Source organism: Neomonachus schauinslandi, chromosome 4 (genome assembly GCF_002201575.2).
Source record: "Neomonachus schauinslandi chromosome 4, ASM220157v2, whole genome shotgun sequence".
Taxonomy (NCBI): Eukaryota; Metazoa; Chordata; class Mammalia; order Carnivora; family Phocidae; genus Neomonachus; species Neomonachus schauinslandi.
In genome coordinates, this window is record NC_058406.1 from 32,390,305 (window position 1) to 32,512,660 (window position 122,356).

General features: G+C 41.5%; 3 protein-coding genes and 1 non-coding gene across 6 annotated transcripts; 3 read left to right on the forward strand and 1 right to left on the reverse strand.

Moving 5' to 3' along the window:
* Positions 1 to 5,855: 5,855 nt before the first annotated feature.
* Positions 5,856 to 64,817, forward strand: CCDC30 (coiled-coil domain containing 30). The gene is made up of 14 exons (XM_021684432.2): positions 5,856 to 5,975; positions 7,292 to 7,429; positions 9,385 to 9,563; positions 21,030 to 21,270; positions 26,090 to 26,269; positions 33,141 to 33,351; positions 36,731 to 36,884; positions 40,611 to 40,773; positions 41,294 to 41,406; positions 52,096 to 52,237; positions 55,600 to 55,736; positions 58,191 to 58,302; positions 64,202 to 64,266; positions 64,619 to 64,817. Exons 1-14 carry the CDS (start codon positions 5,865 to 5,867, stop codon positions 64,815 to 64,817), a joined length of 2,145 nt encoding a protein of 714 aa, XP_021540107.1. The 5' UTR covers positions 5,856 to 5,864.
* A 2,461-nt stretch (positions 64,818 to 67,278) lies between these two features.
* Positions 67,279 to 84,402, forward strand: PPIH (peptidylprolyl isomerase H). Of its 3 annotated transcripts, XM_021683778.1 has the most exons (10): positions 67,279 to 67,463; positions 67,784 to 67,848; positions 68,164 to 68,187; positions 68,410 to 68,454; positions 68,721 to 68,763; positions 72,505 to 72,597; positions 75,826 to 75,913; positions 76,391 to 76,431; positions 77,173 to 77,261; positions 84,216 to 84,402. In XM_021683778.1, the coding sequence occupies exons 1-9, from the start codon at positions 67,347 to 67,349 to the stop codon at positions 77,239 to 77,241; spliced, it is 585 nt and encodes a 194-aa protein (XP_021539453.1). In that variant the 5' UTR covers positions 67,279 to 67,346; the 3' UTR covers positions 77,242 to 77,261; positions 84,216 to 84,402. The 3 variants fall into 3 exon arrangements, with proteins under 3 accessions (XP_021539453.1, XP_021539454.1, XP_021539455.1); XM_021683780.2 differs by lacking the exon at positions 68,164 to 68,187 and having other exon boundaries at positions 67,391 to 67,463; positions 84,216 to 84,337; XM_021683779.1 differs by lacking the exons at positions 76,391 to 76,431; positions 77,173 to 77,261 and having other exon boundaries at positions 67,318 to 67,463; positions 75,826 to 75,888; positions 84,282 to 84,383.
* A 4,775-nt stretch (positions 84,403 to 89,177) lies between these two features.
* Positions 89,178 to 109,716, forward strand: YBX1 (Y-box binding protein 1). The gene is given in 9 exon segments (XM_021684243.2): positions 89,178 to 89,372; positions 89,374 to 89,500; positions 90,176 to 90,239; positions 100,657 to 100,690; positions 103,490 to 103,579; positions 103,879 to 104,181; positions 104,441 to 104,523; positions 108,187 to 108,452; positions 109,329 to 109,716. Coding segments are annotated over 8 exon segments (975 nt in total). The 5' UTR covers positions 89,178 to 89,333; the 3' UTR covers positions 108,422 to 108,452; positions 109,329 to 109,716.
* A 1,711-nt stretch (positions 109,717 to 111,427) lies between these two features.
* Positions 111,428 to 111,529, reverse strand: LOC123324709. The gene has a single exon (XR_006539980.1). It is a non-coding gene; the product is annotated as a U6 spliceosomal RNA (small nuclear RNA).
* Positions 111,530 to 122,356: the final 10,827 nt, after the last annotated feature.

A 122,356-nucleotide genomic window follows, 5' to 3' on the forward strand; every position in this document is an offset into this window, starting at 1 on the left:
CAAGCTTATCTCTTTATCTTTGGCTTTCAGTGGCCAGATTATAATGTGTCTCAGTGTGGGTCTCTTTGATTTCATTCTTCTTGCAGTTCAGTGAGCTTCTTGGATGTTTATATTCATGTCTTTAAACAAATGATCATTTTCTTTTGTCTTTGTTGGTGACCATGACTGTGGCCCATTCCTTGTTCTGTCACCTATATATCCACTGGGAGGAGGCTGATCTGGGATGCAGGCACCAAGACAAACCTAGAATTGCAGGAGAGTTATTGGGGGTGGTACCTGAGAAGGATCAAGGGAAGGACAGCCATGGGCTAGCAAAGCCTTTAGATCATGATGCAGGTCTGATATCTGTTAAAGAGGGAGAAGGAAGGAAGATTGGATAGGAAGAGCCTCAGACTGTGGTGTAGTTCTGAGGAGTCTCATTCAGACCAGCAGGGCTTTGGCACAGTGATAACCTGTGAAGGAATCCCACATTAACCAGAAATGGCCATGACTTAATATCCCCACCATGCTCAGTGGTTCATTGGAGGCTGCCTGGGAAGAGTGTGCCAAGTTCTTTCCTGAAGGGAGAGATACGTACCAGTGGTGCACTGCCATGTGGCCCTCTGTATCACAGAATTCTTAACAGTAGAAAAGATCCTTGTAGGGCGCCTGGGTGGCTCAGTTGGTTAAGTGACTGCCTTCGGCTCAGGTCATGATCCTGGAGTCCCGGGATCGAGTCCCGCATCAGACTCCCTGCTCTGCAGGGAGCCTGCTTCTGCCTCTGACCCTCCCCCCTCTCATGTGCTCTCTCTCTCTCATTCTCTCTGTCTCAAATAAATAAATAAAATCTTTAAAAAAAAAAGAAAAGAAAAGATCCTTGTAGAGTAACTGGCTAATCCACCTCCCTCTATGATAGATGTCATCCATGACATTCTGAATGAGTATATGTCATATTTTAAAACATGTTCAGAAAAGATCATACATATCCCTCTTGTGTTTAATTTTAAATACCAGAAGATTTTTCTTTGTCTAATCTCAAACCTCTAGGCTGTGGTATAAACCAGTTTTCTTGATCTTGTCATCAAGACTTGCAATATGTGTGGACTTCTAAAATAATACTAAATAAATTTTTGCCTTCAAAGTTCTCTCTTGATCTTCTGTGAAGAAAAAGATTCAAGCTTTCTTGATCGAGTTTAGCAGCCAGGCAATGGTGATATCGCTAAGTATTTTTTTTTAAAGGTTTTTTTATTTATTCATTCGAGACACAGAGATACAGAGAGAGGGAGACAATATGAGTAGGGGGAGAAGCAGAGGGAAGGGGAGAAGCAGGCCCCCCGCTGAGCAGGGAGCCTGGTGCGGTGCTCAATCCCAGGACCCCAGGATCATGACCTGAGCCGAAGGCAGACGCTTAACCATCTGAGCCACCCAGGCGCCCCATTATCGCTAAGTATTAACTAAAGAATCATTCTCAGCTGTGGAATTGAGTGAACTGAGTGCTGTAATCAGTAGGTTAGGAGTTTCAGATCTTGATGCAGGGCCATGCTCCCCTTGGCATGGATCTTCAGCTTTTATATGAGTGTGTGGGTGCCTCATGCCATCATTCCTGGTCTCTTACTACTTTACTTTCTGTTCTCTACAAAAAGGAAGTAAGGCAATGGAAACTAAGATTTCAGTGCCTACACAATGTTGTAATGACTCTGCTGTGGGTTTGATATAACTCATTTAATGTTAACATAAAATTGTGGGAGATAGGTGTCATTCACCCTGCTGCATAGGCGAGGAAACCAAGATCACAAATTCATAAATGTAAAGATTTCAAATTTCAACTGACTGCAACACCCATGTTTTTGCCACTATGATTTTCAAACTGTGTTTCAAGGATCCTTGATGTTCCACAGATGCAGAGTTCTAGGTCTTCTGCCTCCACATCAACCAGAGAAGCCTCTATTTCTGGGCACCCTGTAGACAGTTTCCCCGTAAGAATGTGTTTGAAAATAAATGGGAGGGGATGACCTTAAAAGGACAAATAATTTAGAAAACCAATCCCTTAAATTGTGCAGCCTCCTCAAGATAATGACCTGTATTTGTTACCCATTTCTATATGCAGACAGATTTACCATTAATTAGACCATCTTAATGCATGTTAGCAAACATGCATATTCTCAGAGAAAATGCTTAAAAAGAAGAAATGCTAGGTGTCTGATAGGAATGATAATAGCCGGGGTGCCTGGGTGGCACAGTCGGTTCAGCATCTGCCTTCGGCTCAGGTCATGATCCCAGAGTCCTGGGATGGAGTCCCACATAGGGCACCCTGCTCAGCTCCCTCTGCCTGCCACTCCCCCTGCTTGTGCTCTCTCTCTTTGTCAAATAGATAAGTTAAATTAAATTAAAAAAGGAATGATTATAGCCACAATATATTGAGCATCTCTCATATGCCATGATCTGTTTACATAAATCTCAAGTAATCCCTGTAACAGCCCTCCCCAAGGTAAGTAAGGATATTCCCAATTCATAGTTGAGAGAACTTAAAGGGACTGGAACAAAGTGAGAGGCAGAGCTAGGAGTTGTTCCAGGTTTGTCTGGACTTAGAGCTGATTATGTACATCATATCAACTCTTTTTTTATGTTCAATTAGGCGACGTGTAGTACATCAGTTTTTGATGTAGTGTTCAACAGTTCATTAGTTGCATATAACGCCCAGTGCTCATCACCACACGTCATGTCAGCTCTTACGAGGATTTATGGGGGGGGGTTATATAGGGGATTAATTATACCTCATGGGGGTTACCACATGCTCCACACTGAGCACATAAATCGTGTCCACCTGGAGGTGATGACTGGGCATATTGCATCCATCCTCCCCAGTGCCCGCACCTGCCGTCCCCTGGCCTGTGTCTGTGAGAGGGCCCAGCATCGTGCAGGCATGTAGTGGGGGTGGCAGTGACACTTGTCATCCTGTGCCCAGGAGGCAGTTTGCTTCATAGCATGAGACGATCCCCACCTTTGGGGTAGTAGAACACTGAAAGTGGAAAATTCTGAGCTGTTACACCTTTCTCCAGAGTCGTTGGTGGTTAGCCCATGCCAATGAGGCAGTTCCCTAGCGAGTCTGGTAGTGCTTGCCTTTGCTTACTGCCGCCTGACAGGTGAGGTTGGCTCCCATAAGCTACCCAGAGCTCTCTCTATCCCACTGCTCATTCCTTACAGTATCCGCTGCCCCTCTGGCCCCTCTGCTCTGTTTTTCTGTGTTAAACTTTGGTCGCCATGAAGTACATGAAGGACATACATTGCGTAAATACATCACCATTTTTAGTATGCCGCAAATTATGTTAAATTTCATATATATATATATTCTTTTGAAAAGCTATCTTTTAAAAGTCATAGCATTAAAATACATGACATTCTTATACGAAGAAACACAAAGGAAAACACAAAATGAGGGGAGTTTTCATGTTTAAGAGTTGAAATGTTTCTCGCACTTTGCACTGAGGCATCTCAGGTGGTATAAGGGTGGAGCCAAGGAGATTCTTGCCTTGGGTGCTGAATGCATCAGCATGTCATGTGTGGACATGCAGAAACATTCATCAGGGCAAAGTGGGGGCTGGTGAAGGGGAGAAGCTGCTCTGAGGAAAAAATATACCCTTTCCTATATCCTTGTCCAGTGCTGCTAGGAAGTCGACCTGAGTCTTAACCAGGTCTTTTTTCTATACCCCAGACAGGAGGATTTGTAAAAGTTACACTGGGCGGGGTGGTTTCAGCATCCATTTTGCCAGTTGCCTGTCCCATTCTTTCCAATCCATCTCTTCCTATTTTATGAATATTAAACACAAGAAGGGTAAATTATTGATAATCGACTTTACTAAACTAATAAATTAATTTTTGAAAAACCTGTTGGTTAATTTAGTACATATCTGGCAGTAAATTATGAATCCAGAAGGACAAGCAAAGCCCCAGAATACTTTTCTCCAAAATGTAATTAGGTAAAACTCTTTGGTGGATCAACCCTTTCCTCTTCAGCTTAAGTAAATGAATGTTTTTGTCTCTGAACTAAACTAAAAACTTAATTGAAGTTTCTGTTGAAACCTAATTCTAAATAAAAGTAATATCAGTGTTGGTGTCTTCTATTTCTAAATTACAACTAAATACTCAGAAGCTTCTTTTGCATATAGTTTTGTTACTGGGCCAATCTGTAATAAAGTGTTACTTTTCAAAAGTGAAAAAAAAAAAGGTACATTAGCAGCTTAAATCAGGACAATGAGGATCCTGTAGTGTATTTTTCTAATACTTGGTTCCTTTGGTTCAGCTGCCAAACAGCAGTGAGGGCTCAAACACTTAATAAAGCAACTCTCCAAAGGATCCAAGACCAGACAAGAGGTGAAACTGGTTGGTACGGAAAGTTTTCAAGGTGTAGCTTCAGGGAAGGACGCTTAAGAACTATAGCTTATTTTTTCAGTATTTTTTAGAATAACACATGTATGTATGTATTTTAACTGATGATTTATTTGGGTTAAGATTTCCCTCTTAGAGCCCGAGTTATCAGTAATATAGGAAAACACCAGAGAAACCTGTATGAAAAGTCAAGAGACAGTGCAAGTACAAGATTTGAATGAGGTAAGAAATAAAAAGGTAATTTTCAGTGAAAGCTGCTAATACAGGTGAGGCAGACTCCATAAGGATGCTTAAGAATAGCTGAATATAGGCAAAGGGAGAAAATACACCCCCAGGAGTGGTAAATCTATATCCTGTGATTGTGATCAGTGGTTACAGAAAGCCTTCCCAGGAGTAGTCAGTTAGGAAGGAGCCCACTGAAAATGTATTTTGGATAAACTAGTGTGTTGAAATTGTAAGGATGGTTTAAAGGTGTTGCCTCACAACTGAGTAAATGTGAAAATTCAGAACCCAATAACATAAACTGCCATTTACAGAGCATTTGCCTACATGTGCATAGGCATCATTATCCCTATTTTTCTGATGACAAAACTGAGCCTAAGTTAAGTAATGGGCTCAGTTTTCCACTATTGGTAAATAGAACAAAACCGGTAAGACTTTTTTCCCATGAATCATTCTTGGTTTCCCAAGTTGGAGAATAGAGACCTATGAATTTCATGCTGCTCCCTGGCGGGCTGGTACAAACGAGCAGTTAGCTCACTGACTGTCAAGAAGGGTCTGCAGCTTGATGACAGTATTACGAGAATTGGCTCAGTTCTCAGTCTATAGCCACCAAATTGCATTTTGGCCTCAATTTAATTTCCTAGTAGGTTTTTGTAACAAGAGAAAATATACTTTGGCAAGTCTGAATAGAGTAGATATTAAAAGTAAGGACTTATTTTGAATCCCAGTGCTATGTGATCTTGGGAAAAATACCTAATATATCTGAGCCTCGCCTTCTCTGTAAAAAAAAAAAAAAATATATATATATATATATATATATAGTAGTTCCAATTTCGTAGAGGTCCTGGGAAAACAAAATGAGATAATGCAAGTAAAGCATGTATCATGATGTCTGACACATGGCAAGCACTAACTAGTAGCTGCTCTCATTATTATTGCAATTATTATTATCAATTAATCTGAGAAGATTTTAACAAGACTTTATATTTGGTAGGTGCTTAACAAAATACATTCAAAATCTCACTTCACTCCTACTCTGATGGTTATAATGTATCTAGAACAAGTGTCAGCTCCGTTTTACAGTTGAGAAACAGGCTCAGAGAGAAAAATGTCTCTTACGAGCTATGGTACCATGAATTACTTTTCCCAGCTTCATATCTCCCCTAGATGACTATATAATTGAGTTAGATGGGAAATTATTATTATCAGAATTTATAAGAAACATGATTAAAGTATATAGAATTAATTATGTAAAATGCTTTTTGCAGATTTTGAATATGAGCCAAGAAAAAATTGAAATATTTGAAAGTGAGTCATCAGAAGAAAGCAGAAGGCAATTGACATCTGATTTTAATATTATACAGAAGACTTTGAAAGTTGAAAGTGAGGTATTTTGCCACTTAGGATGTTATTTCCCTCTTTTTGCATTCCTACTTTAGGGATTTCATGTTACCATTTAGTTTTAAAATAAATCGTAGCTATAGAATGTGTGTTTCTGTTAGTAATAATGGGGTTAGTGTCCTTTCCACAAGCTGAGTTCCAGCACCAGGCAAAGAGGGGCCTTTAAGTAGCAGGTATTTGATTATTATGGTAGTCATAGAGTCATGGACTTGTCTCTCCTTTTAACTGCTTGTCCTACCATCTTGGAAAGATCTATCAGGAGACAACCAGCCTATATTTGGAAGAGAGACCTGGAAGTGAGTCCATGGAAGTCTAGATCACCAATTTAGAGGACGGTGACACTTATATCAGTTTGCAGGGTGGGTGACAGCCAGTGCATTGCCCCAAATCCCATCCTGATGACCTACAGAAATTTTCAATGCAATGAGGTAGGAAACTGATACCACTTGACCTCTTCCTGTGGTTTTGGGTGGCCACTCTCTATTTTCTCTCCTTTTTGCCCAACGCCTTCCTCATCAATACTCTCTTCCCCTTCTGATTTCAAGGTTTTGGGAAAATACCAAGTAACTCCTCTCCTAAAGTAAATTTCATATCACCTGTTCCCATCATAGGGCACCACAGATTCTCAGGTCCCAGTCGTCCACCAACCAAACTGTATATTCCATGTCATCAGTGTAGAAATTTGATAAGAATCTACATATAACTGAAGTGTTTGCTCTCACGGATATATAGCCTCTGAAAAATCAGAGGCTTAGAGGAAACCCTAGTTGATTAAGTCACTGAATATACATTATTAAGTAAGGCAGCATAATTTGTAGTTAAGAACACAGTTTGAAGTTGGTCAGACAGTTGAATCTTAGCTTTACCACTTCCTAGCTATGTGAATTTAGGCAGCCACTTACACTCTCTGAGCCTGTTTCAGTAGCCCAGCTGCATGGGGTTGTCACAAAATTAAAGGCATGGTTGTTCTGTAAAAGGTAACTTTAAAAAAGATACATGTTAAAACAGGTAATATAACTAATGCAGGAGTTGCTGAAGAATTTACCTCTCTAGAAGCCTTGCTGAAAGTAGGAATGACTCTAGAAGCCCAGTGAATGATAGAAACCAAGAATGCTCAGTTTAATTAATTGATTTAAGTAAACTTTAATTACTAAGAAAGTAGTTCTGCCAGAAGAATAAGTTGGAATATTTAAAACACAAAAAATATGTGAGAGTCATTTCAAAGATTCCTCTTTAGAAGTATTATACATTTTATGCAGAAAGTCTTATTTTATTTTACTAAATATCTCTATTTCTTAATCAGGGATTGCAAAAATCAAAGTCAGAACTTAGATGCCTTTATAACGAAATTCAAAGTCTTCCAGGGGCATCAAGAGACAGAAACTATTTTTTAATAGCATATAACCTGCTACAAAGAGAGAATTTTGAATTAGAAACAAAGGTGAGACTGAATTAATTATTTAAATGTTCAGTGTTTGACTTTATCTTTTATTAGGATAAGATAAAAGGAAATTAATTTTCAGGAAGAGATGACTTGGAAATTGGGGTTTCTTTTATTATTATAGAATAAATTGCCATTAGTGTAGGTTATAAGCCAAGCTGCATCTCAGAATAGACTTCAACCAGGACTTCACTCTTAGGATTACTCTGTGAATTTTTTACTTTAAATCAGTTTCCCAACAGCTTAATTTTTGGAGCACATATTATAATGTAAAAGGTTTACTTAAAAATAGAACTACCAAATGATCCAGCAATTCCACTCTCTGGGTATATGCCCAAAACAATTGAAAGCACAGTCTTGAAGAGATAATTTGCACACCCATTTTCATAGCAGCATTATTCGCAATAGCTAAAATGTGGAAGTAACCCAAGTGTTCATTGATGGATGAATAGATAAGCAAATTGTGGTATGTACACACAATGGAAAGTTATTCAGCCTTAAAAAAGGAGGGAAATCCTGCAATATGCTACAACATGGATGAATCTTGAGGACATTATACTAAATGAAATAAGCCAATCACAAAAACACAATACTATATGATTCCAATTATGTTAGGTACTTAGAGTAGTCAAAATCATAAAGACAAAAAGTGTAATGGTAGTTTCAGGGGCTGGGGGAGAGGTCGAGGGGGAGTTATTGTTTAATAGGTATAGTGTGTTTTATAAGATGAAAAGAGTTCTGGAGATAGATGATGGTAATGGTCACACAACCATGTGAATGTATTTAATACCACTGAACGGCACACTTAAGCGTGTAAGGCTAAGATGGTAAATTTTATGTTATGTGTATTTTACCACCACCCCCAAAATTCAAGACAAACAAAAGTTTACTTAAATGTCTTCATCCTTAAACCTTCGAATCAAAGCATTTTTTCTTCAGTTATACTGAAAATTATGTTCATACTTAGAATTAGGAAAATGTTTAAATGTCCTGACCCTAATGTGTTCCCCAAGTATAAAAATGGCTGCCAGACCAGGGTTAGATGGAGAGGTTGCCTGCAGGGTGATTCCTGGAGTCCCACTTATCATTAACTACTCCTGGCTGAAAATTCTCTTCCTCAGTTACTCTTGGTCTTGATTAAAATGGTAGGAAGGAGTGAAGGCTTGAACACACAATTAAAATATATTGGGTTGTATTTCCATACCACATGTGAAATGGAGGACTAAGTCCAGGCCTCATTTACCCTCTCTGAAGTTGTTATCCTGAAGGCACGGTACAAGTTGTTGAGGGATTGGGACATGGATCAAAATAGTATGTGACCTAGGGAGGGAAAGGTCCAGGACATGGGTTTGCTACCTAGAAAGGTGGATACATGGGGCACATCCTATAACTAAGCTTTATTTGTGGGACCTCGTCAGCAAAGTGAGTTATCATCACACTGTACAATTAAAGGATTTTGTGTTATGAAATATCACTGGACAGCACAACACAGAAGAGGAACTGAGGCAACAGGAATATAATGTAAAAATGAGAGGTCCAGATCACTATCCTGGTAATCTGGCTCTCCCTTGTTCTCTCTTTTAAAAAACATTTTATTTTGAAATAATTTCAGACTTACAGAAAAGTTGCAAAAATAGTACAAAGAATTTCCATGTACCTTCACCCCTTCAGTATTAGTATGGTACCACATTTGCTTTATCACTTTCCCCCTCTCTCCCTTTCTCCAAAAATACCCTTCTTTAAAATCACAGATTTATGCATTCTTATGCCTATGGTAAAAAAGGATTAGATTACATAACAACCCCAAAGTGTTAAGTTAAATTAGAAGAAGACTTCAAATAGGATGTCAATTTATATTATTTGTCAATAATTATTTAAGCATTTAATGGAATGTACTTTCTCATAATTATATATTAGAATATGCAAAATAGGATATTTGTCTTCTCACTTTACAGGTCTTGAAGCTTTCACAAGAATTTGAACAATTAAATCATTTTACTGTAGGGAGAAAAACTGCACCGACTAATTTAATTACAAGTGAAAATATCTGTAAAGATATATATAAAGATGTGTCTAAACTACCAATTTTGGAAGTAGAGATTCAAAGCCCAAAGGAAGAGAGAGAGGAACTCTGGTAAATTGAGAAAGTCCCGTATCACATTAATTATTTGGGGGGTACAATTACCCTATTTGGCTTGATCATTGTAAGAATTTGACATTAATTTCCAAATGATGTGAATAGAAAAATTAATTATAAGTAAGCATTCCCCCAAAGAGTTTGTCTTTTGATATATTATTACATTTTTAAACCTTTTCTTGCTTTTTAAAATAAATTTATGCTTTTTGTAGAAAATTTGGAAAGCATGGAAAAATAAAAGGAATGATAATAACCCATAGTTTCACCAGGGAAATTTGTTAATGTCCTAACTTAGACTATACTCTGCCAAGAGATTTTTTGCTGTTTTTATTTAACATTGTATCTGATGATCATTTTGATAACCTTTTCTTTCTTCCTTCCTTCCTTCCTTCCCTCCTTCCTTCCTTTCTTGTTAATCTTGCCCTCAAACTCTTGTATTTCTGCTTTTTCAACAGAAGTATCTTTCACAGAAACTTTTGAGACTTTTGGCTAATGCTTTTCTGCTTTGGCACAAAAACTAATAGATGCAATCAAATTTTGTCTGGGCAAAATCCTAGAACTAGATCATCAGAAGAAACAATAGATGGCAATTTTGACTTATATACTATATACTGAAGGATACATCATCAGTGAACTAGGAAAATATGGTCTAGGTGCAGCCAAAGTTCTATCTTTGTAAACATCTTAACGTAGAAGGAGGGTTTTTTGTTTTTCGGGGTTTTTTTGCTAGTTTTGGACTGCTGAATTTTATGCCTTCCTAAAAGTTGCTTTTAACTTTAGAGTGTGCTCTGAGTCCAAGATTCCCAATCATGAAACCAAGTTGCAGAAGTGGGAAAAGCATATTAGAGACGTGGTGGGGAACAGGCATGATAGTGGTCACAAGAGCAAAGAGCCGAGAAGGTCAGTCACAGCATATAGGTTTGCTATAGGGGAAAAAGGAAGTCTAGTTCTTGAGCATTAGAATGGTGTATTACCAGGTTTTTAAGGGAGATTGTTCTAGTATCTCTAGAAGAGATAAATTGAAGAAGAAAAACAGACCTATTAATCCAGATATGAGCCACAGATGAGAGATAGTGGCCTGATTGAGTAGGTGGCAATGGAGTTGAAGTGACCACTCTGAACATTCTTCAGAGAAGATGTTAACGTTAATTATCAAAGCTGACAAAAATCCACCCAGCTGACTTGGGATCATTGGTAGGGATACTTGCCACAGGGAGCAAGGCTGTGGCCTTAATTCCGTTAGAGGTGGGGAACGTTGCCATGATAAAGATACTGGACTTCTCTCTAAAGAGCTCCTTGCTGCCACCTGTTTCCATTACATGGTCCAAATTACTTCCCATCACTGGGACTGTGAGAAGTCTATGTATCTGCCCAATGCTTCCCTATCTCCTCTTTTTGGAATGTTTCCTCGCTTACTTATCTCCTGTGCCCCACTTCACAGCCTCCATTTATCTCAGATCTATTACACAATCACATTTGACAGTAAAATTGTGTATCTACCATGTGCCAGGTACTATAGGGAGATACTGAGGATACAAAATAAGACCTAGCTCCTACCTTCATGGTCCATATAGCCTGCGGGGGGAAGATAGACAATTAAACAAAGCAGTATTGGATACTATGGGAGCACAAAGGAGGTGCCCTGGTCCAGGCTAAGAAACCAGAAAATATTCTTAAAGGAAGTAACAGACTGAGTCCTGAAGTATAGATACCCAGGGTCAAGCAAAAAGGTGAGGGAGTAATTTTCAGGGGGAATATAACATGTGCAAGAGAAGGCATGATTTGTTTGAGGAACTCAGTGACCTCGGTGCTGCTACAGCACAGAGCATGAAGAGAAGAAATGGGGAGGAGATGATGAGAGTGAGGAAGTAGGCAGGGACCTGATCACGAGGGAACATGAGTACCCGCATGGGGAAGTTTGTACAATAGGAAACTACCGCAGGGTTTAGTAACATGGAAGAGACCAAAACAGATTTGGCCTGTTCACTTGGCCTGCTGTGTGGATAATAGATTGTTAGTAGAGGAATGAAGGTAATGAGACTAGTTCAGAGGCTGTTGCTACAATCTGGTGAGAGAGGATAGTGTTGGTGAGGATAGAGAAAAGTGGATGGAAATGGATCAACAGGACTTAGGGACTAATGAGTATAGGAAGTGAGGAAGACGGTATGGTAGGTGGGGACTTGGGTATTAGCAGAGGTTAAGGAAGACTTTCAAGTTTCTGGTTTGATGGTGTTATCCATTGAGTTAGGGAATGCAGTTTTGAGGGAAGTGGGAAAGGAGTGCAACTTTTGATACGTTGACTTTGAAGTGTCTTTAGAACAGCCATGCCAAGAGCGAAGCCTGGGCTGGAGGTAAATTTGAGAATCATCAATAAGTAGATGGTAGCAGAAGTCCTGTGATGGATGAGATGGTCCCATAAGTTGCTTGATGAAGGTACCCAAAGGCAGAAATGTAAGGGAAGCCTCTCTATAAGAGACAAAAGGAATTACCCCTAAGTTAATGTAGACAAAACAGCCGGAGAAGTAGAAGAAAAGTCAAGAGAGTATGTGTTACAGAAGCCAGATTAAAGAGTGTTTCAAGAAGAAAGAAATAGTAAATAGTGTCATGTGCTGCCAAGAAAATAAAGAACAAAAGGTGACTACTGAATTCAGGATTAAGAATGTGATTGAAGATTTTAGTAAGAGTTGTTCCAATGAAGGGCAAAAAACAAATGGCCTCCTAGATCGCATCTCATGGGATGGTAAATGGGAGTGAACTGAGGAGTGAGTGGAATTTGAGGAAGTAAAAATGGTGAGTGTGGATGCTTTCCAAAAAGTTTGGTTATAAAGGAAAGAAGGGAATATGGAGCTGAGGTAAGAGGAAATGTGTTGTGTTTAACGACTGAGCCACCCAGGCACCCCAAAATGTGTTGTGTTTAAATGCTGAGAAAGAGTCCCCAAATGGACAGGTTTAGTATTCCAAATACCAGAGGGGCACTAGCCTTAGGAGATGGGCCACCTGGTCCATTGTAACAGGAGGAAGAAAGGGAAGATGGACAGAGATCCAAGTGAGTTTTTAACTTGAGAGGAAATCAAAGTACTTGTTTGATAGTTTGTGTCCTCTGTGAAGTAGGCAAGAAAGTCATGTGCTGAAAGAGAGTAATAGAAATGTCAGAGTGAAAAAAGTTTGAAATAATAACTGTGGCAATTGGAAAGGAAAGCTTACTAGGGAGGCCAGGTAGTGTTGAGGGCCCAGTTAAGGCTAGAGACTGTGACTTTATATGGCATTTGTCTTTGAGAATATGTGATGTGGGGGGCAACATTTAGTATAGGCATGAGAAGACAGTTGGATTTGTCCAGGGCTAAGGTTTTGCCACGTGAATGCAGTGGAAGGACAATGGGGGGAAGAAAGCTGAACATTTTATTTAGACAGTGATTAAAATAATGAACACTAGGCTTGGGGTGTCTGGGTGGCTCAGCTCAGGTCTTGCTCTCAGGGTCATGAGTTTAAGCCCCTGCACTGGGCTCCATGCTGGGCATGGAGCCTACTTAAATAATAATAATAATAACAACAACAACAACAACAACAACAAACACTGGGCTCTACATTGGATAAAGAAGCAAGTAAAGGGAGCTGATAGAAAAAGAGACAAGGAATTGAAAGTATTTATGTAAAAATTATGTAAAAAGGAAAAAGCTGAAATCTGGATATCTAATTTTAGTTATTTCAGAATTGAAGTGTTTGCTGCTGATAATAACCCATGGTGTGGTTATTCAAATAGTTGGCAAAGAGGGAGACATGAGGAGATAACTGGAGATAAGGAGACTGACGTAGTGAGACGCCAAGGCATTGTGGGTGATCTGTATGGTCCTTGGAATCTTCCAGGATGATGGCAGGACTTGGGGTGAAGAAGATGCCAGAAAGCCATGAGCAAAAATCTTCCACTGAAAAGAAGTAGAAAGTGTTAGAGCACACCTAGCATGGTCCCGTGCACATAGAAGCTGCTCCATAAGCCAAATTGATTGATTCTTGTAGTACATCTCTTCCACTACATTTTAGCTCCTTTAAGGTAATGGACTATGTCTTGTTTTTCTGTTGTGTATGGTGCTTTTCTTACACAGTAATGAATCTTAGAACAGGAGGGACCTGCAAATCTTCTTCTAGTGGTTTTCACACTTCAGCCTTCCAAGACTCTAGGAGCTCTATGGGGGGGGGCGGGCCTCAGAAACTGCCTTTGGAGATGAGGAAAGATTGATGAGTGGGACTGGGAGCCCTCCACTCACATTTCAGCCAGAGAAGACCCACTTTATCGGTTTCATATGTGGAATTCTGTATAAGATTTTACTTCAAGAAAGGGGCCACAGCTAAAATGTTTGAAAACCACTGCTATTTAGCTAGTCTTCTTTCACAGAGGAGGTCTCTGAGACCTAGAGAACTGAAATGCTATTCCGGTTACAGTCACATACTTAGCAAGTTATCAGCGAGACTGCAGGAAGTCCCAAGTCTCCTAACTCTGAGTCAGAGGTTACTACTTTTTCTGCTTTGGAGAGGACATAGTCACAAATATCTCAAGGGCTAGAAGGTGCTGGGACACTTGGGTTCTAGGTAGTTGCTATGAAAGTGAGCTTTATGGTATTAAAAACTGCTCAGGACTCAGTCTTTGTATATGTATAACATGGGGTGGGATGGGAGAATGAAGTCCAATCTGTCTTGTTCTGGACTCTCTCCAGTGTCTAGAACAATGCCTTTAAAAATATTGAAATGAATGGAGATTTCCTCCTACCCCCACTGTGTACTTGCAGTCAAACCCAAAGTTGGACTTCCAATGGCAGCCCTAAGCTTACAGAGCCCAGCTGATCTCAGCGTGGGTTTGCTTTGTTAGGAAGCTTGGGCCCGAGAGCAGCTGGTAGCTTCCCTTGACCTTAATGCCTTAATGAGCTGTATTTTTTTCTAACACACTCTCATTCACCATCTCCTTGCATTCTTACTACCTTTATCAAGAAATATGTGGTAAGTGTTCAAGTTGACTTATGTTTCTAGTTCAACTTGACAGTGAATTTATATCCATTTCCCAGGCTACTGATAAATTTTTCCTCTTCCTCTAAACTATTTCTTTCCCAGTCCAATCCATTCAGTGAATAGCCCCTCCATTCACACAGTTGATCAAACCAAAACCTAAGGAGTCACTGTTGCTTCCTCCCCACATCTAAACCATCAACAAATCCTGTCAGTTCCACCATGAAAATATAGAATATTTAATCTGTTTATTTCTACTATATCTCCACTGCTACTACCCTACTCCATGACACTGGTATCACTCACTTAGACCATCACAATATCTTCTTAACTAACCTCCCTGCTTCCATACGTCTTTACCAATCCATTCTCCATAGAGCAGCCAAACTATTTTTTTTAAAAAAGATTTTATTTATTTATTTGAGAGAGAGAGAGAATGAGAGCACAAGAGGGGGTAGGGTCAGAGGGAGAAGCAGATTCCTCGCCAAGCAGGGAGCCTGATGCGGGACTTGATCCTGGGACTCAGGGATCATGACCTGAGCCGAGGCAGACACTTAACCACCTGAGCCACCCACGTGCCCCAAAGTTTGCCTTTTGTTTCTAAATTACACATTTTCTCTTATATCTTTTGAAAGGATAAAGCCTGTTCTTTTTGGAGGGCATTTATTTAATGGATAATTGTCCTCATGTATCAAGAGCACTTTAAATTCCCATATTCCAAGATATTGCTAATTCTCCTTAATCAACTAACAAAATCATGTGAGTGCTGTTAATTTATTCAGACCATTAATGAAGATGTAAAATGGCATCAGCCCCAGGATTGTGCCCTAGAGAGCGCTTGTTTATCATTCCCTCCAAGTCAGAGAAGACTTACCGACTGCCTTCCTCTAAATATGGCTTTATAGGCACATCTCGTAGGCCCACCTGAGAGGAAGACCATTTAAACTTTATCTTTAAACTATGGAAACATAATGAAGGCTCCTCCTCTTCTTCCGTGTCAGCATGGCCACTATGCAATTATAGAAGAAAATTACATTAGGTCTGGCTAATTTTACTCTTTATAAAGTCATTTATCCTTCTAAATGTAGGCACAAATCAAGTGCCTGCATAGATGTTAAGCCCAAATGACCAGTTCATATTTGCCATTTTTTTAAAGAAAGCTTTTTATTTTTAGGTACTTGTAGATTCACAATGCATACAGTTGTAAGAAATAATAGAGAGGTCCCATGAACCCTTTAATCAGTTTCTCCCATTGGTAACATCTTATAAAATTATAGTATAATATCATAACCTGGATATTGACATTGATACAGTCGAGGTACAGAACATTTCCTTCACCACAGAGATCCTTCATGTTGTTCTTTTGTAGACCCTCCCTCCTAACATTCCTGCCCCGTCACCCACTTCTTAACTCTAGGCCCTAGTCTAATTCAAATTAGTCTATTCTCCATTTCTGTAAGTTTTTCATTTCAAGAGTGTTATATAAATATAACATACAATATGTAGCCTTTTGGGGCTGGCCTTTTTTCACTCAACATAATTCCCTGGAGATTCTTCTAGATTTCTGTATCAACAATTGGATCCTTTTGACTGTTGTGTAGTATTCCATAGTATGGCTGTTCCACAGTTTAACTGTTCATCCATTGAAAGACATCCAGTTTATTTCTAGTTTCGGCTGCTTTAAATAAAGCTGCTATAAATATTCAAGTTTTCATATGAACGTAATTGTTCATTTCTCTGGGATAAATCCCCAGGAGTGCAATTTCTGGCTCACATGGTAACCATATGTTTAGGGGTTTTTTGTTGTTTTTTAAGACATTGCTGAACTGTTTTCCCCCAGTGGCTGGGATATCATTTTACATTCCCACTAGCAATATAGGAGTGATCCAGTTTCTCTGCATCTTCTCTAGCATTTGGTATTGTCACTTGTAAATTTTAGCCATTCTGATAGGTGTATAGTGGTATCTCATTATAGTTTTAATTTGCATTTTCCTGAAGGCTAATAATGTTGAGTATCTTTTCGTGTGCTTATTTGCATCTGTCTGTCCTCTTTAGTGAAATCTCCTTCTGTGTCTTTGCCTATTTTCTAATGGGTTTGTTTTCTCACTGTTAAGTTTTGAGAGTTCTTTATGAATTCTAATATTAGTCCTTTGTCAGATATGTGATTTGCAAATATTTTTTCCCAGTCCATTGCTTGTTGTTCACTCTTTTATGAGGATTATCTCAGCATGAAGTTTTTCATTTTTATGGTGTATCAGTCTTTCCTTTTATGGATCACACTTTCGGTGTTAAGTCTTAGAACTCTGCTGGTCTTGAAGACTCTCCTGTGTTTTATGTATATTTTTACAATTTAAGTCCATTTTGCATTTGAGTTTTTATTTTGATTATTGTACTTTTCAGTTCCAAAATTTCCATTTGGTTCTTCCTTATATTTTCTATTTCTGTGCCAAGATTTTCTAGTTCTTTTCTGAGACTTTGCATTTTTTCATGTATTTCAATTGTGTTCATAAGTGCTCATCAAAGCATTTTTATAATGGCTGATTAAAAATCTTTGTCAGATAATTCTGACATGTTGGTTTTATCATCTATTTTTACTTTTTTTCATTTTCCTGGGTTTTGGTATGAAGAGTAATTTTAGATTAAAATCTGAATATTTTGGGTATTATGAAACTCTAGATCTTATTTAAGCCTTCAGTTTAACTGGCTTCTTCCGATACCACTCTGGCAGGGGGAGTAGGAGGGTGCTATCTCATTACTACCCCAGGTGGGTGGTACAAGTCAAGCTTCCCCACTCAAACTCCATGGGACACCCAAGGAAAGGGGGACTCCTCATCACTGCTGGTGAAGGTGGGAGGCCTCTGCTTATACTGCTCTGGCTGTGAGAGGGAGGAGTGCCTTGTTACTGGTATCCACTGGGTCTCCGTGATACCACATGGAGGTGGGTAAGGGTGGTCTTGTTAGTGAAAGTCCTTACTCTCCACTAGGCCTCCTCTGACACTACCCCAGTGGAAAGGGAGAAAGGTATCTCCTCACTGCCAGGTGGGGGTGAAAGTCCAGACTCCCTGTGTCTATTACTGCCTGGCAGGGATAAAAGTCCCTGCTCCCTGTTGGCTTGTGACACCACCCCAGTGGGGGTGCTTCATTATAGCCTGGTGGAGGTGGGAGTATAGGCTCCCAACCTGACCTTGGCTGACATGGGTGAGGGTGGGGCCACAGTTTTTTTTCTGTGGTGTTTGGCTGCTGGAATAAAGCTGTTAAAACCCAGGAAGCTCACAGTCATGTCACTCCTCAGGTCCTGAGTACCCTAGTTGGTCTACCTTCTCTGTACCTTTCAGAGTCTTCTTCTTCTTTTTTTTTTCTTAAAGATTTTTTTATTATTATTATTTATTTGACAGAGAGAAAGACAGTGAGAGAGGGAACACAAGCAGGGGGAGTGGAAGAGGGAGAAGCAGACTCCCCGCTGAGCAGGGAGCCCGATTCAGGACTCAATCCCAGGACCCTGGGATCATGACCTGAGCCAAAAGCAGACGCTTAATGACTGAGCCACCCAGGCACCCCTCAATGTCTTCTTATGTTTGTTTTATATATAATGCCTGGGCTTTTAGTTGTACCTGTGGGAGAAACAGGGAAAAGTAGGTTGACTCCATTTTCCTGGAAGCAGAAGTCGGTTTTTCCATTTTAATAATTATGAGGTATATGTTTGCATTTTTTGCAGTCTTCAAGTGTATCTGGCTTCCACTGGGAGTAGGAAAAGGAAAAGAGTTTATGGAGGATGGAAAAAATGATTGTTATTTTATCAGAAATTTATTTTTAAAGCATTTTAGTCTTTCATATTGTTTTATATAGTTTGAGTATATTATCTTTTTTTATTTCTTTTTTTAAACTTTGAGAGAGAGAGAGAGAGCAGGTGAGAGAGCACAAGCAGGGGGAGCAGTGGAGGGAGAGGGAAAAGCAGGCTCCCCACTGAGCAGGGAGCCCAATGCAGGGCTCGATCCTAAGACCCTCGGATCCTGACCTGAGCTGAAGGCAGACACTTAAACCAACCAAGCTACACAGGTGCCCTGAGTATATTATCTTTAAAAACCTGCTGAGTTGGGGCACCTGGGTGGCTCAGCTGGTTAAGTATCCGACTCTTGATTTCAACTCAGGTCATGATCTCAGGGTCATTGCATCAAGCCCTGTGTTGGGCTCTGCACTGGGCGTGGAGCCTGCTTAAGATTCTCTCTCTCCCTCTCCCTCTGCCCCACCCCTCCCCTCCCTCTTGCACTCTCTCTCTCTCTCTCTCTCTCTCTCGCAAAAACAAAAACAAAAAAAGAACCTGCTGAGTTCAAAATAAAATAAAATATTTAATTCTTTTTTTTGTACAATGCTAAAGGAATTATAATTTTTCTCCTGTTCTTTTCCAGTTTTTTCTGTATATACATTTCCCATGGTATTATGTATGTTTATTCACATATACATACATATCTATAGCTTATTGTTGTGCCATTTTATTTTAATAAGTATTTTTCATGTTGGTGAATTGTCTTTATACCACTTTCAAGTTGATTTATCTTTAATTCTCTTAGCCATTTCTGTGTCTCCATTTATTTATTTATTTATTTATTTTTAAAGATTTTATTTATTTAGTAGAGAGCGAAAAAGAGAGAAACAGCATGAGAGGGGAGAGGGTCAGAAGGAGAAGCAGGTTCCCCGCCGAGCTGGGAGCCAGATGAGGGACTTGATCCCAGGACTCCAGGATCACAACCTGAGCCAAAGGCAGTCGCTTAACCAACTGAGCCACCCAGGTGCCCCTGTGTCTCCATTTAATCACTGTTTTAAATAGTATGCTTATGAGCATTATTATACATTCAGCTCTTTTCTTCTTATGAATTATTCTATTGCAGTAAATTCATTGGTATTCAATTATTCAGTTAAAGGGTCTGAACATTTTTATGGCTCTTGATCTGAATTGCCAAATTACGTTCTTGAAGAATTTGAGCACCAACTATAATTTGTGAAGCATGCTATCTAAGCTCTGAGGTAGCTGAAATAAATTTAAAATGAACGAATAAAAATAAACTCGGCATGTTTGTGTCATCCACACTGTCTGACCGTTGAAGGTACATTCCTTCCCCTTGGCTTCTGCGGCTCACAGTCTCTTGATTTTTCCTCCTCCCTCTCTAGCTTCTCAACCTCCCCTCCTGGCTCTCATTCCTCTTGCTTGTTCCTTACAGGTCTTCAGGCGTCTGTCTACAATGGTCCTCCTTCTCTCACTTTCTCCCTTCTCCTTGGCTCCTGTTACCCGATCCCAAGGCTGCTGCTCACATTCTTCTGTATCTGTATGTTCTCCAGAGGCATCTCTCCAATCTATATTCACATTCCCCCTTCTTGGTCGACCATCCACTTGCCTATTTGCCCCAGTCAGAAATCCAGGTGTCATCCATTTTTCCTTTTTTTCCCTCTCCTGTCACATCCAATTCAGGACAAATTTTATCAATACTGTCTTCTAAATATCTCTAGAATCCACTGCTTGTTTCCATCCCCACCATCCTTTCTAGTCATCATTGTTTATCACATGGACCACTAACAATCTCTGGTTTCCCACCACGTGGCATCCAAATGATCTTTCTAAAGGACATTCTTTTGCCTCTAGGCTTTTATCCATTTTATTTATTAAGTCATCCTGGAACACCTTTATTTTTTTCTGTTCCCATCTATACCAGCACCCAACATACACACACACATACCAGTATGCACACACCTGGGGGCGCCTGGGTGGCTCAGTCGTTAAGCGTTTGCCTTCAGCTCAGGTCATGATCCCAGGGTCCTGGGATCGAGCCCCACGTCGGGCTGGCTCCCTGCTCCTCTGAAAGCCTGCTTCTCCCTCTCCCACTCCCCCTGCATGTGTTCCCTCTCTGGCTGTGTCTCTCTGTCAAATAAATAAATAAATACAATCTTAAAAACAAAACAAACAAAAAAAACCAAGTATGCACACACCTGTACCTTTATGTTTGCTTGGTTTGTGCCTAGTCATCCATCAAGCCTCAGATTACTTACTACTAGTGTAATCTACTCAGTTATCGTCCTTATTTCTCACTGAATTGTACACCCTTTAGGGCAGGGATTATGTCCTGTTATAGCCCCAGTGCTTGCCAAAGTGCCTGGAGCTTATTGAGTAATTAAAAAAAAATTTTTACAAGCTGTGTCTGCCCAATGCCATACTTAATGTTGAAAAAGTGAAAAGCTCCCTTAAACTGGTTGATTTGGTATAAACAAAAATCTCTGATGGGTCATCTCCCTGAATGTGAGTAAAAAAAAATGACTCTTTTGTTTTTAAATTTTATTTATAAGAGTAAGATAACTGTTCTGCTACAGAATTCAAGTTGAAAAATTCGCTTTCAGTACTGGTTGATTTTTTTTTCCCATCCGTATTCTGCTACTATAATGAGCATTTTGACAGTTTTCTGTTGTTATATTTGTACCAAGTCCTGAACAAGGAGAAAGTAAGCAGAAAGAAATTGCAGAGGAGCCAGTAAAGGAGGGCACTTTGCCAAGAGAGAGGCAGAAGGAGGAGGACTCACAACAGAACCAGGATTTGAAGGGTGAAGGACAGCAGTTGACCTTGAAGCCTGAGGAAATCGTGAGGCTTAGAGAAGAGCTGAATCATATAAATCAGACCTCCCTGCAGTCTCAGAGCTCGGGGGAGAGTTCAGACAGTAGTGCCCAGGTAGGTGCTGTCAACACGCACTCTTTCTAGGTCCATTTCCTCTGGCCAGCTGTGGATGTAAGCACCATTTTTTTTTAAAGATTTTATTTATTTATTTGAGAGAGAGAGAGAGAGAGAGAGCATGAGAAGGGGGAGGGTCAGAGGGAGAAGCAGACTCCCTGCTGAGCAGGGAGCCCGATGCGGGACTCGATCCCGGGACTCCAGGATCATGACCTGAGCCGAAGGCAGTGGCTTAACCAACTGAGCCACCCAGGCGCCCGTAAGCACCATTTTTATATCAACATTAATGTATGTTGTTAAGCAAGATCGTCACCATGGCCTGAATGGTAATAAAATAGCAACCAGAATCGGAACTAAGCCCGTCAGCAGACGCATGTGTTCTAAAGGGTTCTTAGGCTCCATTTAGGCTCAGCAGGAAGAAATGCTGATTGGTCCTCAACATCTGCCCCGGGGAGGCAGCATAGGGAGGGGCAGGATCTGTGCCACATTTTCTATTCATCGTGCCTGACTTAGAATTACAAAATAGTTTGGGTGGGCAAAAGCCCACAAACTTGGAATTGTTTTAAGTATGGCTTTTTCTATTTACTCAAGATCCACCTGCTGAAGAAATCAGGGATTGACTGCCAACCACACCTCAGCTCTTACACCTCAATTTTGCAGGTTCCCTCTTGTACAAATTAAGATTTCCCTACACATACCTTTCTAGGAATTATCTTGAGATCCACAGAGGGAGGCCTTTGTACACATTCACAAACCAACTTTAAAAGACTGATAATACACATTTAAAAATGGCTTCAAGTATACATAGGAAAAAAAGGCAGAGTAATAGTAAAGGAAGTCAAAAGGATATTTGAAAAGAGATTCAAATATAGGGTCTGAAAATAAGGCAGGTCACAGTAAAGAAGGAAAATAGATCCCTGAAAGGAGATTCAGATACCTTTGAAAGAGAAGGGAGCTATTGCATTTATTCAGAAGACCAAAGGGGAGTATGACATCAAATGTTCAAAAAGAGGTTAATTTTAAATCCCCCAGACAGTCCCTTTATTGGGCAGTGAGCAGTGTGGGAGGCTTGGGCAGAGGCTGCACACTGTGGTCACAAAGATGATAAAATCTTGACTTATGAGCTTAAAATGATCAATGCACTTACAGAACAATGAGTTGGAGAGTATGACAAGTAACACCCTGGTTCATTTATTAATTTTATTTAATGTACCCTTTCTCATTACTTGAAGAATCATCTGTCAATACCCAGGAGGGAGGTGAAAAACGATTAAATATATAAAAATTATATGGGGGCATCTGGGAGAAGAGCCACTTTGTGAAAAGACAAATGGTCCTATATACCACATAGCCTCTAGGGTTTTACTGAATTCTTGCAGAGTTCAGTAATTTTGTTCCATAGTAATGACTTTGAATGATTGAAAGAAGGGTAAGTTTCTCTTACTTGCTTATCTAACCTTTATTAATGGAGTATTTATGACGTGCCAGGCCCTGTGTTAGGACACATACCGCAGGAAAAAAGATAGATGTGGGCCTCATGGGAAAAAATAACATATTTATATTTTGAACTTTACATGTCCCAAAGTGGTATCACACACACTATTTCATTTACTTCTTTAAGCAGGCAAGGAAGAAAAGACATTTTAGGCAGATGTTTGTTTTTTTTCTTCAGGGTTCTGTGCAATGATAATTTCAGAAACTTTTTCTGTGTAGAGGTTACTTTGACGTACTGGTGGCTATAAATTGTTCTGCCTTTTAGTTCTTGTGTATGTGAAGTTTTTGGTCTTCACCCCTGTTGTCGGATTATTGTCTAGTGCCTAGCTGCTTATTGCTGTATCTTCTTAATCTCATAACATACACATTTAAGCAACTATAGCTTGAGACCAGATATTAAACTTTAAAGAATGCATATAGATGGTAAATACATAGAAAAAGAACTGTGAGAGCCTCTTTTATGATTAAGTAGGTGAGCTCTATTGTTCATATGTATCTGTGACATCATTTGTGACTGCTGATTGCCTTTGGTGGCTTAATTTCTGTTGTTCAACAGCATTCCAGGTAAGGTTGAAATAGCTGAATTCAAGATTATTACTTCTCCAATGTTTATGAAACAAACTGGAATCACCAATAATTAGCTTAATTTTATAGGTTTAAAAATCTAGCTTCATGTTTGTCCATGACATTATCGAATATTTGCTCTGTTCCAGGCACTATACTAAATACCTTGTGTGTATTAAGCAACACAACAAGAAAGGATATTATTATTGCCACTTTACAGATGAGGAAACTGAGGCTTTAGAGAGGTTAAATAATTTTCCCAGAATGACACATTGTGGTGGAACCTGGGTCTGTCTACTCTAGAACTTGACCTCTTAACCCCTATGTCATTTGCTTCCCCTTGCTGAGAAATTCAAAGAAAGCATACAGTTCTCATGTAAAGCTAATTTCCTAAGGAAGGCTGGCAAGCTGTCTCCCAAAAGCCCTCCAGGGTGTCTGTTATCGATTACCTTGGTGAATTTATTCCGTGTTTGGCCCTTAGGCTTGCAGCTTCCAAAACTTGATGCATTAATCCCCCTAGAATAGATCTGTGTCTTGGGGATAAACTCACATTAAACCAAACTTTCAAGACTATAGGGTAAGACTGGAATGTCAGTTAATTATTATCTGTAATAATTATAAATAACACTTGAACATGTTTAAATGAACAACACATTCACCTGTAGAGAGCTGAGAAAGACAAATCCAAATCTGAAGGATGTTTGATGAGTAGGGAGTCTGAACAAGTGGACTTGGTTTGATGATTGACAGCTTCACAGGCTGAATAGCCTGTTCCATCCACATCCACTGGATGAGAGTATTTAAGGCTTGTAGGCTTTAATTGTTTCCACAAAAGGAATGATCTTGTCGTCGGGACCAGTATATGGATTTGGTTCATATTAAGTTTTTATTGTATGAAGATAATATTTAAAAATATTAAAAGCTAGATCTTAAGCCTATAAAATTAAGATAATTAATGGTTGTTTCAGTTGGTTTCATTTTAATTCTTAAGGAATTATGAATTGAAGAGACATTATGTATGGATCATCTGGTCTTATGCCTTTTATTTGCAGATGAGTCAGCTGAGACTCAGAGAGAATAACTAGCTTAATAAATCTGTTGATTGGTCAAGAAAGGACGCTTAAGTACTACTTTGCACTCCTACATGGTTCCCAGTAGCCTGAGTGAGTCTAAACTCCTCTGTAATAACTTTCTGCCAGGAAGCAATTTACGTGGTGGGGAAAAAAGAGAGACTCTTTATGTGGGCCACTTGATTGGCTAACTGGTAGCTTCTTTACTAGTTATTTGCCTTTCGTGAAAAATAATTTGCATTTCTACTCTGGTGACTTGACTAGAAAACGTGGGCAAGAACTATTGTTCTGGCTTTTCCCATCTTCAAAACAGGCTAAAAACTTCTGTACATTGGTATAAAGGGGGCGCTTCTCTTATATAACCCTGGGCGTGTTCAGTGGCCATCTGGGCTACTGGTTACTAATTGATTATTAAAAGCTGCCGTCTGATAGTTAAATAAGAAGCTAGACGGGTGATCAAGGGTTTCCAGGCTTCCGGAGAACTCTTGTTTTCAGATGGAAGCAGAGGCAGTTAAAATAAAGATGGGTAGCACCCACAGTACTTAGTAATGTTATTGAGTGCTTATTGTGTGCTAGGCATCGTGCTAAATGTTTGCATGCATTATCTTACTTCCCCTTTACTGCATCCAGCAGTTATCATTATTATCCCCATTTTCAGATGAAGGAAATGAAAAGCAGAGAAACTAATTAACTTCTTCAAGATAGATTCAGGACTGAAACTAATTCCAAAGCTAGGGTTCTTAATAATTACATTATAATTCCATTAAAGAATTTTTTCTAGGGATCTTAGACACTTGAAGCTCTAGGATAAGCAAATTGGATTTAGACTGCCTTTTTGACTAAACCAAGACAGGAATTAAAGGGCTTTACAGGACTTGGGGAATTCTGTGTTACAATTCTGTTGCAAGCAAGAGAGAACTAGACTAATGACATGGGATTTCCAGTAAGTCATGGGCGGGAAGTACACTGGACCAGGACTTACCAGCAGCAAGAGGATGTACAACAGCTTCGTCAGGAAACTCTAAATATATGTTATCTATTGCATTGGATAAGGTTGAATTCTTTATCTACATAGCACACCTATGTGAGCCTATCTTTTAGAAAACCCCACGATTCCTCCTTTGGTCAAGGTGGTTTTATTGCCCTGGAGACCTGCAGGAGGGTGTGTGGTTGTTGAATAGTAACTGAAGAAGAATCATGTGATAGTAACAGGAAAGCAATGAGGAAGACTGGGAATTTAAGATCTCCTTCTAAATGTTCTCTTTCTTTTTGCCAACAGATGCCACACACACACACACTCACACACACACTGTATACACATTCACGCTTTCCTTCTTCACATATTGGCTCTTTGAACTCCCCATTTAAAGCATGTCTTACCCTAAAATGGTTCATGCTTCTGTTTCCCTTCATTGTTATGAAAAATAAGAAAGTTAGTTGTCTATGCTTAACTGCTTTGCTCAAATAATTTCGTTGATATTTTCACTCTAAAATAACAGGAGTTAAATTATATGAACATGTACCAAATGGCCATAAGTATAAAAAAGAGTAATTTGCTGGAGGTAAGCCAACTCCAAGAATATTTACGTTTGAATAATCATGTTCTGACATTTCTGCTTCTGACAGCTGGAACACGTTTTAGCAATATTCTTTCAAACGGCCCATGTTTCTCTTTTAAAATGTTTGCTTAGTATCCATCATCTGGAGAAAAACTGAAATACCAGCAGCAAGAGGATGTACAACAGCTTCGTCAGAATTTTCACCGGCTCCAGATTCTGTGCAACTCAGCTGAAAAAGAGCTCCGGTATGATCGAGGAAAGAACTTGGACTTGAAACAGCATAATAGTTTACTTCAGGAAGAAAGCATTAAGGTAATTCTAGTGCGCATAGCCTGGATCAGAGGGTCCAGTTGCTAATTGGCCCTGGGGATAAACGAATTCGAATTCCCCAACTGCAATATTTGTGACAGGACCCCCAGATGTGTGGGCAGTGTGAGCACTCTGACTTTGCCCTACCAAGTAGGTACACAGTTCAGTTGTTTCTCTGCTGCTGAAGGCGTGTGTATATTGTCAACTTATAAATGTGACAAACTTTTTTAAGTTACATAATCTTTTGAAATCATTAGCTAAAACTTTTAACACTTACTAAATTTGAATGACCTGACCCCAAACGCTGGAGGTCCTGCCCTAGTTCTATCTATAGACTTATTTATCCCCAAGAGATTTATCTATTATTATTGGTTGAATCAAATATCAACTGCTCCGAGGTACAATTCATAGGAGGGCGACTTGTTCTATCAGAAAGTTAGGAGGACATCCCCCAAACATGCTTGTTTTAAAATAACCTATGTAGAACTGTCATCCACAGAGTTCATCTAAATTTTATGAACCACATAAATATTCAAACTGAACCATCAGGTAAAATAGTGCTTCCTTTTAATTGAAGTTCAATCCTGTAAACATATATTAAGGACCTAGTTTCTATAAGTCCCTATCTAAAGTTCTGGAACTCAACATTCAACAAATATGTACTGATCATCAGTCATAATCTAGGCAGGCAATCTTGTTGATACTGGTTTAACGGTAGATAGAACCGATAGAGTTCTTATCCCCTGGTCAGTAGGAGTCCATGGGTCAAATCCTGCCTGCCTCTTGTTTTTGTAAATAAAGCTTTATTGGCACACAGCCACACCTGTTTGTTTACATATTATGGATGGCTGCTTTTGCCTTGTAATAGCAGATTTGAGTAGTTCTGACAGAGACCACGTGGCCCACAAAGGCTAAAATATTTACTCTCTGGCCCTTTATAGGAAAATTCGTCATACCTAGTGTAGCGCGAACAAAGTACCTTCTTCAAAAAGTGACCTAAAAATGGATTAAGAAAGGTCCCTATTTTTTAGGAACTCAATCTAGTAGGGGAGATACAGAGGAAAACAAGTAGTCATTTATGTCAAACTTCAAGGGAGCCCCTTCTAGAAAGTCCTAGTATTCCAGGATTATTTGAAGAAACCTCTTCCTTATCCTCACCCTTCATGATTTTTTGAATATTGACCATATTCTCTCAAGCCTTTGTAGTTTTAAATTAAATTCCAAATCTTTATCATATTTCCTTGTAAGACAGCCTTTCACTTTTCCTTTCAAACACATTTCTGAGATCATTTTAACTGTCTAACTCTGAACACATTCAAGCAATACTACATCTTTCTCAAGGTGTAATGACCAGAGCAACACAGATTATGACACCTCATCTGTGGTTGGCACCCTGGAAACCCTAGAAATGTTTGTTGAATTAATGAGTGAGTCCTTCAGTGATGGGTAAATGATAGATTGGTAAAAGGAGAAGATATTTTTTGTTCTGTTTTAAATCCCCTTCTTGGTGAGGTAAAATACTGGACATTTCAATAGTGAGACATCAGTGTTTTGGCTGGTTCCTTAAGCCAGGCACCTAAATGGAGTCATATATAATAACCAACTACCTTTTATTGACAGTTTGTCCACTTTATCTCTTATAAACCTCCCTACAGCCCTGACCCCAGGGTCAGCATTTTATAGATGAGAAACTGTCCAAGGTTGCAAAGCTAACACATCGTGGAGTCAGAATTTAAGTCCAAGTCTGTTTCTCTCCTGTGATTCTCTTTCCATATTACACCTCTCCTCAGTTTGGGATCATCTAGGAACCTCAGCTTTGCAAACTTAGAGTTCACTTTTTAAAATCCAGTCAGAGATGATCAAACTCTGGGTTTCTGGCTAACATTAGACATACTTACTGATTAAGAAACTAGAGTATTAATGTATTGCCTTTAAACCATTTTATTATGACATAGGAAACTCAGAAAGTACATAAAACATGAATATATAGTTTAACAAATTGTTGTAAAGTGATCACCCATATAACCCCCACCCAGGATGAGAAACAGTACATTGCCCACATACTAACAGCCCCTGCCTGCCTCTTTCCCATTGTAATCCCATCACCTTCCCATTTTAGCAGTAACCACTAATTTTGATAATAACCCTCTTGCATTACTTTATAGTTGCACCACCCATGTATGAATCTCACACAATATAGCTCAGTTTTGCCTATTCTTGAGTATTTTACAAATATAATCAATCAGTATATGCACCTTGTGTCTCTCTTCTTATGACCTACTTTGTTGGGAAGGTTCACCCACATGGTGGCGTATAGCTATTGTTCATCCATTTTCTTTGCAGTATAGTATTCCACCACAAAAAATTGCCATTCTTTATTCTCTCCATGGTTTATGGACATCTTGTATGTTTCCAGCTTGGGGCTATTAAGAAGAATGCTAGAGGCTTGCAGAGCTTCAGGCAGAGAACTGTTCTGCCACCAACACTGAGACACCATACTGGATCCCCTTACTAGTGCTTGAGTACCCAAACCTAAAGCTAAAGAAGCCCACCTAGATGCACGTCATTGGCCATAATAGTGTTTGCTCCACTGTCATCTCATTCCATCATCACCAGCATGACCAAAATGCTGCATGTTAGCTCTATGACTATGATCACAGGTCCCAGAGGCCTTTAGCTTTCTTGGCCTATGGCGGAGGTGGACAATATATTATGAAAGGACTTGTACCTTTTCTATTTACAGTAAGAAGTTTAGGTCTCATAACCCTGAACTAATCAAATGCACCAAATATTCCAACACTTGATTTCTTCTTTTCCCTGATTTCTTTGTTTCTTTTCCTGTTCATTAGATCTGCCTGTGTCTTGCCGAGTTTTTCACGGCTACATTGTTCTTTTTTTTTTAACCTCCTAATCCCCTTCACCTTTGTGCCCATCCCCCCACCTCCCTCTGGTAATAACCAGTTTGTTCTTTGTATTTATGAATTCCTTTCTGTTTTGTTTTGTGTTGCACATTCCACATATAGGTGAAATCATGTATCTTTTTCTATATGTGGCTACATTGTTCTTGCAAAATGAAAGTTCCTATCTAATGGGTTAGAGTGCCTTTTGAGAGGACATCAAGATTTAATAGGGTTTAATTTCTTCATTTCTCTGCACATTCATTTCTACTATGTTTAATAAATTATTTTGGTCATTTTTACATGTCTGTTAATATTTTTAGAGATGGCATATCTGGTCTTCAGAAATTAATATAAAAGCAGGTATCATAAGCTTAGCACTCTGGATGCTTGAGCAGCTTTTATCCAAGGACCTTTGCTTTTAAACAGTATAAGAGTACATTATTTCAGATATGTTCATTTATTGAACATAAGACTCTTTCCTAAATAGTGAGACATACAAAAGGATCTGAGTAATGCCTCTACTTTTTAAAAACTGCTGCTGTGAACACCAATGTACATACATCCTGATGTCCATCCATAGTATGTATTTCTCTAGGAAGAGAGTGGGAGTGGAATTATTGCATCATAGTTTATATATTACTTCAATTCCTGCTAAAGGTATATATGCCCACCAGCAGGTATGAAGGTCCATATTGCTCTACATCCTCACCAACTCTTGACACTGTCAGACTTGACATTTTTGCTAATCTCATATACGTGTATCATGGTAGCTCCTAGCAGTTTTAATGTGCATTTCCCTGTTTACAAATGAAGCTGAGCAGCTTTCTATATATTTATTTGACATTTGAGTTCCTATTTTGTGAAGCACCTGTTCAAGATTTTGTTTACTTTTCTTTGGGGCTTCTGTCTTTTTCATTTTCCCATTAATTTATAGGAATTCTTTATATATGAAGCCTTCATCAGGTGTGTATTACAAGCATCTTCTACCCTATGGCTTATTTTTTCACTCTCTAAATATGTGTTTTGAGGGATGCTGGGTGACTCAGTCAGTTGGGTGTCTGCCTTCAGCTCAGATCATGATTCTAGTGAGATCAAGCCCTGCATCGGGCTCCCTGCTCAGTGGGGAGTCTGCTTCTCTCTCTCCCTCTGCTTCTCCTCTTTGCTCCTGCTCTCTCTCTCTCTCTCAAATAAATAAATAATCTTTAAAAAAAAAAAAAAAAGAAAGATCTTTGTCGACCTCAAAGACATAAAGATATTCTCCTACATGACTGTATTGTTACGTGGGTCATAAGAATATTGGTACATATGTGGTCTGTTTCCAAGCTCTCTATTCTGTTCCATTGTCCTATTTTGTCTATTCTTGTGCCATTAACATGCTACCTTAATTACTTTAGCTTTATGTAAATCTTAATATTTGATAGAGCACATCTTTTCATCTTGTGGTTCTTGTTCTAGGATGCCTTGGCTATTCTTGGCCACTTGAAATTCTATATAAATTTTGTCAACAGCTTTTCAAGTTACATGCATATACCCACACGTACTCACACACACATATATATACATACATAACCTTTTTGGATTTATACACTGAATTTATACACCAAATCTATGGATAAATTTGGGAAGAATTTAAATCTTTACAATATCGAATCCTCTATGAAATGTGTGTGTATTATATTTAGGTCTTCTTTAATTTCTCCCAATATCATAATTTTCTTTGTGGAGGTCTTATACATCTTTTGTTAGACATATTCCTAGGTGCTGATACTTTCCATACTATTGTAAATGGTAAATTTTTAAAAATCTCATTTTCTAACTATTGCTAATACATAAAAATGCAATAATTTTTTTCTAATAAAAGCCTTGGTATACTTTTAAATTACCTCTTATAATTTATGTTTATATCATTTTGTATTTTATGTGTAAGTAATCATATCATCTAAGAATAAATATAATTTTCTTTCTTCCCTTCCACATGTTACACCTTTCATTCTTTATTCTTGTTCTAAGCAGTAGCTAGTATAGTGCCAAATAGAGCTGGTGGTAATGGGTATATTTTCTCCTTCCCAGTCTCAAAGGAAAAGCTCTTAAATTTCATTTAATATGTTTTTATAGGGTTTTTAAAATATTTTTTTAAATCACATTAAGAAAATTCTTTTCTAGTGTTCATTCAATGTTTTATGATGAGCACATGTTGAATTTCATCAAATTCTTTTTCTGCATATTTTGATTTTTAAATCTGTTAATATGGTGAATTACATTGACTGATTTTCTAATGTTAACTCAATTTTGCATTCCTGGAATAAACCCAACCTCATCCTAAATTATTACCCTTTTTCTACATTGCTGACTTTAGCTTGCCAGTGTTTCTTTGGAATTTTTGCATCTTAGTTCACAAATGAGACTGGCCTGTCATTTTCCTTTCTTATAACAACCATGTCAGATTTTGGCATCAAGGTTACTCTAGCCCCTTAACATGAGATGGGTAACATACCCTCTTTTTCTGTTCTCTGGAAGAGTTTGTAAAAATAAATTACAATGATTTCTTCTTAAATAATTACAAGAACTCATTTCTGAATCCTTCTGATTCTAGAGTTTTCTTCTGGGAAAGATTTTCAGTGACTGATTCAGTTTCTTAATAGTTATAAGAAGTCACATTTTTAAATTTCTTCTTGTATCAACTTTGGTATATTTTATTTTTATAGACATTTTTCATTTAAATTTTCAAATTTTTAGTAAAAAGTTAGTCATCAGTTTTTAAATATAGAGATGGTCCTTTTTACTTTCATGGTACTAAATAACCTGTGTTTTAAAAGAGGTTGGCAAGAGGAAAAAAAGTGGGGGGCGCCCGGTTGGCTCAGTCATTTAAGCCTCCAACTCTTGATTTTGGCTCAGGACATGATCTCAGGGTTGTGAGATGGAGCCCTGTGTTGGGTTCCATACTGGGTGTAGAGGCTGCTTATGATTCTCTCTCTCCCTCCAACCCTCCCAACCTCCCGCCATGTACTCGCTCTCGAAAGAAAGAAAGAAAGAAAGAAAGAAAAAGAAGAAAAGAACACTTGGGCTGCAATGTAGAGAACAGATAAGAAGGGAGCTAAAATGGAAGTGGCAAGACCACGTTGTTATTACAATGACCCAGGCTAGAGACGATGATGTTGTAGACAAGGGTGGTGGACACGGATGGGTGGATGCGAGACATGTTGTGGAGGCAGCATCCCAGTGGGTGCCGAATGGGCTCCTGATGGGAAAGGAAGACTCAGGATGACTCTCAGACTACGGGCTTGAACAAAACCTTAGATGGTGGCATCCTTTACTGAAATTTGGAAGACTGAGAGAGAAAAATTATTTTTGATATGGAGAGACTCAAGGAGTTTTATTTTGACAGTTATTGGCATAAAGGTGGTATCTCAAATCATGACAGTGAACCTAGGGAGAGAATGATCCACTCTCAAGGCCTAGGGTAGTCCATTGATATTTAGAAGTTGGGTAGCATTAGAATAGTCTACACAGGAAGGAGCAGAAAGGAACAGCAAAGAGATAGAAGAACACCAGCAGAGTTCAGTATCATAGACTCCAAGACAACTTTCTGAGATGGAGGGAGTGAATGGTACCTAAGAGCTCAGTTGTCCTTTGATTCATTTTGGCAGTGGGGAGATCAGTAGTGCCTCTGGCATGAACAGTTTCATGGAGTACTGGGAATGAAAGCCAACTTGCAGTAGATTGAAAGAAAGGATGGAAAATGTTCAGACCATGTGTGCATAGAACCACTTAGGAAAATTCCTCTGTCCAGCTGCCATCTGGCTAGATAGACTTTGGCAAGCCTTACGAACACATGACAGCTCCAGTGTCCATGTGACACTGGTTATTTGTCAGCTCTTGGGGGACTGCACTGCTATGAAAAGTGCTTGTTCTGGCTCACATCCATCTTCTTTCCATGCTTATTTCTATCACTCTTGTTTATTCCCCACCTCTAGAACAAAACTGAACTAAAGCAGGCCCAGCAGAAGTTATTAGATAGCACAAAGATGTGCTCTTCACTCACAGCAGAATGGAAGCACTGTCAGCAGAAAATCAGGGAACTGGAGCTGGAGGGACTCAAACAGGCTCAGAGCATTAAATCACAGAACAACCTGCAGGAAAAGCTGGCTCAGGAGAAATCAAAAGTTGCTGATGCAGAGGCAAAGGTAATTATCCTCATGCTTAATAAATAGCATGCACTGGATACCACTTCTGAAATCCTGTTTCCCTAAGGATTTTAAGAAGTAGCTATGATGCAAACTTGATAGAATTCTAGGGTTTTTCTTTGCTCTTCCATGCTGTCCTCTCTTTTGACTTCACCTGCTCCTGCAGTTCCAGTAAATCTCTTGTTTCTTTAAACTGTGTGAACTTAAAAGGTAGGTTTCATTGAAGCTATAACATGAACTTAAAGAACTGATTGAAGCCATTTGACTTTGTTTTATACTTTCAACTTTTAAAAGATTGATTCTCCTCTCATTTATCTGTTTATATGATTTTTACTTTGTAATTTGGGGGGGGATTTGTGTTGTGAAATGGACGTTTTGGAATAATGCCCCTGCTTTTCAGACTGTCTAACACCAGGTGGCAGTAGTACGTAACAGTTGCACATTTTGATCTGTGGGTTTGAGTCCAATCTCACATACATAAAAAAAAAATCATAAAATAAGTAAATAAATCATTTCATCAGACCATATAAATATAAAACAAACATCAAAAAGTAGATGACAGCAATCTTAATTATGCTCAAAAGCCTAATTTTGAGCTAAAGAAACCAGAACAAGAGGGTTCATACTGTGTAATTTTATTTATATGAGGTTTAAGAATAGATAAAAACTCAGCTGTGATCAGAGGATGGTGGTTATCTTTATGAGGGTTACTAACTGGGAGAGGATGAGAGGGAATCTTCTGTGGTGCTGGGAGTATTCTATATCTTGATGTGAGAGGTGGTTGTTTAAGTAAAACTTTATTCAATATGCTTAAGATATGAGCACTTTCTGTATGTTATTACTCCATTAAAAAGTAGTTGGTAATTACATATTAGTAAGAAAATCTAATTTTAGTTAAAAAAAATCTGAATATAGATAGTACTAAATATTGGTGAGGATTTTGTGCAACAAGGACTCATATATTGACTGCAGTTGGAAGAATAAATTAGTATGTACACTTCGGGTTTTTTTTAAGATATATTTATTTATTTTAGAGAGAGAGCACACATGAGAGTGGGGGGGGGGCAGAGGGAGAGGAGAGAGAGAAAATCCTCAAGCAGACACCCTGCTGAGCGCAGAGCCCCATGTGGGCCTTGACCCCAGGACCCCAACATCATGACCTGAGCTGAAATCAAGAGCCAGACACTTAACCAACTGAGCCACCAAGGCACCCCAGTATAAACACTTTGGAAAGCAATTTGGCATTTGTATTTAGTCAAGTTAAAGACATATATATCATTCAACCCAACACTTCTACTAGTGGGCATAAAGACTAGAGAAAGTGTTATACTGCACATATGTGTCAGGAGATAGGAATAAAATCATTTATATAGAAACATTGTTCCAAATAGCAGAAAATTGGAAGCAACCCAAATGTCCACTGACATAAGGTAGAATAAATAAACTGTATACTTACACAATGGCATAAAACAGTGTAAATAGATGAATTATAGGTACATGCTGTAGTTTAACATATATTGAATAAAAACCAAATCACCAAAAACACAGTATGATTCCATTGATATAAAGGTCAAAATGGTGGACAATAAAACCCATGTTATATAGATTATATATTCAAGAAAAAGCAAGAAAATGATTAATACAAAATTCAAGATACTGGTTTTCTCAAGTGGAGAGGGAAGGGGGATAATCGACAAGGTCCCAGAGTGGACTTCAAAAGTATTGGAAATGTTCTTTTCTTAAATTGGGTGACGGGTTCAAACTTTTGCATATGTCCTTGGTAGAGAAGCCAACAGGGTCATATTGTCATTTGTGGAATTAAGAGTGAATATCTTTAAGGAAGCATTTTCCCTAAGTAGAACCAAGTGGAGGCAGCTCAAATGAACTTGAGTTGGCCTCAAGACGACTGGCTGTCCGCTGCCACTGACCTTGAATCAATCTGCATCTTCACCTCTCCTGTGGCTCCTGGGCTCTGCAAGGACCTAGGACTGATGTGTAAAGCCCTGCTCTTAAAAAACGACTGCCATCCACTGGCATTCAGTGAATGTTTGTGGGGAATGTGGTGCCAAACCGTTGTAAAGTATGCATTGTCACATCAAGAATATATTCGAGAGACAATAGCTATTCTGCTAAAAACTAGTCATTCAACAAATATTTATTGAGCATCTACTATGTACCAGTACATAGCATACAAAATTGTGTCACAATTTTGGGTGACACAAGGGTTTATAAAAAATAGGTAAACAAAAATAGACTTATCTAACAAAAAAATTTTTAATGATTCTTTTAATCTAACATGTAAATTCTAAAATAAAATTATACATCTCTCTTTCAAATTCATAAGTATTATTTTTAGTTCTACCAATGCATTGAAGAAGGTATTACTGGTGCTAGGTGATATGCTAATAGGTAATAATGGTTTGTAGGAGACTTCTGCTTTGTTTTAAAATCTTATCGTGAATCTAGCCACACTGTGAAGGAACTAGACATGCTCACACATTGCTGTTGGAAGTATAAGTTGGCCTAATACCTATGGAGCCAGTTTGGCATTATCTATTAAACAAGCAAATAATAACCTTTGTCCTAGCAAATTCATATCTCATAATTTATTCTAGAGCAATTGTTTGTATTAGCAAAAGATTGGAATCAATTTCAATATCCCATCAGTAGGAATCTACTTAAATAAATTATAGTATATCCTTATTGTAGAATGGTATGCGGCTATAAAAGAGAAGGCAATTCTACATAATCATATAATACAGAAAAATCACCAAATGTATTGTTATTTTTAAAAACCAAGGTGCAGGGGTGCCTGGGTGGCTCAGTCAGTTAAGCCTCCGACTCTTGATTTCAGCTCAGGTCATGGTTTCAGGGTCGTGAGATCGAGCCCCATATGGGGCTCTGCCCTGAGGTGGAGCCTGCTTAAGATTCTCCCTCTGCTCCTCCCCCCCAAAAAAAATTAAAAAAAAAAAGGTGCATAAGTATGTATGACATGCCATCATTTGTGTAAAACATATGTGTATGGGGGAGAACTGTATATAATTTTATTTATGTGGGCGTAAATAAATCTCTGGAAAGATACACAAGAAACTAACACCAGTGATTACCTATGTGGTGGAGGAAAACTGGCAGGAAGACAGGATAGAAATGGGAAGGAGTTTTCACTATATAACTTGGTTTACACAAGCATACACTAAACTATGTGAATGTATCACATATCCTAAAACTTAGGTAATTTATTTTAAAATTAAAATAAATCTGGCCATGCTCTTTACTTTAGACCAGATTTGTTTGTTAGCACGATGTTTGCTAGTTACTTATAGGGTATTTCCCTAACTGGAAAAAAGGTCAAACTCTTCTTAATGTTTTATTCATGAAATTTTTAGATCTGCAGCAGAAATTAGAACATGCTCAAAAAGTCTGTCTCTCTGACACTTGTATTTTGGGGAAGAAGCAACTAGAGGAAAAGATAAAAGAAGCACTGGAAAATGAAGCTAAAACAAAGCAAAAATATCAGGAAGAACAGCACAAGAGGTAAGAGGAACAAAGATGTCGGTTTCACCTGGGCTAACCACTGAGTTTACCAGCAACGTCAGTGTACCCATGCATTTCCTCAGTCTTCCCACTGAAGTGAACTCAGTTACACAGCTTCTTATCACACTGTATTCTACTTGTTTTTCTTGTTTGCCTTTCACACTAGAGTGTCAGATTCTCAAAGGCAGGGATTATTTCTGTTGCTCTGAGACACACTTTGTGCACCAGTCAATTTTCTTGAATGACTGGATGACCTATGAGATATGATACTCTGGGATTTGCTTTTCTAATTCTAACACGATTGGCATAATATGCAAACTAAATGAAATTGATTTTTGTATTTATCAGGTTTGAATCTTGAAGTGTTCCCCAGTAGGCAGCCTCCTGACTTCCCCAAATTATCTCTGGAGGAAAGCAACTCCAATTTAGATATTAAGGATTCCCATATATTAAGTTTGTTATTTTTATTTTTTTTTTAAGATTTTATTTATTTATTTGACAGAAGAGAGACAGGGAGAGAGGGAACACAAGCAGGGGGTAGTGTGAGAGGGAGAAGCAGGCTCCCTGCTGAGCAGGGAGCCCGATACGGGGCTAGATCCCAGAACCCTGGGATCATGACCTGAGCTGAAGGCAGACACTTAATGACTGAGTCACCCAGCCACCCTTGATTTTTAGTTCCATAATATTATTTTAAACAGTTGTATAGCATTCTGTTACACAGATGTATTATAATTTATGTAAAATGCTTTTTAGACATTTTTGCTGTTACAAATAATGCTGCAACGAATATCCTTGTACATGGACTTTATGATAAGTGTTATACTAAGGGAGGTTTAGGATGCTGTGATAGTGCATAGCAGAGACCCCTAATCTGGTCTAGGGAGCTCAAGAAAGCCTTGCTCAAAGAAAGCTATTTAAGCTGAGTGTGAGGTGTTTGGGATAGATGGCTCAATAGAGAATATTAGGGGAAGAAAGTCCTGGAAGAGGAAGATAAGGAAAAGGTTGGAGTTGCAGGGGAGAAATAAGGGTAGAGGATGAGTTATTTCAGGAAATGAAAAAAGTTCATTTTGCCTGGAACAAAATGTTGGGGGTAGAGCGAGTGGCAAGAAAATGAAGCTAGAAAGGTAAGCTAGTTGACAAGCTCTATTGAAGTGCTTGGACTTTATGATATGATGAGATTGTGATGTAGAAAGAGCACTCTGGTTGCTATGTAAGGAATGGATTGAGAGGTTGAGGCTGTTGGGGAGACAGGGAGTCATCAATCTACTGATTTCTTAATTTCCTTTTTTTTTTTTAGCTGGGTACAGTATACTTTATTGATGGTACAGGACAATGTAGGGCTCCCCAAGCCCCTCCCCTTCTTTAGAGGGTCTGGGATGAAAACTGTGGAAGTCAGGAGATTCTCAGGAGATGAGCTGGGGCAAGGACTCCCCAGCAGCTGAGGTCCTCTCTCTTCTTCTTGCTCTCTCTGAGGCTGGTGGTCCAGGGGGCTCTTACTCCTTAGAGGCCATGTGGACCATAAGGTCCACCACCCAGTTGCTGTAGCCAAATTCATTGTCATACCAGGAAATGAGCTTGACAAAGTGGTCACTGAGAGCAATGCCAGCCCCAGCCCCGAAGGTGGAAGAGTAGGTGTCACTGTGAAAGTCACAGGAGATAACCTGGTCTTCAGTGTAGCCCAGGATGCCCTGGAGGGAGCCCTGCGATGCCTGCTTCGCCACCTTCTTGATCTCGTTGTATTTGGCAGCTTTCTCCAGGCGGGAGGTCAGATCCGTGACTAACATGTTGGGGGTGGGGACACAGAAGGCCGTGCCAGTGAGCTTCCCATTCAGCTCAGGGATGACCTTGCCTACAGCCTTGATGGTGCCAGTAGAAGCAGATGATGTTCTGGGCAGCCCCTGGCCATCACACCACAGCTTCCCAGTGGGGCCGTCCAGTCTTCTGAATGACAGTGATGGCATGGACTGTGGTCATGAGTCCTTCTACAATACCAAAATTGTCACGGATGACCTTGGCCAGAGGGGCCAAAGCAGTTGGTGGTACAGGAGGCATTGCTGACAATCTTGAGGGAGTTTTACTTCTCAAGGTTCACGCCCATCACAAACATGGGGACAGCAGCAGAAGGGGCAGAGATGATGACCCTCTCAGCTCACCCTTCAAGTGAGCCCCAGCCTTCCATGGTGGTGAAGACTCCAGTGGACTCCACAACATACTCAGCACAGGCATCACCCCATTTGATGTTGACAAGATCTCACTCCTGGAAGATGGAGATGGGCTTTCCATTGATGAGAAGTTTCCTGTTCTCAGCCTTGACTGTGCCATGGAATTTGCCGTGGGTGGAATTATAGTGGAACATGTAGACCATGTAGTTGAGGTCAATGAAGGGGTCATTGATGGTGACAATATCCACTTTGCCAGAGTTAAAAGCAACCCTGGTGGCCAGGTGCCCAATATGGCCAAATTCATTTACTCCGACCTTGACCATTGTGTCGCAGGGACGTGGCTGGCACTGCACCAGAAGATGTGGCTATATGTCTAATGGAGAGGAGCGGAGAGCCTTCTTAATTTCATTCATTGGCATACCTGGTTTATCTGTTAGTCTTTGCTCAAACTATATGTAATATGGGAATTAATTTCTAACACATTCATGGATTGCTTTTTAAATTTTGACTTGCTATGTTTCAATGCCATTTTCCAACTCCTAAATTCCATTGCAGATAACTCAAGTTTCTATAGCTCTAGCAATTTAAGATTTCCCTTTCAGCTCCAAAGCTTATCTCTTAGTCTGGCCCCTTGATCAGAAATTCAGAATGGAACCAAAGAAGAAGTAGACAATAATAGGCAGGAATTGCTCAGGTCTATAATGAATGAAATGAAAACAGAGGTGAAGGGGGCGGTGCTGGTGCAGGGGCGGATGTCAATGGTAGGAGGTAAGCTTGTAGAGCCTTCACTTATATCAGGAACTGTGACAAGAATTGGAGGTGCTGGAGGCTGAGAGGTATGAGGCCCATGTCTCAAATATCAATCTTTCCCAGTAATCCATTGGTTTTTCAGAAAACTGAAGTTAGAGAAAGTGACCTCATTTGTCCAATATCAGTAGTGACCTAGCATGTAGGTGCTACTCCATCATACTCATCATATTCTTCTAGATAATCTCCTAAATCCAAAGAGCCTTGTTGGAAATCCTCAGAAGCTCTTCCACAAACTGTAGTCTGATGAGATTCCCTCTGAAGGAGTTAGGTGTATATGGCCCTTCTGAAAAAGGATGAGCTTCCTCATCAAACACAGGCTCATTTATGATTCAGCTCATGCAGCGTTAACATGTGTGCATTAGTATCAACAGTGTTTGTAACTGACAACCCTGTATTGAACCAAGAAGATCAAGGGACTCAACTTGGAAAGCAGTGAGGACGAGGAGAAAGAATAGAGGATTCGGGATTAGAGCCCTACGTTCATCTTGTCCTAGCAGGTTAATGCAACCTCTCTGTAGGCTTCCTTTGTGAAATAAGGGAAGTTATTTCCTCTTTGTAGGATTGTTTTGGTGAGTGAGAGAGAGAACTAAGCAAAACATCTGTCATAAAGGAGGTCCCCTGTGTTGGCCTCTTTATTTTATGGACACATACCCTACCTGATTGAACCAGTAAAATCCCTTGTGATGATATAACAATTTTAGGTCAAAGAATTTCATAAATCCAGTGTGACTTAATGTACATTAATTACCCTCAGGGAACTCCTGGATCAGAATGTAAAAGAGCTACAAAAGCAAGTGAGAATCTTACAAGATAAAGGGAATCAACTGGAAATAACCTGTTCTCAGCAACAATCCAGAATCCAGCAACAGGAGGCCCAACTTAAGCAACTGGAAGATGAAAAAAGAAAATCGGAAGAGGTGAGAAAGGAAATAGATGCACTTCTCAGTTTTGCTGTTCCCATAAACCCAAGTCATAGCTAATAGTTACTGAGTGCCTAGCATTTTACCCCTTAAGTCTATCGGGAAAGCAAAATCTACTCTAGGTATCTCAAGCAAGGAAGGATTTAACACAGGGAATAACATGCTTACAAACTGTTAGAAGGGAGATGCCAGGGTGAGGAGAACGTCAGAAAAAACTGTGGCCTGCTTTCAGTAACTCTAGAAGTTTAGAAATCCCAGGGAAACCCACCCAGAGTGGGAGATTTGCAGGAACACTCCCTGAAGCCCCTGCAAATGTCTCATCTGCTGTCTGCCTGGTCACCTCCCTGCTAGTGCTAGAGAAGGACAGCTCTCCCCGCCCTGCCCCAGTGCCTTCCAAACTGTGTGCAAGTGCCTCTCATTTACTAGAACTCTGCTGGCAAGAGTCTCGGAAATGTAGTTTTCAGACGTCTAACCTTGCAGCACAGAATAGTCTCATTTTAAAAAAAGTGTTTTTCAGCATCTCAAAAGCAACCAAGAATTATCAGAAAAGATATCTGCGTTGCAGCAAGAGAAGAAAGCGCTCTATGAAGAATATGGGCAATTTTTGAACCAGCTTGATGTCCATGTGAGGTAAACAAAAACAAGTTCCCTCTCGATAGGGATTTCGTGCTTTTCCCTAAATACACCCTTTTCATTTGCCTTCATGCTTTTCTCCCCTCACACACTTTGCTCAGTCTGGACCACCCTCTCCCTATTTCAACTCCTCATTTCAACTCGTAATTCTTAGACTTGGAGTCACCTTCTGCAAGAAGCCTGGGCTGGGCGAAGTGCTCATTCTTTTTTTTTTTTTTTTAAGTTTTTATTTATTTATTTGACAGAGAGAGACACAGCGCGAGAGAGAACACAAGCAGGGGGAGTGGGAGAGGGAGAAGCAGGCCTCCCGCGGAGCAGGGAGCCCGATGTGGGGCTCAATCCTAGGACCCTGGGATCATGACCTGAGCCGAAGGCAGACGCTTAATGACTGAGCCACCCAGGTGCCCCTGAAGTGCTCATTCTTTGTATCCTCATAGCCCTTGGTACATGCCTCTTTGTATTTATTTCAGAACTTGCCACATTATTTTGAAATAATATGATTTACTACCTGTCTTCTTCACCAGAGTGTAGGCTTTTCAAGGGCATGGGCTATGGTCTTATGCATCTTTTTATCCATAGTCTCCAGTATCTAGTAGGTGCTCAATAAAAAATGTGTTTCTGAACTTCCTGCTCTTTCTTCCATTCCCTGCTCATCATTCCACCAGATTCCTCCTGCTGTCCTCCTTTCTGGAATGCAGCATAGTAGTTCAGAGTATGGACTCTGGAGCCATATTGCGTAGGTACAAATCCTGGTTCTCCTAGAAACTAGCTGTGTGACCTTGGATAAGTTATGTAACCTCTCTGTGCCTGAGATCCCTCATCTTTGAAATGGACAAAATAACAGTACTTATCTCATAAAGTTGTTGTGAGATTTAAATGAATAAATAATACGTAAAGCACTTAGAACAATGTCTAGCACACAGCTATTATTATATCTATTTATTTTTAGTTCTTTTTCCATGATCCACCTCTCTGCTCCCAGCTCTGTAGTCTTCTGCTCTATTCCTTCTATTAGGCTGAAATTTCTTATTCTTTTGTATTCTTGCTTACCAACTATGTTGATGGTATTAATAATAATGATTTAAAAACCATTGTTTACTGCTGTATAGAGTATTTTTCAGAGTCATTGGTATTCCTTATCTTGCTTTGATCATCATATTACTGAGAAATGTAGAAACCATGCCAGGGGAGTATGTATGGTTCAATTCATGCTGCTTACAAATCTAAGGCTAGAACTCAATCCTCTAATAACCAATATAGTGCTCTTTCCACATCTTACCTTGGTATTAGAAGGGGTTGAAAGAATGAAGTGCTAGATCCAGAGCATATAAAATGCCACAATGCCTGCCAAGTGCATCGATACCGAATCTAATGTGTATACACATTGCTTACCCAGAATCCTTCCTGTGTTCACTCTTAGTCTCTCTGTCAATAAACACAGTTTTATGATTTTACTATCGTAGCTTGGATAACATTTTATATTCTCTTCCTCTTAATGTTGTCTTGTAAGCATTGTACTTTGTTGCTACAGTCTTTGAATTTGCTTACTTTTGTAGAACATAATATTTCATGAAGCTTATGTGCCCTTGCACTAATAGCGGCAGTTAAACAGGATCTGATTGCTAAAGATGACTAACAGAACCCAGTGACGGTGCTTCCAAAGGTACAGCGCATTGCAGGAGAAAGATACGGTAGCACAACAGAGTTAGAGTCAGGACATGCGTTGCCTTCCGCAGCAGCCTCACAGCAGACAGTCCCTGAGAGGTCCGGCAGGTGCCCCACGGTGCTCCCTATGTCAGGGCCATGCTGGGATGCACCTCCTCTCTCAGGTCAGGAACTACCAATGTGTGCACCAAACACCTCACCACCAGGGATCCCCACATGGAGTCTCAGCTGAGATTTTTTTTTTATATTCTGCTGGTCATGGGAGCATATTTCTGCTATGTAACCAGCCTCAACAGCAGAGCCTTCTTGAGGTCTCGCTGAGACCAAGTACAAATCATCAGCCTCACTGTTATCAGTAAACAGTGCTGACAAGCCTGGTGCCAACTGCCATCAGACTCCTCATCCCTGTGATTACAAAACAACGCAGCTCTAATCGGCATATTTCATTTCTTGACCAGTGGTCAGTGCCAAGCAAGAACTTTAGCAAAACAGCTCAGGTCAATTCTAGGCCTGCTGGAGTCAACCCTCACAGCACAGTCCTAATTGAGTTAAAAATTACTCACTGGTTCTATGAATGATATTTTTACTCAGAATAACACAGAAAAAAAGTATTTTGATTTGTGTGTGCATATATAAGTATATACATATATATACTTATTGTTTAAAACATTATTTTTATAGAATAAATTCCCAGGAGTGGAATTACTGGTCAAAAAGCTGGAACTCTGGATCTTAAAATGTATTGACAAACATTCAGAAGCATCCCACCCAAATTTTCTGCCATCATTATATAAGAGTAGCAATTACACCACATCCTCATTAGCATTGGGTGCTGCTTTTAGGGGGAGGGCTCTGATGAAATTTTCCCCAATATTCTTTGTTTTAATTGAGGTATAATTGGCATATAATAAATGCACAGATTTATATACGTACAGTCTTATGTTTGGCAACCGTATGCACCCACATAACCACTACCCCATTCAAGATCCAGAACATTTCCATTGTCCCTTAAGGTTCTATCTGGACTTTTTGCAGTTAATCTATATCTCCTGTGTCCCCCATCTCCTCCCAGACATCCACTCTTCTGATCTCTGTCTCTTCTAGAATTTCATTTAAATAGAATCTTACCTCATGTAATTTGTGTCTGACTTCTTTTGCTCAACATATTCTATTATTTTTAATGCTCACTTATAATCATAAGTATTTGTCATTTTATTTTAAATTTCTTTGATGGCTAGTGAGGCTGAATATTTTTCCACATTATTTGCCCATTGCCTTTAGGACAGTGGGTAGTAACCCTAGCTGCATGTGCCTGGGCCCCAACATAGGTTAGTTAGATCAGAATCTATGGGGATAGGACTTAGGGATCAATGTTTTTATAAAAGCTTCCCCATGTGATTTTGATGTGCCATCCAACGTTAAAAATACAGCTTTAGGAAAGAAAATGGAAGGAATTGTCAAAACTCTAGGTTCGTTTTTGTTTTCATTCCCCCAATCCCAGCTCTGACCTTTACAGACAATGCTTGTTTTTTCCACGTTTTCCCAACCACTCTTCCAGAGGAACAAACTCCTTCCTTTTTGAAAGAAAAGTAATAGAAAAGTCTATCTGGTTTTGCTTAAACATAAGCAAAAAAAAAGTCCCTAAATTTTGGAACATGAATATTGTGCTGCCTCATAGATCTAGTAGTTAATAAAGCCAAAAATAAACTTAGAAAATCCACATGTTCTTCAGGCAAGTTGGCCCACTGAGCTTCTGACCGAACCAGAGGTGTGCCAACTAGCCAGCCAGCAATGGTGAGAGAAGGCTCCAAGCCCTCACCAGCTGTACTGCATCAGCATACTCTTCCAACCGTGCGTACCACTACAGAGAAGTCTGAGTATCCAGCAACAGGAACTAGTTAGGTCAAGCATATTATACTCCCTTGATGGAAGCCCATGCAACTGTAAAAGACGGGGGCCCTGAAGACTAGACAGTGGCACAGGGAAATGCTTACAATATAATAAATGGAAAGAGCGTAAGACTGAAATTTTAATGTAGTCAGTGTCTAAACAAAAGGCGTTTATAAAAAGACTAAAAGAAAATACAACACCATTTTAATACTGATCATATTGGGAGTTGGGTTTTCTTCCCAAATTTTCTATAGCTTATCATCTCACTTTTAAAAATAAATTAATTTGGGCGCCCAGGTGGCTCAGATGGTTAAGCGTCTGCCTTTGGCTCAGGTCATGATCCCAGGGTACTGGGATCGAGTCCCGCATCGGGCTCCTTGCTCAGCAGGGAGTCTGCTTCTCCCTCTCCCTCTGCCTCTCCCCTTGCTTGTTCTCTCTCTGTCTCTCTCGCAAATGAATAAATAAAATCTTAAAAAAAATTAATTTTGGGGCGCCTGGGTGGCACAGTCAGTGAAGCATCTGACTCTCAGTTTCAGCTCAGGTCGTTATCTCAGGGTCGTGAGATCAAGCCCCACATGGGGCTCCATGCTCAGCAGGGTGTCTGCTTAAGACTCTCTCTCCCACTCTTTTTGCCTCTTCCGCCCTCAAATAAATAAATACACCTTTTAAAAAATTAATTTCTTGGGCGCCTGGGTGGCTCAGTTGGTTAAGCGACTGCCTTCGGCTCAGGTCATGATCCTGGAGTCCCGGGATCGAGTCCCGCGTCGGGCTCCCTGCTCGGCAGGGAGTCTGCTTCTCCCTCTCCCACTCCCCATTTGTGTTCCCTCTCTCGCTGTGTCTTCCTCTGTCAAATAAATAAATAAAATCTTTAAAAAAAAAAAAAAAAAAAATAAAAAATTAATTTCTTAATAGTCCAAATGGCAGAATAAGAGAGAAAGCAGCTAAGATTTGGGTTTTAATATCCTAGGGCAGAATGGGTAAAATAAATCCCAGAAATACATGTTGTGTTTCAAATGATGTCAAAACATCGGAGTAACTGTGAATAGCTGAGAAACCCAGAGGACGACAGGGAGGTCATTTGTACACTGCTAGGTGTTACACCTCTGAAGCTATGGACCAGAGGATGCTGAAACCCAGTGATATCTTCTGCCAAGCTACTTCTAATAAAAAGGGAAATAAGAACATTTATGAGATGTAAACATCTCCCTGTAAAGAATCTAAGTCACAGCAGTTGTAATTGTGAACACATTTCCCCAAAAATATGTACCTCCTATTATGTAGTGGGTACTGCAGGGTCACAGAACTGAACAGGCCTGAGGCAGTTTTATGAACCCAGGTATTTAGACCAACCCTCTTAATTAGGATGTCGGTTGAGTTGCTGGAGCAGAAACCCTGAATAACAATGTCTTTTGAAAGGAAAAGGTTTCTTTCCTACCTGACAGAGCAGACATAAGCAGTCCAGGATGGGTATGGTGGATCAGTGTAACAGGAGTCTAGATTCCTTTATCTCGTTGCTCCAGCATCTTTAACATGTTGCCCTTATCCACATTTAAGGCAACAAAAAGGAAGAGGGGAAAGCAAGGACGTTCCATTTGCCTTTAGGACGCACTACTTCCACTCATGTCCTATTGGCCAGAACTTACTCACATGGTCCATTCCATCTAGCTGGAAGGAAAGTCAGGAAGTGTAGTTCATTGTATGGGCAACCAAGTGCCCAGCTGAAAATCCGGGGGTGTCTAATGACAGAAGAAGGAGAAAATGGACTGGGGACAACCCCAGCAGTCAGTCAACTGCCAAATACACTGACAAGCTGCATCTAGCCTGCTATGCATGGCTCTGGCCTCCAGGAATCCAAACTTCTCAGCTGGGTATCTGGCTAACAGCTAAGTTAATCTTCTAAGGGAGAACATGCAAAATGATTCTTTTATGTACAATCAGCAAGTAGGAGAGAGAGGGGCACTATTTTGAAAAATGGAAGAGTCTTGCAAAAACACATTTAGGGGTAAGACATAATTTACAAGACCAGAAGACTCCCTTGGAGTAGCTCTTCCATCACAGTTTGACTAGAATTAGCATCTAGATAAGTCTGCTTTGCTCCTTCCCTCCCATCTGGTTCCTAGTCCTTGTATAAAACAAAATATCAAACCCATACATACATGGTCAATTACTTTATGACAAAGAAGTTAAGAACATACAGTGGGGAAGGGACAGTCTCTCCAATAAATAGCGTTGGGGGAAACTGGGTGGCTACATGCAAAGGAATGAAACTGGACCACTATCTTATACCATACACAAAAACTTACTCAAAATATAAGACCTGAAATGTAGGCTTACCTACAGCTATTATCATATTCTGTGCTGAAAAGCTGAAAGCTTTTCCTATAAGATCAGGAGGTATAAACTTTCAGTTATAAAATAAATAAATCATGCTGATGTAATGTATAGCATGGTGACTATAGTTAATAATATTGTATTGCATCTTTGAAAGTTGCTAAGAGAGTAAATCTTAAAAGTTCTCATCACAAGAAAAAAAATTCTATGTATGGTGACAGATGTTAGTTAGACTGTGGTGTGATCATTTTGCAATATATAAAAATATCAAATCATCATGCTATGTACCTAAAACTAATGTTTTATGTCAATTATATCTCAATTTATTCTTTTTAAAGATTTTATCTATTTATTTGTTCATTTATTTATGAGAGAGAAAGAGAGAGAGTGAGCCCGAGCAGGAGGGGCAGAGGGAGAGGGACAGAGAGAATCTCGAGCAGACTCTATACTGAGCAGAGCCCAACATGGGGCTTGATCTCATGACCCTGATATCATTGACCTGAGCTGAAACCAAGAGTCAGACACTCAACCAACTGAGCCACCCAGGCGCCCCAATTATTCCTCAATTTTAAAAATGATAAAATTTAATTTAATTTTTTTCAATTAAAAAGTCAATATCCTGGGGCACCTGGGTGGCTCAGTCGTTAAGCGTCTGCCTTCAGCTCAGGTCATGATCCCAGGATGCTGGGATCGAGCCCCGCATCGGGCTCCCTGCTCGGTGGGAAGCCTGCTTCTCCGTCTCCCACTCCCCCTGCTGTGTTCCCTCTCTCGCATTCTCTGTCTCTGTCAAATAAATAAAAATAAAATCTTTAAAAAAAAAAATCAAATGAGGTGTCTTGTGAAAAGCCTGGAGCACAGGTTTTTAGTTAGTTCCCTTCACTTAAGTTAGGGCTTCCCCCAGTTTAAGTGTCAGAGGTAGTAAGATCAGGTAAGATCAGATCGTCGACATGTGCAAACTGCCTGCCACCACAGGCCTGAATGACTGTGCCCTCAAGTGCCTGCAGTGACAAAGAGTAGCTTTCTCATCCTTAAACACTTTTTTTCTCATTTCTTAAACACTTTTTTTTTTTCCAGTTAAATTGGCTTTACCCAAGTATCTAGGCATTCAGGGGAGTCTGGAGCTATAGAGACCATTAGAATAATTTTTTAATATTTTATTTATTTGAGAGAGAGAAAGAGAGCATGAGTTGGGTGGGGGTGGGGAGCAGAAGGAGAGGCAGAAGCAGACTCCCCCTCTGAGCAGGGAGCCTAACACAGGGCTCGATCCCAGGACTCTGGGATCATGACCTGAGCCAAAGGCAGATGCTTAACAGACTGAGCCACCCAGGTGCCCCCCATTAGAATAGTTTTTGCTCTTCCTCAAAAAGTTGAAAATAGAGCTACCCTACGACCCAGCAATTAGACTACTAGGGATTTACCCCAAAGATACAAATGTAGTGATCCAAAGGGGCACCTGCACCCCAATATTTATAGCAGCAATGTCCACAATAGCCAAACTATGGAAAGAGCCCAGATGTCCATCAACAGATGAATCACTAAAGAAGACGTGGTATGTATATACAATGGAATATTACTCAGCCATCAAAAAACCCTGAAATCTTGCCATTTGCAACGACGTGGAACTAGAGGGTATTATGCTAAGTGAAATAAGTCAATCAGAGAAAGACAATTACCATATGATTTCACTCATATGTGGAATTTAAGAAACAAAACAGAGGATCATAGGAGAAGAGAGGGAAAAATAAAACAAAATGAAATGAGAGAGGGAGACAAGCCATAAGAGACCCTTAATCATAGGAAACAAACTGAGGGTTGCTGGAGGGAGGGGGGTGGCGGGATGGAGTAACTGAGTGATGGATATAAAGGAGGGCACGTGATGTAATGAGCACTGGGTGTTATATAAGACTGATGAGTCACTGAACTCTACCTGTGAAACTAATAATACACTGTATGTTAATTAATTGAATTTTAAAAAAGAAAGAAAAAAGAAAACTTAAAGGAAAAATCAGGTTTCTGTTTTCTTTTTGTATACAAATGTCTCTCAAGATGTTTTCCACATTAAGATATATACCAAAAAGAAAAAAAAAGAATGGTCTTTGTTTGGAGTAGTTTTTTTGTTTTTAAGATATCAGGATGTAATTAACCACAAAACAAAACAAACCAAAAAACCGACCAAAATTTTTTTCTCATGTAACAAGAAATCTGGAGGAAGATGATTGCTGAGGCAGATTCAGCTGCTCAGGGGTGTTGTTAAGAACCAGGCTCTTTCATTCATTCTGCTCTGCCATGCTTGGTGGGTTGACCCCTTCATCTTTTTTTTTTTTAAAGATTTTATTTATTTATTTGAGAGAGAATGAGAGAGAGCACATGAGAGGGGGGAGGGTCAGAGGGAGAAGCAGACTCCCTGCCGAGCAGGGAGCCCGATGCGGGACTCGATCCAGGGACTCCAGGACCATGACCTGAGCCGAAGGCAGTCGCTCAACCAACTGAGCCACCCAGGTGCCCGACCCCTTCATCTTTAGGCTTGTCACGTCATGGTTACAAGGCAGAGACTGCAGCTGCAGGTAGCGCAGCCTCAGCGGAGGGCAGCCAGGGCAGAGAGGGTTGGTTTCTCAAGTTCCTAGAAGTGCCCAGCAGGCATACCTGTCTCACAAGCTCACAAGGCCATCCCCTGGCTACACACACACACACACACACACACACACACACACACACACACACACACACACCTGGGGCCCACCTTTCTCAAGATCAAGGGCTCTCTGTGGACACCTAAATGAAATCTGGGTTTTGTTAGCAGGAAAGAAGAAAGACTATATACCTGCACCTTATAGCCTGCCACAGGTAGTCTGTTTATAATGAAATGGAAGTGATGAGGGCCTCCCTCCCTCCCTCCCTAATATGCCCATAGCTTTCTCAAGCTTTAGCCTGCATTGGAATCCCCAGATGACTTATGACAAAACACTGATGCACTCCCAGAGTTTATGATTCTGTAGTTCTGGGGTAGAGCCTGAGACTTTGTATTTCCAACAAGTTCCCAGGTGAGGCTGATGTTGCCAGTCAGAACACAGTTTGAGAATCACGGCTGTAGGCTTAGAGAAAACCCGGCTTAGGAACGTTAGCTGCAGCAATGGTTCTCAGCGAGCAGTAGTTTGCCTCCCAGGACAAGGGGATATTTCGCAGTGTCTGGAGATATTTTGGGTTGTCACACTGTAGAAGGTACTACTGGCATCTAGTGGGTCGAGGCCAAGGATGCTGCTAAGCATTCTACAACGCACAGTACAGACTTCCACAACAAAGAATTATCTGGCACAAAATGTCAATAGGACAAAGGTCAAGAAATCCTAGTTTAGAGTGATTTTGTGTTATTAGACCTAATAGGTTCAAAGTAAAATCTCTCTGCAATTTTTAATTTGCAGAAGTGCTTTCTGAATAACAATATTCTTATTTGGAAAGCACGGTCATCTTCAAAGAGGTGGTGGTATTGAGGCTTTAATCTGTTTTCTTGTTTACTCATATTAGCTGTTATAGTAGCTTGAAATGGTAACATAGATTTTTGTTCTTTTTTTAAAAACAGGTTTATTGATATAATGACATAACATACAGCTCACCCATCTGAAGTGTACAATTCAGTGGCTTTTAGTTGTACCTCCATCACCACAATCAATTTTAGAACATTTCATTACCCCCAAAAGAAACCCTTTAGTTATCATCTGCCATCCCCAATTTCCCTCCCCACCCCCAACCCTAGGCAACCAGGAATCCTCTATATTTGCCTCTTCTGGACATTACATAGAAATGGAATCATATAATATGTGGTGCTTTGTGAGTGAGGCTTCTTTCACTTAGCATAATGCTTTCAAGGTTCCTCTATATTGTAGCGTGGATCAGCATTTCATTCCTTTTTGAGGCAGACTCATGTTCCACTGTACAGATATTCCATATTTTGTTTATCCTTTCATCAGTTGATGGTCTTTGGGTTGTTTCTACCTTTTGGCTATTGTGAATAGTGCTACTATGAATATTCACATATAAGTTTTTGTGAAGACATATGTTTTCATTTCTCTTGGGTAGATACCTAGGAGTGGAGCTGCTGGGTCCTACGGCTCTACGTTTAACCATTTGAGGAACTGCCAGGCTTTTTCCAAAGAGGCTGCACCATTTGACCAGCAGTGTTTGAAAGTTCCAATTTCTCTACATCTTTGCCAGTACTTGTTATTGTCTTCTTTTTTATTTTAGCCAGCTTGGTGGGTGTGAAATGGTATCTCACTGTAGCTTTGATTTATGTTTCCTTAATGGCTAATGATGTTGAATATCTTTTCATGTACTTATTGGCGGTAAGTTTGATTTATGTCAGAATCTGAGTTAGAGTCTTGAGCAGAGACCTACATAGAATTGGCCTTCAGAAGTCCAGACTTGGGGCAAGGACTGAGAGCGGACTCAGTTATCAGAGATTGAAGTGGGTTATATCACCGTCCAAGGGGATAGCCAAGAACTCGAAACTTAAATTAATGACTGACTCCATGGAGCAGGATTCAGAATTAGATGTCAGGGATCCAAAGTCAAGGAGTTTCCTGAGTTAGGGGTGACTAAAGCTGGTGCTATTTAGGAGGTTACCCTTGGTCCATTCCCCCACTTGGGGACCAGAAGTCCTGCAAATGGGAGGCAGGACAAGTACCCACATCTGGTGGCAGGCCTCAAGAAAGCAAGAGGAGGAAACCCAAGAAAGGTGCACACTGAGGAAGCAACATGAATGTCCACTGTGCTCAGCTGCACCTCTATTTAAATTTACTTTTATAGGAGCTATGACGAGAAACATCACCATCACAAAGTCAAGCTTCGCAGAGTTAAGGACCGTTTAATTCATGAAGTAGAACTACGAGATGAGAGAATTGAACAACTGGAAAATGAAATCAGAGGTCTGCGTCAGCAAAGGGAAATAGTGAGTGGAAAGGTAAAGAGCTCCCCAATGTGCCATGGCTTGGCTCATTCGAGAAAGCCCCCTGGTGCTTTAATTCTCTTGTGGCCTCTTCATACTCTAGGTTCTCATTTCTTTCCGCACCTTCTTTCAATGTGAGTAATTCTGCCAAAAAGTATGTAAGACTCATGGTGTTAGTAAACTGAATCAGACACTGAAACTATCTTGCACTTCCAACTCCGGTCAGTGTCTTGTCTTCAAATGAAAATGTCTTCTCTTAAATATCCATCAGCAGAGACTTCCAGACCACCCTACGTAACTCATTCCTACTTCACATTGCCCTCATTTTGCCTCAAACTTCTGTCAGTTTTAAATGGCAGTGAAAATTGGTGACCCCTACTTATCAGTCCTTGTGTAGTGTCTGCAGGCTTTTTTTCTAAATATCCACATCTTCTTCATCTTTGTCCCATTTGCCCTGTGACTTACTGGTAGGTAGGAGGAAAATGAGACAAATGGCATGGAATCAACTGCAGAATGGTCTTGAGATCATTAAACTACACGAATTCAAAGTGGAGAGCAACTGACTAAGCCAGTAATGCTTTCCCTTCTTGAGATGCCTAGCCCATCAGAATTTTGAAAACTCTGTGCTCACTCCTAAAATACTCATTTCTATGTATGTGCCAAGGATCCCAAAAGAATTCATGCAATTTCAGTCATTCCATGGGCTATTATGGGATGGTTAAGAATTCTAGACTACACACAATAAAACATTTTTGGATTATAACAGATGGGTCACCAATGTTTAAAAAAAAAATCCTCCTGATTCTCCACACTATAGTGAGAGAGGAAAATAAGTTGGATTTTGCAGTATCCTTCTCTTTGGGTACTAAATTGTCAAACTTTAAAGACTCAGATCTAGGTTAGACTCACAACTAGGAAAAGTACATGAAAAGTACTACAGAAGAAAGTAGCAATCCTGGTTGGTCGGCCCACCAGAAATAGAAGCCTACTTCTGCATTACCACTCTTTTGTACTGCCTGCCTTCCACTGTTAGGCTTACATGACAGAAACAGCCTCCTACTTCTTTCTTCCCGACTGTACTGGGTTGAATAGTGTCCTCCACAAATTCGTGTCTATCCAGAACCTCAGAATGGGATCTAATTTGGAAATAAGGTCTTTGCAGGTGTAATTAATTACGATGGGCTCATGGTGGATTAGAGTTGGCCCTAAATCCAATATGACTGGCGTCCTTATAAGAAGAGCAGGCACATGTAGACACACACAGGGCTAGAAGGCCACGTGACGATAGAGGCAGCTATCGGAGGGATGCAGCTATGCCAGGGAGCACCAGGGATTGCTTGTAAACTCCAGAAGCTGAGAGACAGGCATAGAGCCCCCAGAAGGAACTTACCCAGCCAACACTCCAATTTTAGACTTGTAGCCTCCACAAATGTGAGAAAACCCGTTCCTTTTGTTTTCAGCCATCCAGTTTGTGGTAATTTGTTACAGCAGCCCTGGGAAACGGACACATCTACCCAGAGAGCCACAGATTTCCAGGAGAGATGGCAAATAAGCAGAGGCTAAGGAAGAGCAGTTGGTCCCTTTGCTCACTGCCCTTGAAGGCTGCTGGGGGCTTTGGCCGTAGACAGATGCAAAATCTAGACCTGCCACTTCATAGTTCTGTGACCCGGCCCAAGTCTCCAGGTATCATTTTCCTCGTCCGTGAAGTGGCAGAACTAATCCCCACCTCACGAGGCTTTTGTGCAGTTAAAATAGGAAATGCGTGAGGTGGCACCTGACACAGACAACTTTCCAGACATGTTCTTCTCTTCTCTTTTGGTGCAAGCTCTCTTAGAAACATGTTGATTGGTAGATGTACAGTTGAATTGTTAATGGAATAGGAAATACTTAGCCTAGAGAAGACTGATGTGAGATCTTTTAATGCCACACTGGTACACACATGGAGGTCCTGGTTTTACTTATTTTAGGGCCCGTGGACCAGAGCCACTAGCATAAAAAAGCTTGACTTACCTTCCAAGCACCAAGTCTCCAGAAAGTAATGGCACTTTTTTTTGGATTTCGTTCCTTCACCCTTCTCTTTATACAGTGAGCCAGTTGAGTCTCCTGACTGTTGTAAACATCCAAACCAGATTTCTCCAAATATTTTATCCTTTTATTAGCGCAGGTGTCCTTATTTTCTGGTTCAAAAATAAATAAATAAATAAATAAGGCATTTCCAAAGGGCAGAGTGTCAGTAGCCTGCCCCATCTGGTTTCCTTTCTAATCCAGTTGTAACAACAGAGTAGTATTGGTGGGATGACTGCTTCTATTCTCAATCCTCGCCAAAAATGTATTTAAATAAGAGCAGACAGGACTATTGTTAGACATTGAAGGGTCCTGGCTGTGGGACTTTAAAATCTGGAGTAGTTTGTTTCGGAACATAATGTAATATCCTTTCTTACAATTCTTGAATAATAGATGGAGTCTTTTCTGGATGATCTATATTAGTGCCTTATTTAAAAGAAAGAAAAAAAGTTGCCCCTCTTAACTCTGTGATTCACCATCTGCCAGCAGCTCATTCTGCTTCTCCCATACCCACTCACTCCTGCCTTTGGCAGGTGGGGCACAAACACAGAAGGGTGAAGGACTTATCACTGACAGGGCATCAGTGAAATGAGGAGGGCAATTCTACACTTTTGAGCTTCTAAACGCCTCACCCACAGTGATAATTTATTAATAGCTATTGACTCTTTCAATATAAGAACATTAGTATTTTTTCACCAGATCACTCCTTTATCATTTTAGCTATAACTTCACTAGCTATTGCTTTCTGGGAAAATTGTTGGTAGAAAACGAGACATGGTGTCAAGTTAGAAGTCTCTTTAGCATGATCACTGCAAGGATATTCTCAGTAGCTGGCTTACCTGCTTCATTTGCCAAGGCAACTGAGATCCTGATGCTGGTTGCCAAGTATGGGGGCTAAATTTCCATCTCCTCACTTTGTCTTAAAAAGACTATCACCCCAATGCAGATGGAGTTGTATTATATGGAAAAATGTCAAACTGGAGCTTCGGGGAATTCAGTTGCATTTGGTAGTGATTTGATATACCTATGGTATTAGAATACACATGAAAGCCTTGGGACCTTATTGGAAGTGAAGTGCTCAGGTATTTTTAAATGTTAACCCAGGAGAATGATTAATTGTTCAAAAAAAATACAAGACCTAAAATAACCAAAATAAACAGAAGAACTATCTAGCTGACAATGTCAGCAAACAGGTGAAAACAGACTAGGGGACAGGAGACGAAAAGTAAAGAAGGGAAATTTGCTGTCAACTTTGTAATTCTTCCTCCTGCTGTGGTAGTGAGGGGCTTTATTATCTCTAGGAGAAGGCATTCCAGGAAGAGGTCACTGCTCAAAATGATACACTGCTCCTAGAGAAAAGGAAACTTCTGGAACAACTCACAGAGCAAGAAGACTTAATCCACAGCAACAAATGGGTAGTATCTTCAGTCCAGAACAGGTAGGTGCGGTCCTGCCCGAGGAGCCAATGAACTCTGCAAAGATGTTTCTCCCTCAACAAAGAGATTGTTCCAGAGACTGTCCTTTGGGTTTGCAGCCTATCTCATAACTGTTGCTCTGCTGCCTGCTGTTTTCAGCAATTCATGCAAATGTTATGAAATTAAAGAGAAAAAGATCATGGAGGAGGTGGGTCAGCTACTCAGTTGGGCTCTCGCACATAGGCATTGCCTGACTGAGGACCTAGCTGTGCTCATTCTGGCTGTCACTTTATGTGTTGACACTCATTTTTATCATCTGATACCTCTGGAATCAAGGTAGATCAAGAGAGGAACAGGCTCATACTAGTGACTTAAATTCATGAAACCCATAGGATGCCAATTGTGTTAATTTATACTGAGAAATGGTCCCAGCAGAGAAGAATTCACATTATCAGCCAGCCCAAGCACTCTCTCCTCTATTAGGAAACTCCAGTTACAATGAAAAGTTTTCTTGGAGCACAGAATTAGGGCAAAGAGAGTGGTTTGATCTTAACACATAGAGTCACCAATAATAACTATAATGACTAACATTTTTTGAGCACTTACAATGTGCTAGGCATTGTTCTAAGCTCTCTCTGTCTCTCATCAATCCTCACACCAATCCCACGAGGGAGGCTCTGGGATTAGCCCTATTTTATGGGAGAAAGCTAAGGTCCAGAGATGCTCGGGAACTCAGGCAGCCTAGTCAGTGACAGCAGTGTGTACTTCGTCTCAGTAGCTTGGCCCTAGAGCCCACAGCACCACAGTCTGTGGGGGAGATCTGTCCAGCAGACTGGAACTCTCCTTTCTGCTGTTGTGGGCACACACTTCTCAGGGCAGACCTGGGGAGTCTCTGATGATCTCTTACTGTCTGTGTCTCCCCTTTTATATAGTCTATATAAGCCATTGCCCTTCTCAAACTAGGTCATTGATTCTGATATTCCCAACACAACTGACATATTACCCGTGCCTTAACATTAATGGTGTTCCCCTCTTGCCCTCCTAAAGACACACTTTGGCCATCTGGATTGGACTTGTATGTTTTCCTTGGAGTTAAGTTTCTTCTACAGGATGCTGCTTCCTTTTACAGATGAGAAAACTGAGGCTCAGATGTGGTAATTTGCCAGGGGTCACACAGCTAGTATGTGGCAGAACCCAAACTCAAACACAAATCTCTGATCAACACTATTCTACCATCATGTGTCCCAAATATACCTTGGCCCTGGAGAGCGAGCCTGGTGTAGTGCCTAGGAACTCAGGCTTAGAAATCAGAAAGATCTGGATTGGCATCTCAGCTCTACGACTTTCTGGTTTTATGTCCTGAGACCAGTTGCTTTTCTCTGGGCTTCAGTTTCCTCATCTCTAAAATAGGCTCCATAACAATATCCATCTCATGGGGTTGTTGCAAGGATCAGATGAGCCAACACATGAGCAGGTTTAAGTGTTTACTCTGTGGGTAGGGCACAGTGCCTAAGCACATGGTAAGGCCGTGGTAAATGGTTGTTGCTGCTGCTGCTATTACTGCTGCTGCTGCTGCTCCTACTGCCACTACTACTATTACTACTGCAGTTGCTGCTACTATTACTACTGCTATTACTACTGCTGCTGCTATTATGGCTGCTGCTACTATTACTACTGCTGCTACTGCCACTACTACTATTACTACTGCTGTTGCTGCTACTACTGCTGCTGCTGCTACTATTACTATTGCTGCTACTACTATTACTACTGCTACTGTTACTGCTGCTGCTACTACTATTACTACTGCTGTGGCTGCTACTATTACTACTGCTGCTGTGGCTGCTGCTGCTTAATTACTATTGCTGCTAATACTACTATTACTACTACTGCTGCTATTACTATTACTATTGCTGCTGCTGTTACTACTGCTGCTGCTACTATTACTACTGCTGCTACTATTACTGCTGCTGCTACTACTGCTATTACTACTGCTGCTTCTGCTACTACTGCTGCTGCTGGTGCTACTATTACTATTACTGTTGTTGCTGCTGTTACTACTACTACTACTGCTACTACTACTCCAAAAGTATGGGATGACTGTATGAGATGAGAACCAGATGCAGGCTGTGTAGCTACAATATTTGAAGGGATGCAGAGTCTCTTGTTTCAGCCCCACCCCTAAATCGGATCATATCCTTTGTCAGATTTCTCAAGGGCTAGAATTGTGCCTTCCCTTCCATACTCTTGCATATGGTATGTCTCTGTTCTCAATATGTTTTCAATGACTCTGTACAGGCCAAAAGCTTATTAATTTCTACTTGGTCTTGGAACATGGTGGGAATTATTCTGCCAAAGTTGGTTCCATAATCTAGGCAGTGGGCTAAGACCCAGAGCTAGTGGTAAGTGGGACATAGTTTTGAGTTTTTAGTAGTGATACAGAAATGTTTAGTTATTCCTCTGATCTATCCCATTCTTAGAGTTCTTCTTCTGGATAAAGAAAACAGGCAATTGCAGGACACCACTTGCCATCTTACACAGCAGGTTGGCCTCTTAGAGCGTATCATAAGGAGCATCTGGATTCAGAGAGAGGTAAGATGCATGCTTCTGTCATGTCCTTCATATGAAGCCTAGTTGCCAAGGTTATTGTGTTCTCTCTTCATCTTCATGTAGCTGTAGGCTGCACTTGGCTTCATGGTGGCCTGTGGCAAAGAAGCTCATTGGCTGCACCAGAGCAGCAGAACCTGAGACTGCCCTTGGCCAGCTTTGCTCTTCATTGGGTCAGTTTGGGGCCCAGACTCATGACCCTGAGATCAAGTGGGGCCCGAACTCATGACCCTGAGAATAAGACCTGAGCCGAGATCAGGAGTAGGACGCCCAACCAACTGAGCCACCCAGGCACTCCTGGGTCAGCTTTTAGTAGACACTCTTCTCCTATGTGATCCCAAAGAGATTGTGCATGCCTCATAGCTTCTTTAACACTGTATCACCATTGTCTTTTTGCTTCTCTATCTCAACTCAGCAGTGAGATCCTGGAGGGCAAGGCTTGTATTTCATATGTCATTTTATTTACAGACAGGTGCTCCATAAATATTTGAGAATGAATATTAAATGCTTTCACATGTATACCTCATTCTCAACCCTGTTTGCCATGGATTATTCTAGCCCTGTCTGAGAAATGAACAAATCTGAGGCTCAAAGACGTAAATGAAGATAGTCTGGTCTGGCATGGGGTCAAGCCTAAGAACAAAGAGTCAAGAACAAAAGAGTCAGAGAAAAAGCAATTAAGTTACAAAAATCCAAGCAGACAAGTAGTCAAGTTTAGATAGATTTGGCAAATAGTATAGATTCAGAGAAGGTCCAGAGTCTGGCTGGTGAATGTGTCAGCGAGAGGGACTTCAGTGACAGAGGTGCATTCTGAATCCAAGACAGAGGCTTCTTGCTTTCTCCCCTGGCTTGTATCACCTGCTAGATGTTTCCTTCCAGGATACTTCATGTAGATCCTGCTTATTGGGTACTATTGCTGTGAACATAAGACCCACATCTGGTTTACTCTCAGAAAGGTGATTATTTCTGGAGTGCCTGGGTGGCTCAGTCAATCGGGTGTCCAACTCTTGATTTCGGCTCAGGTCATGGTCTCGGGGTTCTGGGATCAAGCCCCGTGTTGGGCTCTGCACTCAGCACAGAATCTGCTTAGGATTCTTTCTCACCCTCTCACTCTGCCCTTCCCCCAACTCATGCACACACTTTTCTCTCTCAAATAAATAAATAAAATCTTAAAAAAAAAAAAAAGAAAGGTGAGGGATCCCTGGGTGGCTCAGTCGGTTAAGCGTCTGCCTTCGGCTCAGGTCATGATCCCAGGGTCCTGGGATTGAGCCCTGCACCGGGCTCCCTGCTCAGTGGGGAGTGTGCTTCTCCCTCTCCCTCTGCCTGCTGCTCTGCCCACTTGTGCTCTCTCTGTATCTCTCTGTCAAATAAATAAATAAAATCTTAGAAAGGAAGGAAGGAAGGAAGGGAGGGAGGGAGGGAGGGAGGGAGGAAGGAAGGAAGGAAGGAAGGAATGATTATTTCCAAACTATATGAGTTGTTTTGTAGATTTTGTCCAAAGTAGAACGGCCAGATTATGTGGCTTAATTTCCAATAGTTTATGTTTTTGCTTGAACTATAATTGTTCTCAACTGTCTAGTCATTCACTATTCTACTTATTCATTCAACAAATATTTATCAATTCAGGAAACTATGCTAAGTCCTAGGAATATGAAGATAGACCCTGTTTCTGGAAGTCTTTAGTCTAGTAGAGAAGGACAGAGACATACATGAACAAGCACTATAGTATTATAGGTGCTGAGTTAGAGCCTTAATGGAGTATATATTAGACCCGATAGCTTTGAGATCCACAACATTATCCTCAAACAAGATAAGAAATGTGACAGGGGTCAGGACTATAGTACCTCAAGCTCCACATTTCATGTGTCACAAAAGTACCAACTTGTAACATCTTCATACCTGTTAAAACAACTCCAAATTGTTTTTAAACTTAGAATCTTAAGGATCTTCCAATTCAATCCCCTCATTTTATACAGGAGGGAGATAAAACTCAAGAGAGGTTAAATGGTATGCTTGAGTCACGCAGCTACTGCTGACATTTCCCACATCTCTTGATTCTCAGTGATTGAGTATCGTACTACAAACAGATCAGTTTATAGATCCCTGAGATCAGACATATCCTAGATCTCCTCCTCCTTGCAACACCTCAGAGGCTAAAATGGTGAGAGCTTGACATTTGTTGAGTGCTTGCTACGTGCCTGGTACTGTGGTAAGCATTTTATGTACATCTCATTTAATCCACAAAATAACCTTGCCATTTTCACAGCTGAGGAAACTGAGCTCTAGCGAGGTGAAGTGACATCATTGCCCAAGACATATCGCCAATAAGCAGAACAGGGTCTGAAATAAACTCTGTCTGGTACCTTGTTCTTAGCCACTATCTCGTAATACCCCAAGTCTGCGGTTTCCCTCTGGCGCTATGGGGGTAACCAGGGACATAGCCTTGTAAGAGACCATGTTGCTCCCTGTGTTGTAATCCCATCTTTCCTCCCTGTTGGATTTTAAACTCCATGAGAGCAGGAACTATGTCTGTTGTGTTACCCTCTGCATCCCAAGCACTTAGTACCTGGGTTATAGCAACAACTTAACTCATCTCCTTTCAGTCGTTGCTCCTAATCTGTCCCATGCATGCCTCCAGACTAATCCTCATGAAGCCCTGCTTGCCTTCATAGTACTTCATCTCACAGAGTTTCAGAGACTTGCTTTGTCTATCAGATAAAGTTCATTCATTCAACAGCTATTTATTAGGCATATACAGGGTGCCAGGCCTCATACCGTCCCCCCTTGTGGTTTGGATATGGTGATGTACAAGATACAGTGTCTGCCCTCGCAGAACTCAGCTCTGATGAGAGTGACTACCATACGCTGTGATGAGTTCTACAATAGCGGTAGGCCCAGAATGCTGTGAAAGCAGGCGGAGTGGCATCTAAACCTGTCTGGGGTGGTTAGGGAAGGCTTCCAGAGTTGATGTCTAATCCAGAGGAATTGAAGCCACATAGGAACTTCCCATAATCCAAATAACTTTCTGCCATCAAACAAGTCTGATCAAATGAAACCAATCTATTTACTGTTTCCCCCAAAGCTCTGCTTTCCTCCCTCTGGTTATGTATTTCCCTTACTTGGAAAGACACATCCCATCTTCCTTCCTTCTCTCATCTTCCTGGCTTTTGTCTTTTGAAATCCTATTGTTCTGTTAGTCTATAGCCAGAGGGGTCTTCACAAAATATAATCTGACCATATGACCCAAAGCCATACAATGACTTACCGTAGTCTTCTTTAGGCTCTTCTAGGAAATCCCTCTCCCTCCACTGCCTTCTCCCATGACTTTCCTGCCCCAGATTTTTTTTTTTGGTTAGTTTCTACTGTCCCTCATAATTCAACCTAAATATCTTCTCTTCCATAAAGCTTTTTCTGAATCCTCCCCTCTCCAAATATGGCTTTGTGTCCTTGATAGGTTTTCTCGCTGCACCTTACGTCCCAAATCCCAGCTCAGCATTTTACTAGTTGTGTGAAAGAAGGAAACCTCATTCACCTTCTAGTTCCTTCATCTGGGAAAAGGAAGTAATAACACTCAAAAGGTGGCTGTTCCACACCAAAATCTGTATATGAATATTTATAGCAGCATTATTGATAATAGCCAAGAGGTGTAAACAACCCAAATGTCTATCAACTGATGAATGGATAAATAAAATGTGGTATATCCATCCTTACAACAGAATACCATTCAACCGTAAAAAGGAATGTAGTATTGATCCATGTTATAATGCAGATGAACTTTAAGGATATTATGTGAAATGAAAAAAATCCGGTCACCATGTATTATATGATTCCATTTATATAAAATGTCGAGAATAGGCAAATATATAAACATAGAAGTAGATGAGTGGTTGCCTAGGGCTGAGGCATTGAGGGATGGGGGCTGTAGTTAAAGGGTATTAGGTTTATATTGGGGGTGATGAAGATATTCTAAAATTTATTGTAATAATAGTTGTACAACCCTGTGAATATACTAAAAACTGTTGAATTGTGCGCTTTATTTTTATTTATTTATTTGAGAGAGAGAGAAAGTGGAAGTGGGAGGTAGAGCAGAGTGAGAGAGACAAGCAGACTCCACGGTGGAGTCTGATGTGGGGCTTGATCCCATGACCTTGAGATCACAACATGAGCCAAAACCAAGAGTCAAATGCTTAACCAACTGAGCCACCCAGGCACCCCAAATTGTGCCCTTTAAATGCCTGAATTGTATAGTGTGTGAATTATTTCTCCATAAAGCTATTATAAGAATGAATGAATGAATGAATGAATGAATAAATTCAGAGATGGCTACTGGAGATAAAGTAGAATAATTAGAATAATGCATATAAAATATGTAGTATATTGCTTGGCAAATAAATGGCATTTAATAAATACAGCTTCTTTTTCTCAGTAAATACACATACATTTGTTTCTATATCGAACATTTATTGAGTTCCTCCCATATGTTAGGTATGCTTATGTTAATTAATTTTCACAATAACCCTGAAAGATTAGTGATTAATTGTTATTCTCACATTTTAAATGTAGGAAACAAAACTCAGGGAGGTAACGGGACATATCAGAGTCTAACTAGCAGAGACAGAATTCAAGCCTTGCTCTCCTAACTCCTAGTCTAGTAATATTTTTAACACATAAATTTCTCTGAATGCTAGCTTTTTCCTCCTTATAGAAGCTTCTCATTTATTTCAGGATAACTAAGAATTTCTCACAGAAACGAGTTGGCCTGTATCAAAGGTTAAACAGAGGTCCAAGTTTAGGGGAATCAGTAAACCCTCATAATTATATGTAAAATTTGGTCTGTGTTGATGGGTTTGTGTGAGAAAGGGTATTTGGTTTTTAAAGTCATAGATTTTACAAAAAAAATAGATACTTTTTTTCATGATTTAAAGGGACAGAAAATGTTTACCAGAGTAGTAAGTAAAAACTTACCTAGTAGAACAGAATGATTATATCAGCTAATATGAGGTAATTCATGTAGGAAAATAGATATAATAAGCAGGCTTACAATGAACGTGTTAATATAAAAGTATAAGATTTATGATTACCAGATATTCTATAGGTATTTAGGGATTACATTTTTTTCAGTTTTATTGAGATGTAATTGACATACAACATGCATTGTGTAAGTTAAAAAGTATAACTTTTATTTTGTATAACAATGATTTGATATATATATACAATGCAAAATGATTATCACGATAAGGTTAGTTAACGTCTGTCACCTCACATAGTTACGATTTTTTTCCTGACAATGAGAACCTTTAAGATCTGTCTTAGCAACGTTCAAATATACAGTACAGTATTGTTAACTGTAGTCTTCATGTTGTACATTACATCCCCAGAATTTATCTTATAACTGGAAATTTGTACCTTTTGATCACCTTCACCTAATTCCTCCATCCACCACACCCCCACCTCTAGCAACCACAAATCTGATCTCTGCTTCTATGAGTTGTTTTTTTTTTTTTTTTTAGATTGTACGTATACGTAAGATCATGGGGTTGGGTGCAGATATCTTCAGACAGTAATTTCATTTTCTCCAGATATCCAGAAGTGGAATTGTTGGATCATATGGTATTTTTTTAATTTTTTGAGGAACCTCCATACTGTTTTCCACAGTGGCTGTACCAATGTACATGCCCATCAACAGTGCACAAGGGCTCCCTTTTCTCCACATCCTCGCCAGCATTTGTTATCTCTTGTCTTTTTTAGGATGGCCATTCTAGCAAGTAGGAGGGGAAGGGATTAAATTTTTAACCAAAAATATATATAAAGCACACGTTTTAGGATCATATTGCCAATGGCTTATAATTATAATTTTAAATATTCATCCTTTCTTTTCTTTCAGGAGACAATTTGTGACATCGCTGAATTGGAATCATTGAATAAAATCTTGCCCTTACCAAACCCCAGGTTAGTAAAGTCAAGACAATCAACTGCAAGCCTGAGAGTCATGGCTGCCTAACTCATCCTGAGTTGCTGGCTTGACAAAGCATAGCATTTGGGAGTCATGTTTCTTTACTTAGTATTTGAATCTTTTCCCAATCCCTTCTCTCTTTCCACCTCTTCATCCCCACACCTGACAGAATCTTGACTAAAGTAGAAAGTAATCCGTAAACATAAATTTAAGCTAAATGTTATTTGATTTCCTTTGTGTTTGACAGTTGTAAAAAACTGAAATCCTATTAATACTTTATCCCTGTAACCCCAAAGTGCTACCAAGAGATCCTGTTTTCAAAAAGTCCTCACATATGGCCATTCTTAGTTTTTCAGGAACAGGTTTGGTAGAGTCGGTTGGAAGTCTTCAAGAGATTAAAGAATATACATCAGAAGCAGCAACGGCAAACCCCAAGTCCCCCGAGTCTCTTTCGTGTTCACAGAATTCTGAAGCTGGATACATGAACGTGGCTTTTCTGAAAGAGACACACTGTATCCAAGAACAAGACCAAAAGTCAGAACTATAAAATCACTGATGGCTAAGACTAGATGGATCAAAGCTGCTAACTTAAAGCTTGGGCGTGAGGGTAGAACATGACATGGAGAAGAGTTACCTACCACGGATCCTCACTGGACGTCAACCAGGAGTCCTCAGAATTGCTGATAAATTCATTAAACCAGTTTTAAAAATGGATTTCTCAAGTTTGTTTGATATCCTCAAATATCCTTGTATTGATCAGTAATAGTGACTTAAGTTCAATGGTTTAATTAGGGGTCTTTTCAGCAGAGCACACATATATCTAATTCAGCACTTTCCCCCTATTATCATGGGTATTATTTATTTTTTAAAAGTAAAAACAATGTAATTGTATTAAAGCGAGTACTTTAAAAAAGAAAAAGAAATCTATAATCCTGCATTCTCAAGACAACTATTTTCATTTATTCCTTTTTGGTTCTTATTCAAATGCATATACTTTTAAGTGGTTGTTATATTGTGTGTTCATTTTCACAGCCTGATTTTTAGTTTAGTATACCATAGAACATTTTTCTGTATTTCAATAGTCTTCATAATTATTCTTTCAGTAGCCACATAATATTCTATCATGTTGATGTTCTATAAATTCTCTCATTTGCATTTAAGTTGTTTCTACTTTTTCACTATTTGAGGTTATGCTGTGGTGAAAGTCTTTGTGAATTAGCTCTTTTTTTCTCTTGAGTTACTCCAGAAAAGATTGGCATAATTGGGTCAGAAATACAAATGTTATATAGTTTTGGTATATCACTTGTTGCGTTGCTTTAAAAAAAAAAGCTGTGTCAACATAATGTTTCTATAGTGAACCTCTTTATTTTTTTCTTTTCTTTTTCCCTTTTTTTTTTTTTTAATTAAGTAGTCTCCACACCCAGCATGAAACCCAATGTGGGGCTTGAATTCATGACATTGAGATCAAGACCTGAGCTGGACCCGGTACGATCTCATCCCACTGAGATCGAGTGGGATGCTTAACCAACTGAGTCACCCAGGCGCCCCTATAGTCAACCTCTTTAAGCTTCAATTTCTTGGTCCATAAAATGGGAACAGTAGTCGTTCCTGTCCCATAGAGTTGTGAGGACCAAATGAAATGAAATGTGTATTTAGAACTTAGTAGCTGCTTAACAAAAGCTAGGTATCATCATTTCTTTTCTTTTCTTTTTTTTTAAAGATTGTATTTACTTATTTGACAGAGAGACACAGCGAGAGAGGTAACACAAGCAGGGGGAGTAGGAGAGGGAGAAACAGGCTTCCCGTGGAATCATCATTTATTTTCACCAGCACTTTGTACTAGTTTTTCCACAACCTCATCAACATTGGATATTACCAATTTAAAAAATTTATTTTAAAATAGTTGCTATAAACTATACTGAGGGGTGATTCCTGCTGTTCTTTCTTCCCATCCTTATTCTCCTCTTCTTTTTTATTCTTCAATTGGAGATAGAGAAGGAGACCAAGGGGAAAGGAAAAGTAACCAAAAATAAAGACACCTTAAGTTGAAACATTGAATTTTTATATGTAACCCTTGCTTCCTCAGGTGACTGACCTAGAAAGGATGATCAAAGGATATAGGACATAATAGCTATGATATCAGATATATGCTCTGACTCCAAACCTTGCCCCAGGTCACCTTCTTTCACTATTGAATCCCTACTATGAGCTATTCAATAGTAGGCATTAGAGCTACACCTGTGAAGACAGACAGCTTCTGCTTTCCTGGAGTTAATATGCTCTTAGGTTGGAGGGTAGCCATGTGTATGCGACAGGGACACAGAGGTGGGGAGACAGACCATATAATTTTGGATGGTGAATCGCATGAGGAAAATAAACTAGTGATGCATCTGAAAGAGTGGCCATGGGCTGCTTTAGGTTGAGTGACCGCTGAGCTGAGACCTGAGCTACAAGGAGTACTCCCTGCCTTCATTAAGACCTAGAAGAATGTTAAAGACAGTTAACAGCTAGTACCAAGACTCTATAAAGAGAGTATCCTTCTCCATGACCTTGAGGGACAGAAAAGACAAGTATCATAATTGAGGGTGATACAAGATGAGGCCAGGTATGCGCGGCCAGATAATGTAATGTAGGCCTTTGTATATAAGGAATTGGATCTTATTCTAAATATGCGAAGCCAGGAATGATTTATAAACATTTATTTAAAAAGCTCTAGCTGCTCTGCTAGCAGCACGAATGAATTGTAAGTGACAAGAGTGAAAGCTTGTGGCAGAACTAGAACTAAAATTCTGGTGTCCTGACTTAACTGAAGGGCTACATATGCCAGGCTGTTCTAAGCGCTGAGGATGAACAGATTCCTGCCTTCGTAGGGTTCACAGACTAATGTGCAGGAATAAGAAACCGCATATATGCTGGCTCAGAGGTCCTGGCCCCGCCTACTGCCGCAACGCCCAGTTTGGGTGCCGCAGACCGAGAGACCTTCGCCGGGGGGCGGGGCGCGACTTCCGGGGGGCGGGGCCTGGCCTCGGTTGACTCTTTTTGCGCCTGCGCCGTAGAGTAAACCCGCTAAGCGGGGATGAGGTTCGCCGGAACCCATGCCTCCGTCTTCTGCTTCCGGGTCGGAGCCATGGCGGTGGCAAATTCAAGCCCTGTCAATCCCGTGGTGTTCTTTGATGTTAGCATTGGCGGCCAGGTGAGGTCCAGGCAGCCACTGCGCCGAAGGGACACTGCACGGGGCCAGCCGGGAAGATCTCACCCACCCAGGGATAGCGGACTCGAGAATCCAGGAAACGAAACTGGACCAGAACCTACCGACCTGCGGGCGGGGGCACGGGAGGGGGAGGAGGAGTCTTGCCCATCCTAGCGCCCCGCAGGGGGAGGGACTGGGCGGCACGGAAGGAGAGGCTGCGGAGGTGGCAAGGGGGAGAGAGGGGTCAGCCCCTCCAGTTCCCTGCTCGCTGAGGCCTTCATGGTCTTGGACCGAGTATTCTGACAATCTCCCGCCGCTTGCAGGAGGTTGGCCGCATGAAGATCGAGCTCTTTGCGGACGTTGTGCCTAAGACGGCCGAGAATTTTAGGTAAGGAGATGTTCCAGCTCTGCTAGATTAACCGAACCAGAAGCTGGACCCGGTATGCGTTATCCTCTGCCTCCCTCTATCCGTCCACTCGCTACCCTTGAGATCGGAGTCCTCTCTGTAGCGTTCTGAATAGTCAGCGTTTCTACTTTTCCCGTGTCAATTTTGTTGTTAATTTGTATGCTTAGGTGTCTGGACGTCGGCTGGCCCGTTGGTGGGCTTGCTGGCGCGAATGTCTCTGCTCCCCCCATCCCCACCCCATTAAGGGCGTCATGGTGATGTCATGGTGACTGAATCGTTCACTCATTTCCCTTTCAGGCAGTTCTGCACCGGAGAATTCAGGTCAGTCTCAGACGTGGTTGATTTCTCTGCTTGCTCTTGAATGGTGTCCTGGGGCTGCAGTGGGGTTTTGGGGAACCACCGGCAGGACTTGAATGATTGCTGGTGACAGTAATAGACTTCTTCCGACCATCTTTAGGAGAGTCCCTTGGCTCCAGTAGGTGGTAAACTGGACAGGCCTATGATTACCTGTCATCATTCCAAGTTTCTTTCTTTTTGTTATAGAAAAGATGGGGTTCCGATAGGATACAAAGGGAGCACCTTCCACAGGTAAGGGGCCTTGGCAAGCATCCTGCAGGCTTTTAGAATTACTTCCTTGGGGGATTCATCTCTTTAGAGGGAAATAAAACCATAGCATAATTCCTAGATCTTGAGAAGGAATGTTTTTGTGAACTCAGCAATTGATTTGAAGGCTTATTAAAAGCCAAAGTGATAAACATTTTATTTTTAAATCAATGTTAATCTAAAGTATGACTAAATCAATGTTTTTCTAAACGACAGAATCTTCTCTCAGGATCCTTTATTCTCTGTTTCAGGGTCATAAAGGATTTCATGATTCAGGGTGGGGATTTTGTTAACGTAAGTACTATTTCTTTGCTATCAAAGCCCTATAGGAATATTGTTTTTTGTTATTGCTGCTACTACTATTTCTACTACAGGGTCCAGTCCTAAGGCTTGAAACAATAGCCAAGTTTGATGGGGGAGGAGGGTGATAGGAATGTCCTTTAGAGTTGCTGTCTTACTTCTTTTTATACCACTAGATGACAGACATCAGCACTTTGAGTCACTGACTTCCAAATCCCCTAGCCTTTTAGGGCCAGAAACCGAACTTTCCCAGCATACCTCTACATGATCCATGAGAGATACAAACTAGTTAGTCACATGAAACTTGGATAGAAATCAGATGCGATTTTTTTTTTTTCTAAATGGCAGTAAGTCCTTTTTTTTTTTTTTTAAACATTTTATTTATTTGACAGAGAGAAAGACAGCCAGAGAGGGAACACAAGCAGGGGGAGTGGGAGAGGGAGAAGCAGGCTTCCTGCTGAGCAGGGAGCCCGATGCGGGGCTCGATCCCAGGACCCTGGGACCTTGACCTGAGCCGAAGGCAGACGCTTAACGACTGAGCCACCCAGGCGCCCCCGGCAGTAAGTCCTTTTTCAGTGAGCTTAGTGCTTATACTCTAATTCCCTTCCACCTCTGGTATCACAGTGCCTGGAAAGCTGAGTTTTTTCATCGAAAATCGATTAGTGGGCAAAGAATCAGAGCAACAGAGGTAGATCATTCTGGAGTGATGTTTTCTCTATTTACTAGCAGAGCCTAGGAGAATAGTTCTTCACTGTGAAGCATAACTTTTTTGTGACTAGACTGTATGTGTCTTTCATACTAAGCCTCTTCCCCTTCCTCTGACCTTGGAGGGTGCTTGAATAAACCATATCTTCTTAAACCTACTTTTGTCCTTAGCCAACCACTTGTGTGCATGTGCATGGTGGTTTTTCTTATTAATATCATTTGTTCAGTCATATTGCTATTTTCTTGAATCTGGGAGACATTCTTTCTCCTTCATGTGTATATTTATTTAGTTTAACTCTTGGGAGTTTTTAAAGACCTATATTTCTTGTCTAGATAAGGTTACAAAGTGGCAGATTTTAGGTTGAACCAGGCTTTCAGATAGGCTTTGTTTCATGTGTGTTATGTTGTAAAACTAGGACATTTCACCAGAAAATTCCAGAGTTTTGTATTCTCTTTAAAGAATGGAAAATAGGGGTGCACTAGGCCTGTGTTTCATGTAGCAACAGTGGTTTGGAATCAAGTAACTGCTCCCTTTAAACAGGGTCTGTCCTTACCATTTCACCTCAGTCACTATCATCTGCTTCCCTTATTTATGTCACTTGTCCCTGTAGGCATTTAAGTTTGCAACCCCGGGCTACACCTGATGGTAGTAGGGCTTGGGCGACCATATACTTTGTATTAGCTGGTAAGGAGGGCTAAGAATCTATTCTCTTTCTTTCCATAGGCTCCTGTATTGCCATATTGTCTTAACAGGGACAGGACCAACTTCTTACTGGTCATTGCCAGGCCCATGCAGTCACTTGTCGATAGCTCCAGGGTCAGACAGCATAGTTGGTCAGCCAGAAGGCTGAATGTCAGCAAGAAACAATTGTTCAGAGCCACTCTTAGGAAAGAAAAAATGAAATGAACAAGAAGCAGAAGAAGTAGGATTTGAGACCTTCTGAAGTTGGACCAAGAATATGTGTTTGTTTTAATAATTTTTTTTTTTGGTTGCAAAGGTGCAAAAAAGAAAATAAGTCATCTCAAGGAATCTTGCTTGTTAAGGAATGTATCTTGGCATTTTAGTTTAGAGCTGTTATTCTTATTGCATATGGATGTGTGTCAGACATAATTTTTAACAGACTTAAGATCATGTATATGTTGTAATTCTTTATACTTAATAATTGTCTACATTTTCCCTTGTCATGAAGTCATTCTTTATAATAGCTACGTAATATTCCATTACGAATAGATAACAAATTTATTTGGTCAGTCCACTATTGTTAAAGATTTAAGTTGCTTTCTTTTTTTTAATATTTATTTATTCGTTTGATATTTATTTTAAGATTTTATTTATTTGAGAGAGAGAGAGAGCACAAGCAGGGGGAGTGGCAGAGAGAGGGAGAAGCAGGCTCCCCACTGAGCAGCGAGCCCAATGTGGGGCTCGATCCCAGGACCCTGGTATCATGACTTGAGCTGAGGGCAGACGCTTAACCGACTGAGCCACCCAGGTGCCCCTATTCATTTAATTTTTAAGTCGCTTTCTGTTGTTCGCTCTGAAAATTAATTTTGTCATTTTCCCTGGCTTCTGGAGAGCAATAAATAATGTAATTATAGGGTAAGATGCGAGAAGTGATCTGTCCCCCAGGTTTATTGGGAAATTGGAAGTGAACTTGTTTTTCTCTTCTTTCTGTATGTACATAGGTATTTGTGTGTAGTTAAAGATAATAGCTCACGTCTAATAGTGCTGTATCAGCTGCAAGGTCTTTTCTGATTGGATCTTCACGGCAGCAGTGTAAAGAGCAGGTGATTTCATCTTCACTTGATAGCTGGAAGAAGTGAGGCTCAGTGGTACGAAGTGACTTTCCCAGCTCATAAAGGATTGATCCAGAACTCACATCCAAATCTTTCCACTACGCAGAGCTTGGTTTTATTAATTTTTAATCAAATAAAGGTTTGATTTTGACAGTTTTTTTCCTTGTCTGGCTCATGTTAATCCCCTTTGATAGTCTTTGCCCCAATAAGGGCCCCTTGATTCTTCCCTACGTCAGTGCTTTCCCTTTCTGCCATGCACCCAATATTCTTTTTCTTTACTAACTGGCTGGAAGAAGTTGGTCTTTTGGCACCCTCTCAGGAGTTCTGTTTAAGGTACTGCAAATATGGCTTTGGCCAAGTTGCTTTATTATCCTGACTTAAGTTGGCTCATCTGAACAATGAGGAAGACGATAGTGCTTATTCGATGTGGTTACTGGAAGAGCGAAGAGATAATGCTAATAAAGCTACTTTAAGCAGAAATTAGGGATTTATGATAAGGTGTTTCATGAAACCCAAAGGAAGAAACAGAACTAGGAACTGGAAAGCCACATAAAACCAAGGCAGTCCTTTTTTTTCTGTTTCTCCAGTGCTCTGTGTATTGCCTTCTCTTTCTGTTCTCCAGTCCACTTTGCAGAGGATGGTCACCCAGCTTCCAGGCTCACATGATAAATTCAACCTCAAAGAGAGCATCAGTCCTCCTTCACAATTCCCAGAGAAGGAGCTTTAGTTGGCCCTGTATTAGCTGGGCATCTTCCCCTGGACCAGTCAGCTTTGGTCAGGAGGGTGGGATCTGTACAGACGAGGCTTGCAGGAGCCCATCCACCTGCATAGCTTGGGGGAGTGGGGATAGTGGTCAGTTAAGTGGGTAATTTTATATGACTGCAGGCATGAGAGTCTTTGGGTGTGGCAAGGATTATGTATGTGATCATTGTACTGTTGTTCCCTATTCTGCCTGCGTCTTAACTGAGCTTTCTAGAGGCCCAACTGTGACCTGTTTTACCCAATCTGTGCGATGCCCTGGTCAGTATATGGGCTGCAGGTGCCTTGGATGGGGCTGGCTTTGATTGTAAGATAGGGTCCAAGAGGTGTGACTCGCAAAGTGACCTTCAAGAGGAAGAGTGCAACTTAAAAAAGTTGGCTGTGGCACAGCAGCATTCCTCCTCTGGGTTCCGGGGGGGCACGGGGGGTGGGGAGCAACACTCAAAACTTGCTAACACTTCCTTTTTCTCTGCTCAGGGAGATGGTACTGGAGTTGCCAGTATTTACCGGGGGCCATTTGCAGATGAAAATTTTAAACTGAGACACTCAGCTCCAGGCCTGCTTTCCATGGTAAGTAAGGTCCAGTCAAAGTTTTGGGTTAGATTTTTATCCAGCAGGTGTCTGGGCCCCTCTTGAGGCCCGGTGCTGTCTCTTAGGATGGAAGCAAATTCTTTACTTCTCTTGTTTATCCCAGGACTCACCTCTGCCACACCCACCTCCTTCCTCAATTAGTTTTGATTTTGTTGGGCTGGAACCTCTAGCAGTCTGGGGAGCCGCAACTGAACTCTGATATATGTTTTCTTACCTTTGTTTGAGCTGGGATACGTGGCTCAGCATCCAGCCCTGTTGCTCAGAGCGTGGCCAGTTGTGCTTTCAGGACCCAGAGTCCATGTGCTTGGCACCCCACCCACCAGGATTCCCCCAGCACCCTTCTGTCTGTCTCAGGCCTCAGGGTAGGGTACAAGGTATAGACCTGATACCTGCCCTTGTGATACTTAACATCTAATGGGGGAATCACACATGCAAACTGACAAGCCCAGCATAGTGTAGTTCACACCACCATCTATTAAGGTGAGGGCCCCTCAGGGTATGTAAAAGTACTGGGAGGGCCCCACGGAATGAGAGTCATTACTTTGAGGGGTCAGGCATGGCTTCACAGAGGAGGGTGGCGTCAAATAGCAGGGTGCATGGTCGAGGGTTAGAAGGTGAAGAAGGATGAGCACATAGGATGTGAATGGGGGAGGGAAGGACCAGTAGAGACACTGGAGAGGAAGCTGGGGTCTAGCCCCTTAAGGGCTTCAAATGCCAGAATAAGGATGAAGTGTGTGGACTTTCTTTGATAGGTTATGGAGAGCCGTATGCTTTTTTGAGCAGGGTTGATCAACTTTGTGATTTAGAGCCAAGCCCCTGGCTGTGGTGTGAGTGGCAGATGGGAACAGAGGTGGGGACAGAGAAGCCAGTTAGGAGGCTGCCATGAGAATTGGGCGAGACCTGCCCAGCAAACAGTGTGCAAGCTCCCTTTTCAGAAAGCCAGGCTGGGCAAGTGCAGGTAAATGTTGCAGGCATAGCTTAGGTGGGCTTGGATCTTCGCCAGGAGGGCTAGGACCTTCTAGGGGCATGCCATCAATGGAGGAGTCAGAAAAATGGAAGGAAACGTTGGTTTGTGCTCCCTCAGGCTGACACTGGTGAAGTTGTACAGTCACAGATCATGTGGCACAATTGTTTTTGTTTTCATCCTCCCCTAAATCTTAAGTTCCTCAAGGGCAGAGACTGGGCCTCAGTGGTCTCCAAGCCCTACTACCTGATACAGAAAGGCGCGGAGCAGATACCGATGAACGACCGAAAGATGATATGATAGCTAACATTTATTGGCCAGTTGCTCAACAAACATCATATTTGTGTTAATTCATTTTAATCCTTTCAACCTCCCTTTGAGATAGGTACAAATGAGCATACTGAGGCCTAGAGAGGTTATGTGACTAAACTAAGGTCACACGGTCTGTGGCAGAGCTGGGATTCCAGTGAGGTCATCATCTGGCTCCAGAGCTTACTCACAAAAGCAGTAAGCTGTACTGCCTGAGAGAATGAGTAAATGAGTGGCTGAGGGCAGAGTGTCCCTTAAGCTATAAAAACTTATATGACTGTTCTCCTGCCTGCTTGCTAATAAACGTTCATACACCAGCAGCAAGGTAGATTGAATGAATGCTTGATTGATTCGTGAAAGGAAGGAAGCAAAGAATTGGGAGCCCTGGGAAGTCTGTCCCTCATTCCACAGCATGTGCCTCCTCTGACTGGCTCAGCCATTCCCTTGATTTCATGTAGATGTTCGTAAGTACACGCACGAAACCCAAAAGTAGCCTATCTTACATGGGGCATTTCTAAGTATAACATAAAATCCCTAGGGAGGTAATGAGCACGTTCCCCTGGACAGTGTTGTGAATGTATTTCATACACACTTTTATTCCTGCACAGCTGAACACAGAATCAACCAATTTAAATCCATGAAGTGTCCGATTACCGCTAGCAACCTATCTCATAATTTCTAGTCCTGCTTCAGTCATGTTAATCATATGAGACCTGTGCTTTTAATAGTACTCTCAGTTTCCCATTGTCTACTCCTTTTTTCCTAAACAAGGGAAGTATGCAATAAAATGTTCACAGAGACAGACACTGTCACAAGGCAGTGCTACTGAAAGGTAACTTGGACTTGTTGATGTACAAAAACCTGAATTTAGTACATTAAAGGCAGTTCTGGGGTATCAACATATAGAGTACAAAAGTACACTTCATGAGAAAGTCAAATAACGCTTTACAGAGTATCTCTGTAAATACAATATCAAGATACCCTACCTGTGACCTTGGGCAAATCATTTCACTTCCTTCAAATCTCAAAATTCTTATCAAAATATCACTGTAAATTACGATACAAAGTATCATAATCATAGCCTATTTTACAATGCATTGTGAAATGTAATGGTGTAGAAACAATTTCCAGGAAGGAGATGGGATATGGCTAGAGACTTTCAGATTCTCAATTAAAAAACTACTTCTTCCTGTAAAATTCAATAAAGGATTTGGGGTGTAGCTGTAAAAAGCAAACATCAATTGATTAAATGCAGTCTGTTTCTAGCACGGCACTAGTGTAGCACCTTCTCACACCTTCTTGAAGTCTTTTCTTACCATTGTTATGGTGCAGTACAAAGCTATTCAGACAAAAGAGCTTTGGCACAGGAAACAGGCTTTTTCTCCATGGTATCTAACTTGTAACTATAATCCAGGTATAACCAGCGTTGGATTAAATACAGCAGATCAGTCCCTGTGAACAATTGTTCCCATTTTAAAAATCCACACTGCAGGAGAACTGTACATTCATTTAAAGATCTAGCTCCTTGAGGGCAGTGATTATGTATCCTGTTTATCTCTATATCCTTGGATCCTAGCTTAGGATCTGGCTTATAGTAGGTATTCAGTAAGGTTTGCTGAAAGAAAGGAATCAGGGCTACAGGCTCTTTTGGGAATCCTTTTTTTTTAAGATTTTATTTATTTGTCAGAGGTAGAGAGAGTGCACAAGCAGGGGGAGCGGCAGGCAGAGGGAGAGGGAGGGAGAGGGAGAAGTAGGCTCTCAGCTGAACAGGGAGCCCTAATGTGCGGCTTGATCCCAGGATCCTGGGGTCATGACCTGAGCTGAAGGCAGATGCTTAACCGACTGAGCCACCCAGGCGCCCCTCTTTTGGGAATCTTGCCCTTCAGCTAGCATGGCCAGGAAAACTCACTGAAGGTATACTTGGTTTCTGTCAGGCGAACAGTGGTCCCAGTACAAATGGCTGCCAGTTCTTCATCACCTGCTCTAAATGTGATTGGCTGGATGGGAAGCACGTAGTGTTTGGTGAGTCCTCTTCCTGTCCCAGATTCCGGGCCGCATTCACACACAGTGGGACTTCCAAAGGAGCCAGTCCTCAGACTCTAGTCCCAAGAGTGCTCGACTAATGTAACTGCTCTGGGAAGGTGGAAGTGGTAGGAGGTGGGGACGACGTGTGGTTAGAGCGCCAGAGGGAAGAACTGAGGGGCTATCTGAGGTAGTGTGTAACCACTTGGGTGATCGGTATGTCTGGGAGGGAAACCCGAATGGTATCACTTAAGAAATGCCACACGGAGGGAGCACGGTGCAGGAGGGTTTTGCAATCGCCCAGACCGAGTACTCCACTCCTTCCTACCTGTGACCTTGGGCAAATCATTTCACTTCCATCAAATCTCAATTTTCTGTTGGTAGTGTGAGGATCAGATGAGATGCTGGCTAAGAGTGGAAGCTGGAAACTGCTATGCAAATGAGAACAATAAAGTCTAGCTCATACTTTTCCTACAGGAAAAATCATTGATGGACTTCTAGTGATGCGAAAGATTGAGGTGAGTCCTGTTTTGATTTCCTCTATCTTGGCCATTCTGGTCTAGTAGCAGGAGTGTGTTAGGCCCAGTCTTTACGGCCTGCAGTTGCATGGGCTCCCTCAGGAAGAGGGAGGAGTCCATGGCCCCCCGCCCCTCCCTGTTTTCTTGGCCTGTAAGTTTGCCTTTCTGATGCTCACTGAGGTTTGGCTTCTGGTGGCCCCTTCACCTACTTGATAAAATCCTACTCAGCAGTGAATCCATGATCCTTTGTGACCTGGTCCCTGCTGCCTCTCCACAGCCCCTTCTGCCACCTTGCCTCCAGATTCCAGTCTCGTCAGGCTGTTAGCTCTTCTCTAAATAAATATGCCATACACATTCCTGCCTCTGAGCGTTTGCTTGTGCTCTTTCCTCTACTGGAATGCTCCTCTCCTTCCTTTTCCTCCTGGTGGGCCCAGCTCAAATGTCCCCTGCTGTGTGAATCCTTCTTGACCTGTTTAAGCAGTGGGTGCTTCCTCTGCCCTGTTGTGTAAACTCAGTGTTATAACTTACTGCATTGTTTTATAGCATAGGTTTGCTTTTTTTAAAATGTTGGACATTTTCTCTTCAATTTGGATTCTCTCTACCCTTGTGGTAGGACATGGACTGTTAGCATTTCAGTCCCTGAGTCCTCAGTCTGTAGCACAGGGGCTGGCAGGCATCAGTACGTGTTTGGTGAGCGTGTGTGTCTGAGCGGATGAATCTCCACTGTGTTTTCTCTCCTAGAATGTTCCCACAGGCCCCAACAATAAGCCCAAGCTGCCTGTGGTGATCTCACAGTGTGGGGAGATGTAGTCCAGAGCAAGACTGATCAGGTATGTGTGTCTTTCTCCTCCTGGTTAGGAGACCCCAGTGAAGACAGCATGGCCTAGTGGAAGGAACTTTAGACTTGAAAACATGGGATTGAGCCTTGTTTCCTGTCTATGTGACCTTGGGGAAATCACTTCCCTTTTCTGAGCCTGTTTCTTCACCTGTCAAATGGAGACAGTCGCTATCTCAGGCTCATTGTAAGGAACAGAAGAGAAAGGGTTATTAGGGCATTTTACTTTTCTACCACTTTGTGGCCTACAAAGTATCAACCTGAATACCAGTAGGCAGTCTCTGACATCACTGTCAGACTGTAGTTCCTTCCATTCAGTGCTCCTGCTGGAAGGACCTGGCTCCACTCCTGGGCGGCTCCGGGCTGGGAGCAGCCTGGGCAGCCAGGAGACACAGCTGTCATGCCTCTCTTGTTGGAACTGATGCTCGGGGCTTCTGCGGGGCAGTTAAGCGTCTGCCTTCGGCTCAGGTCATGATCCCAGGGTCCTGCAGTCAAGCCCTGAGTCAGGATCCCTGCTCAGCAAGGAGTCTGCTTCTCCCTCGCCCTCTCCCTCTGTGCTCTCTCTCTCTCTAAAATAAATAAATAAAATCTAAAAAAAAAAAACCTGATGCTCATTTCCAGGCCCTGACTTTGTATCTGCCAGCCTCATAAGTGAACGCAACACGTTTCTCAGCCTGCACGGGCCCACTTCCTCCCCACACTCGCCACTGCCTGCTCTGTGCTGGGTGACAGAGAATTGAAAATGCCTCTTTCAGGAGCTTATGGGGAGTAAGACACATTCTCAGAGGTGATCACTAGTAACCTGAGTGACATTGCTAAGTGTGATCAGAGTTCAAGGGAGAAATTGATCAGCTAGTGTGGGGTGGTGATGTTTTGCCTTTTCTTCCTTCCTTCCTTCCTTCCTTCTTTCCTTCCTTCCTTCCTTCTTCTTTTAATTTTCAAACCTGCAGAAAAGTTGGAAGAATAGTATACTGAACACCCATCTCCCTTTCACCCAGATTTACCAATGGTTAATATTCTTATGTTACCATTTTACTTTGACATTGGTTTTTTCTTTCCCTTCTTCCTTCTCCTCCCATTCCCTCTCCTTTCTCCTGCTCCCCTTCTTTCCCTCCTTTCTACCTTCATTCCATCCATCGTTGTCCTTCATTTCTTTCCCATTTGAAAGTTGAAGACTTCTTGACACTTTACCCCTAAATACTTCAGCAAACAACTCCTAAAAATAGCATCCTACATGACCACAGTAATATTATTTAATATACATGTTCCAACTTCCCCAGCTGTCCACATAGTAACTTTAATAGCTCTAAAAAAAAAAAAAATTCAATGAACATTCACATATTTTATTTGGTTGTTTATTTTAATTATAAAAGTAATATAATACAACCTTGAGAAAACAGTTCAAGTCCTTGTCATTACCCCTCCTCCCCATCCAGTCCCACTTCTGTCCCAGGAGGTAACTGCTTTCAGTTTGATGTATGTCCATCCGGGCCTTTTCTATGCCTATCTTATTTTGGGAGGTTTTGTTTTTCCTAAATGTCATCATACTATTTTGTTCATTTGTTTTCCATTTGGCAGATGTCTTGAAGACTTTTCCTCTTCCATCACATAAAACTACTTCATATAAAAACAAACTGACAATATGCTATGTTTGTAGCATATAGCTTATTTTACCCTTCTCTTATGATTTGAATAGTTATAAATTCTGCATCTTAGTTCTCTATTTTAAATGTTGTGACTATTTTGTCCAGAACATATTTTAAGCCAAAACTGGCATTGTGTTGCTTATCTTAACTTTGGTGATATCCTTTGTTAAACAGAAGTTCTAAATTTTGATGAGGTCAGAATTATCAGTCTTTTCTCTTATGGCTTTTGTGGTTTTTGTCTTGTTTTAGGAAGGTCCTTACTATCTCAGATCATAATGTCTTTTGTATTTTTTCTAATATTTCTGTGGTTTTATTTATATACTTTAAAAATTACCTAGAATCTATTTTTCTTTTCTCTGACTTTTTTTCTGAATGGCGATCTAGTCAAATGCCAGACCATTTTAATAACTGTACATCCCTCTATCTGTGACTTATTTTGTGTTCATAGCATCTGGCACTTACAGGCATTCATTAAAAATTTATTACATGAGTTAATAGAGAGGGAGAATGTCAGGCATTTTCGGCAGGGAACTGGTGTGAGCAAATGCTGAGGCAGGCATGCACAAGTGTGTGCTAGAAGCTGCATGTGGTCCTCTCTCTCTTGTCCAGCCAAATGGTCCCTTCTGAGGCACAGTTGACACCCTGAGCTTTCTTTTCTGCCAGTACTGGAGGTCCCTAGGGCTCAGCCCGCTCTCCCTCTTTGGTAGTGGCTGGCGTTTTCCTCCTTCTCCCACTTCTTTCTTTGCTGAACCTAAGTTGAGCTGCTAGGTCCTTTTCCTTCTAAGGATTGACCACTGACCACTACCAGAGGACAGAGATGGCAAGAATAGTGTTTAGAAATTTTTTTTTTTTTTTAAAGATTTTATTTATTTGACATAGCGAGAGAGGGAACACAAGCGGGGGAGTGAGAGAGGGAGAAGCAGGCTTCCTACGGAGCGGGGAGCCCGATGCGGGGCTCGATCCCAGGACCCCGGGATCATGACCTGAGCTGAAGGCAGACGCTTAACAGCTGAGCCACCCAGGCACCCTGTGTTTAGAAATTTTTTGATTGAGCCTCCTTTTTTGTATTTTTTTGAGTCCCTTATAGAAAGTTCGTGGAAATCCTTGTTGAGGGCTTAATTTCTGAGGGTGGTGATCACAACCCTCCCCTCCTCATCTCTTATTAGCAAAGGGCAAAGTAAACCTTTGCCCCCGTGGAAGCCTCTCTTCTCAGCCTGCAACCCAAGCAGAACAAATTCCACAAGGGCCATTTGACGTTCCAGAGGCTTCTTAGACCAGAACTATCCAATAGAAATTCCTTTCTATGATGGTAGAAATGTTCTGTATCTATGCTGTCCATCATGCAGCTCTAGCCACATGTGACAGTTGAGCACTTGAAATATGTGGCTGATGTGACTAAGGACTGAATTTTTTATTTAATTTTAATTAACTGTAAGTGTAGTACCTCCAATTCAGTCTCCTACCCATGACTGGCTCAGAACTGAATCTTTCGTAGCTAATACTTAGAGGCAATATCATAATGGCAGTTATCATTTATTGCATACTTCTTGTGCTCAAGTATTGAGCTAAGAACTTGAATTATCTCATTTAACTTTACCAAAAATCCTTATCATAAGTTTTAAGGTGTTAGGGAATCTAGGTGGCAGTCTGACCTAAAGGGGCTCCACTTTGGGTTTCTCAGTAATGTGCTTTGGGAGAAAGTAAGGAAAAGTGGAGATTGGGGAGCAGGGCATCATCCCATCATTTTTCTTCCCAGCTGTAAAGTTATAAGCATCTCTAATTCCTGTGGGAGTGTTTCAGATCCCTTAGGTTGTTTGGGGCAGGATAATGGTTGACAGCTAATATGGATGCTGTTTTCAAAACCTACTGGGCAGTATTTCTCAAACATTAATGCACTTATGAATCACCAGGAGAGCTTATTAAAATGCTGGTTCTGGCTCAGTGGGTCTGGATGGGGCCAGAGGTTTTGCATTTGTAACCAGCACTCAGGAGGTGCTAATGCTAACTTTGAGTAGCAAGGCTATAGTGGAATAACAGAAGCCTGCTTTTTAATTGAGAAGCCACCATATTCCAATCAGAAAAGACCCAGAAGGAGATCCTCGCTTGGTGGCACTGTCCAGCAGGAATCTGCTGCATTCAAATCAAGATATCACCTAATTGCGCATGTGAGGCCTTGTGTCTAGGCACTGGAAATCAAAGAAGTTGGGAAGGAGATAGCAGACAGCGCAGTGACTTGATCAGCTCTACCTCCCTAGGAAGCATTTCTAGAACTTCTTCTGGTTTTGCCTGAGGTCCTGACTTTGGTTTTAGTGAACATGAAGTTCTCTGTACAACTCTCGATGTAGAAACCATGGTTTTATCTCAGTGGGTCCTGTGAAAGCTTTTTATGATGAATTTGGTTAGGTATACATAAGTGAACCTTGGCCCTCAGGATCCTCCTGCCGCAATCTGAATCAGGTTCTTTGCTACTTACAACCACTTGGGGGCTGGTGGAACCTCTGTTTGGAAAGCTTGAGAGTCTCTTGGAAAAGGGAGTGGCTGTGAGCTCTGGCAGCCCAGCTAAGTCTGAACCGCTGCTCTTCCAGTTATCCCCACACGTGGTACCTGTAGCAAGCAGTAGATTGCTTTCTTCTGTCATTGTTTCCCAAATTTCCCTAAAGAATCAAATCACTGGGGGACATTTTGTTAAAGCTACTAATTCCCAGATCCCTTCCCTGGAGAGTTCGAGTTGAGTGAGTTTGAGGTAGGATCTGGGATGCTGTGTTTGTAACAAGCATCTCAGATGGGTAACGCTGCTCTAGGTAGTGGCGTGATGAGGATCCTTTAGCATTTGCATCTTAGGAAAAATATGTAATTAGTGCAACACATCATTTTACCGTGAGGCATTCTTAAAGTTCAAATGGTGATTAGGTTAAAAATTAATTGTACCTGTGGGTGGTGGCTAGAACAGTGGGGAAGGTGCTGTGGGAATGACTGAGCTTTAGGAAACACTGTCCCCCATTCTGGGATTACCCATAGATGTGATATGTTCCGGTAGAGGAAGGTAATGGGCCATGTTGGTGGCACACGGGCTGGTCCTTCATCCCTTCCACAACTACACACTGAGGTAATAAGATGGGTCCCCTGCCACATAGGAGGCTGCAAGTTTGAAAAGCCCAGTTCCTGCCTTCAGGGAACTCACAGTCTCTGGGGGAAACTGCCCGTGACAGCACAATAAAGCACTGGACTGGAGGTTCAGAATGGAGTAAGGAAAGCTGGAACGCCTGTGCCTGCCTGGAGCAGTGTGGGGAGACTACAGAAGAGACAATGCTGTGGCCGAGTACGTGAAAGAAGAGAACTTCTCAGGTGGCTAAGAACGGGAGGGCATTCCAGGCAGAGGGAACAGCATGAGCAAAAGCACAAAAGCAGGAAACAGCTGCAGGTGTAAGGGAAACTGCACATCATGCCATATGGCCAAAGCAGGAAGGTATGAAAAGCAAAGGGTAAGATGGTAAGGCTGGAGGAGGCCAGGGCCAGTTGTGAGAACCAGTGCAGGCTGAGATGCTCGTATGTTATCCTGAGAGTGGGCTTTGGGCACTAGGCACATTTTTTCCCCCCTGGGGTGAGAGTCCATCGTACTCCAGAGATTGTCAGAAGGGAGCCTAGCCTGGCCCTCTGAAAAGAGCCAGGCCAACAGGAGCCACTGAGGATTTTGAGCAGAAGAACATTGTGATTGAATTTTCTTATTCCGGAGATGATTCTGGCAGCAATGTGGAGGAGAAGCTGAGGCCAGTGAGGTGTTCAGTGCAGCAGTCCAGGCAAGAGAAAAGGTTCCACATGAAAACACAGGTCTAGGGAGCACCAGAGATTTGGCAGCAAATATTTGCGTGCCTGCTGGGTGTGTGACACTGTTGTTCCCTGCCCTGAAAGGCAGAAGCCCTGCCAGCTAAAAAGGGAGGGGAGGGAGGGGAGAATGGCTTCATTCCAGTCCAATCCAGTACAAAGGCAGAGCTCCCAGTGTCGTAATCAGGTCTCACACACACTGAGGTACGCGGGTCGGTGAAATACCACATAGCCTTAAAAACAAAAAAGGTAGATTTGTATGTGTTGGCAGATTTCTAGGCTATGTTCGTTAAGTGACAAAGTCAAGATTTAGTACATTTAACTATTCCAGAAATTACTGTAGTGAAATACAGCCAACTGTTAGTAATGGTTACTTGTGTAGTGTAGAGACAGCAAAATTTCTTTTTTCCCCATTTCTGTTGTCCCGTGTATGCTTCAATTTTCTGTATTGAGCATGTATCTTATAATAGAAATACATACTGTATATCCGTAGTTCTAACTGATCCTAGTTGCTCCCAGCTGCTCCCAGGAGCACGTGGCTACCATCAGTCTGAATCACTTCCTGGTCCCTCCGTCTCCTCCCAGGTCTAGGCGCAGTCAGCAGTGCCTTCCTGGGTGCTTCCACAGTACTTGGTTCATCTCTCTATATAGCATCTAACATAACATATCACAAATGTGTTGGCCTGGTTTTCTGTAGACGGAACTCCTTGAGGCAGGGACCATGCTGACTAACACAGTGCCTGGTCTAGGATAGAGCTTAGGTCCTAGGGCACCATGGAACTTATAAAGTGCATTTATGCAGTTCTGTGCATTCTGCTTGCGGGCCCAGGTTTCAACTTCTGTCTGAATCTGCAGTATGACACCGGGATGCGCTTTCCCTTGGAGGGAAAGGGGCGTGGCCGTGTTTAGGGGGAGGGAGACAGAGTAGTTTCTGAGTGTACTCACTGTGTTCTTTTAGTAAAGCTAACGACCAAGGCCATAAACAAAGGGTGTGGACTTTACTTTCTCTGTAACACTGGGACCAAAACCTGCAAGGAAGAAAGATTGCTCTTTGTTCTAGAGCTCCACAGAGAGCCACTGAGGTCTGGCAAAAAACACACAGACTTTGGAGCCAAGTAGACCAGGAAACCCCATCAAACCATTAAACCCCTTGGGACCCTAGTTTCCTTTTTTGCTTGATTACAGATAATATATACTGCACAGAGTTTGTGAAGGGCAAATAAATGAGATGATATGTGTGGCCATAAAATGTTCGTTTCTTTATTTTTGGTTCTTGTGTAGTATACCTCTCAACTTTATCCTAGGGAACCAAAGGTCTGACAGAGGGCAAGAGTCAGACCAGTTCTGCTCTTTTGGGAAAAGAGGATTAGGAGTGTAGAGAAGAGATGGGAGTATTGTCTCCAATGGAATGTTCCCTTCCTGTGCCTCTGAGCTGCTATCTCGTCCATCCCTAACAGACCTCCACCTCTCTGCCATTGTAGGCCTTTCCTTGCTCTGGGTGGCACTCTTGAGTAAGATAATCCGGATTGGCCCCTGTGTTTGCTTCCCTGCCTGCTGCGCCCGTTTTTGATCAAGAGACCTTGGAAATGTCACAGATTCAGAACCCAAGATTTTCTGTTTTTCAATTGTAAATAAAGTTTTGTTTTGTTTTGGTACACGTGTTGTTTTTATTTTTATTTTTTTTAAAGATTTTCTTTATTTGACAGAGAGAGACGCAGTGAGAGAGGGAACACAAGCAGGGGGAGTGGGAGAGGGAGAAGCAGGCCTCCCGCGGAGCAGGGAGCCCGATGTGGGGCTCGATCCCAGGACCCCGGGATCATGACCTGAGCTGAAGGCAGACGCTTAACGACTGAGCCACCCAGGCGCCCCAACACGTGTTGTTTTTAACCAGTTGTAATGATAGCCTGTCTCCTCATGCCTTAGCTTCAGCTAGAAGGACTGGCTGTCGAGGCTAGCATGGACCAGAGCCAAACCGTCACTGTGGTTAGGTGATGCCTCAGACTAGCAAGCAATTGTAGCAGTCCCCTCTTGGGTTCCAGCTGACTGGGCAAAGAAGGCAAAGCCCCAGGGCTATAAGCACAATTTATTCCAAGGATGTTCCCAGTAGGTTCTGTGTGGTTGGTTCTGGAACCTGTGGGGTAAGGGTCACTAAGGTGGGATATTTTTGGATCGGAGGCCATTTGGTAGAATATGTCTACTCAATCATGATGAAGTGGGAATAATTGACTCAAAAATCTTGGTTTCAATATGGGGTCATTTTTTAAACAGTAGAGGTTTTGAGAAATTATCTTCCCCTTTCAGAGCCTCAGTTTTCTCATCTGCAAAGTGGGGATAATAATACCTATCTACTTCATAGCATTGTTGAAAGGGTCAAATAAGCAAATGGATATGAAAGCAACTTGTAAACAGTAACATGCCTTGGAAAATGCTTATCTTGAAAGGACATAGCCCAACACAGAAAGTTCCCACCGAGCATAATGTTAAAGAGGTAAAGAGAGTTCCCTGGTGTTCCTTTCATGAGGCCATTTCCATGCCATTCCTACTTTTTCCCTCTTGGCTTATGGGCAGGGATGACTCAAACTCCTGGCCGTGGCAGAGGTAGCACAGAGCTGAATTCTGTGACAGAATAGAACCTGGTTAAAAGTGCCATTTCAGTGTATTGGAGTACAGGGAGCTGGTGAGATATATGAGGGCTCTACCATATAGGTATTTGCAACTCTCTACAGCTAAGTAAACAAGGTTCAGGGACGAAGTGAAGAAAGGACTGACCTAATGGAGGAGAGATCTTTAAATAACTATAGACAAGGTGGAATTCGAGAGAGGAAGGAGGAGGAGCAGCTCAGATCCTGAGCTGACATTCTTATGATGGGCCATTCATTTGAATTCAGTTATACTTGGCACCTGCATTCTAGGCCAGTCTCTGTCCTGGGCACAGGAGCTGCAAGATGAGTAGGATGTGGCCCGTGCTTGTGACATACAGGAGATAGGCCCATTTCAGTTCAGTGTGGTATTAGAACGTGACCCCTTACGAAGGCAGGGAATTCGGTTTTGTTGTTTTGTTTTGTTGCTATGTCCCCCAGCACCTAGAAAAGGTAAGTATCTAGTAAGCGCTCAAGAAATACCTGTTGCCTGAATGGTATGTACAATGGTATGCTGTGGGGGAGGGGGGTAGCATGGAAGGAAGAGGTAACATTTGAGGTAAGTATTGACAGATTGGGGGCTTTCTAGGAAGAGGACCTGTGTTCTTGGGCCAGAGACTATGAGAGATGGAGAACAAGGTGAACATTATTTTGCAAAGGAGATTTTTGGAATGAACCTTGGTTTCATATCACTTACAGGTGGCCCTGGAGTTGTCTAAACTGGTCACCATGCGGGGCACTGTGGCAGGGGCTAGCAAAACTGGAGTGGAAAGCTCCCACCTTGGCGCAGGGGTTGAATTGTGACAGGAACTATTTACCCTCTAGTGCCTCAGTGCCATCTCTGCAGCGGTATGGAAACTCCTTTCTTAAATAACTCATCTTTCTGCTCGTGGAACATGAGGAGAGCTTAGTGAAATAACTGGATAAGTAATGATACTTTTAAGTAACATTTTAAGGACAAATGTTACAGAATTGATATTTCTGTTTGAGAAGCCATCCCTTCAAACCAGTTACATAGGGAAGGTTGCTCATTTATTCAGAGGTGCTGCTCCCATTGTTCTAAGTGTCCACTTTGGGAAAAAGGTCTCAGACCTATAGGGCACACTTTTAAATGTCCCCAGTGTTGGCAGAACTGCCTTTTGAGGAAACATTTTCTTTTTAACAGTCAAAAGTTATCTGGAGCTGGAACAGATGAATAGCAACTCTAGCATCTGCCTATTCTGTCCATACACATTATTGCTGCAAGCCTTTTTCACCTGGATTACTGGTGCAGTTGCCCAGACAACCTCTCTGCTGTCAGTACCTTCTCCAATCCATTTTCTATACCATGTTATTCATAGAACAAAATTATTAAGATACTGTGTGTCAAGTACTAGTCCAGATGCTTCAGGAACTCAGTCTGAGGAGAGGAAGGTTTAATTAATGCAACACAGTGTGTTAGGATAGGAGGGTCTCCTAACAAGGTAACATCTGAGGCAAGACCCAAAGGATGAAGAGTTAAGCAGTCAGAAGAAGGGAGAAAGGAAGAGTTATATGTAGAAGGAATAGTATGTGCTAGCTCAAAGGAAGCAATGGCTCAAAGATCACCTGGAAGGTTGAAGGAGGAATGTGAAAGAAGTGTCAGAGGTAAGTTTGGAGAAGTCTTACAGGGTCATGTAAACCACAATAAGGAAGTTGGACAAACCTAAGGGCAGTAGTAATAAGACTGTCATGATCAGATAGATGTTTTCAGAACACCCTGGATATCGTGGTGGAGAGTCTTAGAGGAAGAAAGAGGTAGAGAGTGGCTAGGAGGCCACAGCAGTGCTCTAAAGTGAGGGGTCAGCAAACTGGTTGGCAGGTCAGATCACACTCCCTGTTTTTCAGTGGCTCATAAGCTAAGAATAAGAATGTTTTTTAAATGTTCAAATAGTTGAAACAAAAGAATATTTTGTGATACGTAAAAATATGAAATTCGAATTTGTGTCCACAAATAAAGTTTTTTTGGAACACACGTGCACTTGTTTATTGTCTGGCTGCTTTCAGGCTCTAAGGTTGAGCAGTTGAGACAGAATCGTCTGGCCTGCAAAGCTTAAAATATTTGCTGTCTGGCCCTTAGAGAAAGTTTGCCTACTCCTGCTGTAAGCAATAGATGATTGCCTATACTAAGCGTCATGGAAGTAGGAACGAGACAGTCTGGTTTGGCATTTAGAGATTTTTAGGACTGATTCAGGGAAGCCTTTAGGAGGTGGAATTGACAGCCTAAAGGATACTGCACTGGCCTACTGTCTCTCTGCTTACATTTTGTCCCTCTACAACCCCTTCCCCACTCAGTAGCCTTTTTTTTTTTTTTTTTAAGATTTTATTATTTGACAGATACCGCGAGAGAGGGAACACAAGCAGGGGGAGTGGGAGAGGGAGAAGCAGGCTTCCTGCTGAGCAGGGAGCCTGATGAGGGGGCTCGATCCCGGGACCCTGGGATCATGACCTGAGCCAAAGGCAAACGCTTAACGACTGAGCCACCCAAGCGCCCCACACTCAGCAGCCATTAAAAAAAAATGTTGCCACTCCCTACTTAACAGTTCTAAAATTACCCTTCTCGCTGTTGCCCTTAGGATAATCTCAAATAAAACGTTCCTAATTTGAACCTGCCTACCTCTATAACCCAAGGTCTTCATTCTAGTCTGACTAGACTACTTTACTTCTATTTCCCCCAGACCCCGTCTTCTTGCCTCTAGGCTTTTGCATAAACCTCCTAGTGCCTGGAGTCAGCACTCCACCTTCTTCCCACCTCCACTCCCAAAATGCTTTGTGCTTTTGCAAAGCTGGAGTGTTTGGAGTTTGGGGTATTTAAATTTCTGCCTTCATCCCTAGACTGAATTTAAGGCAGAAACTGAGTCGTGAACTAGTGCATCCCAGCCGATAGTAGACCCTTAATAGAGAACGAATGAAGGTAGAGGACTTCAGCTACATCAGGTGGCAGCCTCAATTATAAATCATTTGTGAGATGAGAATCGTAATCCCTATTTCACATGGGTGTTGTACGGATAAAATGCAAAGAAAATGCCCAGCTTGCTCAATAAACGTAGACTGAAATTAAATCTGATTTGTGACCAATTCAGAAAGACATGACTACTTAACGAGACAGTTCTTTGCCTGGTAAGATGGTTCAGAAGGCAGGTCCCCGTGGAGTACACCACCGCCCTCCGCCCTAAATATGCTGAGCAGGGGCGATCTGACGGACTGCGTGGTCCCTCCAAGGTGACTACTCCGCCAAAACGGACGCTCTTTGAATGCATACGTTTAAGTCCGTTCCAGAAGCCCTCGCTGTGCCGAGAGTACACGGCCATCGTAGAAAACAGGGCTCAATCCGCAGTCTAAGGTCACAAGGACCACATTTAAAACAGGGAGAGAGGAAGGCCTTCCCTCCACATGAGGCTAAGGTGTCGTCGGGTCCCCTTCCAAGCCCCCGGATCAGGCGTTTGGTAGTCCCCTTCCTTCGGCCAGGACCTAACCCTGGACGTGAGGCCCGCCCGCCCGCGTTGCAGCCTCGTGAAAGTCATGTTCGCTCTGCCCGTCCTCTCGGGTACTCTATGGTTCTCGTGGTGCCTCTACTCTAATTCTAGTTCCGGTCTCTATGGCGGCGGCGGAGGCAGGAACGGTTGTAGGTCGGCCGAATTAGCCGCCTAAGAGCCAATGAGAGTAGAGGAGTGATAAAGTATTAGCCAATAGAGGCCAGGAATCGCGGTCAGGTGGTGAGATTGACAGCACTGCTGGCCAGTGAACGATGCTTGGGGCGGGTCGATCGCAGGGCTTATCCCGCCCGTCCCGCCATTCTCGCTAGTTCGATCGGTAGCGGGAGCGGAGAGCGGACCCCAGAGAGCCCTGAGCAGCCCCACCGCCGCCGCCGGCCTAGTTACCATCACACCCCGGGAGGAGCCGCAGCTGCCGCAGCCGGCCCCAGTCACCATCACCGCAACCATGAGCAGCGAGGCCGAGACCCAGCAGCCGCCCGCCGCCCCCCCCCGCCGCCCCCGCCCTCAGCGCTGCCGACACCAAGCCCGGCACCACGGGCAGCGGCGCAGGGAGCGGCGGCCCGGGCGGCCTCACATCGGCGGCGCCTGCCGGCGGGGACAAGAAGGTCATCGGTGAGGGCCGGACGGGGACGGGGGTGGGGCCGTAGGGAAGCCTGGCGGCGGAACCGTTACCCGAAGCGGGGCGAGCCGGCGGGCGCGCGGCCGGAGGGGACCGACTCGGCGGCGCGCGGCCGCCCCTCCCCCAATCTCCCCCCTCGCGCCCTCGCAGACGCCGGCCCGCCCCGGTCCGCGTGCCCGGCTAGCGCGCGCGCGCGCGCCGTCTCGCGCCCCTTGCGGACCCCGCGCCCCTCCCCCCGGGCGGCCGCGCGCCGCCGACCGCGTGTGCGGCGGGGTCCCTCCCCTCCCCGGCGGCCGCGTGCGCTCAGGCCCGCACGCCGTTGTTCCGTCCCCCAAGCCCGCTCCCTTCCGCGTGTGCCCTGAGGGCGCGGCGCGCCGCCTACGCAGGCCCGAGTGGGCCGGGCGCTTCCCGTTCCCTCACGTGCTCCCCGCCCAGCAGCCGCGCCCGCCCGCCGGCTCCGCGGCCCGGGCCTGCCTACGGGCCTCCGCCGCCCCGAGCCCACCCACGTGTGCTGTGGGGCCCGCGCGCGGCCTCGGAGGAGAAAGGCTGTCAGGTGGTCGCGGGCCGCGGCGGAGCGCGCGCGGGCCGGGTACCCAAGCGTGGCGGGTTTAAGAAAGGATGTCTGGTAATCGTGGGTTTTTTGTGTGTTTTTTTTTTTTCCCCTCCAGCAACGAAGGTTTTGGGAACAGTAAAATGGTTCAATGTAAGAAACGGATATGGTTTCATCAACAGGTGAGATGACCGCCGCCGTAGTCTCCGTCCTATCTTTTGCATGCTCTGCTCCGTGGGTAGGCTCTGCGGACTTGGAAGGGTGTAAGCATGTGTAGCTTGTTATTTCTTGGTAGTGAGATTTTGCTTTCCTTGAAGACTGAAGGGATTAAGAATTTAGACAATCTATAGAGATGGTCTTTGTTTTGCAGCTAAATATTAATCTAAAATCAATTTGATAGTCGTCTTAGGTACGGAGCAATTTAAAAGGCAAGTGCAGTGAGTGAGCCAACTCTTAACAGGGCAAACTGAGGAAACTGGGACCTAGTCTGATTTTCAGGGCATTTTTATCCCTGTCACCTTTTTATACGTTATTGAAATTGATAGTGAAAAACGTGATGTGACCCACTGATAAGTGTATATATAGGTTATTTCTAACACGTTAACCTTTAGAGGTAACAAGATTTGGTAGTGCAAGATTTGTCATCTTGACTGTTAAGGTTAGAGCGCCTTTGTTTAACGTTTCAATGTATGCTGTCTTGAATGCTTTGAATAAATTTCCCATTAGGACTACAGTAGTTTTTATTTGTTCCTTCAGTAGCATCTGGAAGAAATTGCCCCTTTCTCCTTCTCAGTTTTTATTTCTCATACTTTTTTGTTCCTTTCTTTAGGATTAGTCCTTAGAATCGTTTGTAGCAATAGTAATGGTAACGTGCAGTTTTACACACTGTACTCTTCTTCATGGTCTCCCTTGTGAGCCGGGCATCATTTTCAAGATGGCTGCCAAGCAAGGCTACTAGTGCAGTTGCATATGGGTGTAGAGCATGATGTGTGCTCGTAGCATATTGGCCTTACAGGTAGCATAGTGTCATCTTGGTGTTTTCTTAAATTCTTACTTTAGAAGGCATTAAACAACCAGATGTTTTAAAAGAACACCTAAGAGTAAGAAATAATGCTGAATGCATGTGAAATAGACACTACTGCAAGAAACCAAGCGGGCAAGATCAAGCTTAAAGACAGACCTAATTGGCTGATGAAAACCTTTCATTACTCAACCATGAAGTAATTGTGGAAATGTTCAAAGCAGAAGAGATTGTAAGCATTTGATGGTCTGTTTTCCACGTTTGCAATTGTGGGGAAACATTGTTTCTTCCAAAATCTTTGGGAATTTTCCATCTACTCTTAACACTGCTTTTGTGACATGCCAAGGTTACATTTTTCATCAGTTTTTTAATAATGGGTTACTAGTGATGAAGGAAGGGAATGCGTGGGTGCTTATATTTGACCACTTCTTAGTTGATCTCTGAATGTTAGCATTTCCCTCTGACTCTCCTTACTGTCCTAACCCTTAAACCAATAGTTTTCAAATTAAAGTAGGCTGCTTATCCTGGAAGGTTGTTAAAAAAATTCAAATTCCTGAGTTCTTCCCCTTCCCAGCCTGGATTCATTGGGTCAGGGGTACATTTTTAACAAGAATTCCAGGTGATTATGTTTGGTGGGCCATACCTTGAAAAACACTGCCTTTAATCCTTTACCCAATGTAATGCTGGTGTACACATTAGAAGGGACTGTAATTTGTAGCTTTTCTGTGGTAAGACTGTAGTTTGTGTGTGCTTTAGATATTGTACCATGTGCCTTATGTTTTGCTGCATTTTGTTAAATGGACAGAGGTTATGATTTTTGAAGTGAACAATTGATAATCTAAAAGTAGTTTATTTACATACTCTAAATTATTTTATGAGATGCCATTCCTTGACTTTCTCTTTTCTAACTTGGAATCAACCCTATTGGTTGTCCTCCAGGGCAAGTTAAATGTAAATTGACTTTTGATGATCCTTTGGACTGTCCTAACCTCAACTATTTTGTCAAGTTAACTGGTTTAAATGTGCTTTGTGTTTCTAAACTGGTTATTTCAGTGATTTTAAGATTTTCAAGTCACTGTAAAATGTGACTACAATTAAGTCCAGGAGAGGTTTGCCTTGATTAAGGGAAAATGTAAAAACTATAGTTTATAAAAAACTATAATCTGGTAGTTTGCAAGTTGGTTGGGTGTGTAGGCACTTGGCTCTTGGTGGGGGTTTGGGGGGGAAGCAGACACATGCTGCTTCTGTAGAAAGGAGAGGATGTAGTGTTTGAGATGATTGCTGTGACTATAATTTTAACCTTGGAGTTCCCTGAATTATATTATGGTCCTTAAGATTTTTGTAATGAAAACAAGATAATTTTTATATAAACTTTGATTTTAAAGAAACGTATTTTCGTTGTAAATATTTTGATCTAAATTACTACCTGTGAAAATAATGTAGCCTTATCAGAACTATTTTTTAAAGGATTTTCTTCTGATGTTTTTTTGGGTAAAAGGTGCTAAGTAAGAGTGTAGAGTTTAGAACATCAAACATTTTGGCTACAGAATCTAAGAATTCTGACAAATTCATGGTTAGTCCTTCAGTATGCTGTGTCTTGAAAACAGTAATTGGATTATGTGACTAGAGGGGTTTATTAACACCCCCCCCCATTTCATTTTATTATGAAAAGCTTCACTCAAAACTGTTGAAGATGTCATTAGAAGGATGCCACAGGGGTCAGTGGTTTCAGGGTTTGGTTCTCTGCTTTTTAAGTCTGGAAACCTGATTTTGTCTTTTGCTTCCTTCTTTTGAGGATAATCCATGCTCATCAAAGTTCGTGAAAAGTTGGCATGAATCAGTAACAGTTTTAACAGTTTTTCATTGGGACATGCATCTTTCATAGTGACCACATAGGAATACTTCTCTGTTCTCCGGAGTACTTAGAGTTTTGGGGTGGGCAGGGAATTTGGAGCAAAGAGAATCCAATAGGGCAGGGGACATAGAATGGTGACCTACTAACTGAATCTACCCCCAGATGTTTTGTTTGGATAACACAGTATCTTAGAAAGAATTGGAATGAATTGTTGCTGTTTAAAATTAGGGAGATAATCTCCAAAATGTTCAGATTACCATCTTTTTAAGATCTGAATTTTAGCTTTGGGACCTGAAGTCCCATGTAAATAAAATCAGATGGCCATGAGTATTATTGCCATCTTTCAATGGGGCATACATTCTCTTATTTGCCATCTTTCAATGGGGCATACATTCTCTTATTTACCACAGTATGTCAGGTCTGGTTTTCTCCTATTGTTGACCTCCCTGCCTGCTCTTCCTGCCTGGCCTGTGCATTTGAGTTTATTACACATGGTCCAAGAAAAGGTATAATAAACTAAGCCACGGAAGGGTTTAGCGATCTTTAGGAAAAATATTTAGTTGTGGCTGTCAGATTTAGTCTCTTTTGGGGATTCCCTGTGTATGTAACTGATGAAGGTGACTTCCTGGACACAGTGGTGACACATAAAAAAGTAGCTAATGTTTCTCAAGCGCTTACACTAGACGTTATTGTAAATGCTTTACGTGAACTAGGCCGTTTAATCCTCAAAATCTTTGAGGTGTCAATACTATACTGAGGCACAGAGAAGTTGAGTAACTTGCCTCGGGAAGCGTGAGTAGTGGCAGAGCTAAGGTTTGAACTCCCATTTTCTGCCTTGGAAGTTTGTTCACTAGCTGCTGTTACACTGTCCCTGAAAGTAGGCCCTGGTCCTCTTCAGTTTGGTTGGTGTCCACGGTTACAGATAATTTCTTAGGGTGGCTATTCTTTAGCCATCAAAAGACTTTTCTTAAATGATACCTAGCAGTCACTGGAGCGCCTGTGTGCTGACTTATTAGTTCCCCAGATTTGAAAAACTTTGCTTTTTGCACTGCCTATTACGTGTAGTTAGGTAGTGCTGTAACAGAGTTTAGTGTGCAGATTTGCTTTATAAATTAAAAGGACTTCGGGGCGCCTGGGTGGCTCAGTTGGTTAAGCGACTGCCTTCGGCTCAGGTCATGATCCTGGAGTCCCGGGATCGAGTCCCGCATCGGGCTCCCTGCTCGGCAGGGAGTCTGCTTCTCCCTCTCCCGCTCCCCCCTCTTGTGCTCTTTCTCTCTCTCTCTCTCAAATAAATAAATACAATCTTAAAAAAAAAAAAATTAAAAGGACTTCCTTAATATAGCTAATGCTGGGGTGCAATTGAGCTATTAAAGGAGAGAGCCTTTGACCCTTATCTCACTTGTGAATCTTTTAATTTTGTCTGTGTGTGACCTGCAAGCTAAGAATGGATTTTCTTTTTAAGGGTTGTTTAAATAAGAATATGTGACAGACATGGCCTAAAATATTTACTCCCTGGGTCTTAGTTTTAAAAATTTGTAGACCTGTCGGAGAGTGATTGCCAAGTCTCCTGGACTATTAAAATCAGACTGAACTTGATCACAAATGGTAAGGTTATCTCTAAATTGTAAAAGGCATGGAGGGTCTATAACATAATTGACTAAATGCTGTGGCAATAGGGAAGACTTGGTAGTGTGCTATTAAGGAAGGATGGGTGGGTGAAAGCATAAAAAAATGATACCTAAGTAGTCCCCAAGTCACGGTGTATCGTTGGCAGTCTTGAAAAGCACTGTTATTGGTTGTTGGTTTGGGTAGGGGTTGTTTTTGTTTAGATTCCAGAACTGAGGCTCTTCAGGCAGTGACTTCCATACAAGGCACTTTAGGATTAATTTGCATGCTGGTTGTGTTAGCTACTGATCTTAAGTTGGCCAGAAGTCATCCTTGTTGACCAAGTCACTGATATGTAAAAGCTTTTCATCTTGAAATCTGGAGTAGAGAACTAGCTTACTTACCTTCTGTTTTCCAAGTATTGGGGCTGTTATTGCTGTTTTCCACCCTTCAGTCTTAGCCCTTGGAAGCCTCTACAGTCCAGCTCACTGAGGCAGAATGATAGAAAGTAATGTGGGAAATAGTGTGCCTGCTGGCCATAAGAAGTGTTTAACAGAAAACAAGTAAAAAGATAAGTAGGGTTTATTATGGCCATGTGCAGAACTTGGGAATTGGTGTCTGGATGCTTTGGGTTATGGAGTATATATGGATGCTAAATCCTAGAGGTTTTTATGACAGAATTAATAATTTGTGCAGTTGGGCAATTTAAGCTGTTAAAAGGGCTTGGTGTGGTTCTGCAACAAGGTAATAACATAAGAGCATTTAGTTATGGGTAGGTGAGCTTATATGTTAGGTTTCACTTAAGGCAATGCTGTGGTCTGGCAAAAAAAGGTTTCCTAAAATTTTAGGACATTTTGAGACACTTTAATCTGGATAAATTTAGTAGTATAGGAGTTTAGTGTTGGCTACACTTTTTTTTATCTTCATTGTACTACATTAGGAACTTTTAAGAGACTTCTGTTTGTAAATCCCAGCAGGATTTCTTTTTTCTTTAGCATTTTCCAAACTTCAGATGGTAACTCCTTTTTTTCTTCAGCCTCCCGCTGTGATTCTTTTTTTCCTTGAAGTCTATACTGTGTCCTCATTTGCTGAATAAGGACAATATTAGTAGTTAGGTGAGAAAACCTGAGAGGTGGAGTTTTTATGAAAATTTTTCAGTATAAATAATGCACTTAAGAAGTGGGGTAGAAGAATACAGCAGAAAGCGTACACCTGAGTGCAGGAAAACAGGAGGACTGTGCTGTATGGAGTGACACTGTTGGAATATTGTAGGCCTGTGCTGTCCAGTAAGTACAGTAACCATTAGACTTGTATGGAAACATGGTTCTTGCATCTGAGAAACAGCATTTTTTTTTAACTTGAATTTTAAAACTGATACCCAATTTAGTGTTTGTTTTGAACCACTTTCTTGTGAACAGCTTGCATTTGTGAACCTACTTTTCAGAAGTGTAAAATATAGAGCAGATTATGAAGGCTTAGTATGAAAAAAGAAAATACTTCAGTTTTTTATATTGTTCATGTTTAAATGGTAAAACTAATTTTACCTGCTTTTACTTTTTTTATTGTGGCCATTAGAAAATAAACCTAGATACAGATTTCCCCCTGCTATCCAAAAGTAGTGCATTCCTGTGAAACCTCTCATGAAAGTGAAGTGGTATCAAGTGAACTTTAAAATAACAGGACAAACCTGTATCGAACTTGGATTTTATATCTTTTGGACAGCAGTACTAGGCACTGGGCTGCCAGTAAAAATAATGTCTCAAGTGGCAGCAGTATGGATGGGCTTGGGTTTGATTATAGTGTGGTCTTTAGGTAAGTATTGTTTCATCGCCATTGTCCAAATAAGGCGACTTGCCCCAGATGGGCTGCGTAGTAACGGGGATAGCCAGGATTCTAACCTTGGCTCCAGTGCTTCTAGTAAGGAACGCTGAACCACTGCTCTATATTATGTGTACTGCCTGCTCTTTCCTCTTCCTCCTTTCTGATCAGTGGGACTTAACATACTACAATATGTGGAAAACAGGTTTTGGTAATTCAGCTGCTGCATTGGATCAAAGGTGGTGGCCTTCTAGGTTGAAATATTTGAGGATAGGCCATGTCTTATTTTTATTAGTGGTGCTTAGCACAGTTCCTAGCTAGCTAGCTGCTTTTTAAAGATTTATTTGTTTATTTTTGGGGTGGGGGGAGGGGGACAGGGAGAAGGGAAAGAGAATCTTAAGCAGACTCCATACTCTGCACAGAGCCCAACACGGGACTGGATCTCATAACCCTGAGATCACAACCTGAGCCGAAACCAAGAGTTGCACACATAACCGACTGTGCCACCCAGGCACCCCTAGCTAGCTAGCTTACTTATTACTATACCAGTCTGCCCTGTCCGTGATTTTCCACCCTCGGTAAAGTTAGAAGTATGTCTCTTGGTTGTCAGCATATACCACAAAAGGTAAGGTGCAGTACTTAGGAATGTCTCTGTTCTTCCTTACTACATTAGTAATAGCTAAAGGGTTTTTTATTTTGTTAGTTTTTTTTAAGATTTTATTTGATAGAGAGCAAGAGAGAGGGTACAGAGGGAGAGGGAGAAAGCGGACTCCCCGCTGAGGAGAGAGCCTGACGCAGGGCTCTATCCCAGGACCCTGAGATCATGACCTAAGCTGAAGGCAAACGCTTAACTGACTGAGCCACCCAGGTGCATCCCAGTAGCTAAAGGTTTAAAATATACTTCTTGATGATCCATTTTGATCAGCTTATTTTATTTTTTTAAAGATTTCACTTATTTGAGAGAGCACGAGCAGGGGGGAGGGGCAGAGGGAGAAGGAGAAGCAGACTCCCCATGGGCAGAAAGCCCCGCATGGGATCAATTCCAGGACCCTGGGATAATGACCTGAGCTAAAGGCAGACACTTAAATGACTGAGCCACCCAGGTACCCTGGTCAGCCTGTTTTAATTGCTGCTTTTCCCTCTTCAGTAAGATCTCTCGTAGCCATGAGCATGCATTTTTCTCCAGTATTACTATAGATAGGGGTCAAGAAATTACCACTCAGCATCTGTTTTTATATGGCTTGTGAGCCCAAAATGGTTTTTACACTGGGGGAGGAGATACATAGCAGAACCTTGGTCTCATTAAATCGAATAGCTGTGTAATGAAAGTGAGGATGTAGGGGTGCTTGCCCTTTGTTGTTGTCCTCCAAAAAAATGGAGAGACCATATTGCTGTAAGCTGCCTCAAGAGCTGAAAATGTGAAGATTCCGAACTGGTCCTTTTTGAGTTTTTAACATAGTAAAGATCAGGGCCTGTGGAGTCAAATTATACCACTGAGCAGATGAACACGTACTTCATTTTCCTAATGTATGGAAAGGGTTATGATAGTGTCTACCTCAGGATTGTGAGGATTGAATGGTATGTATAGTTAAAGCGTTTGGAACAATATCTGGAACTTAAATCCTCAGTAAGGTAAGCTGTTGTATCCAATTTTGCAGATGAGACAGCTTTCCAAGGTTGCACAGCTGTTAATAGTGGAATGAGGACTAAAAATTGGGTTTCCTTTTAGCAGTACCTTGAATTTCTGCAGTCACTTAAATTGTAACTAGATTGATTTAATGCATCCAGATTATAGTGTTCTATCTAGGCTAAAACTGCATTTCTTTGAGCGGTCATCAAGTTTTTTCCTAAAATCCAGATACGCTTTGGCCATGTTAATTCCCTAATAGGTTGGTTGGTTGTCAACATTGTAAGTGAGTGCTGTTGTCTAGCACATCATTAATGAACCTTTTATTGGTTTCTACACATCTTTGTACCCACGGAACATCTTAAGCTGTCTTTCAGGGGATGCATTGTGTGTATTGCCTACCTTGTGCTGTTTTAAAGAAGATTGTTCTAGGGATGCCTGGGTGGCTCAGTCGGTTGGGCATCTGCCTTGGGCTCGGGTTGTGATCCCAGGGTCCTGGGATGGAGCCCCACATTGGGCTCCTGCTGAGCAGGGAGCCTGCTTCTCCTTTTCCCCCTGCTTGTGTTCTCTCAGTATTTCAAATAAAAATCTTTTAAAGAGAAAAGATTGTTCTGACTACTAGATAAATAGTTGGTAAATTTTCTAATTCCTTTTACAACCTTGAAGTAAAATTTATAGATAACTACTTGTATTTCTTTTTATTGTAGTGTATAGTGTATATGTACATAGCTATTTGCAACTATATTAGAAGACATGGATAGTGCTACCACAGAGACCAACTGATAAAAGAAATGATGTGTTGGCTACCCAGATACACAAGTGGCATTATCAATAAATGAAAATTTCTCTCCATGGAAGTTGCATTTTTTGTAAATTTAATGCATATTAAAACTGTAAAATACCAGATTCAAAACTCAAGTTATAATAAATGTACTTACATGAAAGTCCACTAGGATACCAAATAATTCTTTACCTAGTCCTCCAGCAAGCCTGACATCCTTCACCCCAATTATGGCAAATAGTGCCCATCTTCGGAACAACTTTAAACTGCCTATGGTGGTCAGCACTGCCCCTGTTGAGAGTTCCTTTTCTAGACTTTACCCACCTTTCCTGCTCTACCAGATTTTTGTTGCACTTCTCCTTAGGGCCCCAGGGTTTGGAATTCAGTCCCAGTGTTGGAGATGAGAATTTAATAGTGATGGCTATGAACTTTGTGGGATGCCTGTGGACCTATTTGACAGATAGGCATTATGGCAACCATTAATTCCCTAGGTTTCCTAGTATTTAACTAGCTTTTAAAGGTCAGTTTTTAATCAGTTGCCTTGAGTAGCTTTTGCAGTATTCTGGGTGTTTGTAGATTTTTCTTTTGAAGATTTAAAATTCTGTTCCCATAAATGAAATGTCCTCATGTTAACGATAATCCAAGCTATGTGGATTCTTTGGCGCATTTTTGTTGCTCCACAGTTCAGCAAGGAGCCAACAGTCAGTAAGCCAGTCCGTCTAGTTCATTGCAACCTTTGTTCCTTCTGTCATTAAACATTAGAACTCTTATTGAGCCCATTCTCTCTCTGACCTACTGGACAAAATGAAGAGGGCGGAGGAGGTTGATAAAGGTCTGGAAAATGGTTTCTCCTCCTGTGGATTTTGCTTATATAGTATCATCATCTTAACCGTGATGTCCTAGCTAAAATAAGCTCATTCTCCCATTTCATTTTTACCTCAAGAAAGCGAACCCTCAAATTCCCTCACACATAGCCCCTTAATTTAGGCTTCCATCAGTCCCGGTCTGGGCTTCTAGAGTAGTTACTAGAACTAATTGGGCTCCTCTTGTATTTGAAATTTCTCTTAATAGCCACCAAATTTTAACATCTGATGTTATGGCATATTTGTCTACTCAAAAGCCTTTGGTACCTCCTCTGCCTACGTGGTGATCGTTTAGCCCCTATTCTTTATCCTCCCCCACCCACAACCATATTCCTCATGCTTCAGCCAGTTTGGACTCTGCTTGCATTGAATTTGCTAGTTGCTGCTTTACCCAGGTTTATGACCTCCTTTCTGTCTACCTCTGGAACATTTTTCTCATTTTCCAGTAAACTTCTTCAAGACCTAAGGCAAATGTTTCCTCCTTTAACACTACTTTTGAAGTTGTAAAGCAGATATTTTCAACCATATTTCTTTAGCACAGTTTGACTAGATATTTAATGATTGCTGTAAAATGGTTTCTGATACGAAGTGAAGGGGTGTGTGTGCTAGTAGGAAACTGTCTCATTCATCTTCACCTCCTTAGTTCTCCAGTACAATGCTTGTTGCCACATGGATGGAGTAAGAGTGGTGTATGCTGGGAAGTTGTTAATGTTTGGTAGGATCGTAAGGAGTGATAGTTGCTAGTCACTTAAACCTTCTTAATAGCCTTAATGGCTTAGTAGGTCACAGACTTTTTTTAATCCTTCTGCAGGTAGTGAGGTGTACAACTGTTGGCAACTGCTTCCTCAAGAAAAATGAAACAAAAACTATGTTTCTGCTTTATATTTCCTGGTGGCTGGTTGGCAGTCAGAAAGTCTTTAACAATAGGAAAAATGGGGAAGTGCACAAAGAACCACACTTACTCTTAACCTTTGGCAACATGAAGTGTATTGCATTTACTGACTTGTTCAACTTGGTTCTGTCTTGCAGGAATGACACCAAGGAAGATGTATTTGTACACCAGGTGAGTGCTCGTGTGAATGTTTACAATCCTAGTTTTAAGGGATGTGAGAAGAAAGAAAGGGGTGGATGTTTTCTCAACTATTGTTCCTTGCAAAAAGGTTATTATATCCAACCAACCAACAGTTTAGCTCCCACACGAACAGTGGGAGCATGCTTAAATGTATACATTGAAACATTATATTGGCGGTTTACTTAATTAAGATAGGTGTTTCAAATGGGTATTTTGTTAATAGCTCTGGCTTTTTTAAATGTGGAAATGTGCTCAACTCATACCAAATTTTGAAACCCAATTTCAGAGGAAGAAAAAAATCTCCATTAACCTAAACTTGAACTAATTTTGCTATAAACACACAGAACCTTTGGTGGGGTGTTTTCAAACACTGTCAGGTTTTTACCTCTCTGGTAAGGACAAATCACAATAATCGGGGAAAATAGGACTCAGCTGCAAAACATAAATTTGAAGTGAATGCTAGAACACCAGCAGAGTTAGCCTAGGTTCTTCTATTTATTCTAAAGCACTTTGGGAATTATTTTTGAGAATTTTGGTTGGCTTGGAAAATTTATAAATCCTCACTAGTTTAGGATTGAGTGAAAAGGCAGTGTGACAAAAGGTGGTAATTTACTCATTAAATAATTAGATAGGCTTCAGTGTTTTAAGAGGAAAAAACTAACATGGGATTAGGTGCCATATGCTGAACTTTCACAAGTGCATTTAAGAAAAATATTTTGGGAAGTGAGCATTAAGCATTACTTTTATTAAAGCAAGCCACTACAGTGTAAACACTAATATCTCAAACTTAAGTATCTCCTGGGCTCCGTTGGACTTCATTATCCTCACAGGTGTGCATTGGATAGGAAGAACACAGTTGTGTGTGTATAGTTATGTGCACTGCAGTTTTTTCACCAAGACTGTTGTAATATTATCTTACATTGAAAATCACTCTAAGAACTTTTTAACCACTTTTTTGTACTTTTTATCCAGACATCAAAAGATAGAGTTTTCACACTCAACACTGTTATTCAGGCAGGTGTGAGCTTGGATGGCAGCATACTTTTCTTAGGAAGGGCTATCTGAGGTTGGTGCTTTGTAGCTCTCTGAGATGTCCTATACAGCATTCAGTGGCAATCAAGGGAGCCAGATCAATTTCTAGTATGTCCAAAACCTTATCAGAAAATCCCAGGGTCAAATATATAAGTATGGAAACATTTAAATTCTAAACATACGGGCACCTGGCTGGCTCAGTAGGAAGAGTGTGAGACTCTTGATCTCGGGGTCATGGGTTTAGCCCCATGTTGGGTGTATAGATTACTTTTTTAAAAAAATGAACTTTAAAAAATTAATCCTAAACATAAATATAGGACTGCTTAATGTTATTTTTAAAACAAATGTTTTATAAAATTGAATGCCAACTCCTTTGTGTTCCTTACTTCTGCATGTTCAAAGGAATATGCACATTTAGGAACAAGAGACAGCAAGGCAGGTCAGTCTTGTTATTTGTCAGCAGCACAAAAGGGTTTGGGGAGATTGGGGTGTTCTGAAGATGCTGACCAAAATATGTTCTTAGATTGTAATTATCCATACTTCTGCTATCCCCTATGACTGCAGGTAATTGAGAGTTGGCTATATATGGAAGGTATGAAAACTTTGTGACAGTTTAGATGACAGATGAGATCAATTATTTGGCTGAATGCATGTCACCCACTTGGTACTGACCCACAGGTGTCACCAATATGCTTTCCTCTTTATTTTGGAAGTGGTTCAACATTTAGTTGTTTCTTGGGACTTTGGATGCTCAGGTCTTAGTGTATCAAGGAGACTGCAGTTCTGGGCAACTTAGCTTAATTGGCTTCAGCTTTGTTGGTTGTCCTGCCTCCTATGGAATGGAAATGCATGAGTGATCCTGTAACGGATACTGCTGTGATGTAGTAGAATGAACACGGGATTTGGAGTCCCAAGACCTGGATTTAGAAAAGTCCATACTGTGCCACTTAAGCTGTGTGACCTTGGGCAAGTCACGTAACTTTTAAAAGCCTGTTTATTTGTAAAAAAGGAGTAATAATACCTCACATCATTGTCATAAAGAGATTGATTAGGTAATGCATGAAGGAACTTTATTGTATTACACCCAAACGTGAGGTGTTATTCTTCCCTTTTACTTAGTTGTAGCAGTCTAGAGAACAAGTAACAATGTGAGATTTATTGTATTCTGAGGAGGTAATAACCGACTATCCCATGTGGTCAGATAATGTAAAGAGTGGCGCATAGTCAATACATGTGAATTGCATTTCCATTGAAGTATTATCACAGACCAGTTGGAAGGGATTTTGGTTGACATTTGTAATTGAGTTTGATATGGTTAACACAGGGACAAAGTTGGTTTGGTCAACTTTGAAGCATGCAAAACTAAACTCGCCTGTCATCTAAACTGGCCCTGTGTGGGGCTAGCTTCTACTATTAAGTGCAGTCTTTGGGGGATAGATGGATATCCTCATTTTGTTTAAAGCTACATATGATGCTTTTGCAAAAGGCATTTTTAAAAAATACATATTGTTGTGTCTTGAGTGTTAAATTACTTGCTTTAGTTTGGAAAATGCTGGGGCCTTGTAAGATTAGAGCATTTTGGTTGAGGTTGGGGGTACATTGGTCCCTGTTTTCCTAAATTTATTGACGGTTTGGTCTTATTTAAAGCTAATTTTAAGTGTATATCCAAGCTAAAATAATATTGACTCTGGTACATTTTGAATGAAAAAGCACATTATTCTCCCCTGTTAATCTATTTTTGGAATGTGATATTACTAGACTGCCATAAAGAAGAATAACCCCAGGAAGTACCTTCGCAGTGTAGGAGATGGAGAGACTGTGGAGTTTGATGTTGTTGAAGGAGAAAAGGTGAGGATGCTTTTTGTGTAAAGGTTTGACTTCAGTATGGAAATATTTTGGAGATCTCATCCGTTAGGATGGTGGCTCTAATGTGGATGGATGGGTCAGGTGACCACATGAACACAGGTGCATCAAGCCTAATGTGCTGGCTGCAGTTAGAGGGCAATCTCTTCAGAACAGTGAGGAACTGATATTTAATCATTTCTATGCACCCCTGGCCACATAGACCCTTTTTTATTTGTTTTGTGTAAATTTTATTAAGTGTACTTAATTCTGTTGTCACTGTCAATATATGATGGCTTTTGTAGGGTGCGGAGGCAGCAAATGTGACAGGCCCTGGTGGAGTTCCAGTGCAAGGCAGTAAATATGCAGCAGACCGTAACCATTATAGACGCTATCCACGTCGCAGGGGTCCTCCACGCAATTACCAGCAGAATTACCAGAATAGTGAGAGTGGGGAAAAGAACGAGGGATCGGAAAGTGCTCCCGAAGGCCAGGCCCAACAGCGCCGGCCCTACCGCAGGCGACGGTTCCCACCTTACTACATGCGGAGACCCTATGGGCGTCGACCACAGTATTCCAACCCTCCTGTGCAGGGAGAAGTGATGGAAGTAAGTTTTCACCAAAAAGTAAAAGAATGAACAGCATGCAATAACTTTAAATAGGACTGCATTTTAAGCATTTTCTGGGTGTCTTCCCCTGTATTGGAGCAATTAATCTAATGGGAAGCATTTTTTGATTTCTGAGAGATTATAGTATAATTATAGTTACTAGATGATTGATTTATTTTTAACTCCTGTATGCAGACTTTGGATTTGTCTGATTGGGTTTTTACTGTTACTGATTGAGTCAGCTTGATTGTCTTTTCAGGGTGCTGACAACCAGGGTGCAGGAGAACAAGGTAGACCAGTGAGACAGAATATGTATCGGGGTTATAGACCACGATTCCGCAGGTATGGTTTGTATTAAATTTCTCAAGCATATGTTAGGACTCAGCAGCATCATGCTTCTCCTGTAGCCTTTTGGAATCATTTTATTTGTTAACACTTAACATTTTCTTTTGTCAGATGCCAAAGAGGTAAACCTGAAGTCAGTTATCTTTGAGAGTGTGTTCTTTGCTGGCACTGGTTAAAAACAGCTTGTATAGATGAGGTCTACTTTATATACAGTTGTAGGTTCTCCCCCCCGCTCCCCCCCTCATGAGGTTATGGAATTTCAGTTTTTGCTTGAACAGGTAAGAGAGTAGTTCAACCTGTGTTCTATGTTTAAGACCTGCTTCATTGGGAGGGAGAAAGGTAAAGGTAAGCATTGCCTTTAAAGCATTAGGAGTATGTGAATTGCACCTTCATCATAAATGAAGAATCTATAGTGTCACCTCTGAGATGGCATAATTTTCCATTAATCACTTCTCAGTTTAGGGTTTTTTTGTCACCCTTAAGTTGCAGAATGAAATCACTCCAATAAAGTAGTAACTAGAGAAGAGTTCCATGAGCCAGACATGTTTAGTATATAAACGTTTGGTATATTTGAGGCAATATATACCCAGTCTGTCCCACAGTGGATGGATATAGTGGTGTTAACAGCTATTTCTTTTAAGGGTCTTTTTATTAAAGCATTGAGTCTCCAGATGTAATCCCTAAAACTAACGGGTTGTATACTTAGGGCAATACAGTAATAACTCTTAACTGATGATCACTTATGTAACAGCTTTAAATGTACAGACCCAAATAAGTTTTAAGAAATTCCTTACTGTAAAAGTATCCAAAATACAATATAGAAGTCTTTAAAATACATTGTGATTTTGTAAGCGAGGTTTCTGAACACACACACCCATGTTCAAAATACTTCAAGGAAGGTGGAGCAGTGAAGCTTTAGGAACTAGGAACCCAGCTGAGATTGCAGTATACATCGGTATATATGCATTGAGAGTTTTGCAGTAGCCAGTGTCTATAATTTCTTCTCTCGTTTCCAGTGATGTGTGTTGTGTCCTGAGTTTTTATTTCATGAAAATGGCCTGGAGTTCCAGCTCTGGTTCATTAAAATTTCCACCAGGAGATTGTGTTAGCCATGTGCTGGATGTTGGAGATCCAGTGGGGTTTTCCCTGTTGAGTGGGGAAGATTATTTTTGATGCTGACAGATGAGCTTTGTTGATCCTGAACTGAACTATTGTTCAAACTAGTTTTAAACCTAGAGAGAGATACCTTGTTGAAACATTGCAAATAATATAACAACATCATTTTTTACAGTGATCAGTGTTTTTAAAATTGGTCTAAAATAGGCTCTCATGGCAGTCTATACATTACATCCATTGGTTCCAACAGCAGAAAATTTGGTTTACCTTTGTGTTACACTATAAAGCTGCTTACATTTTTGGGTTAGCTTCATTGGTATCTTTAAAAGCATGGGAATTTTTGTTGAGTGCTTCAGTTTTGTTGTTTGCCTTTTAAGTTAGACGGAATAGTCTCATTTGAATGGATAGGCAAGTTGACAGTGCTAAATACAAAGTAAAAGGGAGGAGTGGTGTTACGAAAGTATTTTTGTTTGAGAAATTGGGCATATTCATAGGCTGAAAAATGGCAGCAGAAGACAGTTGGTAGAAAGTGACTGCTTAGAATTGTCTTCAGATAGGATAGGATTTTGTCCATAAGTGAGTGGTGGACCATTTGCTAAGAACTCTGGGTGTGTTGTATGTAAGAAGCCAAAGTATGTGGGCATTGGTGTGCTAGTGGAGTCAGAAGGAGAGGGAGAGGTAAGAGGAGAGGTGTGGGGAATTTGAGACAAAGATGTGAAATGATCTCTAGAAGAGAAAGGGGAAATGAAGTAATAGAATAATGGTTACAAGGTCCACCCAGCATGATTGTATTTTCCAGCCATTTTTGAGCAGCAGGCTCAGATTCAGCAGGGTTGAATTTGTCCAGCATTTGTTGATCCAAATGAAGATCCTGGGGTTGGGATTGGTCATAATTAATGGTGGGCTTTATACTTGGGTAAGAAGGGAGAAAAATATTAACGGAGAATGGGAGATAGAGTCATAGGATCACTGGATTATAAGCCCTAATGGAAATAAAGAATGGGAGAACAGGAAGGAATTAAACTAGGAGAAAAGGAAAAGGAGTGTTTGGAGAGTGCAATGCTTAAAATGGGGAGAACCCAGATAGAAAACAACCGGATAGGAGGTAAAGAATTTTAAATGCTCAGGTTATTTGGGGTTGTCAGGATAACTACAACAGGAAAAGGATAGTAAATGGTACGTAAGATTTGAAAAGCTCAGAGTTTTAAAAAGAAGGGGAAATTGACTTTGAAGCGACAGTGGGGCGAAGCAGCCACACTTGAAGGCTTCGGGGAAGAGCCAGAAGAGTTTTGCCAAAGACTGGCTATGAGGTCCCAAAACTAGGAACAGGGTTTCAGGAAAAGGGGAGGGGAATTAGTTGGAGCCCATGATGACCAATAGGTATAAAAGGCATGCTACTAATCTTGATGTTTCTGGGGTGCTGTGATCGAAGAAAGGCCAAGAAAACCTCTGCTTTCTGACATAGTCACCAGCAAAAGCAATTCTAATCTTCCCTTGGTGATAGAAATCTTGATACTTTCTTTGGTCCTGAAATCTTTAACTTCAGGCTATTGAACATAATATTGCTAGAATATAAATTTGAAGTTTTTTCTAAGTGTACAACTCTGGATTTTAGTATTCATGCAGTTATGCAACCATTACCACTATCAGATGTTTTCACTCCTTCCCCCGCCCTGAGCCAGAAAAATACCCTTGTGTCCATTAACGGTTACTCATTTCCCTGTACCCCAGCCCCTGGCTACTACCAGTCTGCCTTTTCTGGATAAATCAGGGTCCACTGCATGGATGTCCTGTTTTGTTTCTTCCTTAGTAAGCTAATGGGCACTTGGATTGTACATTTTTGTTACTGGTAATCATGAAATGGATACCTTCGGTGTATAGACCTCTGAGTGGAACTGCTGGGTCACATAGTGACTCTTTAATATTTTGAGGAATTGCCGGGCTATTTTCCAAAGCTGCTGCACTGTTATCTTCCCACCAGCAACGTATGAGGGTTCCAGTGTCTCCACATCCTCACCAACACTGGTGGTTTTCTGATCTTTTGATTATGGCCATCTTGGTGTGGGTATGAAGTGGTCTGTTTTGAATTGCATTTCCTTAATGACCATTGGTTGCTGTGTGTTTTGATTTATATAGAGAGAGCATCTTCTGTTTTTTGATATCCTGCCTTTTTAGCAAGTGCTCATCTATCTGTAAAGGATTAGCGCTTGTTCCCAAACCTGGTTACCATGGAGCCCATTTAAAATGACATCAAAGTGTCTGGTGGTGTGCCACTTCTAGTAGTTTCAGGATTAATTTTGTAATCGTTATACTGTGAGTAAAAGTTTGCTAGTTCATTAAAACCAGTTTTAAATGCCCATCTTCTAATTTACACTTCCAAATCCTTGCACAGTCATCCCATTCGGTTTGTGAAATAGGAACCAAGTTTTGGAAAACAGGCCAGATACAGTGTTTAGTTGACTGACCCAAGTGAGAGCGTTGGTGGGTGGATTAAAGAATGAAGGTTTTATTTGTCGTTTCAACTTTGCACAATGTTCATTCCAGGGGTCCTCCTCGCCAAAGACAGCCTAGAGAGGATGGCAATGAGGAAGATAAGGAAAATCAAGGAGATGAGACCCAAGGTCAGCAGCCACCTCAACGTCGGTACCGCCGCAACTTCAATTACCGACGCAGACGCCCAGAAAACCCTAAACCACAAGATGGCAAAGAGACAAAAGCAGCCGATCCACCAGCTGAAAATTCGTCCGCTCCCGAGGCTGAGCAGGGCGGGGCTGAGTAAATGCCGGCTTACCATCTCTACCATCATCCGGGTAAGTAGGTGTAGGTGGCCTTCTGGCCTCTGACCAGTCATGGGTGGTGAAAAATCTCAGTTTATCAGGTAAGATGAGCCATTGTTATTTAGGTTGTCTTTCAGCCACAGTCCTCTTCAAATTACCTAGGTATATCCAGTTTGAGTGATGGCAACTATTAGAGCCTTTTGTCAGCTGTTTTTTTGTTTTTTTTTTTTTTTTAAAGATTTTATTTATTTATTTGAGAGAGAGAGAATGAGAGACAGAGAGCATGAGAGGGAGGAGGGTCAGAGGGAGAAGCAGACTCCCCGCCGAGCAGGGAGCCCGATGTGGGACTCGATCCCGGGACTCCAGGATCATGACCTGAGCCGAAGGCAGTCGCCCAACCAACTGAGCCACCCAGGCGCCCTGTCAACTGTTTTGAATGAAGTCTGTGATTTCACCAGTAAGCTGAGGAAAGTCTTGCTATAACTTTACCCTAAGAAGAATGACAATGACATTGTGTTTATTTTCAAAAAGAGGTGGGATAGCTTACCAGAATTAATAACCTGCGTGGTGATGAGCAGTATAGTCTCTTTGGGGGAAAGTGACAGTTGACATTATATCAGTTCTAAAGGGATTCCTTTGCATTCAGTTTTTTTACTTGATACTGAGAAGCATGTAATTGTCTCTGTTTGGCTTTGGAATTGTCATTTCCAGCCAGTGATACTTTTGGTTTTTTCCCCTCTATTATTTTCTGGGTGGCCAAAAGATCATCCAGAACCTGACAGTAGCCATTGATTTGTTAATACCTTCCCTACTTAGCTGATGTGATCTGGAGCAATTTGGTGTATACCAAGAACATCGTAGTCAATTGTGCAAGATAATCTTAAATTTATTTTCATTTTTTTTTTTCAGTTTAGTCATCCAACACGAAGAAATGAAGATGAAATTCCAGCAATAAGAAATGAACAAAAGATTGGAGCTGAAGACCTTAAGTGCTTGCTTTTTGCCCACTGACCAGATAAATAGAACTATCTGCATTATCTATGCAGCATGGGGTTTTTATTATTTTTACCTAAAGACGTCTCTTTTTGGTAATGACAAACGTGTTTTTTAAAAAAAAAAAAAAAAACCTGGTTTTTCTCAATACACCTTTAAAGGTTTTTAAATTGTTTCATATCTGGTCAAGTTGAGATTTTTAAGAACCTCATTTTTAATTTGTAATAAAAAGTTTACAACTTGATTTTTTCAAAAAAATCAACAAACGGCAAGCACCCGTTAATAAAGGTCTTAAATAATTGTCTTTGTGTATATTTCTGTCTTGTCTAATTTTAGTTGGTAAGTCCTTAGGTAGCCATAGGACCCTTAGCTTAAACCTAGCTGCAGATAGATGGTACTCACTGGATTACTTGGAAATTTCCTTAAAATGTGTAATTCTTTAAGTGACATACCTGTGGGCTCCTACTAAACATCAGAAAACATTTACTATGATAGAAAAGGCCATTTTCCTTTTCATAAGTTTTTACTGAGGGACAGTGGTAAAGGGGAGAGGGCATGCTCTAGCATGCACTAATTGGATTCTAATCCCTGCAAGCCACTTCTGTCCTTGTGGAAGAGTTACTTCAGCCTGCCACAGAGCCTGGTTGTGCTCAGTAAACAGGCTCACTCTGATAACAGATGTAATACATATAGGAAGACTTTTGCTAAAGAATATGGAGGTTGGTGAAAATAATTTTGTGGTCTCAACTCCCTTCTAACCTAAACCTGTTCTGGTTATTCTTTTTTTAAAGATTTTATTTTTTGACAGAGACAGCGAGAGAGGGAACACAAGCAGGGGGAGTGGGAGAGGGAGAAGCAGGCTTCAGCCGAGCAGGGAGCGTGATGGGCTGGATCCCAGGACCCTGGGATCATGACCTGAGCCGAAGGCAGATGCTTAACGACTGAGCCACCCAGGAGCCCCTGTTCTAGTTATTTTTATACAATGTCTTGCTAGGTGTTCATTTGGGATCATCCTGGTCAGTTTTTTGGGCCCAGGGTGAAAAGTTGCTGGGGATTTAGAGGATACTTACACGAGTCTTGCAGTTCTGTGTAAATCCAGTTGGTGGTGCCCCTTTCCAGAACGTGCTCAGAATTCACAACCAAGATTGCATTGCGCTGGTATATAAAGTATATTTTTTATAATTACATATCTAGGATATGTATGTATCATGGAAATAACAATATTGGTTAAATATCCACTACAGGTCGTCCTTTTCAACATTTTGCATTATACCATACCACTTTTCTTTTTAGGAAAGATGACATTGCTTTTGCTAACTAAGAAATCTGACAAGAATTTTCACTTTTACGAAAATAGCGTTTGGTGTTCGTTTTGCTGCAGTGAACTATATACAGAGGGCAATGCACTGAGCAGCAAGAGTGGGGCCACCGAGCTCCTTCCCTGAGAAATAACGCTTATCAAGGCGCCATAGTTTGGAACTGTGTGTAAGCATCTGTGCTCTTTTTAAATTCAAGTACAGTGTAGTATTGGTTTCAGGAGTAGAATTCAGCGATTCATCGTGTAATACCCAGTGCTCATCCCAACAAGTCCCCTCCTCAATGCGCATCACCCATTTAGCCCACTCCCCTCCAGCAACCCTCAGTTCTCTTAAGAGTTAACGGTGGTTTGCCTCCCGCTCTGTTTTTATCTTATTTTTCTTTCCCTATGTTCATCTACTTTGTTTCTTAAATTCCATACATGCAAGACATCATATTTGTCTTTCTTTAACTTACTTTGCTTAGCATAATACATTGTAGTTCCATCCATGTTGCAAATGGCAAGGTTTCATTCTTTTTGATGGCTAAGTAATATTCCATTATATATACATTCCATTTTATATATATATATAGACACGCACCACATCTTCATTAATGTGCACATTTGGGCTCTTTTCCATAATTTGGCTATTGATACGCTGGTATAAACATTGGGGTGCATGTACCCCTTTGGCATTTTTTTATTCTTTGGATAAGCAAAAAATATATAACATTTCATGAATTTGCTTGTCATTCTCAGGCAGCAGCCATGCTAATTTCTCTTATTTCAATTTTAGTATATGTGCTGTCGAAGCAAGCACTCTATTTTGTACATCCATTAGCAAAATATACCCCAAAGTATCAGAAAAGCCTAAGAGACTATTTTTTATTTCTGAGAACACTTAAGTTTTTCCATATAAGCTAATGGTAATTGCTTCTTCACTTTACACTCACTATTCAGCTTACAGAGGGTTCCATAGGAATGCAGTGCTTTCAGATAGCAGGGGAGACCTGTAAAAATGATTTTGAAAACCACAGCAAGGAAGAAAGTGGTCTTGTGGTTCAGTCTTGATGCCAGTGTTGCAAACAAAACTACCTATGCATTTTTCATGTGTCTTGTGTTGCCCAGCACTTTATGAATGCCTTCACTATGTGTGAAGATTAGATAGCCTGAGTCTCTAAGGCAACCCAGAGAAGCATTCTTCAGCCAGGGTGCAGGGTGAGAACCTGGCCTTGCAGTCACATGGTGCAAGTATGAGACGTGGGAGAGAAGTCAACACTTTTCTACAGGGGGGGAGTGGGTGCAGTGTTGGGCCAAAACAGCAGCAATGGTTTCCTCATCTGCTAACTGCCTTAGTTTTTGACACTTACCTTTGAGCCGGTGCTCCAGCCTTAACAATTAAAATATCTCATCCCTGGGGCGCCTGGGTGGCTCAGATGGTTAAGCGTCTGCCTTTGGCTCAGGTCATGATCCCGGGGTCCTGGGATCGAGTCCCGCATCGGGCTCCCTGCTGGGCGGGGAGCCTGCTTCTCCCTCTGCCTCGGCCTCTCTCTCTCTCTCTCTCTGACTCTCATGAATAAAATAAAACATTTAAAAAAAAAAATCTCATCCCTTTATAAGAATATGTGGCTGTAGCAGAGTAAGCACAGGAGAGTGATAAGAAATTAGGTATCCTATATCGGGCATGTGGTGTGTTCTGTTTTATTCAAAATGAACAAGGTGAGGATGCTTTTCGTGGTTTCTGTTAAAAACATTGTACTAAACGCCTAGGCAGTGCATGGAGGTTAACATATGTAAAGATTGGAAAGGAAACTGGCAGGCAGCATGGATGATACTGGTAACAAACTTGCAGTCAGTTTAAGGATGGATGATGTGTTAGTAAATGGCTAAAACCTATTTGTGTATAATAGTAAAAAAATTTCATCCGTGGTAGTATCAAGGAAATATATTTAGAACTATACCATTTTGAGGGCTCATGGCAGGCTCACTTGGTACAATATGGAACTCTTGATCTCAGGGTTGTGAGTTTGAGCCCCAGGTAAGGTGTAGAGATTATAATAAAAGTTTTTTTTAAAGCTTATTTGAGAGAGCATGAGCAGGGAGAGAGGGAGAGGGACCAGCAGACTCCCCACTGAGCACAGAGCCCGACCTGGGGCTAAATCCCAGGACCCCTGAGATCATGACAAGGACAGTCGCTTAACAGAGCCACCCAGGTGCCCCATTTAATAACAAAATCATATATATATGTGTGTGTGTGTGTGTATATATATATATACATAGACACACCATTTTCAAAATCTGGGCAGAAGCAAAACTATTGAAAGGTATTAAAAGAAAATGGAGGTTTTCATGTTAATGGATATTGAGGCTTGTCAGTTCATCTATTCAAATTAAGTTCAATAAAAAATTGAAAAGTTTTGGGTTTTGTTTTTGGGGGTTTTTGTTTTGTTTTTGATGAATCTTAGAAAAGGGAGAAGAGATGTTAGAAGTTTGATGAAAGAAAAATGTAGGGGCGTCTGGCTGGCTTAGTGGAGCGTGCGACTCGATCTTGGGTTGGGAGTTTGAGCCCCACGTTGGGTATAGAGAGTACTTAAAATGTAAAATAGTTGTCTTGGAGAATGGGAAAACAAATGTACCAGGGAAATAAAATTGCCAGGAAGTAGAGCACTGGGTTTAACCAGGACTTCGGCGGCTGAATTCAACAGAAGAAAAGTGCAAAGGTATTAAAAGTGGGCGCAGGGACGCCTGGGTGGCTCAGTCGTTAAGCGTCTGCCTTCGGCTCAGGTCGTGATCCCAGGGTTCTGGGATCGAGCCCCACATCGGGCCCCCTGCTCCGCGGGGAAGCCTGCTTCTCCCTCTCCTACTCTACCTGCTTGTGTTCCCTCTCTCACTATGTCTCTCTCTGTCAAATAAATAAAATCTTTAAAAATAAATAAATAAAGTGGGCGCAAAGTTACCGTTAACAGTAATGTTCCCAGCATCCTCTCCCCCGTCCCCACCCAGAGATGGATCCTGATCAGCCAAAGCCAGTACGAGCGTAACATTCTCTGCTGAGTGGAGTTGGTGCGTTCCACATTTACTTGGAGTAGAAGTATTGATTTAAGGGGGCTAGAAGAAGGTGAAGTGTGGTGCACCTAGACATGCTTAACCTTGAGATGTGCAGTGACTGGTAATGACAAAGTTTTTGGGTGTGATGGTCATGTGAGTGGAAGATGGGAGAAGGAAGAAAACATTGGAAGTGAAAATGTCAAAAATAGACCAGGCTGTTCAAAGGATTTCTGTGTGTTAAAATTGCTGCAAGTGATGGTAGAAGTAGTGGGCATGAGAAGCTGGTGCTGGTGATTCTGGAGTTAAAAATCTTCAAGAAAGCCTGCTTAGATAATGCATTTAGTCTAAAAGCATGGGCTTCAAAGAAGGTTGAGCTTTTTTTTTTTTAAAGACTTTGACAGCGAGAGAGGGAACACAAGCAGGGGGAGTGGGAGAGGGAGAAGCAGGTTTCCCGCCGAGCAGGGAGCCCGATGCGGGGCTCGATCCCAGGACCCTGGGATCATGACCTGAGCTGAAGGCAGACGCTTAACGACCGAGCCACCCAGGCGCCTCGGAAGGTTGAATTTTTGAGGGCTTACGAAGGAGGAAAATAGTTTAGAAGTGGCAGTAGTGTGATCTAGAGGAAACTTAGACCACCACCAGGAACCCTGCTGCTTCTGGTGTTAGGGAAGAAAAGCCTCTGAAAGGGCTCCCAGGCAAGTCTGTCCTAGAGGCCGAGTAAGAAAGTGAATGCAAATGTTCGCAGAAGAGGCTGGGCACAGAGTTCCAGATGGCACAGTGGAAGATTTGGACAGGGAGCAAACATGGGTCAGATTTGTGGAGTTGGAGAGAGCGAATTGCTGACCGGGCGGGGGGAGATTGAACATCTGGTAGGGACAGTTTAACCAGAAAGTGTCACACAGGACAGGCTTAGTGCTGAGGTTCTGCTAGTGGAAGGGTTAATCTGACACTTAGAGGGGTTAGGTTGACTTGTGGCTGGGGAAAGAGCAATCAGATTAGGAACTCAGCCTCTCCCTTCTCTGAGTGGTACTACAGGTAGAGGAGGGCTTGTTTATATACCTTCAGTCTGGCCGCCTGTTTATAAAGCTACAAATAATTAAAGTGAGTAGACTGTTAAATTGCACCATATTCACATTTTTTTTTAAGATTTTATTTATTTGAGGGGCACCTGGGGGGCTCAGTCATTAAGCCTCTGCCTTCGGCTCAGGTCATGGTCCCAGGGTCCTGGGATGGAGCCCTGCATCGGGCTCCCTGCTCTGCAGGAAGCTTGCTTCTCCCTCTCCCGCTCCCCCTGCTTGTGTTTCCTTTCTCACTGTGTTTCTGTCAAATAAATAAAATCTTAAAAAAAAAAAATTTTTTTTTGAAAGAGAGAGCATGAGAGGGGGGAGGGTCAGAGGGAGAAGCAGACTCCCAGCTGAGCAGGGAGCCCGATGCGGGACTCGATCCCAGGACTCCAGGATCATGACCTGAGCCGAAGGCAGTCAGCTAACCAACTGAGCCATCCAGGTGATGTTTTAGCACCTCTTCTAGGCTTAGGCAGCTAGCTCTACCACCCTCCTGCGCTTTAATTCCTCTGTGCTGAGGAGCTGATAGGGAACCTGGATTATCTTTAAGTAAAATGATTTTCATTTTAGAAATAATACTCGGGGGGGGGGCCGGGGAACCAGTTTGACCAGAAAAGAAGTGACCAATGTGGACACTGTTGCAGAAGTCCAGTTAAATGATGAAACCTGTATCCTAGATCTGGCAGTTGGGAAGAAGGTCAAATTTGAGATGTTTTCAGGAAGGGAGCTGGCTGAGCTATGTGACTACCTGGATGTGGGGATGAGGAAGAGGAGAAAATCCAGCATGATTGCAGGACACTGACGCAGGTGGTGCCATTTGCTGGAATAGAGAATGCACAAGGGGATGGGTTTTTTTCCATTTGAAATGTCTGGTGTTTGAGGTGCCTATGGGGAATCTATTTGGGAAGCAGATTTGGAACTAAGGAGTGAGGTGTAAGCTGAGGTGACTGCTTGACACTCGGGTGGCTTTTTGAAAGCTGTGGTCATGGATGAAATCCTATCAGTCAAGGAGCGTCACTTTTGGAACAAGACCAAGGATATAAAAGTGATGGCCAGAAAGAGATGTAAAAAGAAAGGGAGGGCATCACAATCCTAGAGCACAAAATAGGAAATTATTCATTTGGCATCAAAACCAAGAAGCCCAAGAAGGTTAAGGTGGGCAAGTGTCCACTGGGCTCAGCAACAAGGGGACTACTAGCAAGAGCAGCAGTGGAAACGGTGGGTGGACCCCGGGCTGCAGCAGAAGCAGGTTGAAGGGCTGATGCTCCCACAGCCTCCCATCCCAGTAACAGCCAGCCCAGCCTTCTAGGTCCCAGCCACAACCCTGAGAGTCCATCCTGACTTCATCTTTTTTTCTCACACTCCACATCCAATGAGTCTACAAATCCTGTTGATTCTGCCTTTGAAACAGAGCCTGACCACTTCTCACCACCTCCCCCAGCATGGGTCTAGGCCTCCGCATCTCACCCGGATTATCAGTCTCCTAGATGAACTCCCTGCTACCTACTTTCCACCTCCATCTCTCTGCTGTAGTCCGTTTTCAATATAGCAGCCAGGGTCACTTAAGCAGAAGCCTCCAGAGGCTTCCAGTCTCACTGGAGCAGAAGCCTGCTTCCTACAGGAAGCTTCACAATGTACCCACCTGTCTCCCATTTCCTCTGCTCTACCCCTGCTTTACTCCAACCTCAGAAGCTGCCTTTTCCAGACACACCCCAGTCTCAAGGCTTTTCCCTCTTGATGGGAAGACAGTTTCCCCAGTTAAACCAATGGCTATCTCTCTCAGTTCTTTCAAGTCTTTAACTAGGGAGGCCTTCCCTGACCACTGTTTAAAATAGCAGCCCCTCCCCATGGCCAGATCTCCCAACCTCCGTACCTGCTGGACTTTTTTCAGTGCATATCCTCATCTGCTAATCCTGTACGTCCTTGTTACTCTTAGTGTTTGAGATTTTTGTTTTGTTCACTGCTGCTGTATCCCAGCATCTGCAGCAGGGCTAAAAGAGTAGAGCAAGAGGTCAAAAAATACGTTGAAATGGGATGAAGAAAGTGAAGGCTGCCTCTGGAAGGGCAGGTTTGTTAGTGTGACCATGTAATTTACATATTAGCCAAATAGGATGCTCTAGGGAGTGAAGGGATGTGGTTATCAGTTATACTGGGCTGAAAGGACTACCCTGGGCAACATGGACGTTCTGGTCACTCTAAAGATAGATAAATTGGAGGGAAGGGTTTTTTAGGATGAGACATGTTTGTAGGAGGGAAAAAGGAGCCAACCAAGAAGACAGCTTTAGGGTAAGCTTCGACAAAAGTCCTCATTTTATCATGTGCATAAAATGTAATTTTCATAAATCATTTGAGACACCAGGAGGGAAAGTAGTTTGGAGTCAGAAAACCTGAGTTGGAGTTCTGTCAATGAAACTTGACCTTCCAGAGCCTTGGTATGGAGCTACCACATAAAAGTCAGTACTGAACTTTGAAGTAGCTCTTAAAGTAAGATGTAGGGACCATCCACAAGAAAATGAACAGATTTTCTTGGATCCCACCTTCAAACTGCCAAATCCAAGTGCATGGGAAGAGCCTCAGAATGAGCCTTTTATATCTTTAGAGATAACAAATTATTTCTTGAAGTTCTTGTGAGGATTAGGTAAGACCTGACATTTGGTTAGTGCTCAATAAATGTTGGCTGTTACTATTACAGGAATATTGTAAGGATCAACTGAGATAATAGTTGTGAACATTGTAAACTGAAATGATGGGGAGCCTGCTTCTCCCTCTACCTCTACCCCTGCTTGTTCTCACTCTCTCTCTCTGACAAATAAATAAACAAAATCTTAAAAAATAAAGTGCTAAAGAAAAAACCATAAACCAAAAATCCAATATCTGGAAAATCACAAAAATAAGTTCTATATGATTCCACTTATGTGAGGTACTTAGATTAGTCAAACTAGAGGCAGAGAATAGAATGGCAGAAATGGGGAGTTATCATTTAATGGATATAGAGTTTCAGTTTTGTAAGAAGGAAAGAATTTTGGAGATGAATGGTAGTGATGGTTGCACAGCAATATTGATGTACTTAATGTCACTGAACTGTGTGCTTTGAAGTGGTAATTAAGATGGTAGGTTTTATGTGTATTTTTTTTTTTTTTAACTTTATTCATTTGAGAGAGAAAGAGCACAAGCAGGGGGAGCGGAAGGCAGAGTGAGAAGCAGCCTCCCCACTGAGCAGGGAGACCGATGCAGGACTTGATCCCAGGACACTGAGATCATGACCTGAGCTGAAGGCAGTTGCCTAACCATCTGAGCCACCCAGGTGCCCCAATTTTATGTGTATTTTACCACATTAAAAAAATTGGGGAAAAAATGATGGGGAAGATATTGAATTAAGATGTAAGAAAGAAAGAGTACATTGGAAACAAAACATTTTAGGGTCTTGCAGTGATTGTCAGTTTTATAGAAAAAGAAGTTAGATGTCCAAGGAAGAAAAACTAGTAGAAACAACTGATACTTAAAGGCCATTTTATGAGGCTTTGTCATTTGTATAACGTCTTTTCCATTTTTGTAAAAATATCATATAACAAGGTTCATGTGCTTATTGGATAATTTTTGGAATGCATATTTAAATTAAAAACTTGGGGGCACCTGGGTGGCTCAGTCAGTTAAACGTCTGCCTTCAGCTGGGGTCGTGATCTCAGGGTCGTGGGATCGAGTCCCACATCAGGCTCCCTGCTCATCAGGGAGTCTGCTTCTCCCTCTCCCTCTGCCACTCCCCCTGCTGTGCTCTCTCGCTCTCTCTCACTCTATCTCTCAAATAAAGTCTTTTTTAAAAATAAATTAATTAAAAATTTTTAGGGACTCCTGGCTGGCTTAGTTGGTGGAGCATGTGACTCTTGATCTTGGGGTCGTGAGTTGAAGCCCCACATTGGGTGTAGAGATTATCAAAATAAATAAATAAATAAATAAATAAATAATTTTTTTAAAAAGTTTAAACTTTAAAAAATGAGGTGATAGAATTTTACACCAACTCTGGTAAATATTTTAAAACATCTAATAATTCTTTTGTTAATTTGGATCTCAGGGTCCTGGGATCGAGCCCCGCATTGGGCTCCCCACTCGGCGGGGAGCCTGCTTCTCCCTCTCCCACTCCCTCTGCTTGTGTTCCCTCTCTCGCTGTGTCTCTCTCTGTCAAATAAATAAAATCTTTCAAAAAAAAAAAAAGCAATGAAAAGGAAAGAACTAAGTCCCAAACAAAGGTTGCCTACTTCTGAGTTGAGTAGAGGGAAATGCTGCTGGCCACTAGCGGGAAGAAGCAAACCCTTTCAGCACCAGGATCTTGCACTGATAACAAAACAGAAATTTGCTGCCTGGTGGGAGGGCAGGAAACTCACAAGGTTTAAAAGGTCAGAGACTATGTGGGGAGGACAAAGCCCTACCACTGAGGCTCAGGTGCACAGGACCTGTCTACAACTAAGGCTGGAGTAGAGGAAAGGAGAAAAACTCTCCTGGCGCGCCTGGGTGGCTCAGTTGGTTAAGCGACTGCCTTCGGCTCAGGTCATGATCCTGGAGTCCCTGGATCGAGTCCCACATCGGGCTCCCTGCTCAGCGAGGAGCCTGCTTCTCCCTCTAACCCTCCCCCCGTCATGTACTCTCTCTCTCTCTCATTCTCACTCTCTCAAATAAATAAATCTTTAAAAAAAAACTCTCCTGCCGCCAACATGAGCCTTGCATCCTAAACAATGGCAAGCTACTGCTGGGGAAAGGGCAAGAGTTTGGAGAGGGAGTCCCTCTGAGGTGCAGGCATGCAGGGAGTGTTGAATGCTGAGGTACACCCAAACCCCCTGGATTCCAGGTCTAGATTGAGCACAAGGTAGAAGCAGCCCACTATCAGAAATGAGAAGATGCTTCGATGTGCATATCAAAGGACACAGCAGAGGAAAGAATTCATGAGCTTGATGGCAGGTCAGTAGAAACCCAATTGAAACAGAAAAACATGGGAACAATAAAACAGAGCAGAATATTTAAGAGCTGTGCCGCAATATCAGGCATGTAATTGAAGTAGCAGATGAAGACAGGAAATATGGCAGAAGAAGCATTTGAAAAGAATAACAGCTAAAATTTTTCCAAAATCAATATAAGATAACAAACCACAGATCCAGGAAGTTCAGAACACCCCCAAGGAAAATAAACACACAGAAAGAAAAGAAGAAAAAAAAAAACATACCCAGGCACTTCATATTCAAACTTCTGAAAACCAAAGATGGAGAAAATCTGGAAAACAACTGAGAGAAAACAAAGGAACAACAACAACAAAAAAAAGAGTTAAGCAGGCTTTTTGTTTAAATTATTATGTAAGCTAGAAGACACGGGGATGATATCTATAACGTACTGAAAGGATGAGAGTCAACCCAGAATTCTATACCCAGCAAAAACATCTTTTAAAAATGATGGTGAAACAAAGAATTCTCCTTGGGTTCACCAAAGATGAGTCCAAAGCTTTCTCTCCACTGCCATATTGGGAGGCATCTGCATCTATGTTTGGCTGGGGTTTCAAGTGCCTTCTGAGAAAATCAGTGTCTCTGTGTTCTAGCTTTCACTTAGACTTTAAAAAACAACAACAAAAAAACCCTCTATCTTGAAATAATTTCAAACTTCAGAGAAAAGTTGCAAGCATGGTTCAAAGAACTCCAGTCTGCCCTTCACTTAGGTTGCCCGATTAATATATATATTTTTTGTCCGATTAATATTATACTGCAGATATTTGCCTTGTAACTCTTCATGTTTATCTATGCATATTTTTTTTTTTTAAAGATTTTATTTATTTATTTGAGACAGAATGAGAGAGAGAGAGAGAGCGCGAGCACATGAGAGAGGGGAGGGTCAGAGGAAGAAGCAAGCTCGCTGCCGAGCAGGGAGCCCGATGCGGGACTCGATCCAGGGACTCCAGGATCATGACCTGAGCCGAAGGCAGCCGCCCAACCAACTGAGCCACCCAGGCGCCCTATGCATATTTTTTTCTGATGCCTCATTACCCTCTTAGTACTTCAGTGTGTATTTCCTGAAATATAAGGACACTGTCCTACAAGACTACAGGAAACTATCAAATTCAGGAAATTAACTTTAAAGTGGTACTGCCCATCTAAACCATAGACACTATTCAATTGTCACTGGTTGTCCCAAGAACATCTTTTATAGGTCCAGGATCCAATCAAGGATCACTCATGGCATTTAGCTGTAATATCTCTTCAGTCTTGTCAGTCTTTTCTTGTCTTTCGTAATGTGGACAGTTTTGAAGAGTGCAGGCAGTTACTTTGTAGAATAACCTCCATTTGGATTTGTTTGTCTTGTCATAAGTCGTTTCAGTTTGTACACCTTTAGCAGGAATGTCGCAGAAATGATGCTGTGTTCTTTTCAGTGCATTATATCAAGGGACACACAATTTTGACTTGCCCTGATGCTGATCGTGTTAACTTTTGTCACTTGATTAAGATATGTCTGCAATGTTTCACCACTGTCAAGTTAAATATTTTATACTTACCAGTTAATAAATTATATTAGTTGCCATTTTACTGTAGAGCTTTTTTTCTCCCCCATCTATTTAATTTTTGTATCAGTAGGGACTAACAGATTCTTATTTTTATTCACTGAATTAGAATCCATTACTATCATTATTTATTTTGATACTCAGACTGTCCCAGATAAAGCAAATGGGAATCTCTTTAATCTGGTTTCTGTATCCTTTAGATGTGTCTCCATTATTCCTCGAGCACTTTCTTACTTTCTGGAATATCAGGATGCTCCAGGCTTATTATTTCCTTACCCCAGCCCTCAGATCAACCATTTCTCCACGGAGCCCTGGTACCTGTTAATGGAGAATGGTATTCAGAAATCAAGGTATCTTCTTGCCACTGGGTTATCATTGCTTCTAGGCTTTTCTAGGAGGTAGAACTCCTACATATATGGATGTATGTATATCACACACACGTACGTACACATACACAACTATAGCTACTTCAGTATTCATCTAAATATATTAAAAGCCAGGTGTTCATCCACATACCTATAATTCCAATCCAACACCACAGGATTTATTTGAATCTTCCCCATTTCATCTTTGTAAATCTATCCTCTGGCAGTGGAAAGCCTGGCTCCCAGTACCTTTGATATTTTACTTATTTGTTCAATCCCCTTATATGTAACTCAGCTTTGATCCTGGCAGCCATGGACGACTCAGTTTTGTGGTCACCACGTGGGCCTCCGTGTGGATGAAAGGGAGTGCTTCTTGAGTGTTGACTTGGAGAGTCCATAGCATCGTGTCAGCCCTTTCCCTTGATGCCCTGTAAAGAATTCTTCACCCTTTCCCCAACGTTTTTAGTTGTTTTGAACAGGAGCATTGTCAAGAATAAAATTGCCTGTAATGTGCTCATAAATTGAGCCAAATATTATTTTTATGTGCTCTATGAGGAGAGAAAGTCGGGAAGGACTGCTTTGGGCATTGTCTTCATTTCCAGTTTTGCCTGGATCAGGTTTAGCCGTGGCCCCCTATA

What these genes read in the sequence shown, in the direction of transcription:
- CCDC30 (XM_021684432.2), top strand. Translation starts at nt 5,865, where the DNA reads ATGAGCCAAGAAAAAATTGAAATATTTGAAAGTGAGTCATCAGAAGAA. An exon ending in AAAAAAGAAAATCGGAAGAG is followed by an intron (nt 40,774 to 41,293) that starts GTGAGAAAGGAA and finishes AGTGTTTTTCAG; the next exon opens with CATCTCAAAAGCAACCAAGA. An exon ending in CAGCTTGATGTCCATGTGAG is followed by an intron (nt 41,407 to 52,095) that starts GTAAACAAAAAC and finishes TTACTTTTATAG; the next exon opens with GAGCTATGACGAGAAACATC.
- PPIH (XM_021683778.1), top strand. Translation starts at nt 67,347, where the DNA reads ATGAGGTTCGCCGGAACCCATGCCTCCGTCTTCTGCTTCCGGGTCGGA. An exon ending in CTCCAGGCCTGCTTTCCATG is followed by an intron (nt 72,598 to 75,825) that starts GTAAGTAAGGTC and finishes GGTTTCTGTCAG; the next exon opens with GCGAACAGTGGTCCCAGTAC. An exon ending in TAGTGATGCGAAAGATTGAG is followed by an intron (nt 76,432 to 77,172) that starts GTGAGTCCTGTT and finishes TTTCTCTCCTAG; the next exon opens with AATGTTCCCACAGGCCCCAA.